This window comes from Rhinolophus hipposideros (genome assembly GCF_964194185.1).
Source record: "Rhinolophus hipposideros genome assembly, chromosome: 1".
Taxonomy (NCBI): domain Eukaryota; kingdom Metazoa; phylum Chordata; class Mammalia; order Chiroptera; family Rhinolophidae; genus Rhinolophus; species Rhinolophus hipposideros.
The window spans coordinates 103,185,615-103,328,877 of NC_138047.1; the positions used below are offsets into that span (position 1 = coordinate 103,185,615).

General features: G+C 44.9%; 2 protein-coding genes across 2 annotated transcripts; both read left to right on the forward strand.

The window, feature by feature from the left end:
• Positions 1-42,464: 42,464 nt before the first annotated feature.
• On the forward strand, positions 42,465-93,891 carry BOD1L1 (biorientation of chromosomes in cell division 1 like 1). The gene is made up of 26 exons (XM_081068210.1): positions 42,465-42,806; positions 48,113-48,237; positions 52,081-52,271; positions 52,775-53,389; positions 53,978-54,127; positions 56,235-56,401; positions 57,500-57,611; positions 58,276-58,414; positions 59,441-59,513; positions 61,368-67,341; positions 69,250-69,314; positions 70,658-70,742; positions 74,672-74,715; positions 76,215-76,275; positions 78,260-78,330; positions 79,082-79,154; positions 80,583-80,662; positions 82,275-82,359; positions 82,696-82,769; positions 83,792-83,867; positions 83,950-83,984; positions 84,982-85,027; positions 86,656-86,705; positions 86,805-86,889; positions 87,305-87,458; positions 92,520-93,891. Exons 1-26 carry the CDS (start codon positions 42,573-42,575, stop codon positions 92,635-92,637), a joined length of 8,982 nt encoding a protein of 2,993 aa, XP_080924336.1. The 5' UTR covers positions 42,465-42,572; the 3' UTR covers positions 92,638-93,891.
• A 14,058-nt stretch (positions 93,892-107,949) lies between these two features.
• NKX3-2 (NK3 homeobox 2) lies at positions 107,950-110,425 on the forward strand (the record flags this gene model as incomplete). Its single annotated transcript, XM_081049216.1, has 2 exons — positions 107,950-108,415; positions 109,887-110,425. The coding sequence occupies 2 exons, from the start codon at positions 107,950-107,952 to the stop codon at positions 110,423-110,425; spliced, it is 1,005 nt and encodes a 334-aa protein (XP_080905342.1).
• Positions 110,426-143,263: the final 32,838 nt, after the last annotated feature.

The following is a 143,263-nucleotide window of genomic DNA, read 5'->3' on the forward strand; positions in this document are numbered from 1 at the left end:
TTTTTAATTTAAATATTCACTGTATTCTTTGAGCACACCTCGTACTGTCTGTGGCTGCCTTTTTTGCTCAATATCAGAGTTAAGCAACTGTAGAGACTTCACAAAGCTGAAAATATTTTATCTGGACCTTTACAGATAAAAAAGAAGTTTGTCCCTCCTGATTTAGAAGGAAGAGAACCAAAGTGACAGGGAGTATGCAAATGAACACTGGCCACACCACATATAAAAATGATCTACATGAACCCTTAAAAAATCTGATCCCCAGTTTATAGCAGTTGGTTCAAGTAACCAATCACAGGAACCAGCTCAGGAAGCCAACCTGCTCCCTATACCCCCGACTTGGAGGAAGGCAGACCATTATCTCTAGTAACACGTCCAAGAAGCCAAACATTAACTCCTGTAACAATCTGCCCAAAACAGCCAGGACTTGACTGATAATGGACAGCTTTCCTCATTTTTGTCCCCATTTCCAACTTAGGACCCACCAGAGTAAGTCCACTATGCACCCTAACCAATCACTGAGGATACCCCACTTTCAGTTATCCCATCTACAGCTTCCTCATGCCAACAGCTTCCAAACAAGGCACAACCTCAAGCCTACCCTTTTTCCACAGAAAAGCTTTCCCACTCCCCTGCCTGACCTTGAGTCTCTCAAAACACAAGGGATAGTGGCTGATTCCTTTCCTATATCAAACTCAGAAAAAAATAGCTTTTGCTTTTCTTACTTAATTGATCTCTGTTTATTGTCACAGAATTTGGAGTCAAAGAATCTGAGTCCTAATCCTGGATCTGCCACTCATTCCACACGTGATACTGAGTAACTCAACTCACCTATAAAAAAAAAGAAACAAAGAGGCAGGGTTCCTACCCATAGGAAGTCACAGTCAGCATACAGTTTAAGGGTGAGATTATTGCCATACTAGAAGCATGTGCAAAGGACTGAGGCAGCTCTGAGGAAGAAGCGACAGCTAGGATCTGGCTCCTACATCTAGTACATGCTCGTCTACTGATTAACTGATAATCATTGTTACCTTTGGCCACTGTTAATATAGTCACTAGGAAAACATATTTCCCCAGAATTCACAAATGTCTTCCTTTCCCAGCAAAACCGTAAACCACTCATTTCAAAATATGTACTCATTTGTTTGAAAATCCAATTTCACAAATGGCTCATTTGTTAAAATAATATCTTAATGGATCTCGATTCAAACCCTCTTTTCTAAAGTTTCCATTAGTGGAATCATTTGAGTTTGTCCAAAGCACTGCCTAGTTTGCTTCATGGATGTTTAGCCATTTCCACAAATGATACACTTTTGAATGTTTTGAATGTCTTTAATCTTTTGTAGTACACTTACTTGACTCACGGTGTGCAAAACAAAACACTAATTGTACATAATTGGGACTGAGCTCTCACTGAGTGCCTTAAGTAATACTATCACAGTTTTATTGTCCATGAACATTCGACAAATGTCTTTATGTAAATCCTAAACACGTTCATTGTTAAAATGGCCTTTTAAAACTATAGTTTCCATTAATTAAAAAAGCAACATATGCCTATTTGTTTGGGTATATTTAGCTTTAATCCAAATGTTATCTGACATATAAGCAAAGCCCATATTGTAAAATACATAACATTCCAGATCCTCCTTCTAAATGTTACTTGAAAGGTACACTGAACAGTGTCAGGAGTCCTGGCTTCCAATCTGGAATCTACCCCTCACTGTCTGAGTAAGCTCCAGAAAATAACATCCCTATTTCTTCTCCTGTAGGCTATCACTAAGGTTCATTTCAAGACTAAATGGCTATCATCAGTGAGCTCCATGAATTTTAAGAACTAGTGGGAAATGACACTTTTGCAAATGCCCTTCCAGATGGCTTCCACCCTGGAGGAAGCCTAAGTTCATGAGATTTCAACAAGTTACACTCAGGGAGCACTGGATTCAAAGTCAAATCGAAGAAGACCTATCCAAGTGGTATTCCCAGACAGAACAATTTTTTGTTAGCATCATCGGCAAAAACTAGGATGCTTGAAAAGTTCAGTGAGGGGGAGGCCTTGATTCAGTCATTCACAGAGCACGGGCTGAGCTAAATTCTGATGAGTTAGGGTTAAGTAAGACCCAGCCCCTCCAGATGCCCATGGCAAGTGAGGAGAGGAAGGTTGCAAATGACTGGAGACCATTCACTTGGCCTTGCTCTCATTGCATGGCCCATTTGGAAAAGAACTGGTGTACTCATGCTATTATCAGAAGCAGTATGGTAGTCACCAGCAGTAAGACTAGAACCAGGCTTCCTGGGTTCCGATCCCTACTTTGCCAGCCACTTACTAATTCTGTGACCTTGACTGTGACCTAAATGCCCTGTGCCTTGGCTTTTTCCTCTCTGTAAAGCAAGGACAATAGAAACACATCATGGAGCTTTCTGAGGATTCATCAGCTGATAGAGGTAAAGCACTTCATATGGTACCTAGTAAAGTGTAAGCACTCTTTAAAAATTGGTACTTGTTAGTTCCCATGGCATTGAGTACTGTCTAGAGAGTGTACATGTATGATGTCATCTAGTCCTCACTGCAGTAGGTCCTCTTATTTTGATTTTAGAGGTAAAGAAAGTGAGGCTTAAACAGCGTAGGTGAGACCATGACTCCAACTAGTCAGTCTGACTCTAGTGTTAGCACTAAAATGTACAACATTTAGGGGTGATAAAGATAATGTACACCCCTGCTTTAAATAACACGTTGCTATTTCACATTAGAATCCACAGAAATACACATCTTAAGCTACAGTTATTAGAGAACTATAATTCCGAAGTACAAGTGCTGCAAATATTTTCATTTCCCACAAGCGGCCCAACAAAACACTGTAAGGTTCATCTAATAATGTATGACAATCTAAATGAATAATGATGAAACAAAACAAGCTGCTGTTTATATTTAACAAGTATGAATAGCAGCCTGAGAAGAAGCACAACCAACAGACGGCCCTGATGATACATAATAACTAATCCTCCTTCCAGAACAGGGCTGGAGTGCAGACCGCATGGCTGCAGCCATTCTCGGGAGCTCTGTGGGGCCGCACCTGACGTGCTCAGCACCAACTCTAGCCTCCCATAAACTCCATACTGGCTCGTTTCAGTTTCTAAAGGCTAAAATTCACTATCCCTGAGTGACTCAGATAAAAGGTAGAAATAAGTGGCATTCCGTAGTGGAAAGGAAAGGCGGGAGGGAGGGAAAAACTATGGAATTTTTCATTCTCCACCAATAAAAACTGAAGAAAGGATATTCTCCAATATTTTTTTTAATCTTTCCTCTCTAAGTCTAAGGTACAATGCTGACTATGTTTGTCTTTTCTTCCGACTAGAGCTCATGAACTCTCTGAGGCCATAGTCACCCCAGAAGGAGAAATCCCATCTGGCTTTATCTGATGATTCTCTCACTTACACTTCACCAACCAATTAGCAATTTATAATTAAGTTCGGAGTGGAAATTCCTCAGTCCTTGCTCCCTGTGAGATGAAATTATCAGGAAAGCAAGGCAAAAATGTGTTAAGCTTTCCCACTTTCAGCCAGATAAAGCTTGCAGCAAGCATCTGGAGAGGAGACTTGCACTCCCAGGGCTACAATGCCCTCCCTCTGAGCCAGTTTGTGACCTGGGCAAGAAAGACATTGGGCCACTTCATTGGAAGACTCACATGGCTCTTCCTACATCTTTATTTACATCCTTACCCTATGCTCTACTCTGGTCGGTTTCACCTCTCAAGCCCTCTAATTCCCATGAGTATGTCCGTCTTTATTTTCTTTTATTACAAATTACCTCCCCCCATAATAGGTACATTCCTTTCATTTTAGCATGTGTGAATAATGAATTCCATCCCAAGGCTCACTCATTTTAAAATACCGTATCTACTACCTTTGTCCTTAATTTCTTTTATTTTGTATGGAGATTCTGAGACCATAATTCCCATCCTCCTTTAAAACTGCAGTTTCCTATAAGTCCCCAAACACATTCTGCACTTCCATTCTTCTCTCTGACTCACATTTGTTATCATCCAAAGCAATTATTTTCAGGAATGTTTCTCCCTTCTTATCTGTATTAGTTTCCTAGGGCTGGCTTAAGAAACTCCCACAGACCTGGTAGCTTTAAATGACAGAAAGGTATTGTCTGGCATTTCTGGAGGCTAGAAGTACAAAACCCAGATGCTACAAGGTTGTTTCTTTCTGCAGGCCATGAAGGACAGCCTGTCCTGCGCCTCTCTCCGAGATCCTGGTGGCTACCAGCAAGCCTTGGTTCTCCTTGGTTTGTACAGGCAGCACCCCAATCTCTGCCTCCATCTTCACATAGCCATCTTCTCCCTCTGCGTCCCTCCCTGTCTTCTCATGACCGTTTACAAGGACAGCAGTCATTGGATTTAGGGCCACCCTAGCTCACTATGGCCTCATCTTAACTATAATACAACCACAAAGATCCTATTTCCCAATAAAGTCACATTCGCAGGTACCAGAGTTAAGGTGCCCACATCCGTTTTGGAGGAGACACACTCCAACCCTCAATACCATTTGTGCTCACGTGTGATCACTGCGTTTCAGTCAGCTGGACTTGTGAACAAATCACTGGTTCTTCAGTCTCAGGGATGGAACCAGCCAGCCCAAGCAGTCATACCCCCCTCCCCCTTAGCTCAGGATACCATTCCCATGATTCAACCCTAGCTGCACTCTCTTCTAAGATTACAATGTGTCTCTGAAGAAACAATGAAAACCCACCTTTCTGGAGATCGCCCCACAATGGTGCTGTTCTTGCACTCATGATTATAACAAAGTGCAGCCGGCCCTTGGCCATCCCCCCCCAGGAAGACAGCCATATTTCATTTGGCCAGATTGGGAGGTAAGAGTGAAGACTCTCATCGGCAGAGCTGGCTATAGATAAATCCTGGCTCTGCCATTTACCAGCCGTGCGACTGTGAACAAGATACTTAAGCTCTTTTTGCCTCAGGAAAATGAAGTTACTAGTAGTACTAGTCATTGGATTATTATGAACATCAGGAATAATTACATAAACTGTTTAGCTTGATGTCTGTTGTAAGCTGAATCGTGTCCCCCCAAAGTCATATGTTGAAGCATTAACCCCCAGTGCCTCGAGATGTGACTGTGTTTGGAGATAAGGCCTTTAAAGAGGTGACTAAGTTATTAGATCGGTGCAAAAGTAATTGCAATTTAAAAGATTAAAAATAATGGCAAAAACCACAAGTACTTTTGCCCCAACCTAATAAAACGAGACTGTTAGGGTGGGCCCTAATACAATGCAATAAGAAGGGGAAATCTGGACGTACAGATCGACACCTAGGACGCATGCAGGCAAAGAAAAGGCCTTGTGAAAATGCAGTGAGAAGATGAGCAGCTGCAAACCGGGACCACATCTGCTGACACCTTGATCTTGGACTTCCAGCCTCCAGAACTGGGAGAAAATCAATGTCTGTTATTGAAGCCACTCAGTCTAAGGTACTTCAGATATTTTTCCCTTCCAGCTCTATTGACAAATAAAAGCTGTGTGTATTTAAAGTGTACCATGTGGTATTTGATATATGTATGCTGGTACATTGTGAAGTGATCACCACAATGAAGTCACTTAACGTATGCCTCTCCTCACCTAGGTACCATCGGTGTGTGTCGTGAGGCTACTTAATATCTACTCTCCGAGCAAATTTCATGTATGCCATACAGTGTTATTAACTATAGTCACCATGCCCCACATTAGGTCTCTGGAATGTATTCATTCCACGTTACTGAAACTCCCCATTTCCCCCACTCCCCCGCCCGCAGAACCTGGCAATCACTAGTCTACTCTCTGCTTCTATGACTTTGATGTTTTCAGATCCCTCCTCTCGGTGAGACCACATAGTATTTATTGTTCTCTGTCTGGCTTATTTCACTTAGCATAATATCCTCCGGGTTCATCCACAGTAAAGGCAAGACTTCCTTCTTTTTTAAGGCTAAATAATATTCTATTGTATATATGTACCACATTTTCTTTGTCCATTTATCCTGCAACAGACAGATGGTTTCCATGTCTTGGCTATTGTAAATAATGTAAATAATGTCTTGGTATTGTAAATAATGCTGCAATGAACATGAACATGAGGTGCAGATGTCTCCTCAGGATACTGATTTTATTTCCTTTGGATATGTTTTCATATACACCTAGAAGTGAGATTATATGGCAGCTCTATTTTTAATTTCTTGAGGAACCTCCATGCTGTTTTCCATAGTGGCTGCACCAATTTACATTCCCACCAACAGTGTATAAGGTTCCAATTTCTCCACATCCTTGCCAGCATTTATTATCTTCGGTCTTTCTGATAATGGCCATTGCAATAGGTGTGAGGTGATGTGCCATTGTGGTTCTGATTTGCATTTCCCTGGTGATCAGTCACATTGAGCACCTCTGCATATCCATGTTGGCCATTTGTATGTCTTCTTTGGAGAAACGTCTATTCCGATCTTCCAACCATTTTTTAATCAGGGTATTTACATTTTTTTGCTATTAATTGTTTGAGTTCCATATATAGTTTGGATATTAACCCCTTATCAGACATATGGTTCACTGTGCTTGCCTTCCCCCTCCATCTATCAAAATCCAAATGTATTTCAAAGCTTGGCTAAAATTCTAGCTCCTGAATGAAAGCTTCTGCTGGGAATCATCTGCCCTTCTTCTGCCACATCCCAGAGACTGGGAAACAGAGTGTGGATCCCCTCAATTTGCCTTCTCTGTGTACAGGGCCCCCAGATCAATTTTTTTCAGCATGAAGCAAAATGAACAGAAAGCTGCAGTCTAGTGTTGAGATGGGGGAATGCCAAGACATTGTCTACTTATGTTTGAAAATGTGGCAAACTACAAAGCAGGAAACCCTTACAACTTGAATTCCAAATCCAACTGCATTCATAGGGATGGAATTCTACCAGCCCCTCCAAGAAACACGTATCCCTCAGGAACAATGGGGGAAAGCCCTCTTCCTCCAGGACCTCACATTCTCAGCCTTTCCTGAGTGAAAGGAATGTGAATTCCAGAGAACCACAGAGGGGCCACAACCACAATTACCTCTGTAGGGCTGAAGACCCAAGGCTGAAGTGACTCTGAGCAGTAATTCAAAAAAACAACGGAAGAAACTCTAAGTGTTGCCAGAGACAAGTTGCAAAAGGCTGAAGTTCATGTGCACGGCCCACAACACACACTAAGGCACTGGGGACCCAACCGTGAGGCAGATACCATGCACCGTGGACGAGAGACAGACCTCGTAACCATACGGCCTGCATTTGCATCTCAGCCCCATTGTTGATTGTTGACAAGGCCACTCTGGACAAGCTACTCAACCAATCTGGACCTCGGTTTCTCCTTATTCAAAACTACACGCATGTAAATTGACATTAATTGAGTTCTTACTGTATGCTAGACACTGTGCCAAATGCTTTCCCTGTGGTATGCAACAGGATTACATGGGTCAATGCATAGGAAACTCTTGGTTTAGAATCCAGCACAAGGTAAGCATGCATAACAATGTGACGGTTGGTATTAAAAAACAGTGTCATTTTTACAGCCTATGTGCTGATGGATTAAAAGATTTTTTTATTTATCAGGAAGTTCAAGCACTAGCTTTGTTCCCCACCAGCTGTATGACCTTGGCTAAAGTTTTGAAGCATCTCAGGCTTTACTTCTCTGATCTTCCAAACACACATAACAATCTCTGTTCCCGAAGGTCATTGGGAGACCCAAGTGGCATCTTGCAGATGAAAGGCTGTGGACTTTATTGTATTGTGTGTGTGTGTGTGGGGGGGGGGTGACATTACTGATTACTCCCCACATCACTGGGTTATTTCCTACCCCCATTCCCACAGTAAATGGCCATGACTTAATGTTTCAGAGAAGAGGAGAAAAATACCCGGCCCCACCCCCTTGGGTAAGCTGTTACTCCATGCTATGTCATCCCAGAGCACTAAGCCTTGTAAACTTCAAATTCAGAGGACACCCTAGAAAGGTCAACGAAGTGGTAAGTGGGCCAAATGCATTTAGCAGTCTGTCTGTCACCTCCAGTCACTGTCACACCATTCTGGCTGCAAGGAAGGCCAGTCTAGTTAGAAGGTAGTTGCAATGACAATGAGTGACATGGTAGCCTTCACCAAACAATAGTGGGACAGGCGTGGGGTGAGTAAAAAGGAAATTTTAGACACACAAGAAAAGTACACTCTGGCCCCTGCTTAAATTCGTGTCCCATGAAGTCTTTCTTGACCATGCTATCTAAAATATCCTACCTCTCCATTATTATCTAGTTCTGTGTCTCAGCTTCCCTTTATAAAATGAAAAATAATAATTATACATCTTTTAGGATGGTGGTAAGGATTAAATGCATCATACAGGTAAACACAAGTGTGGCACATAGTAGGTATTTAATAAATGTTAGCTTTTATCAATATTGTTACTACTACTATTTTTATCTAATCACTGTTTCATTCTAGCATGTGTGATATTCTGAAAGCATTATCTTACTTATCTACTCATTTACAAAATTGTTATCTGATTTCCCCACTAGATCTTAACCTCTCTAAGGAGAGACCTAGGTTACCTCCCTGCTAAATGCTTCATATCAGTTGGTTAATGAATGAATGATTCAGCGAGTGAATCAGTGAAAAGCCATCCACACTCATGAGACTCATCTCTCTCATACCCCAACAACATATTTATAGGGCATGGTTTCTTACCTAAAACTTAGGCATGAAGAAATAGAGACACAGAAATAATTGAGGGTCTGGTCCACACAGGAATGTGGGTGAGCAGTATGCTGGCTCTATGCTGGCACCACCGATCATTGATGGATTTACTCACCTTTCTGCTCATTCATTCCACAAATACATGGTGAGTTCCTGCTCTGGACAGTGCACTGGGCACCCCAAGCCCATTTACAATGGGGACCTGTCTTTAATCCTGGACTCCATCCCACTTTTATAAATGCAGTCTACCTAGAGGACAGCAAAACTCAGAGCTGACCAGAGCAGACCTCACGATGAGGAGGAGGCAGGGAACACGACCCCCTCACCCACCCCTTCCACAGCGGGTACTGAAGCTCCTGGAGCACCGTTGAGTCTCTTCTCCCTGTGACACTGATTTCCTCACAGATGACTGTCGTAGCCAGAATTAAATTGTCCCCAGGACAAGGACATTTGGGTTCAGTTTTGTCAGCCTGCAGCACAGCTTGGCAACATTTGTTTGTTCCAATGGGGTTGGGGAAGTGGGGGGGGTGTTGATAAGCATCACCCACAATCAGGACTGGCGGCCCATGACTTAGTTCATTTTCTAATCAGTCATCACATTTTATACAAGCTTAATGCTGACCTATTGTATTCAATGCCACATTCCCAGCAAGAAGCTACTGCTGCGTTTGTTGGGGGGAACAGCCAGCTCTTGTCCTTGGTGCTGCAGCAAGCAAAAGAAACTTAGATTTTGAGAATGTTTTCCCCCGTGTTTTCTAGGAGTTTTCGTTTTCATCAAGGATTATCTCCTCTCGCTTCCCTCTTTCTCTCCATGGTGCCAAGACAACACAAATGGCCTACAGCAGCTCTCTCTACCTAGGCTTTGATCCTGCTCACCCCACGCCACCAGTACACGCACACACGGACACACGGACACACACACACACACACACACACACACACACACTAGCCAACAGAACACTGTGTGACCTTGGGCCAGTCACAGCCCTCTAAGCCTCCATTTCATCAACTATATAATGAGGATGTTGGACTAGATTAGTCCTTTCTGTTCTGAAACTGAATAATTCTAATTTTCCACCATTCTGGAGTTAAAGGCATAAATTGCCTGAGATGGAAGACACATCTAGAAATAACTCACTCCAATTTCCCCATATTTCAGTCATTCTAGTGCTACTTCATCCTTTTGGCCACATCTACATACCACAGATCCTGTTATTTACTCACCTATTTTTCTTTAAATTGATTTTTTGACTTAAATGCATGCATTTAAAAGGAACTCTTTATCACTACCACAAACAGAAAACCATTTGCCACAAATGGAATCATAACTAAAGCAAAATTAAACCACCTAAGAAAATTCTAGCTGGCTGCTATTGTCCGCCCAAGGAGCCTAGCCTGTACTCGGCAGCATAGCAAGCGTTAAAATATCCTGAAGTCGTGCTACACCAAAGGACAGGTTCTCCTTGGCCTATTCAGCATTGAAAAGGGCCACACCTCTCTTCCAAGGGGGTTGATGTTATTTAATGCAGAGGCTGGATGCTACGCAACATAACTAACTCCCAGAACTCTACTCTGGGCACAATGGCTACTGGCCTTTGTTCACTCTTGCCATGAGTCCATTCAAAGCTTCAAATTGCCTATTTCTGCATCTCACCATCACCTTCACCTGTGGGCATTGCCGGGAAGCTAGGATGAGAAAAAACAGGAACACTCAGACACACACACACACACACACACACACACGCACACGCACTGCTCCAGAAGAATTCTGTAAACAGCGCAGTGCCTTCCCGGGCACTTCCCAAGTCCATCTCTCTAGGAATCTCCAACCCTGGGCGTCTTCAACTTTACTCCCTTTTCTAAGAAGACCAGCTTCCATTGGACATTTGGGGAGCCACTGAGGTGACTCCCCTTTCCTCTCTTTGTAGACACAGTGCGGAGTAGTGAGAGGGTGGTGCACGCATGACAGACCAGACACAGAGACTGGGGCAGGAGGCTGGGGGGACAAGAAAGAACTGCAGGGGAGGTACCGCCTTCCGTTTATTTAGTGTGGCATAGAGGACGATATTTAAATGTTTCAGCTTTGGATGTAGTCTGGCGTCCAATTCCAATTCCATCGTTTTGCAGCAGTATAAATTTGGGTAACTTGTTCATCTCTGCCTTCACAAAATGGCACTAGCGTCACATACTTCTCTGTGTCATGAAGATGTAAGGCGTTATGGCAGGTACAGTACCAGCCAGAAGGCACACAAATAAACACCCAACACTCATTCTTTCCCCCTTTTAGCTTTTTTTTTTTTGGCACCATTCATAGAGGGCCAAAATCTACCGTTTTATTTGTTTGTTTGATTGTTTGTTTTGCCTTCCAAAACCTGAGTCTCATCTGCAAAGTGAGAGAGAGAGAGAGAGAGAGAGAGAGAGAGAGAGAGAGAGAGAGAGAGAAAGAGAGCTGTGAATTTTCATAATGTAGGGGTTTTTTCTATGACTTGATTATGGAGAGTAATGCATGGGAGCTGAGTGGAATGACAAGAAGTGGGCAGAGAGCAGAAGGGAGAACGACTTTATACCAGCAAACCCAATAATCAGCCGCTTTTGAATAATCATTAAGTAGCCTGCTGGAAGCTTCATGTCCCCAAAATCTTTTGGGGACGAGAGAGTGACAACATGAATTTAGAAAATGTGGTGAATTTTGTGCATAGATTTGAATTAGAGAATTCCTGGATGGTTTTGCATATGAAGTTGGGAAGGTGGGGTGTGACACAAAGAAACACAGAGAAACACTTCCCCCTGCTGCCTGGCTGGTAAATAGCAGCATAGATGTAAAATAGGACAAACACTCAAACCCTAAATAAAGGTCTGCAAAGGGTTCACTATGTGCAGATACTCAAATTCTGTGGAATGAGTTTTCATCTGAAGCTACCATCCCAGGTTGTAAAAGTGAGCATAGAACAGAGATTTGCTCTCCAATAATTACTCTTCATGGGGCAATTTGCTATATCTTTATTTGAGCAGGAAATACACTGACATGATTGTAAAATCAAAACGATGTAACAGTTGTAAATTGAAAAATCTCACTCCTTGTTTCTGTTTCTGTCCTCCTTACCCATACTCAGACACTGTTATTAGATTTTTATGTAAAGACAAGCAACTGTGACTATATCCTCTTCCCTTTGCCTTCCTTCTTATACAATAGTTAGCTATTCAACCCTGTTCTACATACTGCTTTTGTCGCAGAACATTCTATCTTGGACATCCTCCCATTTCAGGACAGAATAGGCTCTCTTATTCTTTCTTCACGGAGCATTTTAAATGTGGAAAGAACACATCACCAGTTGAGAAACCATGTAACTTGGTTAAATTATTGCAAGAGGGCCAACCGAATGGGAGAAGATATTTGCAAACTACGTCTCTGATAAGGGGCTAATATCCAAAATATATAAGGAACTCATACAATTCAACAACAACAAAACAAACAACCCAATTGAAAAATGGGCAGAGGACCTGAATGGACATTTCTCCAAAGAGGACATACAAATGGCAAATAGACATATGAAAAAATGCTCAACATCACTAATCATCAGAGAAATGCAAATAAAAACCACAATGAGATATCACCTCACACCGACTAGAATGGTTATCATCTGTATTACAGAATTGTACACTTGAAAACTATGTAATTTTCTAATCACTGACACCTCAATAAATTTTAATTTTAAAAAATTATTGTAAGAGATAAATGATTTAAAATTTGTAATGTATAAATAAGCTTCTTCAGCCCACAAGACCCACAAACACTGTCCCTGTCTGTCCTTTTGTAATAAACTTGTGCTCTGTCCCTATTTTCATTCTGGTGCGCTGCTGATTAAAATCTCTTGCCTTGGTATCCACTGTATTCCCTGCCAGCACAGAGCTTTGTTGTCACTGAACTTTAGAAGATGGTACTCGGAATTAAAAGGGCTTAATGCCACTATGATTTCTATTAAAACACCCAGGGTGATAGAAGAAGCCTTTTGCTTCAGCTGAAATATTCTTGTAAAGGGCAATATGGAAAATACAAACTCCGCTGCCTTTTTCTGGTTGGATACTGCAGCCATCAACTCCTCCTGAAAATGGCAGGGCTGCCAGCTCTACATGGAAGCTAGGTTTGGCTTAATGGATGAAAGAGAGTTAAAAAACCGGTGTCTTCCAGTGTAGCCAGCAAGCCAGTGAGGCTGTCAAGGTCACAGAAAAATCCAATTATACATAGCAAACACTGGCCGTACAATTAAATTATGCCAGTTAAGAAAACATTTGATCTGCAACTGGCTTTTCCAGACAATTCACCTTCGAATTCAGCCACTCATCAGCATCCAGCTACCAACTTCCTTCTATCGCCCAGCAACCTGCAACTTGTCTGTAGTAAATACACCAGTGCCCACCCACACCCCCTTGGTTCAGCCTACAGGTCACCCACCGTTTCAGTAGGAGTGCCCATGCACACAGAGACCTTACCATCAAGGACCTGCTTCTCTCTGCCTGAGGACTTTTCTGGCTACAAAAGGATGCCCTGGACAGTCCAGGCGTGCAAGGCAGGACAGAAGTGCCGAGAAGTTAAGTTCCCAAAGAGGAGCCCTCAACCAATAAGGGATGGGAAACGGTAGATAAACATCCAGTCCTCTTGCCTCTTGCCAGGGCAAGTGTGTGTCACCCAGACTCTCAGAGACAGCCCAGTGTGATGAGACCCAGGTGCTCACAGAGTGACCCACTCATTAACCCATTCCTTACTGGCTTTTTCCCCTTCTCCACTCTCGTGTTCTTCTTAGGATCACCTCCTATTGAGGTGACAGACACCACATGGTAACTTAAACAGAGGAAGTTTAATACAAAGAACCGTTAACTATGATACAGAGTAACTGTAAGATACAAGGAAACTCTATAAGGCACCCTACGGGTCAGGGTGAGTACCCATGGAAGGACAAACTTGGGAGGAATCCAGACACCTTTGGAGAAGATGTAGTCCTGCCCATCAATAGCAGGCAGGTCTACTGCTTTGGCCAGGCAGGCTGGAGCTGGTCTGAAGGTGTTGCAAACACAAGAAGCCACCCTCCAGAGTGCATGTGAGAGAGCAGTCAACCAGCAACGGGTCTTGGGGAGTGGAGTCGCGAGCCAACAGAGTAGGTGTCCTTTGGAGCGTGTGGGCTGTGCTGAAAACTCTGGTTTCCACGTTGAGGGGGCTGCACAAATGTTACCACCACACTGAGGCTGCAAAGTTGCAGAAGGACCACAATATGACCCATGGCTAGGGCAGGCTCCAGTGAATGTCCTGACACCCATCTTGGCACAGAAATGGCGGGAGATCTTCCTGCTCCTGCAATATCCCTCCAGCGCTTTCTACTGAGAAAGCTTAACATCCTGCTCACGCGAAAGGGGAACTATTTAAAGGAATTCCTTTATCACAGAGCACATATTCAAGAATGCATCACAGCAGGGAGGCAATACATTGATAACAAATACTCCTCCCAAATAAACTACTTGTACCCAAATCTTCATCTCAGGGCCTGCTTTTGAAAGAACTCAAATCAAGAGAATGTCTATCAGACCTGATTTCAATCTTGGGCTCTATGTGACCTCAAGCAGGGCTGTCATAGCTCAGAGTCCCCATTTTCTCATACGTAAAATGGAGGTAACAATAAACAATGCCCACCTCACACGGTGTTGAGAGAATGACACACACACACACACACACACACACCCATTTTCAATGCACCTGGTACAATATAAATGCTCCAAAATGTCATCATCTTTCTTTTTCCCTCCTTTTCAAACCAAATTGCAGCCCCAAGGTGTTTTTGTCTTAGTATCAGGGTGCTCTGAGCTACTCAGCCCAAGACACTTTGTCATGAAATGTGGCTCAAGGCAGCTTTGGTGGGAAAAGGGTCAGAAGGACACTTTTTCCTGGAAACCAACTGTTTGAAGTATTGGAAACAAAAGATAAACAAGTGCTTCTCTGCAGAGAGAAGTTCAGATGGAGTGTTTCTCCAGCAATGATACATCAATTTCTGCTGGGACTTAAATAAATGAACTTTAAAGGGGTATAATTACAGCTACTATGTTTTGAGATCTCACTGTGTGCCAGGAATTTATGGTCAAAATCTGGTTTAATTAACCCTCACATTTAACATAAATGCTATCTTTAATCTCAATTTTGAAAATAATGAAACAGAGATTCAGAAAGAATAAGTAGTTTGCCTGTAGTGAGAGCCAGGATTTGAATCCAACTTTGCTTGACTCAAAGCCCTAGGCTCCAACTGCTATGGTGGACAGAATCCTGATTCAGAGCAGAGTGAGGAGATTGTGGTCCACGCTTAAACTCTAAATCCCTGTGTGATCCAGAAAGAAGTTCTTCCTTTCCCAAGGGAATGATTGATTCCCTCGTCTGTAAAATGATGGAGCTGAGTTAGAACCACAGTTCTCATGTGGGTGGTACCACCCCCCAAGGATATTTGGAAATTTGTGGGGATGGTCGGCACTGTGATAAGAGGATATTTACTGGCATTCCATGGCTGAAGTCCAAGAAGAATAGACGCCATTTGTGATGCTTGGGACAGTTCTGTCTAATGAGAAATATGCTTCATGCCACATATATCCCACAGAACATTCCTGTAGTTGAAAAAGTTATCGGAACCTAGAGCCAAACTCCATTTTACATATAAAAAGAAAGCATTCCTATACAGTTTTAATATACAATGAATTTTCCAGAGCCAACTGAGGGAATTTTGTACTTTCTTGTATGAGAAATTTTACCAAGAGTGGGTCATCATTTGGAAAACCATATGTCCAGCAACAATGCAACTCATGACAGGAGGCAGCAAAACATCACAGCTCTCTCATCCCACTCTGCATGTGTACTGATCGAATGGATAGTTGCATCTGGGTATTTCATCATGTCTTCTAAGGAAGGTTGTCGCCAAGCATTTGTAGATTGATTACCTGACAGTAAATTATTTTCTTTTTATTTTTTTCTGTCTAGAATACTTGAGACACCATATGGATTAAAAAGAAAATACAGGTTGTATTACCTGTGAACTTCACTTCAAGGTATTTAAGGAGGCATTATAAAATATTTGCTTTAAAAACTCTGGGCACAGGGAGTGAAGCTCTGTCCTCACTGTTCACTGAAATATGACAGCCCCAATCCAATGCCAAAAACCATGGTGCCCAATATGCAAATATTTTCATCTACTCAGAAGTGCCTCATTAGCACTGATTCTGAGCCAGACACAGCTGGGGGTGCAGCAAAGGAGTTGCAGCAAAGACTGAGGAGACCTGAGCCCCTGACTCAGTGGAGCTTCCACTGGAAAAAGCAAAGGCTCTTATGTACTGGATTTAATATTCACCTCACCTATGGCCCAGCAATCCTCCTACTAGGTATACACCCAAGCGAATAAGGGCATATGTCCACCCAGAGACATTGCAAGAATGTTGATAGCAGCTTTGTTCATAATAACCCAAAACTGCAAACATTCCAAATGTCTGCCAAGAGGAGAATAGATAAATAAATTGTGGTATATTTATACAATGGATTTTTTTTAAAGGACAAACTACTGATACAACAACATGGATGAATCTCACAGACATTATATTGAACAAAGAAGCAAGACACAAAAGTGAAATGACTATATAATGCCATTTATATGAAGTTAAAGAACAAAGTTTATTAGTGGTGTTAAGTATCAGAATAATAGTTATCTCCTGGCGGAGAGGTTATTGATTAGGAAAGTTCACAAAAGAACCTTCTTGAAAGGTGAGCGAATTCTGTATCTCAGTCTAACTGATGGCTACACAGGTGTATTTAAATTACCCAGGTATAATTCAAAGTTTATCATGCTGAACACTTATGATGAGTACACTGTGACACATCTTAAAGTACTTAATTATACCTAATATTTTTTAAAAGGGGCTCTATTTGAACAGCCCAGTTTAAAAAAATTAGGAATTGCAAACAAAAGTCCTCTGAAATCAGACAAATCTGAGTTCAAATCTCATTTCTACAACTTCCCACTTTGTAAGACCTTCAAAAACTTTGTCTGAGCCTTCACTTCCTCCTTTATAATTCATTCCTCTTCACTGGCTGAGAGGAGTAGAGACATAACATGTAAAAGTGTCTACTACTCTCCTTATGCTCAATAGCTATTCGTGTCTTCTCCAGGAATTTCACAGTCCATTAGCTTTGACTTCCGCAAAGCAGGGCTTGTGTCAGTGAAGGCAAATGTGGGACAGTGTCCCCACTGCCCTCTCCTAAGCCTGAGGACATGGCGAATCAACTATGACATGCTTCTCTGCTGACCCTTAAAATCCATTTCCACACAGTTCTCCCCGAAGCTGCACACTCCGTGAGAGCTGGCACAGGAAATAAAACCTATGCGCCATCCTGACCTATATCATATTCATCTTTGCCTTGTCGGTAGCACCTAGTAGTACAAAGATTTGTGGAGCTTGTGCAAAATGATGGAAGAACTGATATTTATTTAGCATCTAATACACAACACACTTGGGCTAGGGTTGAATACCTCCAAAACCCTCATAACATTCCTGTTAGAGAAGCATAATTCTTGCTGAGTAGTCACAGAAATGTTGCCAAAGCGTATTTAAGTTAGGAACACCAGTCCACAGATCATAGGTAGGCTCAGCCAGCTTCAGATACAGGTCCGTCCACCATGACATGCCAATGCATATCCAACATTAGATAGTAGACAATTATGGACAAATCACCCAGAATCCAGAACAAGGAAAATAGACGTGCATTATCCCATGAGCAGTGAGTTAAAAAGAGAATATAGGAAATGATTTTATGCCAAGAAGTAAATAAAAATCAGTGAGGTCTAATAGTTAAAAAGGAGCAAGACAGAATCAACAGTCTGCAAGACTAACCATTTATTGGCTGCTAATTCTGCAGATTTGCTTTTTCAAACATGAGCACATTAGGTACTCTGCTGATGGAGCAGAGAGCACCTTGGCCAACCCCAAGTGAAGTGCGGCAGACACAGTCTCTGCAGAGCCATGCTTTCAGTTTGGTCTGCTTTCTGGTTGGTTTCAGAGACCAGAAGTGAGAAAATAGAGCTGCACCCTGACAAAACAGAGCTCCCTGCTGGGGAGGAGCCAGTGAGCACAGACCCCATGCCTGTCAGGGCCACTGTTTTGAATCTGAAAATATGCATTATAATGCCCTCTCTCCTGAGGACGGAGAGGGCACAGAAGACAAAATGGAGAGACGGAAAAATGCCAGAGCCAGGAGGGCCTGCAGAGGCCATTTTGCCCATTTTCCCAAATGTCAATCATGTTCACAAATGCCCATACCATCTGACTTACTCTCTTTTTATAAATAAGGCCACTTATGTAACTACATTTAGCCTCATCCTCAGCAGTAAATCAATGAAATCATATACTGGATGTACTTACTAGTTATGTTTTTCTTTAGATATTAAAACAAATATGGTTAACTACAGAAATTGAAAATATTCATCCAAAACCACAATGAGATATCACCTCACACCTGTCAGAATGGCTATTATCAAAAAGACAAAAGTAACAAGTGTTGGCGAGGATGTGGAGAAAAAGGAGCCCTCATGCACAGTTGGTGGAATAGTGAATTGATGCAGCCTCTATGGAACAGTATGGAGGTTCCTCAAAAAAATTAAAAACAGAATTACCCTATGATCCAGCAATCCCACTTCAGGATATGTCTCCAGAAGAAACAAAAACACTAACTCAAAAAGATCTGTACCCCCATGTTCATTGCAGCATTATTTATAATGACTAAGACCTGGAAACAACCTAAGTGTCCATCAGTGGATGAATGGATAAAATAAACCATATTTGTGTGTGTGTGTGTGAATATTATTCAGGCATGAAAAAGAACAAAATTCGGCCATTTGCAACAACATGGATGGACCTTGAGGGTATTATGCTAAGTGAAATAAGTCAGAGAAAGAAAAATAAATACTGTATGGTAAGGTGGTCAAAAGGTATAATTTTCCAGTTATAAAATAAATAAGTCATGGGGATATACCATGAAGCATGGTGACTACAATTAGTAATATTGTGCTGTATATTTGAAAGTTACTAAGGAGAGTAGATCTAACACGACCTCATCACACACACACACACACACAAATTGCAATCATTCGTGCAGATGAACCCAGATGGTGGGATGGAAAAGAAGCTTCAAGAGGAGATTCATCATGAGGGAGGAGTGTGGACTGGGTTGCTGGAGCAGACTGCTGGTCTGGGAAGGGAGGAGACGACGCTGTAACTCATGAGACCGGTCACTTGGTGTGGGCTGTGGCTTAGGAAATACAGTTGCTCTTGTATGAAGTAGAAGAGCTGACATCTGATGGGCCATGGCCCTGGCGACCCAGGTCAGGTGGAGAGGAGGACCAGAGAGGAAACCCCTGAGAAAGACCTTCAACCATTGTTCTGAGGAACTACCGCAAGGGCTGGCATTTCTTCTGACTCTCAGCTTCCACAGGGGGACATCTTCTTCTCACCCGCCGGGCACCAATGGGAGTACTTGGGCATCTCAGGAAAGACCCCTGAAGAAAAGGGGTGTACACTTCACTGCCTGTGAATCTGAGCAGGTGGAGGACTGAATCACAAAGTGGCTGTCAGCAAAGGGGACTCACTCTGTATTTAGAGGAGCTGTTAGGCCTAGGGACTTCCCGGTTATGAGCGTACGGAGGCTTATAGAGGCTTAATAAGGAGATCTCAGCAGTTCTTAACCCTCCCTGCACATGACCTGGAGCTTCTAAAACAGACGGAAGCTGGGCCTGAAACCCAGTCCAACTGAATCAGTCTTTTTGGGTGGAGCCAAGGAATCAACTATTTTTTAATCTAATGTGCAGTCAGGCAGTGAAGTACAGGACTAACCCAAGTTAGATAGATAGATGATTGATTGATTGATAGATAGATAGATAGATATAGATAGATTGATAGGCAGATAGATGCCCCCATTTTATGGATTAGGAAGGTGAGGGTTAGAAATTTGAATGAGTAGCCCAAAGTCATTCAGCTGGCAAGCAGCAGAGTCATATGTCAAATCCAGTTCTATCTGATTGCTGACTCCATGTTAATTTTACTTTATCTTGTTGCTGGGAGGATTCTGGAGGACGAGCAAAAAGGAACCAAGACAGGCAAAAGAGAACAGAAAGACTACCTGTTAAAAACATTCTTGCAGTGACTAAAAGGGAGCTATTGCACAGACACACAAAGTACTCCTCCGGCATGCCAATCAAAAGCCATCCAGGCCATGCTGTGGATGCCTGGTCATGGCGTTGTACACCAGAGGCTGGACATTAATGAATGCCAACTATAATTTTATGTGTATAATGTGATGGCTCGGTGTGAGGTCAGGGTGGTGGTGGATGGGGGGAGGGGGGTTCACGGTGTGAGGGATGTAAAAATAAAATAAAATTAAATTAAATTAAATTAAATAAAAAAGCCATCCAGGCCAAATCAACACATTTCAAGAAAGGTTTCTTCTCCCCACTTCTTTCTAGCTGAAAATGGTGTCAAGCGCGATACATTTCAGGTATCACCGGGAGGCAGGCACTGAATGACAAGCTGGTGTGCCTTAGAGCACAAGGGAATCACACCTGTGCCCGGGCTTCCAGCCGCATCGAGCACAGACAGACAGAGAGAGAGAGAGAGCGCCACCTTGTGGGGGAGATGGTGCTAGCCAGACTGGTTCCCGGGGTTGAGACTTCACCAGAGATGTGGTCTCCTGGAACCAGCACCTTAAAAGTGACTTGAAGACAGGAGCCCTCTGAGTGTCTGTGAATATCTAGTAAATAACACAATTTCAATTACAAAGTTTATTGAACGTTTACAACGCACCAAGTCCTAAGCAAAGCTTTCCATGGGCACCCTCCTCCCAGCCACACACACACACACACACACACACACACACGTGCACACACAATGAGGTTGGCAATATTCTCCTTGTTATAGGAATGGGGAAACAGGTCTAGAATTGTGGATCATTCAGCAGCCCAAGTCACAGAGCAAGTAGTGATAGAGCTGGGATTCAACGCTGGGAGCAGGGGGATGGGGGTGCAATTATAGTGATTCTGATTTGCTGCCAGGAATGTGGGGTCTGCTGGGCTACAGAACTCTTGGCAGAGAGTGTGACAGGGAAGAATGCAGGCAGGAAATGCCAGCCAAAACTTTTCCTGGCACCCGTGTTACTGTCTTCCCATGTCCTCAGCTGGTTCTGTAACTAGGCAGAAAGAAAGGGTGAACCTGAGGGGCACGTGCATTGGTATACTGCTAAGTGTTTAAAATTGGCCCTATGGGGAGAGAAGGTCCAAGATAGACGATTAGGTCAATGCTATGCCTACTGCCTCCAAGGATCATACCAACATTACAAATAAATTACAGAAAAACCAGCCTCAAGAAACATCTAAAAACTAGCTGAACGGAACCCCTATAACTAAGGATATAAAGAAGAGGCTGCATCGAGACTGGGAGGAGGGGCGGAAATATGAAATGAGCTGACTCCAACCCACAGATAGTGGTTGAACACCAGGAGGGACACCTCAGTGGCAGAGGTCCCCCCCAGAAGAGGGAGAGGTCCCAACCCCACACCGGGCTCTCCAGTCTGGGGGTCCTGTGCCAGGAAGAGGAGTTCCCACAACATCTGGCAGTAAAACTCAACGAGAACTCTCTCTGTCCTTCCCGGTGAAATGTAAGGTGGCTGGAAACCCAGACATCCTCTTAAGGGGCTCTCACACAGACTCACTCACTTCCCTCCAATGGAGGGACGGCAACTCAAGAGGTGCCACAGACATACAGGGAAAGACTGAGTTGTGCGGCTATGGGGCAAGGGCCATTACCCCTCTGTGGAGGCTGCCTCACGAGTAGCCTACAGGAGGGAGTCATTTTTTCTATGTTGAACCCTCCCCCCAAAGAGCCAAATCGGAGGCCACACTGGTCTGGTAAAATCCAGGAATGCACACCACATTGGTGAAGCCCTGGGTCTCCGCCCTGCACAGCTAGTGCTGCATCACCCAGGGTACTCTCGGCTACTGAGTGGCCAGTCCACAGCAGCATGGGTAACTTTTGGTAATGGGCAGTGAGCCACAACATGCACTGCAGCCTCTCTTGAATGACCCTTGGGGATCTGCAGACCTGAGGCAAGCGGTGGTTGGCTACAGTGTCCCCAAGGCATTTTGCGAAGTGGTGAAAGGCCAGGCACCCGTGCAAGAACTGAATCTGTATCGACCTTGTAAAATCCACTAGCCACTTCTCGTAACTCCCTGGGGCACTAGCCCAGCTAGTGCTGCATAACCGGAGGCACTCTCAACAGTGGGTCAACCCACCTGGCCTATGCACTGAAGGAGGATCTTTCAATGGCTGAGCTTTATGGGCAGTCAGCAGATGGCAGCAGTCCTAGGGGACCTGGGCCTTTTGCTAAGCTTCCTCAGGCCCAACACTGGTAGCAACTGCCTTGATTCACAGCAAGGCCACCCCCGTGCCTCCAGGTCCAGCACAGGCAGCAACCAACCACATATAGCTTTGCAACTCCTACCAGATACCCCTGGGCCAGTCACAGACAAGGCTTTAATTGGCATGTGTGGGAGTCTCTCCCAAGAGACACCAGAAACAACACACCCAGGGGAGCAGTTTCAGATCACACCAGAGGACAACCTGGTTAGCCCCACAAGTGGCATTCCCAAAGGGTGGTCTCAACAGGCACAAGGGCCCAAGGGGTGAATCATCCTCTGAGGGGTCAGCCCACACACAGCAGCCACACACTGTAGGCATAGCCAGTCCTCACAGTCAGTCAGCCTGCGAGTCAATCCCACCCAGTAACACACCAAAAGCAATCAAAGCTGAACTACAACAGGAACACACACACAAAACACAAGGGACACTCCTGGAACACACACACAGGAGTAAGGGAGACCGTACCATGGGACCCCCCAGGACATATACTATATAAGGCCACCCAGCAAAGACTGAGAGGCATAGGAGATCTGCCTAATACACAGTAGCAAAACAGAGTGGTAGCCAGAATGAGGAAACAAAAACTGTGCCCCAAATAAAAGAAAAAGAGAAACCTCCAGAAACAGAACTAAATGAATGGAGGCCTTAACCTACAAGAGACAGAGTTTAAAACACTGGTTATAAGAATGCTTAAGGAACTTAGTGAGAATTTCAAGAGATAGTAAACATAAAGGACATAGAAACCATAAGAAAGACCAGTCAGAAATAAAGAATACAATAACTGAAATGAAAAGTACACTAGAAGGAATCAACAGCAGATTAGATGAAGTACAGGAACAAATCAACAATTTAGAAAACAGTGTAGCAGAAAAACCCAACTGGAAAAACAAAAAGAATTTTAAAAATGAAGATAGTTTATGGGACCTCTGGGACATCAAGCATAACAATATTCTTATCATAGGAGTTCCAGAAGGAGAAGAGAGGGATTGAGGGATCGAGAACCTATTTGAAGAAATAATGATTGAAAACTTGTCTAACCTGGCAAAGGAAATAGATGTACAAGCCCAGGAAGTACAGAGAGTCCCAAACAAGATGAACCCAAACAGTCCCATACTAAGACACATTATAATTAGAATGGCAAAGGTAAAAGACAAAAAGAGAATCCTAAAAGCAGAAAGAGAAAGACAACTAATTACTTATAAGGGAGCTCCCTTAAGACTATCAGCTGATTTCTCAACAGAAACTTTGCAGGCCAGAAGGGAGGAGCAGGAAATATTCAAAGAAATGAATAGCTAGGAACTACAACCAAGACTACTCTACCCAGCAAGGCTAGCATTTAAAATTGAAGAAGAGATAAAGAGCTTCTCAGATAAGAAAAAGCCAAATGAATTCGTTACTACCAAGCCAGTATTACAAAAAATGTTAAAAGGACTTCTTTAGGCAGAAGAAGGGAGAAAACAAAGATAAAAATATGAATAATAAAATGACAATAACTATGTACCTATCAATAATTACCTTAAAAATAAATGGATTAAATGTTCCAATCAAAAGGTATAGGGTAGCTGAATGGATAAGAAAACAAGACCCATACGTATGCTGTCTACAAGAGACCCACCTCAGATTGAAAGACACACATACGTAGACTAAAAATAAAGGAATGGAAAAAAGTATTTCACACAAAAGGAAATAAGTAAAAATCTGGAGTAGCAATACTTATATCAGACAAAATAGACTTTAAAATGTAGATTATAATAAGAGACAAAGAAGGACATGACATAATAATAAAGGGACCAATCCAACATGAAAACATAACCCTAGCAAATCCATATGCTAGCAACATAGGAGCACCTAAATATATAAAACAGATATTGACCGACATAAAGGCAGAGATCGGCAGTAACACAGTCTTAGTAGGGGACTTTAACACCCCACTGACACCAATGGATAGATCTTTCACACAGAAAATCAACACGGAAACAGTGGCCTTAAATGACACACTAGATTGTATGAATTAAATTGATATTTTTAGAGCATTTTGCCGCAAAACAGCAGAATATACATTCTTTTCAACAGCTCATGGAACATTTTCCAAGATAGACCACATGTTAGTCCACAAAACAAGTCTCAATAAATTTAAGGAGCTTGAAATCGTATCAAGTGTCTTCTCTCACCACAGTGCTATGAAATTAGAAATCAATTACAAGAAAAAAAACTGACAAACACACAAACACGTGGAGGCTAAATAACATGCTACAACGTAATGTGTGGCGAGCCAGCCGCCATGAGTCGAACAGTACCTGAAAGGGGGAGTGGGAATGAAAAAAGAGACACACACACTCATGATGATGCGGCCGGTCTTCAGGGATGCTGAAGCGCCTGATTTAATCACCTTCACCAATATATACCCTATGGGTATGTGCAGTTTAACAATCACATGGGTGCATTACCTCACAGAAAATAAATTTTTAACTTTTACACAGAAACTACAGAATCATCACAAAGTTCCCCAGACATAATTATTATATGAAAGAGACTACCAAATGTCCTGATAGCCACCAGTTATCTGTGTCCGGGAAACCGGCCAGTCCCATCTCATTCCTCAGCAACTTGCAAACACTCTCAAGGTTCTTTGCAGAGATAATGCCTTAGGAGCCGAAACAAGTTAACTATATACTAGCCAGCTCACAAGATTCCTGAGAAACAAGAAATCATGGCTCCCCACAGTAATGAATGAGTTGACAATGAGATCAAGGAAGAAATCAAAAGATACCTTGAGACAAACAAAAATGAAAACACTATGACCCAAAATCTATGGGACACAGTGAAAGCAGTCCTAAGAGAAACATTCATAGCAACTCAGGCCTACCTAAAGAAACAAGAAAAATCTCAAACAAACAGTCTAACTTTACACCTATGGAAACTGGAAAAAGAACATCAAAATAAGCTCAAAGTGAGTATAAGGAAGGAAATAGTAAAGATCAGAGCAGAAATAAAAGAAATAGAGACACACACACAAAAAATACAAAAGGTCAATAACACGAAGAGCTGGTTTTTTGAAAAGATAAACAAAATTGACAAACCTTTAACCACAGTCATCAAGAAAAAAAGAAAGAGAATCCAAAAAAATAAAATGAGAAATAAAACAGGAGAAGTGACAACAGATACCACAGAAATACAAAAAAATTTCAGAAAATACTATGAGCAACAATATGCCAAAAAAATGGAATATCTGGAAGAAATGGATAAATTCCTAAAAGCATACTACCTTCCAACACTGAAACAAGAAGAAACAGAAAATCTGAACAGACTGATTACTACTAATGAAATCGAATCAGTAATCAGCAAGCTCCCAACTAACAAAAGTCCTGGACCAGATGGCTTTACAGGTGGATTTTACCAAACGTTCAAAAAAAGAATTAATACCTATTCTTATTAGACTATTCCAAAAAATTTAAGAAGAGGGAATGTTCCCAAGCTCATTTTACAAGGCCACCATTACCCTGATACCAAAACCAGACAAGAACATGACAAAAAAGAGAAAACTATAGGCTGATAAACCAAATGAATATAGATGCAAAAATCCTCAACAAGATATTAGCAAACTCAAATTCAGCAATACATGACAATGATCATACACCACGATCAAGTGGATTCATTCCTGGTATGCAAGGTTGTTTCTATATCCACAAATCAATTAACAGGATACACCATATTAACAAAATGAAAAATAAAAACCATATGATCATATCAATAGATGCAGAAAAAGCATCTGACAAAATCCAACATCCATTTATGATAAAAATTCAGCAAAGTGGTAATAGAGGGAACATATCTCAACATAATAAAAGCCATATATGACAAACCCACAGCTAACATCATACTCTGTGGGGAAAAGCTAAAAGCATTCTCCTTAAGTTCAGGAACAAGACAAGGATGCCTGCTTTCACTACTTTTATTCAAAATAGTTCTGGAAGTCATACCCACAGCAATCAGACAAGAAAAAGAAATAAAAGGCATCCAAATGGGAAAGGAAGAAGTAAAACCGTCATTATGTGCAGATGACATGATACTATATTGAGAGAACCCCAAAGATTCCACACACAAAAATATTAGAGCTGATAAATTTAGTAAAGTAGCAGGATACAAAATTAATATTCAGGAATCAGTTGCAGTTGTATACACCAATAATGAACTATCCTAAAGAGAAATTAAGAAAACAATCCCATTTACAATTGCAACAAAAAATAAAATACTTAGGAATAAATTTAACAAAGGAAGTAAAAGACCTGTACTCAGAAAATTATGAGACATTGAAGAGAGAAATTAAATAAGATACAAATAAGTGGAAACATATACCTTACTCATGGATAGGAAGAATTAATATAGTTTAAATGTCCATACTACCCAAAGCAATATATAGATTCAATGCAATCACTATCAAAATACCAATGGCATTTTTCACAGAACTAGAATAAATAATTTTAAAATTTATATGAAACCATAAAGACCCATAATAATCATGAAATTCCTGAGAAAGAAGAATAAAGCTGGAGTTATCATGTTACCTGATATCAAATTATACTACAAGTTCATTGTAATGAAAACAGTATGGTATTGGCATAAAAGAGACACATAGGTCAATGGAACAGAATAGAGAGCCCAGAAATAAACCCATGCCTATATGGTCATTTAATTTATGACAAAGGAAGCAACAATTTACATAAGGGTAAAAACAGTCTATTCAATAAATAGTGTTGGGAAAACTACACAGATGCATGAAAAAAAATGAAACTGGACCACTTTCTCAAGCCATATATGAGAATAAACTTAAAATGGATTAAAGACTTACATGTAAAACCCAAAACCATAAAAATCCAAGAAGGAAATATAGGAAGTAAGCTCTCAGGCATTACCCTTCGTAATATTTTTACTGATATATCTCCTCAGGCAAGGGAAACAAGAGAAAAATTAAACAAATAGGACTACATCAAACTAAAATGTTTTTTCACAGCAAAGGAAACCATCAGCAAAATGAAGATATTCTACTGAATGGGAGAAGACATTTGCCAATGATACATCTGATAAGGGGTTAATACCCAAAATTTATAACAATTCACATAACTGAACACCAAAAAAACAAATATTCCAATTTAAAAATGGGCAGAGGGCCTGAATAGACATTTCTCCTCAGGAAATACAGATGGCCTATAAACATATGAAAAGATGCTCAGTGTCACTAATCATCAGAGAAATGCAAATAAAAACCACAAAGAGATACAACCTCTCTCCTGTCAGAATGGCTATTATTAATAAATCAACAAATAAGCATAAGAGAGGATATGAAGAAAAGGGAACCCTCATGCACTGTTGTTAGAATTGCAAATTAGTGCAGCCACTATGGAGGTTTCTCAAAAAATTAAAAATAGAACTACCTTATGACCCACTCCTGGGTATTTATACAAAGAAATCCACTCCTGGGTATTTATCCAAAGAAATCAAAAAAACTAATTCAAAAATATATATGCACCCCTATGTTTATTGCAGTGTTACTCACAATAGCCTAATTATGGAAACAACAAAAATCCCCATTAATAGACAATTGGATAAAGAAATTGTGGTACATTTATACAACGGACTATTACTCTGCCATAAAAAAAAAAAGTGATATTACCATTTGCAGGGGGAGAGATCCAAAATGTCAGAGTAGATAAACACTGTACCTGCTTCTTTCCATAAACACATTAAAATTACAACTAAATTATAGAACAATCAACCTAGAATCATCTGAATTCTAGCTAAACAGAAGTTTTATAATTAAGGATATAAAGCAGTCATGTTGAGAATGACAGGAGGGGCAGAGACGCAAAATAGGCTGGCCCCAAACCTCTGTGTGGCGGTTGAGAATCAGGAGGGATATCTCAGCCACAGAGGGTCCCCCCAGAAGAGCAAGGGACAACAGCCCCACACCAGGCTCCCCAGCTCAGAGTACTGGTGCCAGAAAGAGAAGCCACCACAACATCAGTCTGTGACAAACAGTGGGGATTCCAACCATCTGTGTGGGAAGGAAGGCTGGGGGAAAACCAGACATACTCTTAAGGGGCCTGCACACAGACTCACTCGAAGTCACTCACCCTGGGTTCTGGTGGAGGGACTGTGGCTCCCGGGGCCATCAGAGACATATGGGGGTAGACTGAGGTGTGTGGCCTGGAGTCAAGGGCTACAGGATAATCGCCATTTTCTCTATGAGGGGGCCTCCTCCTATGCAGTGCAGCCGGCAGGTGGACGCCAATTTTTCTATGGTAAGCCCTCCCCCACAGGCCAAATTTGAATCTGATTGGCCTGGTGAGCTTTATTGCTCCACCCTGCTGACTCACTCGAAACCCACCCTCCCCAACTCCCCCATCCCTGGAGGCACTTTGTCGGTGAGCAGCCAGCACCACCCACACTGCACTCTTTCTTGGGAAACTATCAAAATCCACAGGCTCCAGGTGGGCGATGACTGGCCCAAGTGTGCTCTGAGACTTTTGCTGAGTAGCTCCAGGCTCAGCACTGGCACCAAACCAAAATCTGTATTAACTTGGTGACCATAACTCTTCCCACTCTAGTGAATCCCTGAGACCCTGCTTCACCCAACTTACATACCATATGAGGCTTGATCAGTGGCAAAACCTTAAGGGAGCTGGCAGGTGGTAGCAGGCCTAAGGGTGTCCTGGCTTTTTGTGGAGCTACCCCAGGCCTGGTACTGGTGGCAGATTTCCTCAGTTCTCAGCATGGCCTCTCCCACATGCCTCCAGGTTTAGCACAGGCAGTGAACAACTGCAGATCACTTTATAGCTCCTACCAGGTAGTCCCCGGCTGGTCGTAGGCAGTGGGTGACCTGGGCCTACTCCAGAGGCTCTCCTAAGAAGCATACAACCAAGGTTACTCTACCCAGCAAGTCTTTCATTTAAAATCAAAGGACAGATAAAGAGCTTCCCAGACAAGAAAGAGCTAAAGGAGTTCATCGCCACCAAATCAGTATTACAAGGAATCTTAGAGGGATTTCTTTAATATGGGGGGGAAGGTCAAAATTATGAATAAAATGTCAATCGCTATATCTCTATCAACAATTACTTTCAATGCAAATGGATTAAATGCTCCAATCAAAAGACAATGGAGGGCTGAATGGATAAGAAAACAAAACCCTTACATATGCTGCCTACAAGAGACTCACTTCAGATTGAAAGACACACAAATGGAAAGTAAAGGGATGGAAAAAGATATTTCATGGAAAAAAAACAAAACAAAACAAAAAATAACTGGGGTAGCAAAACGTATACCAGACAAAATATACTTTAAAACAAAGGTTATATCAAGAGACAAAGAAGGACTCAATAATCCCATTTCTGGATATTTATCCAAAGAAACCCAAAACACTACTTCAAGGGGACATGTGCCTCCATATGTTTATTGAAGGATTGTTTACAATGATTAGGATGAGGAGACAGCCCTACTTGGCCTGGGTGTCTGTCGATGGAAGAATGGGTAAAGAGTAATGGGTACATATGTACAATGGAATATTGCTTGGCCAGGGAAGGGAATGTGTTCTTGCCATCTGTGGTGGCATGGATAGACCTGGAGTGCATTTTGCTGAGTGGAGTATCAGACAGAGAAGACATGAAATGTGATTTTGTTTGTATGTGGAAATCGAAAGAACAAAATAAACAAACAAAACAGAAACAAATTCACAGAAAACATTTTGATGATTATCAAATGGGAGGGGGTTAGGGGGATGAGTGAGAAAGGTGAAGGCATTAGGAAGTACAAATTGTAGTCAAAAAATAGTCACAGTGATATGAAATACAGTATGGGGAATATAGTCAATAATGTTGCTAAAATTATGTATGGTGTCAAATGGGTGCTAGGCTTGTTGAAACTATCACTTTGTGAGGTGTGTAAATGTCTAATTTGTTGTTTTGTACACCTGAAACTAAAATATATATATATATAAATCCATTAAAAACTTTGTGTTGCACACACACAAAGAAATAATTAAGTACTGAAACTGAATCAGTACTGAATCTGCAGCCAAAGAGCAGCTAAAATTGAACCTGTACGTTCAAGAGTTACTCATGTTTTAACTCAGCCTCAAACACAGCTAATTATTCACGCTACCATCAATTTGTATTAACCAGTTATAAAGAATCGCTTTATCCTCGCCTTTGATCCCTGTGGCACTGAAAAATACCTTCTTGGATCTGAACTCAAGAGGATTTTGTCCTAGTCTAATTCTCTAAGCCTCTGGCTTCGGGCCTAGATACCCTGAAATGCAGGTCAGCTGGTGAAATGGTCATGTTCTTATTTCCCCAAGGAGCAAAAAAAGCCCTTTTGATGTGTACAGATTTTCCGGGCATGTTAAAAATCCATCTTAGGTAAAAGGAGACAAGTGAAAATAGAAAGGTTCTTGGCAAAAGTGTGTACTGGTAAAACATTGAAGAGGTTTCCCAGTGCCTATGTATCGGCCGTTGCCTGCCATAAAGGCATTGTGACCGGGGAGCAGTGAAACGAGGCCAATGCACTAATGGGGTCATAGCTTTTGGTTTTTTTAATGTCAATGTAAAGAATTGTCCTTCGTTATGATTATTATTTCTATTTTTTGTCCTAAAATGTATTTTATATATTTTATTGTAAAAAGTAAATAAATAAATACAAATGGCTCTATGGGTGAAAGGAAGCCCTGATTTGTGGCACTTGCCAATTTCTGTGGTGTAAATATTCCCATTGTCGCCATTTTCAAACTACCAACTTGGCATCAACTATGTCACAAATTTCCTGAAAATGTAACCTGAACTTGTGTGAACTGGCTCCAGTACACCTATAAATCAATTCTATTCTAAGAAAATAATGCTTGTTAGTTAGAAGGAGGGACATCTCCCACCCCAAAGTCCAAAATAATCCAGTGTTTTAGCATCCCTGTGATCTCATTCAGGTTTTTTCTCACAAGGATAATTACTTCAGCTCAGCAGCCCCACAGAGGCCAGTTGAGTGATAGGCAGGAGTCACCTATGCTAATGAATGAAAGCTCTGAGCTTGATGAACTGAAGATTCTTCCAGTGACATCCTAGACCAGAAGAATAGATTTCGTGGGTACTGACAAACTGGAGAAAAGCTCCATCCTAGTAAGGATTGAGTTCAATTAGTGAAAGAACAAATTAGAACTCTTAAAAACCAAAAAGCAGAGTGGGAGTGAAGATGAGCTGCACATATATACCTTGGATTGGGGAAGGAGGAAGGTCACAATAAATCACAGAATACCAGTCTTTAAAATCAACATAAAATAAAACAAATAATAGTGGAATTGCAATAAACAAAGGAGGTGTATGATAACTGGGAAGTACTCCTTCCCTCAAATTCAGATTTGCTTGGCTTCTTCAAACCCTGGATTGAGTTTGGTCTTCCTGGGGGAAAGTACAATGGAGTACTTCAACACAGGCTTTGGTGGAAATCTGTGGAATTGACAGAGTTGCTTAACATTTCTAAGCCTCAGTTTCCTTGTCTGTAGAATGGTGATATTAATGATACAGTCAAAGCAGTTGCTGCGATGAATTGAGTGTGAACATTTATCCATATTTTATTTCAAGCTTGTTGGGAAGGGAAAAGACGGCACACACACTAGTTCAGAGCTTGTTCAGGGAGGAAAACAAGTATAACTTAACAAACACTACTCGACTAGAGTTTTAAAAGAGGAATGTCTGGTTTAAAGACTATTAGGATAGCATCAGGCTTAGAGGGTTGCACCTTGATAGTCAGTTAAAGGCCACTGGGCGTATCTAAAGAGCAAGAGCTAGCCAAGTGAAGTCAATCTAACTTTCCAGAAGGCCTCTGAACTGCATGAAGTCCAGAAAAATACTCCCGTGTTTTATCAACAATGCTAGGTCCTTCCCAAAGGGGCTGAACATCCCATCAACCCACAGAGTTCTGCCCCAGATCAGGATTGGAATGATGTCATTTTAGAGTCACCATCATATAAGGCTGGTGTGAGGATCATATGAAACGGTAACCGCAGGGAACATGTGCTGAGCGTTTATCCCGGGCCTGCACCGCTGTGAGCACTTCACATCCCATGGAATCGTCACTCACCAGTTTCAAATTCTCTAGGGGCTTTTCGTTGCACATTCCCTACCCTTGTGGTCAAAGCCCTACCTGGCCTGATTCCGTCTGCCACTACTCTACCTCTTGTCAGTGGCCTTCATCTGCAGTGGCCTTATTTCTGCTCCTCAAACATGGCAAGTTGTTTCCTGCCCCAGGCCCTTAGCACTAGCTGCTCTGCCTGCCAGGGCCGCTCCCTCTTCATTTTCCCATGGCTGGCTTCACTGTGACATTCAGATCTAAGAAAGACCTCCCCCAACCTGCAAATGCTACCCAGCTGCCCTCTATCATCTCACCCTACTTAAGCTTCTGCAGAGTGCTTATCTCTGCCTTGTATTTTATTCATGCACTTGTTTGTTGTCCAAGGAACTCCACTAGACTGCAAGCACTGGTAGGGCAAGGGTTTGTCTGTCTTGCTCACCTGCTTTCTCTCCCACTCGCTTTGGGTGCATAGCAGGAGCCCCAAACATATTTGTGGAATGAATAAGTGATCTCAGTCCATCTTCCCCAAAACCCTATGGTAGGTCTGTTATTTCTATTTCTGTTTATTCTATTTCAAATAAGAAGACAAGGCACAGAGAGGTTGAGCAATTTACCCATGGTCATCAAGCTAGAAAACAGTGAAGCTGAAATGTAAACTAGGTATGGCCCTACTACCCCTTCAACATTATAAAACTAAGTGTCTTCACCACCACCCTTCCTCTTTTATAGATTACATATTCAGTCTAGGAAATGAAAGTAAATCTGCCTTTGCTTTTGCCTTAAATTAGTTCATCTGCCTTTGCTTTAGCCTTAAATTTAAATTGGTTCCTGTGACATTCATTAGTCAAAGAGCTATCCATCTACTGTTTTATGTAAATCAAAATTATGAAAACTGCCCACTGCAGGAGTGAATATGCCTGTAATTATATGAATATATCTTTTCTATGGATGACCTTGAAAATTAAGCTACTTAACAAGTTGCTCTGACCATCGAGTGTCTATCTCTGTGAAAACCACGTGCCAGGCCAGCTTCCTGCAGAGTGCTTCATTAATTCAGCCCGTCCCAACACCCTTCCACATATTACACATCTCTTTTTTCCACTTTGCCCTCATTTCTACATTATCCAACTACTCTTTATACGTACTTTGTGTCCTTAACAAGCATGTTTTGTATTTGCAACCAGCATGTCGACTCCCTGAGACGGGGTCTCATGTACACTGGGCTTCCTTTCTTGGGCAAATCTGCAGACGACCAACAAGACGGTACAGAACACCTCTATAGTCGCCTAAGAGCAGAAAATGTGACTGTGCAAATGAAAGTGCGTTTCTTTTTCTCTTCATTCCTCGTTGAAGGTTCTTAAGTGGGGGAAAAACACAAAAGCCTTCCTTATTGTGAAACGCAGTTTAACCACCATTGTAAGTTGTTTGATGTATTTCCCTTTTCGGGGTACTTCTCATATAACCTAAAATAGTAGAAATTTGAATTTATATTTAACCAAAAAAATCTTGGCCTTTACTCAGCCTTTTATTATTTTGTTTTAACGGTTATCTGAATCTCACTTTTAATCATGGTCCCATATTCTTGTCACAGAAAGAAAGAGTGGTGCAAAACATTTAAACACAACCTCTGTACTTAAATCCAGAAATACACAATTGTCACTTTAGTATTCATTGTCTAAAATAATTACTGATGATTTTAATCCAATGTTCTTTCAAGAATTGAGCATATTTTCTCTTTTTCCAACTAACTCTGATATCTCTCGAGTATTATGGTTTAACACCATGGAAACCACTCTTGAATCAACTCTGTCTAGCAAGAACGTTCTTGCTTTTAAAGCATTGTTCCCACTCAGTCCACGGCCTTCCTGGAGAAACTGAGGCACTAATATGAGTCAGTGACCCATCTGACTAGAAGAACATCAGATTTGTATTGAAGTTTTGACACATGCTGGCATCGATTCGTAGGAAGTTATCACGCGGGGCATCAGGCGGGGTCTCTGGTCCCGCTCCCCACATAAGAACACAGGACATGGTGAAGCCAAAAAGGAACACCCACGGAGCCATAGATAGGGGAGTCATACCACTATACGCTCGCTTGTAACTGGGTTGGAGACACAGGAAGCACAAGCCACAGAATCCGCAATCCACACTCACCACACTCCGCAAGCCACCCTTCCTAGCCCCCATTTTTCTGCTAGCGTAGCCACAGCAGTTATATTAGTGGCCAATGGCTCACTGGTTACAGCTGACGGCCAATTAGCCACAGCTGATGTCCATTTACTACCCAAGTGAGCACCTTTCCACATGAGGCTGAGAGCCTGGAAAATGCACTCCTGGCTCTGTCCCCACAGAAGTGTCAAGCCAATGTTCAGCTTGTTTACAAAGGGACAAACACTGGTGAATATTGATATTCATTAGGCTCCCACACACACTGTACCATTTTTCACAATCTTTTCCCATGTTAGAATCCTCCCATCACCATAACTAGGCACATTCCATACTGTACAATAGGACTTTTGTTAGGATGTTTCTTGGAATGTGTTTCACATAATCAGTGATGGGTAAGAGCAAGCATAGGCGGGTCTCAGAAAGATGTGGAGTGCACAGAGTCTGAGTTAGCCATCTGTCATGCAGGGTGTCATGCGGGGTCTCTGCTCCCGCTCCCCACATAAGAACGCAGGATATGGTGAAGCCAAAAAGGAACACCCACGGAGCCATAGATAGAGGAGTTATACCGCTATATTCTCACTGGCAACTGAGTGGGAGACACAGGAAGCAGGAGCCACACGATTCGCAACCCGCCACCCGCTTCTCTGCCAACCAACCTCACTTGCTAACTGCAATCCACGCCTCTCTGCAATCCGCGCTTGCCAGTCACCATCTTCTTGCTAACCCCCATTTTTCTGCTAGCGTAGCCACAGCAGTTATATTAGTGGCCAATGGCTTACGGGTTACAGCTAACGGCCAACTAGCCACAGCTGATGGCCATCCAATCACAGTTGATGGCCATTTACTACCCAAGCCAGCACCTTTCCACGTGAGGCCGAGAGCCTGGAAACTGCACTTTGGGGCTCTGTCCCCACACCATCTCTCGTCCATACTTCACTGTGGGTTTATGGACTTACCTGCCCCCCCCCACCACCGGACTGGCTCCATTCACATGGCAGAGGCTCTGGGTGTTGACTACTTCCTGCAGACATCTGCTTACAGTGCTGCACCAGAGAGGGAAACCAATTGCCTTCCAAATTCCCAAGGATGGTTCTAATTGGTACAACTTGGATCAGGGGCATATCTCTAGGCCAGGGGTGTCCAAACTTTTTTCAACGTTTTTCACCAAGGGCCATATTCGGTAAAATACACAAACAGTCAGGCCACTCACTTGAGGTGAAGTATGTATTGCCTCACCTGGTTTATTTAAGTAAACTAAATATATTTTTGGAATTTGCTGCGGGCCAATAAAAGATGGATCACTGGCCGCAGTTGGCCCACAGGCAGCAGTTTGGACACCCCTGCTCTAGGCTATTTGCTGTTGCCAATAGACTTCTGCATGTTCCTAGTTTTCTACAAGGAAGTTAGTTGAGTTTCCAGTATAATTGTCATGGGAGGCGGCCTGCAGGGTCTCTGGGCCCGCTTCCCACATAAGAACGCAGGACATGGTGAGACCAAAAAGGAACACCCACGGATCCAAAGGTAGGGGAGTCATACCACTATAGTCTCACTGGAGTCTAGAGTCACACGACCTGCAACCTGCTGTCCGCTTCTCTGCCTGCCAACCGACCGGCTCGACTCTCTGACTCAACTCTGCAACCAGTGTAGCCGGGGCAGTTATACCAGTGACTAATTGGCTAACTGGCTACAGCTGACGGCCATCTACTACCTGAGCCAGCACCTTTCCACGTGAGGCCGAGAGCCTGGAAACCACTCTCTGGGACTCTGTCCCCACAATAATCAATGCCACCAGAATTAAAAACAACATTTTTAAACAATTCAATTTAAGCCAATAAAATTGGATGTTACCTGAGATGGCCCAGCTGGCAGCCCAGATTCATCCCCACAGCAAAATTTCAATTGTTCACCACAGTGTGGGGGAAGGTCAGTCTTGCAAGGTCAGCAGGTGACCTTTTTACATGAAGATGAATGTGAATCCCAGGTGGTTTCCAGTTAACCAAGCTCTTGAAGCCTTACGTGTAAAAAACATTCATGAGGAGAGAGAGAGGTAACCACCAAAGAGAGAACTTCCTCTATTTGCTGAACAGCACTTTATTTCCTATAGACAAATCCAAATGTGAAGCCAAATACGACCCACAGGTGGCCCAATGATCACAGAGTCTAAAGAGGAATTAGATGATCTTAACAGCTGGCACCTAATAGCAAATGCATGCTCTCCACAGACACAATTCCAATGCTAAACACTTTGGATCCCTCCCTTTCATAGATGCTATGCCAGCCACCTCCTCTCTAAAAAGATTACTTATTCAGAGGTAGAATAGTCTCATTACTTTGGTATACAATTTCCTGGTTATAATCACTATGTTCCCATCTCTTTCAGAATTTCTACCCAGATGACCTGGATTGGATTTGGGGTATTCAGATATTACATCATTTCCACAGACCTTGCTTTCATTTCTACTTTTCCTAGTTTCATTGTGGGAGGTGTGATTTCGAGTTTACAGGGCACCATGGATCATCTAGAATATTCAAGAAATACATACACACTAAGGCTACTTTTTAAATCAAAACAATGTTCTTAAAGACTCTTCTAAATTCAACATTTTTTCCATGTTTATAAGCATACAAAGGAGTATCTTTTATTTCAAGCCATCTGCCATATTGTCATCCCAATTGTCAAAATAGCCAGCAATTCAGGAACATTAATAATTATTAGCTATTTAGTTACATAATAAAGCTTACTTTTGTAAATCTGATTGCTATCACTACCAGAAGATTAACTCTTAAAAGCAAGAAATATGAAAAAAGTAATGTTATCTGCATAAAAGGAGTATCCTCTTCTGAAAAAAAAAAATGTTCAAACTAGAAAGCATGGAATAAAAACATGACAAAAAGGCGGTCAATCACTCAAGGGAACCATAAATGACCATCTGAGTTCCCCAAACATTGATGAGAAGATTCATATTTTATTATAGAATCTATCTCAGCATACCCACCACTTCTCCCCAAACCAAAAGCAATTTCTTCACAAAGTAGCAAATCTGCAAGTGTGTTAACAGTTTGATATTAATGGGCTGCATCACAGAATATTTCTAACAGAAATAAAATAAGCATATGAGCACTTATTGAGCTCATCATTTGTTGAACTGAATGAGTATTTACTGAACACATGGCGTGCACCCAGTACATACTAGAGATCTGGTTTTCTGCCTCGACTCACACATATAGACTATAACAAAAGCGAACTCTGGCCGTTTTTCTTTCACCTGCTCTTTCCTCATCCTGCAGTTTCCCCTCTCTCTTTGTCCAAACTCCACTCATTCTTAATACTTCCTTTCATCTGCACGGCATATGATAAACCACTGTCATTTACATGACCTGGCTTAGTCCTTACAGCAACCCTGTGAATTAGGCATTAAGCAGAGAAGGACCTTGTGAATTAGTGAAAGACAGAAGTTCTCAAATACAAGCTGCCCAACTTCAGAGTCTCACAACCACACCTTTGCTGCCACCTTTCAGTCCAAGAAGGCAAATGTTTTCTCTAAAGGGCCACATGGTAAATACTCTCAGCGTTGCAAGCTATACCTACAGTCTGTCCCAACTCTGGCCTTGCAGCAAAAGCAGCCATAGACTGACTGGAAACTAAACAAACCCAATGAATGTGTCTATGTTCCAATAAAACTTTATTTATTAAAAATAGGTAAAGCACATGAGGCCTGTAGGGTGTAGTTTAATCTAGTCCAATGTTTTCCAAATGGTGATCCATCAGCATTTGTTAAAAATCTGAAGTCTCAGGCCCTGCCCCACACCTGCCACTCAGAAACTTTGAGGATGGGGCCAGCACTGTTTCAACTAGCCCTTCCGGAGATTCCGCTGCGCACTCAAGTTTGAGAACCACTGCTAACCTTCCTGATTGCCCACACTGGACTCTCCTATTACATAAAGTATGAACTACTAAGGTAATGATATGTCCCACTTCACTAGAAAGCCTTCCTCCCCCATCTTCTTCCCCCATCATGCTCTCTCTCCTGCTCTGGAGTTCCTGCTCTAATATCCTGGGGGCTTATGCAACCCAATCCTAGTTCTCTGTTGCCATTTCTGCTATCTTGCTGCCCCAAACCCAGCTTCCGCGTCCCACCAGCTAACTCTCTGCTGCCCTCTTGAATTCTGCAGCACCTCCAGGTAACATGCTCACACAGCTACCACTTCCAAAGCACCCCTACTCTTGGGCACTGGCAAGGATGAGGGGCTTCCAGTCTCTGCCAAATGCTACGGAACTAACCCTCTCCCTCTCCACCTTACCCTTTCCCTGTGCTACCCTCATTCCCATGTCCTGACCCCAGAATGAGTGACAATTCTTTCAAGTTCTTGCAGGGAAGAAAAAGCAATTCCTTTCCCACATTAATATTCTATAATGCTCTGCCTAACCACCAACTCCACCATTTCTGGCTATTTTATTCTATAGTAGAAATAGAATAGCTGAGACCATGGAGTTTGCTTTGGAAAGGCAATAACATTTTGTCCTCTCCCCTTCCTCTTACAGTGCTTTGAACCCCACCTAAGAGTGTGTTTTGTTATAGAAGAGTGAACTTCCAAAGTTTAACTGGGCTTTGGGTTGATGAAGAGTCGTTTAGAAAATGATACTCATTAGTCTTGATTATGAAAGGCTGGGCCTATGGTCTGGTTTGGCTAGGGATGCCCTGGAGCAGGGAGGTCCTGGGAAGTGAGGGAAAGGAAACAATTGTGCCTAATACGCAGATGGGATCCCTGGGGTTAGGAGAGCATCATACTGTAAACCAGTGTTTGACTTTCACTGGATTAGCCGTCAGGAACAGGGTTTAGATTGGATGGGGGGGGGGGGGGAAAGGGCTGGACTGTAGAAAAGAAAGGAAATCACAGGAGCCAGGTACTTGGCAGGAATCTGTTGCCTAAGGATACAAATGGCTACCAGAGTGATTGCCGTAATTACTCACCACTGTTCCACTCATTCCCAAAGTGTTCATAAAGTTTGTTTAACTGTCACCTTAGCATCAGATTTGGGAAATAAAATGAGAGCTTGATCATGTTCAGGAAGAGGGTATTTGATCCTTCTTAGGATGTTCTGAAGTCAGACATACAGACAGTCGGGCAGGGGAGCAATGGCAATTATTTTTGAAGAACTCATCTCTTCCATAGCCTCACTATTGTCAATTATATTACTCTTTCTAAAGAAACAGAGAGAACAAAGCAAAGATGTCACTGGTAGGAAACGATGACTGCTTAATAGCTTTTTTTTTTTTTAAGGTTTAAATTTATTCTATTCCCCCTGCCCAGGTATTCACAATACTCATCCTCAGGACCTGTCTTCAAGTATAAAGAAAAGCACCTTTGAAATGCCACAGCAGTAAAGATCGGTGACCCTGATTCTTTTCAATGCAACCAGTTTTCTAAGGCTGGTAAATTGTTCAAGTTACACTATATCCAGTATGTGTATACCCAGTGTAACCTGAACTCGTAAACACAAATATTATGTCATTTCTTTTAGATTCAGTATGTTATTCAATAAGGCAGTTAAAGCACATTTTATAAAATAAATTGTGAATTACATAAGTTATGATCAATTCTCATCTTATTACATTTTAGAAAATATTTACTATTTTCTATATGCTGTTCACACACATAAAATTATTTTCCAGTCACTGAACCAATTAATTTTTAGCAACAAATACCTTATTGTTTCATTATTTTTTTAAGTTTGATCATTCTACCTAATTAAATTTGTGGAGTTTTGCTGAATTTTTATGGAAGATTCTTATTTAGTTATTCCCAAAAAGCGAAATCAGATACATCTAAATGCACTGAAAAAATACCATGCTCTTTATCATACTACACAATAAATAACGTACATTTAGCAACATATTGTATTATGTTGTTGGTAATTAGGTAAAGGCAACATGTCACATATTCTCACATTGTTTTCATAACTAATTTTTTAAATGAATAAAACAATTATATCTTACACCATTTTAATCTTGATTGCTTTAGCAATAAATCTGTTAAGATTCATTCCATGACTTTTGACTCTCGGCAGTTTTCATTATATTCCCTCAAAATGCATGATGCTTTATTTGAATTGAAACAGGAAGTCAAACTGTTTCTGAGGGAAAATAATATCCAATTTGGCTAGTTTGATGATGAAAACGCACTCTGTTAATTAGGTTATATGAAAAACATTTTTCATACTTGACAGTTTCACACTGAATGAGTTGCAAAGTTTTGGCAAAAACAAAATTGAACCAGCTAACAACAAAAAGCAATTTCTCCAAAAGTATTTATGAAAATCAAAATAGAATGTTTAGATTCCCCCAAAGCGTGAGTATATCAGGTTTAACGTGGTACAGCTCACTGGGGGAAAAAAAAAGTATAATTCATAGTCATTTGATGTCTTGATAAAACCTATTTAGTATATTTCCCAGAAACTGAAAAAAATGAAAGAATAGGACTAGGTAAACAAATCCTTTGGCAAGTCAGATGGTTTTCAACTCTTCAACTTGCAACAAAATTGGAGGGCCTAATTGAATAGCCAGCTCACTGATCATCAAATCTAATTTTTTGAGGTCAAGAATTGAGGGACATTGCTACGATGAAACTCCATTGCTGGGTGGGTACAATACATGCTTATACGCACAGGGTTTCTAAGAGCATACAGCTATAAAAACTAGAAGTAGGAATAAACTGATGTACAACCCTTCTCATTGAAGCAATAAGACATACTCATCTACAGACATGAATTTTAAAAAGCGGTAATGTCCACTTCACTGAGATGCATTTCCAATCAATTTTGCTTCCACTTAATAATTATGAAAATCTGTAACATTTATTTTGCTTTGATCGTGTACCAATACTTTAAAGGTAACTCAATCCAGAGTCAGGTGATGTGCTTTCTGTGTAACCTTCAGCAATTTACTTAATCTCTCCGGGCTTCAGCGTCCTACTCTGCAAATTGGGGCCAGCAGCAGACTTGGCAGTCTTGTTGCAAAGACTGTCTTGTTGCAAAGACTGTCTTGTTGCAAAGACTGTCTTGTTGCAAAGACTGTCGTGTTGCAAAGACTGTCTTGTTGCAGACTGTCTTGTTGCAAAGACTGTCGTGTTGCAAAGACTGCCTTGTTGCAAAGACTGTCTTGTTGCAAAGACTGTCGTGTTGCAAAGACTGTCTTGTTGCAAAGACTGTCGTGTTGCAAAGACTGTCTTGTTGCAGACTGTCTTGTTGCAAAGACTGTCGTGTTGCAAAGACTGCCTTGTTGCAAAGACTGTCTTGTTGCAGACTGTCTTGTTGCAAAGACTGTCTTGTTGCAAAGACTGTCCTGTTGCAAAGACATGTACAAGGTCTTCACAGCACGCCTGGCGCACAGTGCGTGCCACACAAGCGTGGCCTATTATCACAGTCATCAGCTGCAAAAGCCTTAGAACTAAAAGCTCGTGGCTCCGTCTGGGCAGGAGGAAGGGGCCGGAGGGATCGGGTTCCAGGCCGCAGGCACATTCCGAGGGGGACAAGGGATGCGCTAAGGACAAATGGGGAAGAGACGGTCGGCCGCTGGAGCTCCCTGCTTGCAGGAAAACCGCACGGGATCATCGGAGAACAAGGGGTTGGGACAGTTAGGGTACGCAGTTTCCCGTACGGTACGCGTTATGAATGTGTATGGCTGTCCACGGCTCTGTGAAAGAGGAGCAACAGCATCAGGCCCGGCGCCGCTGCCCATGGGCCCGGGCCAGCGTCTCGCTCCCCGCCCGGCCTCCCCGCCGCCGCTCCCCGCTCCCCGCGCAGCCCGGCCGCTCGGGGGCGCCCGCGCAGGCGGCGGCCGGAACTGGCCCCTCGCGGCTTCCGTCGTGGGCCTGTCGCGGCGGTGGTCCCGCCTCTTCCTTCCTTCCTTCCCCCGGTTCCCTTTCACTTCCGGGGTGGCTGTGGATCCGCTGGTTCCGTAACAACATCCCGTCGGCCTCCCTCGGGCGGCGGGACCGGTGCCGCCGCCGCCTCGCAGGAGCGCCCGCCGGCCGGGCCCGCGCCCTCCCCGGCCCAGGCCGCCATGGCCACCAACCCGCAGCCCAAGCCGCCTCCGGCGCCGCCGCCTCCCCCGCCGCAGCCGCAGCCGCCGCCGCCGCCGCCGGGCCCCGGGGCTGGTCCGGGCGCGGGCGGGGCGGGCGGCACGGGGGCGGGCGCCGGGGACCCGCAGCTCGTGGCCATGATCGTGAACCACCTCAAGAGCCAGGGGCTCTTCGACCAGTTCCGCAGGGACTGCCTGGCCGACGTGGACACCAAGGTGCGGGGCGCGCGGGGCGCGGGGCGGTCTCCCCGTCCGTGGCGGGGCCCTGAGCGCGCCGCCGGCCGAGTGCCCGCCCGTGGCCGCCCGCTGCCCCGCGGCTCGGGCGCCGGGAGCGGCCGCGGAGCCGCCCGGCCTCGCGGAGGGAGACGCGTCCGCCGCTGGCTCTTTCTTGCTGTTGTTTTCTCCCCGCGGGTCCCCGGGTGTCCACGCTCCGCTCTCGGAGGTGTCGGTGCGGGAAGCGCCGTCTCTTTGTCCTCCGGGGAAGGATGAGGCGCGCGCTGCTGGCTCGGGGCGGGGGGGTGGCCAAGGGCGGGGGGGGCGCGCTGGGCCGCGAAGGTGCGGAGCGGGGGTCGCACTTCGGTTCTCTGGGGACGCTCCGATTCGGGCCCCTCAGGCCCCGTGGGTCCTCGGAAGGGAGCGGGGGGCGGCGGCGAGGGGGCCGGGTGCCAGCCACCGCGTGGGGAAGGCCGGGGGTGGGTGACAGCAGGCGGCGCCGGGGACGGGGGCTCGGGGGCGGCGAGCTCGGGCTCGGGGGACGGCCGCGAAGCAGGAAGGCCTGCAGGCGCTTCCCCGAGCGGAAGCGTGAGGGGCCGCGAGGGGCCGCACTTCGCGCCACCTGTGCGGGAGAGGCTGTCGGCGGGATCCCGGCCCCTCAGCCGGTCGGGCCGAGGAGGAGCGGAGGGCGCCGGGAGGAGCGGGCTTGGCGAGGGGGGGCCTGGACTCGGGGGCGGGGCAGGCGGGCAATTGTGGGTTTGGATGGGGGGTCGCGTTGTTGGGCTTAGGTCTGGTTGGGGCCACTGCACAGGAGTTTTCATGGGGGAGGGTTTCTCACAGCACGTGTGGCCCTCGTGAGGGTCCTCGTTTCTTCGACATGGGGGTGTCTGCATCGCCCTCCATTCCTCCCTGTGACTGTTCGCCGCGCTGTGCGTGAACCGCGTGAAATCCCGCTGCCTCCGCTGGGAAAACCCTCGCGAAGGTCTCGGGACGTCTTTCCCTGGGAGGACTCACCCCCCACCCCACGTACACCAGAAGTGCAGTGGCCTTTCCAAAGCATGGGAGTTTTTGCAGCACAGAGAATTCAGTTCACTTGGGATGTTTATCTCCACAGGAGGTACACAGTTTTCGCACTTCGTTTTAGGGAGTATGCACAGCCACGTTTTTTGAAAATAATGCTGATTGCCCGTTTTTAATGGGAGAGGATTAGACCCGGCCCGGTAAATGTTATCCAGATAAAGCTGGTTGTTTGTATCCTGCAAGTACACGTTTCACTTTATGAGTCTCATAAATCTACGAATCTGTGTGTTATTGTGTATATAAATTGAAAATTTATACCGATGGTGGGGAGGACAATTGTAAGCCTCAGCTTTTTCTTCCTCCCATCCCCACTAAATATTATTGCTCTCTGTCTCCAATATCCCTGCCAGTCCCTCTCAGTGGAGACTTAAAACCTTTCCTGGGGAGGAGGGAACACAGTTTCTTTGACAGTGTAATGAAAACCAGGACCGTCTCTCAAGAAAAGTGCACATACGTGTATTAAACATGCTGTTATTATAATTCAGAAACGGTCGGCTGTCAGCAATTTCATGTGGATCAACCTAATGAATAGTTTCAGGGAGTTCAGGGAACACAGAGTAAGGTCCCCTTTTTTAATGTTCGAAGCTAGAAGACAATTGAAATGATAACCCCCTCCCCAACAGAGTGGGACTCCTGGGTATGGTCTCATGTTCTCTCTCAAAAAAAGTAAGTTTGAATGTCTCAAAAAACACACAAAAGCCCAAGTTGTCTTTGATATGAGCTTAATATTTCTATCAGTGTGATGCATGGGCCAGAGTAGAAATAAGTTTCCCTATTCGTGCAGAGAAGCATCACTTTAATGGAATCGTTGGGTCTCATCTGTTAAGAACACCTCAGAGTTTGGACTGCCTGTGGTTATGCCTTTGGTATTGAACCCTGAAGACTCACCTGTGTCATGCAGTGTGTCGGGTTGTAGCGGGAACTGGATTGTCAGTCACGTGCATAGTTAACAATCAAGACATCTGACACCCACCAGGCACTCTCCAAGAGCAGCACCGTCATCCTGCCCAGTGTGGTAAAGCAGAGTGAGAAGGACCAGAGTCTTCTGGCCACTCCAGCAGACCATAGGACCCCTCAAAGTGCCCCGGCAGAGAGATCCGATGAGAGCAGACCAAATCAGCCCTTCCACCCATAGAATTGGAACCTGGAGCAGCCCCAGAATCTAACCAGTGCTGCAGGCTCCCGTTCCCAGACCCCTGGAGCAAGCCGACAAGTTACAAAGCCATCCTGACCCCTATGCACCGATTAGCCCCTGGAGCGTACGGGGAGGGAAGGTCGAGTGGCCCATCACTCTGTCCCGGGCGGGAGCTCACCAAACAGGTAACTGTGGCACCTCTGTCCCCAGGCAATAATTTTTTTTTTAGATTTGAAAGGAATATCAAAGACAGAAATAGACAAATTTATTCACCCAACAAATATTTGTGATGTACCAGGCACTGTTAGATGCCAGGAGTACAGCAGGGAACTAAAAGTCCCTGCTGTTATGGGGCTTACATCCCAGCAGAGCAAAACAGACAATAAATAATGCGTGATCGGTCCTATGGAAGAAATAAAGCAGGATGAGGGTGGAAAGGATTGCCAGTTGGTTTTGAGTGAGTTCAGGGAAGATTTCAGTGAGATGCTATTTGAGCCCTTGCTGGGGGAACTGAAGTTGCTGTGCAGGTTTCTGGGGCTCAGTACACCAAGTAGAGGCCACAGCAAGTGTATGAAGCTGCGGCGGAAACTGCTGAGGAGAACATGGAAGACGGTGAGGTAGGAATGGACCCCCTACAGAGCACTGCAAGGCCTTGGAAGCCATTGTAAGAATCTGGCTTTTACTGAGCTGAGAAGCCATTGGCAAGTGTTGTGCAGAAGGACATGCTCTGGCATGCTCTGGCTTCCACTTTAGATGCATTGACCGTGCTAATTATTAATGGTGTCCCCCTCACACACAGTCATGATCTGGCGTGGACAATGAATTATGTGGTTGCCCTAATTTTAGAAGATTTACATTAGCTACTATGTGAAAAACAAGACTTCAGGGGGGCAAGGGTAGAAGCAGGGAGATGAGTTACTGTCACGTAGACAGGAGATGAGGGGGCCTTGGACCAGACTGGGAGCAGGAAAGGCGGTGGGAGGTGGTCGGGTACTCGGGCCGCAGGATTTGCTAATGGTTTGGCCGTGGGGTGGAAGAGAAGGGGAGGAGTCAAGAATGACTCCAAGGCTTTTGACCCAAGCCCTGGAAAAGGTAGGAGAGAGACAGAGTCCCAGAAGAATAATGGGATCTGTATTTCCCTCGTCATCAGGCTTTTTACTGAAAGAACTTGGAAACGGGGAAAATTACCCATTGTCGTTCAAATTTCGCTTGTTACATAGGGTGACAAGTGCTAAATGCATTGTGATGTGTGAGCCTAATGTTTCTGAAATATAGGAATACTGGCAAGAAGAAATACGTTTTCCTGTTTTGCTAAAAATCTTCAGGCAAAAGGATTAGTTTTAGTTTGCATTGATTTTGGATAAATGGAGAGAAATGATCACGAGACTGTTTTTTGTAGAGTTGAAAATAGGAATCAGCAAAAGTCTGGAAACTGGAAGGGATAAAAGGACATCACAAAGGGATAAAACCTTCATCATCCATGTTGAAGATAGTTGCCCAGTCATCTACCAAGTACTTTTTATTGCTCATCTGCCAAGCAGTGTGCTGAACTTCCTGAAAACAAAGACTCCCCTCCTGCCCCCAATACAAAGCAATGCAAGAGCTGCTGGGATGACAGTATGTGTAGAAGACAGAAGGAACACAGGACAAAGATGCCGTGAGCCTACCTTGGGTGTCAGGATGACCGCACAGGTTAGGGGGAGCTCTGAAGGTGAGAAGTTGGCCAGATGGACGAGCAGAGGGAATGGGAGGTGCAGAAGGTCAGAGGCAGGAGAACTTGCTGCAGGAGTAAGAACAGAAGCGTAAGGGAACCCAGGGCAGAAGATGCAGCGGCACAGTGTTGTTTGAAATCGTTTGGGATCGCTCACGTATCTACGTTACAAGCCACATAAAAGAAGCTATAAAGCTTGTGAGTGTTGGGGGACGGACACAGAGTGGGAACGGAGTGTGCAGTCCTGATTGAGTGGCCAAGCATTCCTTCTGCGTAGTGTCCTTTTAAGTAGAGGTGACATAATGTGGGTCCTCTCGCCTGCCTCCCTCGCATCAGGGGTTGTCAGGCTCAGCACTGTTGACATTTTGGGCTCTGTGGAAGGTTCTTTGTTGGGGGTTGGATTCCTCTGTGTGCTGTAGGATGGTCAGTGCCATCCTACCCCCTACCCACAGAATGCCAGGATCAGCTCCCTTCACTTGTCTCCAGACTTTGCTAAATATCCCCTGGGGGCGGGGGGGATCGCTCCCACTTAAGAGCCTCTGCCTTACACCAACTATAATGCCTAGTTTCAGTGGTTGTCCCTCCATAGTTTCTCTTGGATCCGTGCCTTTCAGCCTATTTCTGCCTGCCCTCCCTCCCCCCAGTACAGACCTTTATCACGCTGGTTATTGCATCTTTTCCTAAGTATATTTTGTGTTGTTTACTCTTTCACTGTAGGAAGATTAATCATCAGAAAGCTCAGATGTCTCATATCACCCTGCTCATGGTGCAATGGGTTACCATTCTGTGCCCCATAATTCCAACTCCTTGTATAGCTGCCTGGGCCCTTCCAGCCCCCAGCCCCAAGATATGTCTCCAATCTCATTTCTCAGCTGTTTTGTATTCTCTTCTCCAGCCAAATTGGACTTGACATTCTGGACCCCTTTCCCCCAGTGTTCCCCACCCCACGTTGTCTTATCCACTTGCTCTTGTTGGCTGTACCTGCAAGGCAGCCTTTTGAATTCCAGACTGCACCTTGAAGGTCTAGCTTAAATGCCACGTCTCAGCAAAGGCTTGATTTCTCTGCTTCTACCCCTTTGCTTCAAATCATCTAACGGCACATTTATTGGAGTCCTACTTTCTAGCCCCTTAACTACAAATGAGACGTGTATCTTCTTTGTACTCCTGTATCTGCAAACATCTTGTCTTAGACACAGTAAGCAGTGTTTGAAGGTCTAAAGCAGGACTGTTATAAACTGAAACTTTGTTGCCATGTTGATATGCTAATCTAAGAAATGTTAATGTTGATGCTGTTAAAAAGACCTCAAATCCTGAGGCAATCAGTATTGTTGTTGTATAACATTGGAGATTTTCAACATTTGTGTCTTTTTTTTCCCTTCCTAGCCTGCCTACCAGAATCTGAGACAACGTGTTGATAACTTTGTTGCGAACCACTTAGCAACTCATACTTGGAGTCCCCATCTCAATAAGAACCAGCTCAGAAACAACATTAGACAACAAGTGCTCAAGTAAGTCTCAGAACCACAGAATTCCTGTCTGGGCCTGGACAGTCGCAACCTACTTTGCCTGAAAGCAGAGGCATTAATCAGAAGTTTGTTCACCTGATGCTAATTTCATCAAGTTTGGTGTGGCTACTTCATGTTGTGATGCAGTGTGATTTTAGAGTAGGCTCTAGTGCTTCACATTTCCCCCAAATAAGAGTCTGGTTTTCTCTGTAGACCTTTGGAAATATTGAAGGAAGGGAATGACAGCGTGACTCAAAAAACAAACTAGATATAATATAAATAGATGGTAAATGCTGGAATATCCGATAATTTACATTCAGCAGTATTTTCTTGGCCTTAAAAGAGTAGGCTTTATTATTATTTTACAAATAAAAATACTAAACACCCCTGAAATCAAAATGTTCCCCTGATTTTTGAAGTCATGTCTTCTTTTTTCTAATACAGACCATCAATCTTTTTTTCTTTTGCATTTTATTGTGATTTTTAACTCTGCTTTTTAGTGATGATACAGCCAATAAAAGAAGAAAAGTGCATTTGGACCTATCAGAGCCATTTTTGGATGAACGTAAATAAAGAGAATGAGAAGAGCTGGAATATCTAGAGGGACCCAAAAAAAATCATATTTATTGCCAGAAAAGCAGATTTACAATATTATTTTGTTCTTGATTGTAAATATTTTCCAAGACAAGAAAACTTGGACCTTCTGTTCCTGCTTCAGCACCCAGAAAGGTGACTGAGTTATTTAAAGACCCCCCAGTCTTCCTGCCTTGACAAATATTTATGTTCACGTCCATCTTTGAGTACAGATGTGGCTTTTCAGCATTAAACAAATCTGTTTTATACCCGCCACCTCTTAATTGCCTCCTGGCCCACGGGAACCTTGCAAGCCTACCTGGTGTGCGACTGCACTGATAGTTCTGACCCACAGGAAGTCTCACAAATCATACTTCACACTGACTCAAAGACCCATTTAGCCGCAGGTAATGAGAGCCTGGGGGCTCCGACTGTGTCTGCTTGTGAAGGAGAGAAGAGGGAAATTTAACAATAACTGTGTTGTCTGCATTTTAAAGGATGTTTGAGGAACCTGTAAAGAGTCCAGGTGAGATCAAAAGATACCATTAGAGGGCTGCATAATAATACCTGTAGGGAAAAAGTCAAAGTCTTTCCTGAAAAAGTGGACTGTTAGGTGGATGCGCCTGGAAGGTTACTCATTTCCAGGCCTTTAGGAGAACAGAAACAAAAAACGGAGGTGGGGCAGGAGCGGCAAGCTTCCCGCACTGTCACCGCCCACTTATACCCCGTTACTGCCTGCTTTTTGCACTCAACAATTTACATAGCTGCCTCCCTTTTCACAAATGATCATGTTGCTTCAAAACCATGTTTGCTTTCTTTTTTTCCTGTTGAGAGACTAAGTGGAAGGCAGAGTTCCTGGAATTGCATTTGCTCCTTAGCATACAAAATCTATAAAGTAGGGGAGCAGTCATTTATTCTGTTCTTTTAAGGGAACTAAACTCAGTCTTGCCCAGGTAAAATCGTCGGTGGAGCAGTCATATAAGACCATTTTCACAGAGTTGGTATTTGGTGAGGGGTTCTTGTGCCATTCATCCTGGCACGCTCTGCCTGTGGGTGACAAAGGCCTCTGTTGGAAAGAGACGTTTAGAATAATTGGATAATTTAGTCAGTGCTCTTCCTGGGACACGGTAAATTTTCTTCTAGCTGTGCTATTTGGTTTTAAATGAACTATTCTCTTGTTTAAGTTCCATTATAAAGTTGTATGTTACTGATAACATTTTAAAGCTTCCTTAAAGAGACTATGTAGTTATGTCTAACTTAATGGTATAGGGATGTACTGGCCCCTATAAATACAGCTGCAGACAGTTTCTCCTACTACCTTGACAAACAGTTGACTGTTATGTTGCGCCATCTACCACTGCCATTTTTATAGAACAAAAATAGTCTTAATAGCAGCAGTTTTGGATGGTTTGACTTAAACTGCAAACTCAATAGGGGGGAGAATTTTATTCTGTTTCTATATTAATATGTACAACAGGATCTAACAATGCTAGATAGCTCAGAAAGAATGATCTTAATGAAAGGATTTAAAAGGAAGACAAGGGAATAGTTTTAACCAGGACCGTGCCAGCTGCTGGCATTTGGGCGTTGCCCTTGAACCTAGAGTGTGACTTCTCCCGTTGTGAGGCCGCTATGGCCACGTCTCACTAGAGCGCCCAGTAAGAGCGGTGTGGTCATTAGCACTGGCCTCCAGTTTTACTCACGGTCAGACGACCACGGTGAGGATGGGCAGAAGTAGAGGGACCAGAATAAAGGCAAACAGATTGAAGCAGTAATTTGGAGCGAGTGGGTTGTTTATTTTATGCCTTTATGCTAGTGCCTTAAATCAAAACATTTTTAAGATTGGTTATTCTTGTTTCCTTTCCATCCACTACCTTTTAAAGACACTTCTAAGATGTAACAATATTTGCAGGATTTGCTTTTTTTTTTTTTAATCTTGGAACTTTAAAAAGCAGGTTACCTACTTTGTGCAGTCATTTTTCTCTATGGCCCACATAAGTAGAATTATCGGATCACGAGGCTGCAAGCGGCCTCAGGAAGTGGCACTGAGATTCATCCTCCTCTCCAGACAGCTGCAGCCATGATCGATTATGGGGTAGGGAGCGACGCCTCACCCCTTCTGCAGAGGGAGCCTGAGGCCTAGGAGCTGGAAAGGCTCAGCACCCCGCTTCTCCAGCTCTTTTTAGGAAGAAGCAAGTTTTAAATGCATTTCTTAAAATAAATTCGCGTCCTTTTTTTTTCTTTTTTTTTGCCCCGATGCTTTTGTGATGTTCTGCACGTTGGGGCTTAGTTGCCCTGTTCCCTCCGCTGTTTCTCGGATGGCATATTTCTTGAAGTTTTTTCTTCTCTTCTGTAGAATACAACACTCAGCTCCAATGTCTTCTCCCGTGTGAAGCATTCCCAGATTACCGCAGACCAGCCTAACAATTCTTACCGCCCTTTCCCCACAGTGTATGTGTGTCCCGGTGCCTGTCATCGTGTGTTGTAGTTGTTTGTGTCTGTTTCCCTCTCCGCAGCGGCGACCGGGTCTGATTGTAGTGACTGGGGTCTGATTGTAGGTCTGATTGTAGCGGTGGCGAGCAGCAGGGAGCCTGCTAATGTGGAAGACACTCCTAACATGATTGTTGAAGGAATAAATTACCCAGCTTTTTTTATAGCGAGTAGATAATAAAAAGAAAGCCAGAAAAGTCTTTTAAGTTTTTTTTCTGTGCTAGTTTTCTTTCTTGTTCTTTATTGCCTTTTTGTTTTTTTGTAAATTTGATGAAATTACACTTCATGTGTAATCTTCAGTTTTCCTGGAGACTCTAATCCTTATAAAAGGTTTAACATTTTTTTGTTTAAAAATAAAGATGCAAAGTCCATTGATTTATTTTATACCCAGAACTCAGCTTCAATGATCATTTATTCCTATATGTCACGGCAGGACTAGGGTAAGATAAGCATCACCTGTAAGCCTGGGCTCTAGATAGTATAGTGTGTCTAGTTTGGAGGCTCTTTTGTTTTTGTTTTTATTTTGTCTGCTTTAGTATTTCCATTAGTGATGCAGTGGTGGAAAGCTTACAGACCTTTTGCAGTACGGTGTGTCTAAATGCCACTGTTGTGTGAAACTTGTTTTCTGTTTCCTGTTCTTTCTATGTCCAGATGAATGGATTGAGGCAAAAAACTAAGGCTGAACATTTATGTAATCGATACAGTTTTATTTAAAAGTAAGTACTGCAAATAATACGGTTTTGGGGTTTTTTTTTAACCTGTCTGTAAATGACCCTGTTTCAGATCAGGAATGTTGGAGTCTGGTATCGACCGAATTATTTCTCAGGTTGTGGATCCAAAGATCAACCATACATTCAGACCTCAGGTGGAGAAAGCTGTGCATGAGTTTTTGGCCACACTGAACCCGAAGGAGGAGGCAGGTGGCAGCTCGGCTCCCGACGAGGAGCGGCCCGATGCCGCCGTCGTCACACAAGGTGCTTTGCTTTTCCTCTTGGTCAGTTCCATCGCTTTCCTTCTTGAACTGAGTGTCGAGTTAGGGATATTTGTTTTTTTAAAACATTTCTCTATTTGGCCACTGTAGTGAAATTGTATTTATTTGAAATACCACTCGAATTCCTTAACTGGCATAACATTTTTTTTTATGTCAATACAAAATAATAGGCATTTTAGTAATGTACTGGGGGCGGTGGGGGGTGTATGTTTGAACAGAGGGAATAATTAAAATAATTAGAGAAGATTGTTGTTTTTTGGGAGCTAGACTGGTCTCAGCTTTTCATGGTTCTTTCTAAGAACTGAATGAGTGAGGTAGAGAATTTAGAGCGTGCTGAGAACAAGCAGTGGCGCCTGAAGGTCAGAAGGCGTGTGAATGGTATGCACAGCCTATGTTTCATGTAAAGTTGACAGCGGGATGTAGCATGGATTCAGCTGAGGGGTTAACCTTCATAAATTTATTCTAGAACTTGTCTTTCCCTCCAAGGTGTTCCTGCTCCTGGGCCCAGCGCTAACGTGGCCAGTGATGCCATGTCAATCTTAGAAACTATAACTTCTCTTAACCAGGAAGCTAGTGCTGCCAGGGCTTCGACAGAAACGTCAAATGCTAAGACCACTGAGAGAGTATCCAAAAAACTCCCATCTCAGCCAAGTACTGACACCGGTCCTGAAAAAGAGAGAACCTCAGAGGATGTGTCTGATAAAGAAAAGCCTCACCCTGACTCGGGAGGGGAAGGACAGGAAACAGCCCCTAAGCCTGAAGAATTTAGTGACCTCCCTTGTCCGGTTGAAGAAATTAAAAATCACACGAAAGAGAGTAATAGTGCAGTTCTCATAAATAAGGATGTTCAACAGGAAAGCAGTGACCAAAGAAATAAATCAACGGACAAAGGTGAAAAGAAACCAGACAGCAATGAAAAAGGAGAAAAAAAGAAAGAAAAGAAGGAAAAGACGGAAAAGAAATTGGATCACTCAAAAAGAAGTGAAGATATACAAAAAGTAAAAGATGAAAGACAAGCAAAGGATAAAGAAGTAGAGTGTTCAAAAGTTCCATCAGAAAAGAACAGTAACAAAGCTAAAACCATGGAAGGGGCAAAAGAAGGTAAAAACTTGCAAAAATCTACAACAGTTTAAAGAATGATCAGTATCCATTGGGGTGGGAGGGCATCAAATTTGCTTTCAAATTTTAATAAATTTGATGCTAGTATTTCAAAAGCCTGAGAACTTATATCACCTTTGCTTAAAAAAAATGAGCACTGTGTATTTATTTGCTGTACTAGTGTACTGATTCACAAAGTATATGAGCAGAGAAACTGTAAACCTTGTAATTGTCTCTTAAAATTTATTGTCATACATTATTCCAAGCAACTTAATTCATAGTTGTATATCCTAACCTTTACAATATTAACTAGTAAATATTTCAGTTACTTAAAATTTGCTTTTATTTCTATCATTTCCATCATAAATCAAGTTTTGTTGTTTTTACAGGATAATAATTTGCCTTTGTATTTTCTGGAAACACCTCTACCCTGTTGGTTATTGGTTGCTAATGAGAGATTTTTATTTCTAAAGATGAAGTTCTTTACATGTGTTTAAGGCAGAAAATCCTAAACGTAACTTAGGAAGTGGGTTCTGAGTATGTCACTATGCCAAGGTGATCTGTCCGCTGTGTTTTCTTGTCTTCGTGAAGATTGCTCGGTGCTGGACTCTGATGTCGACGGGCTGACAGACATCACCGTCAGCTCTGTCCACACCAGCGACCTGTCATCTTTTGAAGAAGACACCGAAGAGGAAGTGGTTGTGTCTGACAGCATGGAAGAAGGGGAGATCACGTCAGACGGTAAGGCATTTTACTTAGTCATGCCTCTGGGAGGCTGCCCGACGAGCATGTTTTATACACGGACGTGAGTGTGTCATGAGAGGCAGTGTGAGAGTGGCACAAGCGTGGGACTCTGTAGTTGCAAGATTTGTGTGTGAGTTCCAGCTCCGAGGTTTCCTGTCTGAGCAAACCTGCTAAGTTACTAAACCTCAGCAAGCCTTGGTTCTCCATTACTTAACTCCGTTCCCTAGGGCTATTATAAGATTTAGGTGAGGTGATGTACATGAAGGTGGGGTGTGTGTGTGTGTGTGTGTGTGTATGTATGTGTGTGTGTGTGAGTGTGTGTGAGTGTGTGTGAGATGGAGCACAGTCCACAAAACTCCCCTCGCTTCTGATACTAATTGTAAGTTTCGGGTTCACAAGACCACTCTTAGTTTTGATAATTTGCTAGAAGGACTCCCAGAACTCCGTGAAATCTGTTAAACTCACTGTTAATAGTTTATTACAGCTAAAGGACACCGATTAAAATCAGCCAACGGAAGAGGCACATAGGCCAGAGTCCAGGAAAATTCCACACACAGAGCGTCAGGTTGTCACTTACCTGCGGAGCCGTGGACAGGGTGTCTTTGCCGGCATCCGTGTCTGACAGTGCACACGGATTGTTGCCAGCCAGGGAAGCTCACCCAAGCTTCGATGTGCAGTGTTTTATTGGGGCTCCATCGTGTCATAGTTGACCACCCATGTGTCTGCTCTCAGTCTCCAGTGCCTCTGGAGGTCAGGCTGGTACTCCATGACCCAAAACCCCCACCCCGAATCACACTGTCAGATGCTTTGGCTTGACGCAAGCCCCCTCAACTAACAGAAACACTTGTGTCAGGCCTGGCCTTCCAAAGGCTTAGAGAGAACCTCCCAGAAGCCAAAGACATAGACCAGACCTCACTTTACAGTGGGAGTTTTCGCTAACCCTCGTGAAGCGCGTCCTGTGTTCCAGGCCCTGTGCTAATAACTTAATACACTATTCTGTGTAATAACAGCCATAACCTTCACAACAACCCTGGGAAGTAGGTCCAGGTGGACAAATAAAGTCCCCGAGGGAAGATGCCTTGTCCAGGGACACGTGGCTGACGAGCAAGCACCAGTGCCAATTTCAGACCTGAGTCTGGGCTTAACCAACACCTTCGGCAGCTCTTTACCACGTGATGAAATTCTGTTTATGACTTGTTTTAAAAATGCAAAATATTGAACGTTATTTGCAATTGCCTGTAAATAGCATCTTGTAAATTTGATGCTGGCTTTTGGATACAATACTTAGAAAATTTTAGAGGGGGGAAAGTAGAAGCATTTAACTTAATACAACAGATGGATTTCTCAGAGTCCCTCATTTTTCATTCTTTTCTTGGTAGCCATGAGAAAACTCACCAACCCAAAAAAGCAGCAGTAGCACCCCCGACTGTTCAGATCTACGCACCTCTGTAGGAAGAGTGCTGCTCCTCCGTGCGCACGCCTCTGGTGCCAGCCTAACGAAATCTAATTCTAGGTGCTTTGGGGGGTCTTTTCAAGTGTTTTCCTGGATAGGGCTAGATTTTGTATGTGTAGGATTTAAAACCTAAGAAGATGGCTATTTTGAGAGGACCAAATGGTAGGAAATGAAAACCTTGTTTACAGAGTTTCCGTCCTCTCTCTATGTCACAAGGAAGCAAATCGTCTCCTTAAGGTGGGGGGGGTTTAGTGTACCCTTGGTGTAGGGCCGGTTACTGATTCTTGCCTCTTCCACAAATGAGACACTCATGGGTTGTCATGAAAACCTCCCTGAAGTACGGCTTCAAGTGGGTTTGGTCACTTTAACAGTGGTAAAGCGTTCATGTCAGAGCCCACTGACATACAGATGAGATTTGCCAGGAAAACAGAAATAACTGTAAGCTTCAATTGTCCTGTACCATCTTCCTTTATGTGTGAGAAGCTGATGGTTAAGAAATAAATTAAGATACAGATTATAGCCTTTAAAGATGTCCATTTGAATTTTCGCACACTGGTATTTCCGTTGGACAGATAAACTTGAAATACATTGTACTGCTGTTGCTGCTTGATGTTGATCAACTTAATCCTCTTTCTGTTGACTTTCTTCCAGATGAAGACAAGAACAAGCAGAATAAAACAAAAACTCAAACCGGTGATCCCAGTGAAGGAAAAGCAAAAAGTGTGCGGCATGCTTATGTTCACAAGCCGTATCTGTACTCCAAGTATTACAGTGATTCTGATGACGAACTTACTGTCGAACAGCGGCGACAGTCGATTGTGAGTCATTTTGGGTCGGTTATTATTTCCACATTTAAACCAGATTGACAAACTTGACTAGTCTTTGAGTATAGGGTACTGGTGAGCATCTGAAATAGTGACGGACAGGTTCTTCCTTCAGGACCATTGTCGTGTACCCAGGCAGAATAGACATAAACATGGAACACGGGTTCACGTCATCATGATTAATAGTAGTGAAAATGGGTAAGAACCTCAGGGTTGCATGGTGCGGAAACGTTTGAATCAACTATGAACCGAGCCATACAAGCATATGATGGGCAGCCATTCACATCATGTTAAGAAGGAAATACAGCTCACATATTTACTGGATTTGAAAGTACTTCAGAGAGATGTCGTTGAATTAACAATAGCTTTTTACAGGAAAAAACTGTTACCTCATCGTACATGTACATCAGTTTTAAGATGTCTTCTCAGAAACATTAAAATATGAAACATTAAAAGATGACAAGTTGCACATGGTAGAAAAGTTGCATGTTAGGAAATGTTATTTCATAGAAAAACGATTCAAATGAAGTGCACCTAGTGGCTTTCCTCATGAAAAGCTGGCTTGGCCAGAAGTTACGCCTTTGGCACTTTGAGAGAGTTGTGAGCCAGAAAGGGGCAGTGGGAGGAACACAATCACTGGATTCTCCCTGGATTCCACCACAGAAAGTCCCACATCCAAAATGGGTCCTGAGAGTCTAACCAGCACGTCACATTTGTCGTAGGACTTGCCTGTCACTTGAATCTGCATTTCAACTTGCTCTTTTAAGAATAGTGAAAAAATTATGGAGACTTACCTATGTTCCCTGGATGCTCATAGATATTTTCACATTTTTCCTCTTAATTCAAGTAACCAGTTTATTAAACCACCATTCCTCAAAACGATGCTTTTCCCATTCTTTAAATTAATGGCATTCTAAAAGAGTAGTAGAAAATTTTCACTCTGTTGTTATTCTGTTAGCTTCCAAATTGTGTAGCTTCCAGATTTTGCAGATCCCATTAATTTGTAAGAACATTTGAAGGACCAACGTATTTTTTTGAATGTTTTGCTTTTGCCTGATAATCAGAATTATTGTGAATATTTTGTGGTTTTAGGCTAAAGAAAAAGAAGAGAGGCTTTTAAGAAGGCAAATTAATAGAGAGAAACTAGAAGAAAAACGAAAACAGAAAGCAGAAAAGACAAAGTCTTCAAAAGCTAAGAGTCAAGGTATAGGAGATGTTAACTTTAACGTTTTTAAACTATCTTACATCCTCCATTATTTTCTAGATGTTTATGTTACGAGATAGGATTGTAAAGTAAAATGATCTGAATTATATCTCAGCAAAGCTGTTACATTTTTTTTAAATGATCTATTTTCAGGTGTGGAAGCTTTCCTTTTTAATCTGATGTGTTTAGTCACTTTTTTAAAAAAAATTATATTACTGTATCTCAATTAAACAGGTCCGAGCTTACACAACTCATGTCTTAGCAGTTTACTTTCCAGTGGCTGTGGAATGAGTTATCACTGCAGAATGGATTGTTAACTCATGAGTAATTGAGCCTTACTAGTGATATTAATGGAATTAATCTCTGCTTTATGTTACCTCAAATGTCAAACATGTTTCTACAATATTTCATTGAACAAACTTGAACTCCTCTGCATACTGATCCTGTGTAACATACAGATATATATACACATACTCGTATGTAAGCATTTGAAATAAAAGATACGACTTCTCTATCTAAAACATTATTCCAGCACAGTGTAAGGATGTTAAAGCCATTTTTCATTGTTACAGTGATTAGAAAACCTTAATGAAAAATAAATATTATACTGTTTAGAAAACTCGGTTCTGAAATACAGTTTGTTTATTGATTGCTTCTTTCCTAGGCAAAAATAGTGTGGACTTAGAAGAATCATCAGCAAAGAGTTTGGAACCTAAAGCTCCCAGAATTAAAGAAGTCCTTAAAGAACGGAAAGTTCTAGAGAAAAAAGTAGCCCTAAGCAAAAAAAGAAAAAAAGATTCAAGGTACATATTTTATCTGGCAACTTTCCCATTGTAACATTCTCCTGGCATGCTTTCCGAAGAGAGCCATTGAAAACGACAGGAAAGAGCCAGACTTCAAATGTGTATGTTGTTCCATGTTTATTAAAGACCTTAGAGTTTTGTTTTTAGTTATAAATCATTGTGTTACTATCTATAATATTTCAATGTGTTAATCTTAATACTTAATGTTTTTTGGGATGTCCGAGACCTTTTTGATAGTCTGATGGGAGCTTTGGAGTCTCTCCTCAGAAAAAAAAGCGTGTGCATAAACAGACAGCTGTTCCTAGAGTTTCAGAGGGTTTATGGACCCTCTAGACTGACTCAGGAAGTATCCCCATTCTGGTCATTCAGTAACCCCTTATTTACAGTGATCATGTCCATTTTCGTCTTTCCAGGCAATTGTCTTCACCAGTATCCCATGCTTCTCCCCATAAACCAGAGCGCTGTACCAAATTCTTTTTAACACTGCATTGTTATAGTTAATGCTGTAAGAATTAGAAAGCTGAAGATACAGAGTGGCTATGAAGTTACATGAGCTATCGGCTGCATACAGTTTGCTATTCCATTAAGCTGCAATTATGTGAATTGATCAGACTTCAAGGTAGCTGAATCAGTAATTTGCAGAACTCAGTGAGAAGAGTCAGCTCTCAGTTTCCTTATTATAACTCTTTCCTATTGGTCTGAATAAATAAGAGTACCCTGTTTACTCAAAGATGGTAAGACTTTCAAAGTATTAATCATAGCTCATAAACTGTTTCGTTTAGAACAACAATTCTGGAATTTTTGTTTCAAGGATATTTTTCTTTAACACCAACAGTACTCCATGTCACATTTGGAATTCTGTTCTCTGTTGACTAAGAATAGGATTTCAGTTGAAATGTAACAATTCTCTATTTATGGGTCAAGTGTTTATAGAAAACGAAAAGCTAAGCTTTTCCTTTTTTCAACCTTCCTGAAAATTTCTTACATTTGATTCCAAGTTCATATTTGACTTTTTCCCCCACATAGGAATGTTGAAGAGAATTCTAAAAAGAAACAGCAAACTGAAGAAGATTCCAAAGAAAGCCTCAGAATGAGTGAGGTGTGTGTTAATTAATAAACGCTCATTTTAAATGCTCTTTTGTTAGATATAGGCCATTTGGGTCTTTGGAGTAAATGTTAGAATGCAATTTGCACTTCTCCAGATTAAATAAAAATCCCTTACATTCAGTACTGTTGAACGCTCATCCTGTTATGATCTGAATTCTTCGTTTTGGCAAGTTGATGCATGTGGTCATTTATCTAGAGAGTAGCTATTTTTCTGCTCCCTGCCCCCCCTTCTTGAATATTGGCAGTAACAAAATTGCCAGTAATAATAATGAAAAAGTAAAGGGGGTGTGGCTGACTAAAATCCCTCTGCCATAACAAATCATCTGTTTCATTCTCCTTTATTCCTTATCCATATGTACATAATTTTATTGAGTGAATGTGATCTTGCAAAATGTCAGTAACATTCACTCTTACTCATCTCATATTACCTGTAAGCTTCCTAATTATTATATTTAATAATTGCATCGTGTTATATAAAATGGATATACCATAATATAGGCATTACCTTTAGTTGGGCACTTAGATTGTTTCCAAAATTTGATCCTTTTAAATAGTAAAAATATGTGCAATGAATACATTTGTTTCCCTTTTTGGATTATCTTTTGGGGATAAACTTTGCTTTCATTGGTTTTTAAATCCTTATTTATAATGCCAAACATATAATTCTATTGCTAATACTTCTAAGTATTAGCTTAATACTATTGCTTAATACTTCTAAGGAAGAAAACTAATAATGTAGTGACTATTCATAGCCAGTAAATATTCTTGATTTCTTTATTCAGAAGTTTGAGGCATATTTCAGTATGTCATGATATTTTAATGGCATATTTTTAAATATTTAACTTTATTAGATGATACATTTCTTTGACAAATGATCTCAAAATTTTATTCATATTAATTGGTTAGATCTTACTACAAAATTAGACTGATGAAATCCCTTTTAGTTCTTTCTTTGAGGAATTTAATTTTAAAGTATTTTTAAAGGTCTTACTACATCCTGATACCTATCTTAGTAAAAGTACATTCATCTTTGTGTTAAATTGTAAGGAGATGCAGTGGTAAGCTGACCCAGACACACAGGTTTTTCTGAGGACTTTAAACCATTCTGTGAATAAGAATAATTATACCTAGTAGTCAGTGAGTCTTTATTAAGTATGTTTAGTCAGCATCCACTCATTAACATTAAGAATCTATTCCAGGCCATACTTTGGGGCCTAGGGGTAGGTTCAGATGTGATGACCTCTCATTATCTTTCCTTGGCTACATGACCATACACATATATTTTATGGAACATCGTTCCTGTTACTGAGAGTTATTGTGTGCATTTAAAACTTCCTAACTGGCATGTCTACCAAGTAGCTAAATTCATGAGGTCCTCATAAATCTGGTTTCTAAATTAAAATATAGGAAACCTTTATTTCAGTATAAAATTTTAAATTGCCTTCAACATTAGGTGTACTTTTGGCCTGCAAAGCACTTGGATTGTCATTCATTCTGTTTATGTTTATTAACAACCATAGGGTATATGATGGAGAGTTAAAGAAGGCCTAAATGCATGGACAAATATCCGGAGAAATAACGAGTCTTTATAATGATGCCTGCAGTGTAGCAGGAAGAGCACTAGACTTGTAATGAGATCATCTAAATTCGTCAAGTTATTGAATCGTGCTGAGCTTCACTTTCCTGGTGCATAAAATTAAGTTCATAATCCCTACCACAGGCTGCTTGCAAAGATTAAGTAAGGTGTAAAACACGTGATAGCATTCAACATATTAAATGCACCCAGATGTTAAATTTGAGTGTAAAAATTGACTTTCTCATATTTTAACCTTTGTTTTCTTCACAGCATTGTGAAAAGGAAAAGGTGTCTTCTTCAAAGGATTCCAAGCATGTTCATGCAAAAAGTGAACCAAGTAAACCTACCCGGAGACTCTCAGAGTCTTTGCATTCAGCTGATGAAAACAAAAATGAATCCAAAATCGAAAGAGAACATAAAAGACGGACATCTACCCCTGTTGTGATGGAAGGGGCACAGGAAGAGACTGACACGCGAGATGGAAAAAGGCAATTGGAACGCTCAGAAATGGGCACAGAAGAACCCCAGAAACAGAAAAGCACACTTAAAAATGAAAAACATCTAAAGAAAGATGATTCTGAAACACCACATGTGAAAAACCTACTGAAGAAAGAGACAAAATCCTCTAAGGAGAAGCCTGAAAAAGAAAAAATTCTGTCAGAAGACAAATTATCCACGAAACATAAACATAAAGGGGACAGTGTACATAAAACGGGTGATGACACTGAGCTTCACTCTTCTGAAAAAGGTTTAAAAGTAGATGAAAGTATTCAGAAGCAAAGTCAACAGACTAAACTCTCGTTAGATGATAAAGCTGAACGAAAAAGTAAACATAGGAATGAAAGGAAATTATCAGTTTTAGGCAAAGATGGAAAGCCAGTTTCTGAATATATTATAAAAACAGATGAAAATGTTCGTAAAGAAAACAACAAAAAAGACAGACACCTGTCAACTGAAAAAACTAAGGCAGAGCACAAATCAAGAAGATCAAGTGATTCCAAAATTCAGAAAGATTCTCTGAGTTCCAAGCAACATGGAATCACATTACAGAGAAGAAGTGAAAGTTATTCAGAGGATAAGTGTGATATGGACTCGACCAACTTAGATAGTAACTCAAAACCAGAAGAGGTTGTCCACAAGGAGAAGCGAAGAACAAAGAGCTTGTTAGAAGAGAAACTTGGGTTAAAGTCGAAATCCAAAAGTCAAGGCAAACAGTTGAAAGTCATTGAAACAGAATTACAAGAAGGTGTCACAAAACAGACGGCCACTCCAAAACCAGAGAAGGAAAAGTACACAGAAGAAAATGACCCAGATAGACAGCGAAAGTCTAAAGTTGAGGACAAATCTTCTGAAGAAACTGGAGTTGAACCTATATTAGAGAGTGCTGCTTGTTCAGCACACGGTACGCAGAAGGACACCAGTCACAGAGCTAAGCCACCATTAGCAAAGGAGAAGTATAAGGGTGACAAAGATGCAAGCTCCTCCAGACTTGAGAGGAAGTTATCAGATGGGCACAAAAGCAGAAACTTAAAGCATAGCAGTAAGGACGTGAAAAAGAAGGAAGAAAATAAATCAGATGATGGTAAAGAAGTTGACAGTAATCATGAGAAGGCCAGAGGGATTAGTTCAGCCATGGAAAGGAAATTAAGTAGAAGATTGTGTGAAAATCGAAGAGGAAGCTTATCCCAAGAAATGACCAAAGGAGAAGAAAAACTTGCAGCAAACACTTTGGGTTCCTCCCTTCAGAGACCAAAAAAAAGTGGCGATACCACATTGATCCCTGAACAAGAGCCAATGGAAACTGATTCTGAGCCTGCTGTTGAAAATGTATCGGAAGTATCTAAAACCCAGGAGAGCAGCAGTAATAGTTCTCAGCAAGATATGGACTCTGAAAATGTGACGAAACAAAAAACTACAGCCACAGTTCTAAAGGACGATTTAAGGACATCCACAGTAGATGCAAAGACAGCAGCTCCACTGTGTAAATCGGGACGTGGAACAGTTGCTAGTAATTCTGAAAAGCACTCTGACCATAAAAGCATCCTGACCAGGAAAGTGCATGTCCAAAGTGCTATGTCCAAATTAAGTCCCAGGGAGAAAGAACCCAGTCAACAAGGAACTCGTGAAATGAATGTAGACTCTGAAACGAATCAGAGGATGTTACCTCGTGCCCCATCAGAAAGTGACGGGGCACAGAAGAATTTGAAAAACACAAGACCCACTGAAGAGCATGTTGCTCAGGGAAACGCTGTTCTTGAACATTCCACAGATTTAAACCCCTCACCGTCCTTAAGTTCAGGGACTGTTGTGCCTCAGAAACAACCTCATGATTCAGATGGAATTCTTATCGTTGACAAAAGAACTATGTTAGAAGGTGGCCCAGCCAGCACCTCCCCTGTGGACCACACTGGTTCCCCTAACCACAGTCTGACTGTTGGCGAATCAGAGGTCCCTAGGACAAGTGACAGCAAAGAAGGCGGTACGATTTCCACAGCTGATACCGCAGCAAAAGCAAGTACAGATAGCAAAAGGCACATTCCAGCAGGTTACCAGGCCACCGTACTGCACAGGAAGCCAGGGGAAGTAAGCATGTCTTTTGGTAGCGAGTTAGGCACAATTATGGAACATCAGAGTGTTAACAAAGACGGTGGCTTGGTGGCCATAGCCAGGAAAGAAAGTGGCTTAAGTACAGAGCCCACTTCAGAGCAGGCAGTGAGAACTGCAGTCGAAAATGGCAAGAAGGATGGCATTGCTGCACGTATGAGCACTGAAAAAGCTGCTAAAACTGTTGAACTGAAGCACAGTGGAGGCCGAGGTGACGTAGAAAACACGCCAGCTGTTGAAAGAAGGCATGAGAGCAGTGAGGTGGACACCAGTGCTGGAAGGAATGCTGCAGCATCTGCTTTGCACCAAAGGAGTGGACAGCCTGAAAATGTGGCTGGGTCTGCTCGAGCAGAAAAGGCTTCTGTGGCCACTAGTACTGAAGGGAAGGACGGCGGCATTACCGGAGACCTGGTGAAAGCCGGGAATGCCACCACCACATCTTCAGAAGCCAGCGCGGGGCAGGTGGCTGTGCCGTGCACAAGCATCGAGGCCGACGAAGGCCTGATAACAGGCGCACGCTGCAGAAACAATCCTCTCCAGGTTGGGGCAGAAGCCAGCGAAGGCACTGTTTTTGCGGCAGCCGAAGAGGGTGGGGGCGTGGTCACGGAGGGATTCGCCGAAAGCGAAACTTTCCTCACCAGCACCAAGGAAGGAGAAAGTGGAGAGTGTGCTGTGGCCGGAGCTGAAGGACGAGCAGCAGACCCCGTGCCTCAGGCAGCTCCAGTTGAAGACAGTGTCAACAGTGCTGTAACTTCCGAAGAGAAAGACGATGCTGTGACCAGTGCTGGCTCTGAAGAAAAATGTGACGGCTCTTCCAGTAGACACTCAGAAACAGTCGAAGGAACTGTTACCTTCATTAGTGAAATTGAAAGCGATGGAGCCGTAACGAGTGCTGGGACCGAAATACGAGAGGGCTCATTAAGCAGGGAAGATCTAGATGGATTCCAGAGGACGGTGACGAGATTGGGCCCCAAGAAAGAAACTGAGGGAACTGTGACATGTACAGGAGCAGAAAGGAGGAGTGAGCACTTTGTTATGTGCTCAGGAACTGGGGCAGGGCCACAGGAGGAGCGCATGGTTACAGGTGCAGCCGTGGTCCTGGAAGACGATGACACGCCACCAGGAACAAGTGCCACTCAAGAAGGAGATGGTTCTGTGAATGACGGCACGGAGGGTGAAAGTGCAGTCACCAGCACAGGGATCACGGAGGAGGATGGAGAGGGCCCTGCAAGCTGCAGCGGTTCCGAGGAGAGCGGCGAAGGCTTTGCGCTAAGTTCTGAATCTGAAGAAAATGGAGAGAGTACAATGGACAGCACAGTAGCCAAAGAAGTGACTAATGTACCGTCGGTTGCCGCTGGTCCCTGTGATGACGAAGGCATTGTCACCAGCACGGGTGCCAAAGAGGAGGATGATGAAGGTGAGGGTGTTGTCACTAGTACTGGACGAGGAAATGAAGTCGGGCACGCTTCAGCCTGCACGGGGATGGAAGAAAGCGAAGGCATCTCCGTCTGTGAAAGTGCTGAAGAGGGAGACAGTCCGATTGGGACTGCAGAGGGGCATGTGGCAGCTGAGGCTGGAGCGGCCATCGTAAACGCACACGAAAGTGACGTCGATAGCAGGAGTGGTGCCGAGAAGAAAGGTAAAGATACCGAGATCTGCTCCAGTGCAAAAGAGATTGTTGAAAGCAGCGTGACCAGCGCTGTGGGCAGAAAGGCTGAAGCAGCACCCGAGCCTGAAGGTGGCGAGGGTCCCCTGACTAGTGCAGCTTCAGGTCAAAGCGACAGTCAGCTCACCGAGAAAGAAAATGCTGGAGACACCACCATTTCCACTGGCCTGGTGGGGGGCAGCTATGAGGCAGTTGTGTCCGGGGCGGTCCCAGAACATGAGGTCCATCACACATTGCCCAGTGAGAAAGAGGAGGAAGGTGTCATCACCTCTGTGGAAAACGAGGAGTGTGATGGCCTCATGGCTTCCACAGCCAGTGATGATATCACCAACCAGGCTTGTTTGGCTGGGGGCAAGAGTCCAGGCACAGGCTTGGTGATTTCCACCAGCACGATGAATGGTTACACCACGCAGTCAGACACGGTTGTGGATGTGCAAGAAGGTCGTTCAGGTGCACCGAGAGCGGAGGAAGGGCTGGAAGGCACCCGCGTGCATACAGAAGACTTCGAGGCCCCCATGCCCAGTGCAGTTTCGGGAGAAGACAGCCAGCCCACTGCTACGAGAAACGAAGACAAAGACGAGTGCGCCATGATTTCCACAAGCATCGAGGAGGAGCCGGAGGTGCCCGTGTCCAGCGCAGCCACCGTCGCCCGGGCCGGATGTCAGCAGCCGGCTGCAGTCGTGGACAGCCGAGCGCAAGGCCCGGTCTCGCTCAGCACTGACGACTCCGAGGAGCCTATGCCCAGCGCACCCACAGAGGCTGCCAGTCCCCATGCCTCAACCAGCAAGGAGGACAGAGACGACGCGCTCATTTCCACCAGCATAGCAGAAGAATGCGAGGCCTCTGTTTCCGGCGTGGGTGCGGAGAGCGCAAACGAGCGGTCTGCTGCAGCCATGGAAGAAAAAGATGGCAGTGCGGTCATCTCAACAAGCTCGGGAGAAGACTGTGAGGGCCCCGTGTCCAGCGCCGTCCCTCGGGAAGAGGTCCGTCTCTTGGTCACACCCGCGGAAGAGATAAGCGACACCACCGTGATCTCCACAAGCAGCTCCGAGGGGCGTGAAGCCGTCATGAGGGGCACTGCCCCACAGGACGCAGACCCGCCCCCTGCTGCAAGAATGGAGGACCCGAGTGACGCTGCCATTATCTCCACCAGCACGGCCGAATGCGTGCTCGTCGCCAGCGGCCGACACAGGCACGAGGAGAGTCAGCTGACTGCCAGCATCCCCGAAGGAAAAGGTGGCCTGTCCTCGGCGAAGGAGAGCAAGTGTGAGGTCCCTATGCCCAGCCTAATGGCTGAGAACGCCTGTCGGTGTCCTGGGCCAGTCACAGGAAGGAAAGAAGTGCGTACTGAGGAAGGCTGCGACAGGGCGTCCGTCAGTGTGCTCCCCGCAGAGGGCGGCCCGCCGGCACACAAAGATGTGTCCGCGAGCTCTGTTCCGATGGGAGATGGAAGCCCTGAGGCAGGGACCGGCAGGGACAGCACCACCGCAAGCTGTTTGGCGGGGAGGGGCTCGGCCAGGACTGCTGACACACCTGTCCCCCAGGGGGGCCCAGAGCCCACATCGGGGCCGACGACTGAGGACTCCTCCGTCAGCATTCGCTCTCTGACAGCCGTGAGCATGGGTGCTAACGTAGCTAATGACACGCCACGTGTCGGAGACGCTGCCACGCAGCAATCCTCTCTCCCTCCTGCCCTGCGGCCGCCTGAGGGCAACTGGAAAACCACCACCGCCAAATGTGTTAATGGTGGAGAAGCAGAGAGTGCGCCTTCCTGCTCAGCCCGTTCAGCTGCCCACAGTGTAGCCCTGCCAGCTCCTACGGGCGAGCAGGACGTCACCAGAAGGGGTGAGCCCAGTGGCACATGGGCTGCTCAGGCATCCGCTGAGAAAACAGAAGATGGCATGACAAAATCATTCCAGCAGGAAGGAGACCTCGAGGTCACTGTTTCTTCTGAGGAAGATTTGGGTGACATAGGTGAGAATCTCTCTAGTTGTACATTTTATCATTTTACATCGATGAATGTATGTAGAGCGCATTTAAGACAACCTTCCAAAAGATGGTTTTGGTTCCAGAATGTCACAAAATAATTTATCAAACTTGCAGGTCAAGCTCTCTGAAACAAACTTGTGTTTGAAAGCTTAAAACCGTAAACCCATTTCTCATGGGACAGGAAGACAGGCAGGAAGCAGAGGAATGGGTGGCCTGCTAGCCCCATGTGTAATCTGTGTGACTGACATCCACCACTTAACTGAACTCTCTGACCTTCAGGTTTCTCGTCAATCAAAATGAGTACCTTTCAACACCCTGAGAAATAAGCATTTTTTCGTCACCCTCATTTTACAAATGAGCAAATAAGCTCACAGAATTTAAGTAACTTGCATGATACTTGGGTGTCTTGTAGAACACCGTTCCTTCTGCACTTCAGTTTTCTTTTGTATGGAATGGGGGGTAATAGCACAAAGCATCATTTCAACTCTCATCTGACTGAAGACATTTGTAGCATGTGGCAGTTCAATCCAGCTGGTTCCTTTAATCAAGGGAGCTTCTGTTTTTATAACTGAGTGTATTGTTCAGGTAAAATGAGTTCGTTTTTGGTTTAGAACCTGGTTGAAAGGGAAATGAAACATGTTCTCTCCTGGCAGATTTCAGAGAGTGCTGGTCTTGTTAGAAATGGTTGGTAACTTTGAAGGTGTAAGCGTTGAGCTCAGTCACTGACTTTTCCGTCCAACTTGGGCCACTTGATACCAGCTGCTACTGTGCTAGGCTCTGGGGACGCAAAGTTAGATAGTCGAGGTGGGAAGATAGCTGCGTGTCTAGCCGTGCAGGGAAGTAGGCAGTGACGCGAGTGTGACCGGTTCTTAGAAGTGAGGCAAGCACGGGATCCTGTGGGGACTCAAAGGGACGGGGGCTGGTCTTGAGGGGGCTCAGGGACTTGACTTCTTTCCCACCCACTCTGCCTGTACAAATTGTAGCATCCTGCGCTTTGAAACGGGAGCAGACCTTAAATACCATGTAATGCAGCCTCGGAAAGCTGAGGTCACGAGGGACAGTCCTGTTCATTATAGGGACTTAAATAGCAGACATTAAAAAATGTTCCAAGGGTTGGAATAAGTAAGTTTAAAATTTTCCGTTGAATTTAGCCTGGGGTAAGTTAACTGTTCTGCAAGTTTTATGACTTTATCCTCGTTGCAATCTGTCACTCCTTCCTCCTTCCTTTGTTTTCCCCAAAGGAGGAGCAGCAAAAAGAGAAGCACTTTAGCAAGGAAAGGCCTGCAGCCTCTTGGAGAAAGAAAGGATTTTCTTTGGAGACTTAATGTGTGGGCATGTGAGAGAAACTGGAAGCCACAAGTCGCAGGATAGGGGAGTGAAAGAAAGAAAGGTCCAAGACAGGGACAAACTTGAGTCTCCACCAGAGAAAACTCCATTTTCTTTTTGTCTGCCTCACACTTGTTTGTGTTTGATTTCACCATGTCAGCATAAAGCGTGTGAAGTGAGTCTATTCATAAATCCTCTTCTTTATCAAGAATATTCCTCAGTGGCCCAGAACATTTTCATTTAGGGACAAACTTGATACAGGTAACTGTAGAGAAACACTTGGAAATAAGATTTCTTCACAAATGATACTGTATCGTTCTTTCTGGTCAGCCACCTTAACAGCAAGAAACAATTTCAACACCCTACCCCCGCAAAAAAAGGTAAATGATCCCTGTCTTTCCTCTGAGATGTTTCATATGTATTCCTTTTAATTGTTTTCTACTGACAGCCAAATAAAACAGGAAAAGGGGCATGGTGTGCTAGATGTGAACATTTTATTACCTTTTGATTCAGGATGTATTTTCTGAGCAAATTCGTAAATTGGTTTAATGGTTTGAATTTCATTAGGCAGTGAAGAGTCTCCATTGGCTGTTTTGGGAAGATTGGAACTGACAGCCGACTTGAAAACTGAGGTATGGCTGAAAATTCAGTTGCGCTGAGCTGTGAATGGGGTCAGGACCTTTCCCCATATAGGAATATGTCCATTTCAGCAGTATATCGCTCTTATTTTCGTTGTACTAAAGACGCTTAAGTATTACTGTTGTCACATCCTGTGGGGGGGAGCAAAGAACCTCAATAATCTCAGTAAATAGTGCCATTATCAGTTCCATTTCCTCAAACCAGAAACCCATCACCCCAGGTGTAATCCGTTGTCAGTTCTTACAGGTTCCATTTCCAAAATATAACGTGAGTCCATCTGTTTCTGTTTCTATAGTTTCCACCATAGTCTAAGCCACTACTTCAGGTGTGTCCCCCTTGGACTTCCTTCCTCTCAGGTCCCTCCTTCAATCTGATTCGCACAGCCCTGAGAGTTACCCTGAAAAACATAAATAGGTCACGTCATTACTCTGCTTGAAATTTCCAGTGGCTTCTCATCATACTTTGAATAAAGTCTAGTTTTTAATCATGGCCAATGTGGTTTACATAATTTAGTCTTCATACTCCCTTTCCAGACTGATCCCGTGGCTCCCTCCAAGTATACATGACAGGATAGTGGTAAGCCGGGGGCGGTGAACAGGGCACGGGGGCTCGACTTACCCAGCAGGAGCAATGGGTATACAGATGGGAGGGCTTGCAAGGAGGACATAGAGTGGAATTTTGTAAGTACAGTAGTACCTCGGTTTTCCAACGTCTCCATTGATGAACGTTTCGGTTTACAAACACCATAAACCCAGAAATAAATGCTTCGGTTTTCGAACACACCTCAGAAGTCGAACATGTCACGCGGCTTCTGCTGAGTGCAAGATCCTGAGGCCTAGCTGTTGGCTGTTTTCGACGTTTCGGAACTCGAACAGTCTTCTGGAATGGATTACGTTAAAAAACCGAGGTACCACTGTAGAGTAGTAGAAGTTTACCAGAGGAGAAAGAAAAGAAAGCCTTCCATGCAAAGAAGCGTATTCTAGACAGAGAGGGAAGGGCTGGGCCGATGGTGAGTCCCAGGCACTGCAATGATTCAAGGTAGGCTGTGGTCTAACGTACGCCTGGAAAGGGCCAGCACCTGACTAGGAAGGGCCCTGTGTGCAGTACTACACTGTGGAGTCTTAATTTAAAACAGTAGGACAACCATTGATGCATGAAATTAGCTTGATTTTTTTGTTTTGTTTTGTTTTGTTGTTAAAGGCTGGCAATATAAAAGAAGACTTTATATTGTTACAAGATGATGGGTGCTGGGGTTTAATTCATGTGAGGTTAGCCTTGCCTTCTTGTTATAAAAACCTCAGTTAACTTGTTTTCTATGGTGCTTTGTACTTTTTAGATGTTTGTACCATCAGAGGAAGAGAAAAATCATGAAATTCTAGCCCCATCAGAAAGTCCATGTGGGAGAAAGCTGGTTGGAATGGGTAAGCTCTTTTTAGCCAATGTTCACTTTATTTTTTCCTTGCATGTGATTTTACCTGTCATTGCAGCTTAAAATCAATAGCTGCTTCATAATAATAAGCTGACAGGCCATATGAATTTAACATCATACCTTTTGTTGTGAAGGCAATTTTATGTAAGGTGGTTGTTTAAATCTGGTATCTCCTAGTCCTTGTGGCAAAAAGAAAGTTCTTTGAGCAAACTCTTTCTCAAGTGTTGTGTCTCCCTTCCTGCACTTGCAGGAGCTACCATTGCAGCTCGTTTCCAAAGGAAGGTCTGCAGCCCGTGGGCTGGGCCTGCTTCTCTAACTCCCCCACTCTTGGCCCGTGGACTCTGGCCATTGCCCCAGTGACTACACCAAAGCCACTGCAAGTTTGCATGGCCTCCTCTCAGTCTCTCAGTGCCAGTCTTTTTTATTCTATTGTATTATTTTTTTTGCTTTATGTTAAAAATATAGCTAACATACAACCTTATATTAGTTTCGGGGGTACAGCATAGTTATTCAGCATTTATATACCTAAAGAAGTGAGCACCACGATAAGTCCAGCAACCATCTGATACAATAGCACGCTATCACAATATTATTGACTATATTTTCCATGCTGTATGTCACATCCCCATGACTTGTTTATTTTATACCTAGAAATTTGGACCTCTTATTCCCCTTCCCCTCCTTTTTAAATGTATCACTTACAGTTGACATTCAGTATGTGCCAGTTTTAGGGTCCACTGCAGACTTTTTAAGGGAGAGCCTCAGTGTCAGAAAGGATCAGGGCAGCAACTCTCAAACTCTGGTCTCGGGACCACTTTACACCCTTAAAAATGATTGAGGACCCCAGAGAGCTTTTGTCATACGGATTGTACCTGTTGACATTTATCAAACAAAAAATTAAAATTGAGAAAGCTGTAAAATACATACTAAACTCATTATAATGAACTCACTCTAAGTTAACATGAAAAAAGGTGACATTGTTTTACATTTTTGCAAATCTCTTTTAAGTCTCGGTTGGTAGAAAATAGCTGGTTTCTCATGTCTGTTTCCGTATTCGATGTGCTGCTATTTGTTGTCCTGGTGGAAGTATATGGGGAGAGTCCAGCACCACACGTACCACGCGTGGCTGGATTTTACTAGTCTTTTCATATAATCGTGGGCACATCGTGTCGCCTCTGGAAAACTCCTTTGTGTACTCATGAGTTTAAAAGGTGAATGACATCTTAGTATTATTGTGACAACAGTTGGACCTTGTCGACCTCTTACTGGAAAGTCTCGGGACTTCCCAGGGACCCCTGGGCCACACTGAGAACCGGTGGGTTAGGAAAATGGAAATGACAGTTGTGCCAAGAGAGATGTGTTTATGGTTTGTACTCTAGTCATTATTTTACATTTTCTTCTGATTCACACATTAACTAGGAAAAATAGTAATAGGAACCTTAGAGTATTAGACCAAATTTAAAAGCAAAAAGCAAATTCTCTCTTTTTTTTTTTTACAATGTTGAAATGTCGGTGCAAATCCAATGAAGTGTCAGGGTGATACTGATTGCAAGGACCAGAAAACCCTGTAAAAGAAATGCATTAGCTCGTTGTCTTAGTTCAGGCTGCTGAAGCAGAATCCCATAGGTTGAGTAGCTTAAACAACTGTCTCTTTCAACAAGTCTTTCTCTCAAGTGGTGGTAGAGACTGGGAAGTGCGAGTTCAGGGTGCCAGCCTGATCAGGTTCCTGGTGAAGGTCTCTTCCTAGTTACGGCCACACATGGCCTTCCTTGGTGCATGTAGAGAGAGGGGGAGAGAGAGCTCATGTCTCCTCTTCTTATAAGGACACTAATCCCATCCTGGGAGCCCCAACCTTACAGTCTCATCTAAACCGGATCACTTCCCAAGGCCCCACCTGCAAATAAATACATGGGGGATCAGGGTTTTGATACCCTAATGAATCGATCTGAGGTGAATTTGAGGGGCACACGCATCCTGTCCGTAGCAGCCACAAAGCTGAAAAGTAAAGGCAAGGTGATCTGAGTGCGGTGATAACCCCAGAGACACATCTTGAAAAGGCCCAGTTTCTTCGTCCTTGGCCCACAACAGAGGTCACTGCTTTCTCATTCACGGCCCCTGGAAAAATATCTGTCCTGTGATTCTTGGCCAAAATCCGAAGACTTACTCGAATTTGGATGAAGTAGCTGTGTCCATCCTCAATGAATTGCTGTGACCAGGTGACTATAACTTTCTGGTTGACTTCAATTAAGGCAAGTGCTCTGTCCCCAGGGCAAGAGTGGAGTTGATGTCTCTGGGAGCACACTGCCCTGGACCAGTCTGGGCTCTGGGGAAGGACAGAGCAGCTACAGCGTCTCCTGCAGTGGTCCCAGCTCTAAATTATTCATGGGGATGATAAACATTAGTGAGCCAGTGAAAGTACTGGGAAAATCAAGATGGCAAATGCAGTCCTGCCCTCGGGGGTTCGCTGGAATGGCCAGGCGGGTGAGAAGATGCAGCCTGTAATAAAGATCCACTCATGTCTTCTGGGGTTCACTCAGCTGGGCAGGGCTTTGGGGACAGCCTCCATTTAAGCTGACCCAAGCTCTCCATGCCCTTTAGTTATAGAAAGTAAGATACATAGACGTGCGTGCATAATAAAGTCCCGCCTCTTCATGAGTACAGTTGTGTATTTAAACAAAAGTAAGGTCATAATATTTACACAGTTCTACAATTCCTTCTTTTTACTGAGCCAAATATTGTGGGCATCCTCCAGTGTCGCTGTGTACAGATTGACTTCATCTGTTAGCTCAACAGCGTGTACAGTAACCTACAATGAATTTTCCTGTTGGTTAGGTCTTTTACTAATTTCCAGTTTTGTAGTTTTTACTATTATAAATAAAGCCTCAATTTCCATATGCGTGTAACTGTTTCCCCAAGTATTTCCATAAAAGTGAACACATACATTCTGAATTTTGATAAGCACTTGTCACTACCCCACCCCACCCCGTTTTGGAGCCAAATATTGAAGGCTGAGTAGGTGTGTATTAGGTGGTAAAAGCTAAGAGAAAAGCAGTGTGTACGCAGTGTGTCTGAACCTTCACCCGGGACCACCTGCAGTGGTCAGGGCGGGACCTTCCCAGGCAAAGCCACCAGAAAGGGCAGCCTTCACAATTTGTGACCTGCCAGCCTTATAACTGAAGTGTCTTATCAGGCAGTCCCAGAAGGCTACCCCAAGACCTGGTAAGCTCTTCGTGCTGGCATGTTAAAGCCCTAACAATGACTGATCTCTCCAAAACTGAGATAGATGCATTAGTTAAAATGTGTTCACATGTGTTATAGTAGAAATAATTAACATCCCATTTGTTAATTGTCAAAAAGGTAACATTTGGGGGTTGCTGGAGTCCTTTGTTCCCACAGTTATATTTCAGATTACTGTGTTTGGGTATGGTTCAATAAGAGATCTACTTACGTAAAAGGAAGTGCTTTAGAAGAAAAATGTGTGTCCTGTCATTGTTGAGTAGAAACAGTACCTTGCACTTCAAGTTTCCAAAGAATATAAATAGACCTTTGCTGTTGGAAGGGATAACAGCTAACTTTTTACTTGATGGTATTATTTTTAAATCAACCAGTGTAACACTGTGGCTTCATCTTTCTTCCACCTTTCTTCTGAGCGTCAGACCATCAACATAGGTAAATCAGTACTATTTCGTGCACCACTGCCATTGTAAAACGTCAGGTGGCATTAACTTCTGTTGTTTTTCTGGTAGTGTGACAGAACATGGATTGTAGAAAATAATTGGTCAGAACTTTATAATTCATAGAGGCAACTAGGCCACTTAGCAATATAGTCCTACCTAACTGCCCTAAAACGCTCTAAATTTGTTTCTCTGCTTCAGAAACAATATTCAGTTTCCTTATTTCTCATTTTTTGTTTTTGAACAGCTGAAGTACAGAGGGAGCCTTTGTTGGTGAATGAATCACTGAGTGTAAGTCACTGTAGTGGTTGGTTGGTTGTCATTGTTGGGGTTGTTTTGGTGTTTTGAGAGCGATTGGGGAGGGGTGTCTGCATTTTTTTAGGAGACAGGAGGCTTTTGGTAGCATGCTTTCCACTGGAGTTCAGCATACTGATCAGAGTTTTTACTTGTTCTTTTTCACATTCAACTGTATCCACAGATGTCAGGAAATGTAGTTGTTTTCTTAAAAAAAAAAGAAAAACTCACTCTGAATTCAGCCCCACTGAATTTAAGCCAGTGTCATGAAATAGAACAAAGGAAATAGAAGAGACCCAGATCAGTCAGACTAGGAAACTCACCTGGTATGTGGATGCTAATGAATTTCTTCAAAGGACTATGAACTTTCGGTTATTCGTTATTACTGCAATGACATTGCAAATTGGACCATGATGTTCATTTGTCAGGGTGATGTAGACAGATTTTATTTTGAAAACTAAAGTTCACTTTTATTTTTGGAAAGCTTTTCTAAAGATACTAAACTATAATTGCGATATATGCATTTTCCCCCCCACATGTGGCTCTCCTAATCCCTTTTGTGCTTGAAAGGAAATTTTTTTTCGTATTTCTGAATGCATTTATAGGGGACCTGATATCATACCAGGAGTGAACATTTTGTAAAAGGCTTGCAAATCGCGGGCAGCCACATTCTTTCCAGTGCCCCTAGAGGTCTTACTACCCGACAGCTGTGACATCAGAGCCCTCAATGCCAAAGCATCCCATTTGTATTAGGTGAGTGCAGAAGTAAATGCGGTTTTTGCAATTGTTTTTAACCTTTTAAACTGCAATTACTTTTGCACCAACTTAATAGCTAGACACTCGTACACAGTCTGCTGAGTAAGAAGGAGGAGAAAAGCCCACTCGGTTTGGTTCAGGTTTACCTTCCAGAGCCAGTGAGGCGATTGTAAGCAACCCCAGCATGGCTCCATCCTACTTCCCAGGTTCCCAGAACCCCCGAACCCCAGCAGCTGCCTTTACCCATCCAGGCACAACCATCCTTCCGAAATACACATGACATTCTGTAGCTTGGATTTAGAACATTGTAGGGCATTCTGAGATTTCACCTCAGTTAAAAAAAAGAAAAAAAAGGACAATTGACAAGATTTGCCAAGGGGAAATCTTATGATAGAATCCTTTAGCATTTTTAAGTAAAAAATCGTGAGGGATTGTTGGATGGGAAGAGATTTCATAGAATTCAGAAATATATTCTCTCTGATTTCTTACTCTCTTGCCATAAACATTTTAAAGACGAGAATAAGCACAGTGGGATAATAATTTGTTAAACCAAAACGTCTTCAAAAAGGAAGATGCTCTATGCTCTTGAGCTTGTGGGTGAAATAGAAAAGAACACGTATTCCAGCTCCTTTCAGCATTCCCACAAACTGCCAGATTATGGAAATTACCTTTCTTTTTTTCTTTCTGCCTTCAAGACTTGGCAGATTATCCATAAACAACCTTTTCTATTGTATGTTTAGGCCGAAAATTCAGGCTCAAGAGCAAATGAAGACATTCACAGCAAATCTCCTGACAAAGAAGGTAAGTTAATGAATTTCATAGCAGTAATTTTCATAGTAATTGTAATTATCATTTGTTCAGTGCCTTCTATGTGCCAGGCCTTGTGCTAATTACTTCCACATTTTCTCTCGTTTAATTAATGTGATCCATAATGCGAGTGTTAGCAGCATGACATCTGTAGTTGAGGAAGGGCAGGCCGTGGAGAGGCCCGGTAGCTTGTTTAAGCTTACAAGCCATGCAGCTTATAAGTAAGTGGTGCCTTGCCTTAAAGAGCTACTAGAACTTTGCCAGTAACCTCACAGTGGGCTCAATCCAGTGTGAATACAAAATGTTTAGTCCCCTGTGCTTGTACTGTAGGCATTCTGTGCTAACTTCTGACAGGAAGTCTCAATTTGATACACCTCAGAGACACCACCATTACCATATTTTGCTTGGTATAATGTGCTCCCGTGTATAATGCACACCCATGGTTTTGGCCCAAACTTTTCAGGTGAAAAAGATCGTTTTAATTTTTTAATTCAAATTTTTATTTGTTTATATTTAGGTACTTGTGTTTTGTATTGTAAAGGAAGATTGGCATTTATTTTTTAACATGGTACAAGAAATTTTATGTAACAAATAATTACAAAACACAAGAACAGATACAAGGTACAAGAAATTTTATGCACCGGTAACAAATTTAAAATATTTAAGCATCATAGAAGGCCAAGAACTCCTCGTCGTTGCAAGTTTATCCTAAGTTCAACAAAACCGATTATCGTATTCCAGGGTATTTTATATATGAATATTATTATTGATTTCTAGAGTTACACTTTGAACTCATAACCATAAATAAAAGAATTAAAAACATTTATATAGGTACGGAATTAGTACTACCCAGGTATAATACGCATCCTTATTTTTCCCTCACAAATTTGGGCAAAAAAAGTGCACATTATACATAGCAAAACACAGTATGTAGGTCTTTTCCCAGGGGTCAGGCCTCATTCCTTGCAACCCTGAAGGCTGCCAACGCCCAGGGGATAATTCTGTGTTCACATAGAGAATAGAATTTTGTTTATTCCTACTGATTTTTTTGATGCCCTATTCCAAGAATGGGGAAATAGGTCTTGATCCCCTGTAGAGTTATTTTTATAATGTGTTACGCCATACCTAGTTTTGTCATACCTTAAAATTTAGTATACTTGCTTCAGATGCTTATTTTAAAGTGTTACAGATACAGGTGAATCCACATTATCTCCTTAATCCCAGTCTTTTTTCCTTTTATCTATTCCAAAGGGAACCACTATTCTGCATTTGCTGTATATATCTGTATAAACAATATGTGGCACTATGTTGCATGCTTTAGGAAGAGGGCATCACATTACAGAAACCGTCTCTACCGTATTTGTTTATTAAGCATTTCGTTCCCAAATTGTGTCATGTTGATGGTGTATAACTCCAGTTACTTTATTTCAATTGCCATTTAGTATTCCATTGTGTGAATACACCAGTTCTTCTTGTTCGTTTATTTTGTTGATGGACATTTCAGTTTTTTGCAACTTTCCCCACTTACAAAGAATGTTGCCATGTGTGATCTTGTACGTGTTTCCCAGTGCATATGTAGTGTACCTGTAACTCCAGGTGTGGAATTGCTGGGTTGATAGGCACCTCTTCAACTTGACTGAACGTGCCAAATTGTCCCCAGGTGGTGTGCCAGTTGTCACTCCATGCCTTCTCCCATATTTGACTATGGTATTGAATGTTTCCCACTTGTTCCTGTGCTGCTACGCGAGCTGGGGGGACATGCTGCCGAGTCTGCCCTGGCACATCCACCGACCCTCTTGCTCCTTGAGCCCAGTTACTCACGTCTAGAAATGGAATTTCTGGGACTTACCTGACATCATTGCTGTGAGGGTCACGTCACCATCATTTGTAAACTCACCTGCTAAACACACCCCTAAAATAAGTATTGGAATGAATAAGCATTTAAGGGTTTTTTTTCCTTTTTTTATTTATTACTCAGAGATCTCCAAGGGTAGAAAAGACAACACAGAAGCTGTCAGAGGTCACAGTGTTGAAGCAAATCCTACGGAGGTGGGTTTTCATAAGAAAATCAAGATTTCATATTTTATAGATAGTGTTTTTACCTGCGCACAAAGGCTTTACTTCTTTGTATATATTAAAAATAAAATGGAATTGTTCAGAGTTCTCCATGTCACTTTTATCTGTTTTTGCTCCTGTAATGTTTAGGTAATTTGACAGTTCCCAGGATTATTTGGACATGTCCATGTTGTACAGTCAAGAATGTTTTTTCATGTACTGCCTTTCATCAACCCTTTAATGGGCCATTAAGAGAGGAGAAAAACACCACCAGCTTATTTGTGACATGCCATCAATTGTAAGACACAGGTTGACTTCAGAGATGGTAAAATGAGAAATTTGTGACATGCCATCAATTGTAAGACACAGGTTGACTTCAGAGATGGTAAAATGAGAAATTTGTGACATGCCATCAATTGTAAGACACAGGTTGACTTCAGAGATGGTAAAACGAGAAATATTTGTTTAAAAAAATCATATTTTAGAATTGTTGAAGTATAGTATGTAACCAGAAACAGATTTGCGTATTTTCTATGCGTTTACATTCAAATCCCCCCTCAAAAAGACTCAAGCCAAGAAAATGAGTCTAATCGAAATCTAGGTACCAAAAGTAGTATTCTAGAATTTTTTAAAATGTATATAAAAATTTATTCCAAAGGTTAGAAGCTAATATAATGTGCCCTTGTTTCAGTAGATTTGGATCCAAACTCTATTGCCTTTAACACACAGTCATTCTTAATTCCAGGTTGAAGAAGAAGAAAGACATATGCCTAAAAGAAAAAGAAAGAAGCATTACCCTTCTTCAGATGATGAACTGGGTATTTAGAATGTTTATCTTTCTGTTTTAGCCACCTTTGGGAAACACAGTATTTTCACAAATAGTGGACCAATAACAGAAAATTCTAGAGGGTAGTACAGTTGACCCGTGATCAGCCTGACCACCTGCACAGTCAAGAATTCAAGTGTAACTTAAATCGGCCCTCCACACACCAATTCCCAGCTGAAGATCAAAACCACAGTTGACCCTTGAACAATGCGGGTTTGAACTGCACAGGTTCGCTTACATGCAGATTTTGAAAACTCAAGCCCATGTTGTTCAGGAATCCAATGTAATTGTTTGCTTTGCAGCTCTAGAGTCTAGTTTGTTTCCAGACTGGCTTGACACCTCCAGGGCCTTTTCTGGACTTTACCTAGAAAGTAGATTGTTTCTTAGGGAAGACCCAACCCCTGAAACTCATACAAACCCAAGCTCCCTCTGTCACCTGGGCCTGGGATCCAGCCAGGTGCCACCAAGTTCCTTATTTGAGATTATAATAAACAAATGGCCGGCGGGGCTAGTGAAACACTGTAGGAAAGGGGCATTTAATAGCCCCTCTGTGCTTCACTGTTCACCTCGCTGCGGTCTGTACAATGCCATCCAGTCGAATGTGCCTCAGCGATGGAAAAGCTCTCGTCCAGTCGCTGCTAGCCAGGTGTGACAGTTGAGCTCTTGAATGTGGTCAGTGTAAATGAAAGACTGAATTTTTCATTGTATTTAATTTAATTAATTTAAATATCAGTAGCCACATGTGGTTAGCAGCTACCATATTGGGCAGTGCAGAGACTTTTATACTTGAATACCTGAGACAAAGCACAAATTCAATAAATACTTATTAAATAGCATGTGAGAAAGAATGGATAAATACTTTTCTTTTTTGGTGAGGAACATGTAATTATTTTATAATTATTGAGTTTATACTGTGCCTACGTATTATCCATGGTACTTTATACCCATTCACAATAACTATGTGAGCTAGGTATTATCACCATTTTAAAAGAAAACGGGATTCTGAGAGATTGTGACTTTATCTCCATCAAGTATATCTGAATCCTAGCCAAGCCCATGGTCTTAATCACTAAACTGTACCCTTAGGTTACTTGTTCAGGAAGTTAGTGTGTCTCCGGGGACCCTTCCCTTTCCATAGAACCTGTTTAATTGATGTTGATGTCACTTGAGTATTTGTGTATTTTTTGTATTACATGTATGTATATATTTTTATATATATTTGTGTATTTTATGTATATATTAGGCTTTGTCAGGGCCAAGGCTCAAATCACATGCCATCATAAGTGCATTTAGAATAACTTTGGCTTCACTGTATCACAAACCTAAGAAAGAAGTCTCAAACTGTCTTAAAATAGAACTGTGCATTTCATTTTTCATTTAGCTTTTATTCCTTTGTGGTTCTGTCCAAACTGATTTACAGATGATAATCCAGATGTCCTGGATTCCAAAATAGAAACCGCACAGAGGCCATGTTCTGAAGCTGAGCCACAAGATACAAAGGTATTCTTTCCACATATTAATTTTAAATTCAGTAGGTAACCTGATTATATCATTGTGAATACTAATAATATTGTTTCAGTATCACTTTTATTATATGTATCTCTTATAATAATCACTGTATTATAGAAGTTGTATATTTTTTAGGCCTCAAAAAAGACCTAAATGTTGTACTTTATAATTTTATACTATAAGGTTATATTTTATCACAGTTTAGATATAATCAGTGCTTAGCTTTTTATTCAAACATAATACTGACTTCTTTAGGTTTCTAGGTGCTTTTTTCCAAAGTGTAGTATGCTGTATTACTGATATACTTATCACCGCAACAGGGAAATACAGTGACACATGTTATTTTAAAATGTTACTATTCTGCCATCTCTCTGCCTTACCTCCTACCCCTAAAAATATGTATAGTCCGGGGATGGGCCTTATACATTACCTTTCTCTCCTAAGATTTATTTCCATCTTAAGACTCGGGGAAGTGGCTTATAGATTTTTATTTCTGCCGCTACCTTCTCCTGTTCTCGGCCTGACTTTCTCTGGTTGCTGGTAGATGCCTCTTCTTGGGTGTTCTTCCACTTCTCAGACTCAGTCCTTGTCATTGTCTGTTCCCAACTAGCACCATCGCCTTGTTTTCTCTTTTCCTAATTTATTTTTTCCCACCTTGTTCCAAAAGTATTTAAGTTGGCTTATAAAACTATATGCAGCTGACTTCCAGCTAACTGAAATTAATTCAAAGTCTCTTTTTCTCCTAATGTGATAACATAAATAAAAAGTAGTTAAAGAATTTTAACAACCAAAGAGGGAAAGTCACATATGGTCATGAATTTCAGTTGGTTGTAGCCAAAGAAAGAGGCGGGCTTTTCAATTTTAAGGCCGTGCCCCCTGCCCAGTCCTGAGATTGTGCTCCTCGGTTTGGAGAGAAGCATATGGGAGGGTATCTTTTTATTTCCCCTTCAATTTTGTATAAGTTTTTTTAATGTTAAATTTATATAAACTATCTTAATAATAATGTTTAGTAAAAAAATCATACATAGATAATGTTTTCAGTATTTTAAAACAGTACGTTTAATGTATATATTTTTGTCTGCATATTATGTTAGTATTATAGTGTAAACATTTTAGTATTTCAAGCTCAAAACTTTTTTGCAACCAAGGTGAATAATTTGACCATTGGGGGTTCGTTGCTGTGAATCAGCCCAGCTAGATACCCAGAAATTCTCTTTAGCACTTTGCTTTATCCCTTCCCCCAGTTCTCCTACACCACCCAACAAAGGAAATAATCTGTTGCAAGTTCCTCTCTTCCTTTGAGGTTTCTCACAAAAAGACAAAGTCCAGGGTGAGAAAGAAGAATGATTCCAACTTTTTAGGGGGAAAAAAGAATGGTCTTGTTGCTTTGTAGTTGGACCTTATCTCATGCTTCTCTGCCTTCAGAATTTATCTTTTTTATCCTCTTACCAGCAGCAGCAATAGTTACTTTGTTAAAACAGTTTCTAACAGACTTCTAAGAGACCACTGGGAAATTGTTTTTGAAATAGAAAGGACAGCTCTGGAAGGATAAATGGAGGCAGTTTGAAAAAGAGGCTTCTTGTTTTGTTCAACTTCCCTGTAGGAAGAGAACTCTGGAGATTTGGAAGAATTCTCTAAAACGAGTCCTAACACAAACAGCACTGCTTCTAGGGTCCTGGAGGACAAAGGTGAGTACTGCATCTGCTGAGGTGAATGGTTTTGAGGGCACACTAATTCTTCACACGGCCAGCGTCTCTCGCCAGCCCTCACCAACTAAAGCTGCATTTCCTCCCTTGCCTTCCCTTCATGACACAGCCACACATGTGTTTAATATTCGTAGGGTTTGGGTGTCATTTCTCATTTGGATCGTAGTCTACCCAAAGTGTGCTGCTTGCCAGTTAACCAGACTCCAGCTCCTTGACTCAGTGGCATAGGCCTGAGAATGGAGTGCGTGTGCGTGTGTGCGTAGGTCACCTTGGGGGTGTCCCAGCGTGAGGCAGTGACAAAGCTCTGCGTTTCTGCAGATGATTATAGCAGCAGTGAAGCTGCTGGCGAAAAGACAGAGCAGAATGACGATGACAACATCAAATCTCAGGAGGTAAGGAAAGTTTCTCGTATTTGTTCAGATTTATTTAAGGACTAAAAGCAAAGAAAATGCGTTAAATGCCATTCCCTTAAGTTTTTCTTAAGTACTTTTGAAAGCATTGAAGGAGCTCTTTTTTTTTTAATTGCAGTGGACGCCATTTCATACAGGGCATTTTATTAGTCTAGTTCTAGTTAATTTTGTTCTCTTCATCTTCATTTCATCCAAACATTTGTATGAGACCTCCATCTGTCTTGTCCAGAGCTGTACCTCTGTGGCCATCCCAGGTTTCTGACCTGGCAGCTTAGCACAGACAAGCCAGGTACCAGTTCAGGTCAGATATGGGAGTGTGATGTGGGGTGCTGCACCCGGGAGTCTGGACAGAATGAAATGGGCCGCAGTCGGGCCTGTAGAGGGCCTGCACGGAGTGCCACCGGGGACCCAGTTTCAGGAGGCACAGGCAGGGGTTCCTGGGAGGCGGCAGGAAAAGGCGGACCCCCAACCTGCCTGCTGTTGGCCCATTCAGCCTTGCCGAGAGCCCAGGGGGCACAGAATTGCAGTGGTCTGGGATAGGCCCATAAAGATCTTCTAGGAAACCATGACCAAGTTTCCCCGTCTTGATACAACTTCTCAATAGTTCTTTCTACCCTCTCATACTCAGAGGCCCCCTTTATTCTTTACAAGGGATAATGTTTGGTGACAGCTGACTTAGACTGCACCTACATTTCAGTGGGCACACGTGTTTATTACAGCATTGGAAGCTCACACTTGCTGAGCGCTTGCTTGCATCACCTCGTTAGCCCGGACCCTGCACGACTCTGAATTCATCCTGTTGTTGTCAGTATTTGAGGTGAGGGCACCGTACTGAGGGACATGCCTACGCCCAAGGCCATAGGAATATCTGTCAAGGGACAAAGCTGGGACTTGAGGCCTCTTAGGACGGAACTCGAAGTCTCATTTTGAGAAAATGAGATAATCTTTGTATAATAGAGGATAAAACTTCTTCATCGCTGCTTTCTTTAAACTTTCCTCCTTAGGAAGATCAGCCGGTAATTATTAAAAGGAAAAGAGGAAGACCTCGTAAACACCCTGTAGAAACACCATTAAAAACGAGTAGGTATTTGGTGTGTTTTCAGTTCACACACAAGGAATTTTTCAACTGATTTTCTAAAAGGTTTATTTTTGCTTTTTTTAGAAGAAGACTGCAAAACAGATACTGGCATTAGCACTGTAAGTAATTACAAATGACGACAGCTCTTCAGATACTTGCTCTTGACCTAGGAGGGTACACTGCAATATCTAGTACTTTGAACTTTATTTCTTTAAGTATTTAAAAAGCTTTAAACGACTTTCTTAAAACCTTTCAAATAATATCTCGATTACTGATCTCTTCATGTAAGCATAATTATATTAGTTGTGTGTTCTTCATCCTGATTCCTTCCTCACTTAGAAGTTTCTAGGGACTTACCTTCTTGTGGTCACCCTCAATGAAAATATAGAAATTTGCTGTGTTATATGGTGTTTAGATAGTGGCTGCTTCCTGGAAGCTCCTGATGTGTCTCACCATCTTACTACTTTCTGTGACATTGCGTTTGTAATAAACTGTGCCGATTTCAGTGCAGGCAAGTCCTCAGTGATACTTTATCTTTTTAAACATTCTTTTTTTGACCCTGAAGCATCTACCCCACAAAATCATTGTACCAAGACTTCATTGCATGGGTTTCCATGACAGCATTGTGAGAGGGACAGACATAGGTCCACTGACCTCACAAAAGCAAATGAGATTCAAGCCTCCACTCTGCCACCTACTCCCTACTCCCAGATCTGTCACACTGGGCCTATCACGTGACTCCCCTGAGACTCCATTTCCTTGGGTACAAAATGGTATAACGAAACCTCCAGTGCTTATCTCATAGAACCATTATAAGACAACAAACCCGAAGCAGCACATGCGGCAGCGGGTTTGCTGGGCTTGGAGAACTTCAGCAGTGGACTGTGCTGCGTCTCTCCCCCCAGGACTCCTGGCCTGGCAGCACAGTGGAGGGAGGGGCTGTGGTTGCCCCCATGGAAGCATAGGCATCAGTAATCTACTGCAGAAAACAGCATCCAAATATGCTGCCTACATAATAAATAAAGGTCCTAATCCTTGGGTGCAGTATGGATTGACTTTCTGTGTGATGATGACAAACTGCTGACTTCAATTTTTTGTTCATGTGTTTAAATTCAGGTAGAACAGTCTCCACCTGGTGGCAAGCTGAAAGTCGTGCAGACAGGTGTGTGCGACTAAGGAAGGGCAGGGAGGCTGCTGCGGGGTAGCTTTTACAGTCATTGTTGCTCGCTGAAGTGGGCGGCCCCCTTGGTAAGAACAGCTGTCCTTGTAGCCACCAGAGGCCGTGTCTGTTAGCTTTTCGTGTCATCTGAGCCACTCGGTTTTAGAAGTCCGGGAAGCCTTCCGAGAGGAGGATGAAAGCAAGAAAAAGCAAAATAGGCACTTTGCCCTATACAAACCTTAAGTTACTGGGTATGTGTGAGGGAGAAATAGGTCAGCCTGGGAACCGGGTTCTTATCAAGAAGACAGGAATTCAGCTCAAGACCCCATTGTTCTCAGGAGAAGAAGCATTTTGAAAGCAGCCTGTGTGGCATACAAAGCCAGGATGCAAGAGAGAAAATTGTTTCAAGGATGTTGTCCTCATTGCAAAATGTTGATCAAGATTAGCTCTGGATGGTAGGATGACGGAAGTATTCCTCGTTACATGTTACCGTTGCCTTCATTTTTCAGGGTTTTTACAGTGTGTGTATTTATTTTACAGTTTAAAAACTTTTACATAAAATCAAGAAGAGTCATTGGTGCGTTTTGAAGGATTGATATAGGCAGAAAGATGAAAGTGACAGCTTTTTGGATCAAATAAATAGCATGGTCAGATCAGGAAAGGACGTATTCTGATCACCAAGGTCAAGCAAATGGAGAATTTAACAATTTCTCCACATTTAACTATCTGTGATCTTGTGATCATACCTCAGTTTTTCTTACCTCTTGTAAGATTAAGGTTTGTTTGGTTTCATAGGAGAAGATTCTGCTTATGTTTGGTTTTTAACCAGTTATTATTCCCAGTATTATATTTTAAATCCATACATCCAGAATTTTTGTAACTTGAATGCCCTTTAAAGACTCTAAACTATATGATTATGTTTGGGGTTGTTTAGCAGTAGTTTCCTGAACCTGGGTAATGATGACCTGTCTTTAACCAGTTTAAGACAGATTCTTGTTTTTCGGCCTTTTTCTTGGTTCAGCCTTTCAGTCTACATTGCATACTGAACTTGGAGAAAAGGGCAACAGCTACAGTCTGATCACTAATAAGAAGTACCTTTGGGTTGTTGGGTGTCTTACGAGCATCCCCATAACTTTAGCTATTTGAATGTGGTGCATTGAACTAAACCTCATTTTCTTACCAAGATATGTTCTCAGAAAAGTCTAACCTCTACAGAAAGCAAATATATAAAGAATAGGCATATACAACCTAACACAGGTTGGTCATGTGTACTTTTTTAGTTACGATAGCGGAAGTATTTGGAGTCAAAAGAACTTCTGAGTTATGTGTCTGAACAAATTGCTTAAATCAAGTTACTGGAGCCTCATTTATCCTAACTGTAAAATGGGACTGAAATATTTGCAGAGCTACATGGAGAGTTCAGTGAAGTCTGCAGTCCTGACCTGAAGCTCCTGGTGCATCATGGGGGTTCCCGCGATGTCCCCTTTCTCCTCCCTTTCTGGGTTGAGAACAATGAGTTGTACAACAGTGCACTAATTGGCACTGGTACATTCATAAGCAACAGGCCAGACTGTTGACATTTACTTTGACACTAATAAAGTAGTAATGCAGACATTTCCGTTTTCTTAAAGATGAATCCAGTAAAGAAGCAAGTACCCTGCAAGAAAGAAGTGTAAGCAACGTACGTGTTAATTTTCTTATTGAGAAATATGTCCTTTAGAAATAAACTCAGTCAGTACTCAGGGGGCAGCCCTTTCAAATTTAATTTTATTGCTTCTAGGATGATGGGGAAGAAAAAGCAGTGGCAAGTGTGCGTCGGAGAGGAAGGAAGCCCAAGCGTTCACTCGCTCTGTCCGATGATGCTGGTAAGTTCTTAGCAGGTGCTTGATTACAGGGCTTGGTCATTTCAAAATCACCCTTTTAAGAGTTTTTCTTTGGATAAGGAAATATTCAGTGGAGTACAGCTAGTTTTAATATCACGTAAATACGTGTGAAATGGCTCTAATCCCGTGTCAGAAGTGGTACGTCCCAGATGCTTTTCTGAGTCCATGTGAATTTTTCATGAATGCTGGCTGTGAACTGCCTAAGTAAACTCTCCCAAATGTGTTTGAGATTAAGTTAAACAGTTGTGAATTGCAAGTGCAGAAAGGAGGAGGAAATGGAAAACCACTTCTTCTGCCTCCAAGTCCCTAAGACCCTACGTTCCAAACTCCACGACTCTCGCCTTTGGAAGTATCTTGGGAATTGTACAATCCAGGTGTTACCCTTCTATTTGAACAGAATCCTCAGAACCAGAAAGAAAACGCCAGAAATCCATTTCTGAAACAACTGAAGACAAGAAGGACCAGGAGTCTGAGGAGGACGAGGATGAGGAGGAAGAGGATGAGCCCTCAGGGGCCATGACGCGGTCTGCCAGCAGATCGGAGGCTCAGAGGTAATGGGCTCGCCGGCTCCCCACCAGCAGACAGCTTCGGCTTTCATGGGCCTCTGTTCATGACTCACTCGTGCCTCCGTAGAAGCTGTTTCTTCTCATTGTATCTTCAGCAGAGAGCACGTGCTCTCAGCCCTCTTGACATTTCGGTTCTTGGAGAACCTGTTTTCCATCTTAAACCATTGTGGAAGATCACGTCAGAATCTTTGCTGGGCTGTAGATACCTGTTTGGTAGAACCTGTTCAGTTCCTTTACAAATGTGATGAAGCATGAGTAGACGTCTCTGACATTGTGTGTGCTGAGCACATGGGTCCCTGCGAGCTCCGTGCCTCACTCCCATGAGAGAAGAAGCAGGCCCAGCCGGCCCTTTTGGAAGGCATGTCTGAGCAGCACCCTGTAAGAGGGTGGTCGCTTGAAATTACCCACAGGTGACCATTGTTAACTTACATAACTGGTAATTTTATGTTTCCCAAACCCTAGTGTAGCCAGGAGCCTCTGGAAAAAAAGGAGTACCGTGGTCAAGTGAGTTTGGGGAATGCGGTGAGCTCTCTCTCCCTAAGTCACAGTGTTAATTACAGTGTTAAGGGCTTGGTAGAGCCCTCAAGGAAAGGAACCTGTTACACTTTGTCTAAGCAAACATTATAACCACCCCCACTGGTGTCATGAGACCGGTTAACATCAGGCAATGTTTCTTTCCCCACGGCACATTTTGAGAAATACTGCATCACTCTACAGTTAATAACTTTCTAGAGCAAGAATAGTTTCCATTTTAATGGATTCACGGGCTATTAATCTTGGTATCATTTTCTGTAATTTCCTTACCCAAGATTAATGAAAAAGTTCAGGAACGTTTTCTTCAAGAGTATGACTTTACTAACACCTGTCACTGTAGTGTAATAGTAATAGTGTCTTGTATTTACATAGAGACTTACAGCCAACCTATTTCTGATCCCTCCAAACTCGCATATTATTAGCCATTCATGCAGTGGTTTCATTTTTCAAAGAATCCGATTTTCAAGCTGAAAGACTTAAGGCACTCATATGGCTAAAAGGAAGGTGGTGGACTCGTATTTGTTCTTCAGGAGGGGCTGCTCAGATAAATAGAAGTCACAGAATCCAGATTCATCTGACAGGAGAGGGTGGGGGTGCTGGAGCGCAGAATCCCTGCATTCGGGTACAGAACACCCCACCTGCGCCACCACCTCCCTCGTAAATAGTCGTGGGAAGATCGCCCGCCTCAGAGAAAGTTCCACAGGCCTTCTAGGCATCGTCAAGTCAAGTGAGTGGCCTAAAGGAGCTCTCAGGTTTGTCTTTGAAAATGCATTCTTCAGTACCCTTCCTTAGTGAACGTTAAACCTTTGGATTTACAGATGGGTTCTTATCTCTTTAGTTCCGATTCCTTGGCATTGCGGGATTGGTTCCAGGTCCCTGGCGTCTTCATAATCTCAGATTCTCGGGGTTGGTGGGGTCTCAGCAGGCCAGTACTGCTGAGCCCCCAGCGCCTTGGCCAGCAGCTGCTCCAAAAAGGTCTTCCTGCTTCTGCACGTGCCTTGTGGCAGGAGAGCCACCTCCTGGCACTGTCTTCCTTGCATTCGCTGGAAGTTGGCCGTCCGGCTCCCTGCCCCTGAGACTCTGAAAGGCAGAGGCCTGTCTTCTTGTTCTGAGCCCCCCAGCACCCCCGACCTCCTCAGCGAGTCTGTCTCCTCTTTGAGAAGCAAACGTTCTACACCAGGTGCGGCTGATGAGTGCCTGTGGAGGGGGCTGCCCCCCTCGTGTGCTAGACTCTGCGTCAGCGTACTGCCGGACCTTGGGAGTTCCCTCAGCTTGGACTGCACCCGCTCGGCAAGTCCTTGCTCTTAGCGTTTCCGCTGCTGAGCCAGACCTCCCCTCGTGCGCTATTTGCTCTTGCAGTTGACCATTTACACCTGGTTACGGGCCTTCGTGTTTAGCTTTTGGATTGCACTTTCTTGAATCCTGGCCCCTTGTTCTGGCGAGCACGTTGGGGAGCTTTCTCTTGTCAGCCAGTATATTTTCTGTGTGTCCGAGTCATCTGTCTCTGAATCGCTATACACGGTCTTGCACAGTAAAAGCCAAACAGACTTAGTCTCAGATGACGTGGAGATCTGCTTGTTAGCAAAGTCCAGAAGACCAGCCATTCTCCTGCCTTTGGTTCCCGTTCTCTGACTCCCCACGAGGACCCTCGTCCTTGCTAAAGCGTGCCAGGGCCCGAGTGTTCAGTGCTACCACTGCCCAGTATTTCTATAATCTGTTTTAGAAAGCACCATAGCGAGCCATCTGCACGTGCAGCATTCAAACTTGGCAGCCCAGACACAGTTTCTTCTAGAAATCGCCAAAAATTAGCAGAAGCGAAGTTACCTACCAGCGAAAAAGTTAGTAAATCTCCCCCATTAGGAAGGTAAGTCCCTGCTTACACTTCAAGCATTTTTAACCCCAGAGACTGTTTTTGGTACAGTAATACTTTCTTCCGAAGGTCCTTGAAGATTTTGTCTTGCCAGATAACTGTCTTTGGGGATCACTAGTTTCCCAGATGGAAACCTACTCACAAAGGAATAGGAAGGGTGTAGGGAGTCTCGGTGGCCCCTCCGTCTGGCCTCCCCCCACGGCCCTCCCTCACAGGCTCGTCCTCGGCACCTGTGAGCCTTACACGCCGACTCCTGGCCACCAGGACCCCAGGCGCGGCGTGTCTTCTCCTGAGTGGTCACAGATCTGAATGCTCGGTTAAATCAGCACAGCACAGGCAGGCAGGTGACAGCCCAGAGTCGTTTCTGCTTTAGCCAGAGCGTCGGAGGGGCGATGAGGTGACAGGAGGGCAGCCACTTGCGGCAGAGGCATTCGCCGGCTCTGCACGCTGCAGTCTGCTCACCTGACGGCCGCCCAGGTTGTCCTGGGTCCTGCCCGCTGCCCTTCCTGTGCCACTTCTTCCTTCAGTGCCCTCATCGCCAGCCCCCCGTAAGCCAGGGCCTCCGTCCTTCACACCCCCCTCTTCAGGATGCCTGGCACCTGCTTCACCCATCCTCCTGTCTCCTTCCTGCGGCCCTCCGGTGCAGGTGACGGGGGTGTGTGCCGTTGCTTCCGCTCTGTTAGCTTTGTTCCTCCTTTGGAGCTGTCAGCTTGGTCCTGGAGATCAGACTTCTCTTACTTGCTGTCCATTGCATGACAGCGTCAAAAACCACAAGACTCTTCCCAGTATACAGAACTGTGTGACATCTTGTGTCACATCTGGTCGGCACAGCAGACTTGGATGTCTGCATTGTCATCTCCATGTTATAAGGGAAGTGATCCGCAATGCTGGGCAGCTCTCACGTAGGTTCTCCCGTTAGTCCTCATTAAGGGAGGTGTAGTACTCACCCTTGTTCTGTACGTGAGGAGAAGATTCGGTTCCATTATTTCTCAGCATTGGACATGCAGACCAGTCACGGGGAGCCTGCATCTCTAACAAGCTCCCAGGTGCTGCCAGTACCGCTGGTCACAGACCACACTCTGGGTGGAAGGAAAGGCCCTGGGTGACCCACCAGTGTCACGCAGCGAGAAAGAAGCGTGCCGACTCCACGCTCCTGTTCTCTGCTCTGTGGCATGGAGCGGCGCTGGACACGTCTGTTCAGTAGGCACGTGTTGTTTAGTGACTGATGGCTTCCCCTGGACACTGTTTAGAATGGGCCATTCTCACGGCACGAGTAGGTAACGTGCTGAAACGACATCATGTGCAACGATGTTTGACTCAGTCTGAGTTTGTTTACCTCTGCTATCAAGGGAACAATGAGGAAAACATGTCTTCCTGTTGGTGAAGTCCCATTTCTCCATCTCGTGCAGTTTTCGTGTTCCAGGCCCTTTCATCACTGACATGACACCTGCTGGCAGACATGTGCTGGGTTGGTACTGGGCCCTGCAGATGGGGAACGAGTAAAACTCAGCAGCTGTCTGAGGGGAGCATGTGTGTCTGACTTCCAGACTTTTGTGACAGCAACCCACAATAAGTACACATTTTGTGGTACTGCTGTTGTAACTGAAACAAAAGTTTTATGACTTAATAGACGTAATACCAGGGGTATTTTCTATTGTGTTCCATCAATCCGTTGTTGTAAAATAATGGCTGTAACCTGCAGTTTGAACACAACCCAGAAGTTACATGGTAAGTGCTATGGTGAGGATACAAAGTGCCGGGCACGTCCCAGCGCCTCTTGCTCTGGGACAAGGGCTTCCCAGAAGGACTTGCTTTGGAACTGAGGCTTAAAATGAGGTTTACCAGATGGAAGGTGTGGGCTGATCCCAAAAAGAAAAAAATCACATGCCGAAGCGTGAGAATGTGAAAGAACGTCGTGTGTCTGGGGATGGGGGTAGGGTGGTGTGAAAGTCACGGGTAAATGATCAAGGACTGTGTGTGTTCTGCTGGGGGTGACTTTGTCCTGAAAGCATCAGAGAGCCAAGAGACACAGATGTAACCACAGATGTACAGATAGGTGTAGATACAGGTAAACGGGACAGTGACGTGATTAACTGAGGTTTCCAACAAGTGGTTCTCGTGGCGGGTTGGAGGCCACTGGCAGGGAGAGTGTCCAGAGAACTCTTCCCAAATCCCTGTGCCTGTTCTAACGGTGCTGGCTGTCGTCTGTGACCCCGAATTGTGCAGCACGATGGTACACGTGCTCAGACGTAGGCTGCAATCCTACTGTGTTCTGCCAGTTGTTTCCACTTGGGACCTTGTGCGTGGGACTGGCTGTGGATTATTTTACGGATAGAAGAGCTGGGGCCCAGAGAAGCAAGTCAGTTTGACCAAGGGCAACACCTCGAGTGTGCCCGGCAGAGCGGGACCAGAGCAAGGGCCTGCGCCTGGGCCTCCAGTGCCCTGTGTGGCTGTGAGGGGTCAGCAAGTGACCTCTTAGCACGAGCTCTTCTGCAGTCTCCTTTTCCTGTATCAGCGTTCCCGGAGCTTTCTCTCCTTGGCTCTCAAGTTCAAAAATCTTCCCTTTTTAAAAAAAAAACCTCCCCAATTATTTGAAGCAGCTCCTTTTAACTCTCGCCACTGCCTTGACTTGTTTATTGCAGATCAAAGGCCCAACTCTCCCCTTCCACCAAGCGCAAGAGAGAGGCCAGCCCCCCGGGGGCACGCACGCGAGGCCAGCAGAGAGTGGAGGAAGCTCCAGTGAAGAAGACAAAGCGATAATCCTGCTGTGGCTGCCCGGCTGGGGGGACAGTGGGGGGCGGGCCGAGCCCCTTCCTCGAGCCTCGGGGCCGCAGGCTGTGTTTTTTAACCAGGGAAAGGACATGCATGTGCTATAAGTTGCTAGGTGCAAGCTTTTTCTTGTTATGTTTTAAACAGCTTTATAAACTATTGTTCATAGAAGATACTATGTACATTTATTTCAGATAAATGAAAATAAGTTTACTTTGTATCTGAACTCAAAGTAGTTGTATATTTTAACATTCAAAATTGGGATTTCCCGATGTGACGCCTCACTAATGCAAACCCTCCCAGCCCATCAGACACCAGGCTGCCTGCTGGTCATCTGTGTACAGTATATAAACTTGTAAAAATAGGTTGTATTTTACTCTGTGTATGATGCTAATCAATGAACACTATTTATTTTACAGAGAAAACTTATCTGTGAACTTTACTATATATCTGTTTATTTTATTTTATTATTTTCTTTTTAATAAAAAGGTTTTAAATGCTATGCAGTCATTAGTAGAAATGTTTTAGGCCTCTGCCTGCCCTGTACCTATCTGAATATGAAGTGGCAGGAAATACAGAATCTTCTTGCATGTATTCGAGTAACGTAGTTTAGTTCAAGGGTCTCCATTGCTTTTCTGTTCACCGTTGTGACTCTTTTAAGAATGTAACTTGTTTTCAGATGATACTGGCATCTGTGGCTTCACTGCCAGCCTCACTGGCCTAAGAAATTCGGGTTCAGGTCAGCTTAAAGCCTGTCCCCGGCAGCAAGAAGCCCCTGTGTTCATTCCTCCCCACGGCTGTTCCGAGGCTACACCCATATCCTTCCCATGTCGTCTTCTCGGTGAAGAGAAATGCATTGTCGATTAGGTCACTTGTGTCATGCTTCAGGATTTTATGTTGTTTTATACATAATTATTTCAGGATAGAAACTGGCTTTACTGCTAGATTCTTTTTTAAACATCTTTTAACTCCCATGTGAGCAAACTGTCCAACTTAAGTTTTTCATAAGGTTAAACTTTTCTTAAGATCAAATTTGTCTCTAGCAATGATGTGATGAGTTGCCAAATAATTGAGATTATTTTAAAATGTTTTATTCATATTCTTGTTTTGTAATTAAAATTTACATTCAGTGTGTGAATATTTTGGGGGTGGGAGGGATTCAATGTAAAGTGGATATTTCTGTCATTTTACATGGTTTCTTACTGAGGTTTTATATATAAATTATAAAATGTTTCCCAAAATTTTCGTGATGAGTTTTTTTTCTGAACTTTAAAATTTCTCCCTGTGGAAACCATTTCTTCTCTTTAAATAATTGGCCTTAGATACATTGTTCCATTTTTACGTGCATGTATGAGTCATTGATGGCATCTCTCTCGGTGGAATCGGCCGTCAGATTCTACCTTGGGACGACCTTGAGGACGAGGAACACGAGAATGCCTCCTTTTCATTTATATGGATGAGTTTAACCAAAGCTCCAAAACCTAAGGGGATTTGTCTTCAAGTTAGTCAAGGGTAGAAGCCAGGCTGGGTTCCAAGGCTCCAAATTCCCTCCCGATCTTGGCACTTAGTTTGGGTTGGTCCCCTGAAGTGCCTACCTGCAAATGGATTGTCAATGTGGACCCGTATGACTCCCTCAGCTCAGGAATGCCTGCCCTGGGCATCACCTCATAGGACTAAGTAGTTAGCTTGTGAGGAAATGCCTCTCATAAAATTGGAACTAAATATTGAAACTGCGTATGGAATTTCTGGTGAGAAAGCTTCGGGTGAGTCTGAAACCTGGTGGAGAGGAGGCACCCTCGGGGCCACACTGGAAGTCCATGAGAGCAGTTCTTGGTCACGATGATTTGGTACTCGTGTTAGGAGGAAGGAAGTCGGGAATGCTAAACGTCCTACAACGCACAGGGCAGTCCCCGACTCCATTTCTAGCGCTAGAAATATCCCCAAATGCCAGTAGCTTCCTCCCCAGACCTGCTGAGAAACTGGCAGGCCACAGCTCAGGGACTCTTGCCACCACCTCACTCCTCCGTTCATGAGCAACCTGAACAGCACAGCACGTCTGTTTTTCCATCAAGAGCAGAGACGAGGCTGCGATCATTTAAGACAAGACTTACTTACGGGGCTGCTCATCCCTGTGTCAAGTGGTGTGTCTGGTAACCCACACAGCCCTTCCCCTACCACTTCCGGCCTCTTTCCTCGGGTATGCCACGTGCCCCACCAGCTACACTTGTGGAAGACTAGAACCTAACTGACTCACCTTATCCACCCCAGGTATGACCATCAGGTGGCACTCTTCCCTCTAAGATCCCATGGTGAGTTGGTGGCAAACGGGACTGAATTGTCTTCAGACCCCCAGGCCAGGGTTCTTTCTGCTAACTCCCTGCCTGTTTACTGACCTTGGGACCATAGTACAGTGAAGGTTTTCCCCAAGCATCTCCGCAATCCGTCAAACCTAGTAAATGAGTTGAGATGGGAGTGATTCAAACTCAAAAGAAATACTGGAAAGTGTTGCTTTCCTATTTTGTTTGTTTCACTTTGATTTTCGTTTTTATTTATTGATCATCCTATGTGCAGGAGTACATTTCCTAAAATTGTTGTTTAGCTATCTGTGTGATTAAATCGAGATGAAGAAGTTGTTCATAATACACTGACCGAGACACTTTTGTCAGGGTAAGAAAAAGTTGTACAGCCAGCATTTTCCACCGAACTGCTACTCTGGGAAAGTACTCAGTTGTTGGGCTCCTGGGCATGCCCAGTACCAGGAATGCAAGGATGGACCCGTCTCGAGAGTGACAGAGGGTGACAACGTGAAGCAAATAGCTGAGCTGCACTGACACGTGTCCAGTTCCAGGACACAGCAGCGGAAAGAAAACTACCTTCCTGAGGGAAGCCTCGCGAAGGACTAACTCCTGGCAGACAAGAGGAAGGGTTTTGGAGTTTGTGCTTTTTTAAAGTACAAAGTGGGGTTTCAAGCAAGGTTAGAACCTAGGGAAGAGAGAATCTTGGACACTGAGGTGCAGGGAAGACTGCAGGCAATGATGGGTGCTGCCAAATCAACCTTTCAGACGCTTCCTGGAGGAGACCCACGCAGATAATGACTTACAGCTCTGCGTCACAGAAAACACGAGCTCCCAGACGTGCTTCCTCGCACTGCATCCCTTCTTGGAGATTTATTGGAAACATTAGAACACATAAATTTCCAAGAAATCTGGTTAACTTTGTTTAACCCAGAATTTTCCAAGTTATCAAACCTTAAAATGCCTGCTTCCTCCCCCAACACACACACACACACACACACACACAGAAAGAGAGACAGACACACACACTTAAAAAATGAACAGCCATAGAAATTGATGTTGCACAAAACTTTGAAAACCCTTCGCTCAGTTTCCTAGCAGCCCTGGGAAGGCATATCAGACTCCCCATTTTACAGCTGGAAGAACTGGAGCTCAGAGAGCTTACATAACTCAAGGACACCCACGTGTTATCATGGCTAGGACTGGAACCATGATCCCTGAGTCTCATTAGGGTTTTCTGTCCTTGGCACTGAGGTTCACAGGAGTGGCTTTGCTAGCGCCTGCAGTGGTCGGATCCATGTCACCTGTGGCCATGAGGGGCTACAATGTCCCTCAATATTCTCTTAGCAGTATGCTTGATTTTTTTTTTTAACAAACGTTATAAAATCTCAATTTTTCTAAGTAATGATATTTTTGTTATACAAGTAATGTCTTGATTGTAGAAAAATCGAAGGTAACAGTAAGCAAAGGGTGGGAAATCACTTGTCACCCCACAAATCAGATATATCACCTCTTTGATGCACAAGTCCACAGGATTGTTTTCTACTGACACATATGTAAAAGTCACCGAGCACATTTCATCAAATCTAAGATGTTACTGACTAAAATGTATCATCATTTCTTTATATACTACTAAGAAAGAAAAAAAAAACTATGACAGGAAGGAAGGGATTCGTTACATCCACTTGTTAAGCTTTGAAATATCTTTCCTCAATTCCAAGAGACTTGGGGATCCCTCCCTCCTTTAGCTGTGTGACTGCACGTCGAGTACATAACCCTCAGGAGAAAAACACAGCAGTATCACCTACTCGGGAATATACCTATCTCTCTTAGGTCTCAGAAAGCATTTGGTTATTGCTTTGCAAAAAAAGATAAAATCACAGGTATTTCTCCCAGACTGAGTATTTGCCTCACAGATATAAAATGCATTCCTTGCTGCTGGGTTTCTGTGACTTCCTGAGTACACAGTAACCTTGTTTTGATGTCAAATCATAATGCAATCTTTAAAAAGACATCTTAAATGGTGTGTAAAATCGAAGTGCATGGAGTCATGGTGCACGTAACTCAGTAAAAGTGACAAGAATATGAATAGGGACGAACAAGTTCATACATGACAACTATGGCAAGTTCATACGTGACAACTATGGCATAACTGCCACTTGCTCCGTAACAATTTTAAGATACTTCTTAATTTCAGAGATGTTAAAATGGGGGAAAAAGTGTGCCTTTGAATTCATGAAATATGTAGACAGACTTTTTTTTTTTAAATAAGGAGATTTCACATACCTACCCTTTTGTACCTTTTGAAAAAATATAACTTTATGAAATATTGCTTAAAATCAAAAGGATAAAGATATATATGTGTATATAATGTATATATATAAATATAATGTTCATAGATGATTGTGACATAAAGAATTGTTTTTGAAGATTCTATTTACCCACAATGCCTTGGAAGCTTCCAGCATGCCCCCAAGGTTACAACCATTCTAAACGAAGGTTTATCATCTTACTGAATAGGTAAATGATACATCCCTAAACAATATTTTAAGTTTTGAGTGTTTCTGCACTTCATATAAATAGAATTATATTTTAAAGTTCATTTGACTTGCTTCTATACTGTGCTGTGAAATTCGTCAGGTAATGTATGTAGATCCAGTTAGTTCATTTTCACTGCTGTATAGTATTCCATTGAAAGCCTCTATCACAATTTACGAACATATTTATTTGCCTATTACTGGTCTTTGGTTTGCCTCCAGGTTAAATAATGCTTCTGTGAATATGTCGTGGGCAGACCTTCCCAAACTTATTAATATCATCAGACTTATAGAAAATGATATTTGTACACACATCGAGGTAAGTGGAAGGACAAGGCTGATTGCTGCCTGAGGAGACTGCTAGCCTGTGAACCAGAGGACCAGGCCACCCAGCCCCTTGGAAGGCTCGGTGGTTAACACAGGCCCATCCTGACACCAAGACACAGCCAGCTTTCTGCTCCAGGTTACAGCTGCTCTTGCCAAAGCTCATTTGCCAAATTGTTTCCCAAATGCTTGTACCCCATTGTATCCTACCAGCAGTGCACTTCTCTTCCTTGACATTTTGTAGTATAAATGTCTTAATTTTTGCCTATCTAATAGGTGGAAAATGTCTCATGTGGTCTTCATTTGCATTAGTTACAAGGGGCTTGAACATCTTTTCATGTGTTTATTTTCCATTCCTGTTTCCTCTTCTGTGAAATGCCTGTCTGTTGTCCGTTTTTCCAGTTGGTTCTTTGTGTTTTTCGTATTGACTAGAGGAGGAGTTCTTTGTTTTTGATGTAAAGATATAAGCATATATCTTTACATATTCAGGATAATAACCTTTTGTGTATATGTGTTGCAATCCCCCGCTCCCCTGTACACACATACACACATATATGGAATGTGTGGTTTATCTTTTCACTGCCATTATGGTACTTTTCGGTGAACAGTTTTTCATTTTAATGTAATTGAGTATACATTTCATTTTGTGGTTAGCTCATGTGTCTTGGCTCAAGATCAAATAGATCTTCTCCTAAAAGCTTTGATGTTTTGTCTCTTGTGCTTAAGGCAATGAGAGGAAAGCAAGAGCTATATGAGCACATTACCCAGGCAAGCCAAGTCCACAAAAGAATTTAGGCAGAACTCTCCACTAGATTTAAAATCTAGGCACCACTAGATTTTAAAAGACGATCCAAGGCCAGAAGGCTTCTTGCTGAAAACAGCCCTCAACCTATCGGTTTCTTGCTGCACCCTGGATGGGCGGCCATCGCATCCCGGGGTCTCCCCTATCCACTGTCTTGAGGGAGCCCTTCATGTCTCTCACCTTTTGGATCCCTGAAGACCCGTGTCCCACGTCTTCCTCTTGCTTGTTTACCCCCATATTCTGAGGACGCACTAAGGGCATTCTAAGAGATGATCTCTCAATAACAAAGATTCACATGAACGACAGATCATACCCTGAATCAAGCTTTGCTAATCATTTCAAGGATACAAGTAGTTGCTGGGCACAGTGACACACAGAGGGACAGCCAACCCAAACCCTGCCAAACCCTGCCTGGCTCTTTCTCATCAGAACACACATATGCCCAGAATGACACACTAAATTTTAAAAATACCTGTAGTTCCATACACAGACAGAAGCCATTTCAGTCATGGACCATCTCCACTCAGGTGGTTACACAGCTTGTGTGATGTTTTCCAGGGAGCCCTGCCCCATTAATCAATACAACAAGGGGTTGTTTCTTTGCTTTTTCGTTCTTGTTTTTTTGTGTGTTGTGTTGTTGCCATAGCAATCCTAGAGAGACCAGGTGCATAATAATCCTGCAGAGACCTAAAGGCCTTCCATGAGTACCAACTCTTCCTCCAGCCAACACCATTAGCTGTTTGTCTGGAGGCAAGGGTACAAGAATTTTCACCTCCAAGTCACTTTCTTTCTTGCCAGAGGTATCCTGAGTATTGAATTGGAGGCCTGATGCAAACCATCTTCTTCCTACTACTTTATAGGGAATGATTCTAGACCTTAGTTTAGTCACCGTCTAGGCAACTATTAGGACCCACATCGGTTATTTTAACACGTAATCGAATGTTGGGAATTGGCTTCGACAGCTATTAAAGGACTAAAAAGCAACAGGGGGACACTGACCCAACACAAAGTATTTTCAGAAAGCACCATCACCACCGCTGGGCTTGGGGACCAAGAAGAAAAGATCGAGGTCGGGAAGCGACTGGAGAAGCCCTGCAGAGCTGGGACTCAGACTTCTGGAAGGTGCGGTGCCCATTTGGTGTGTCCTCAGACAGTGAGGAACCTGGCACCAATTTTCACTGCAATCAGCTGCCACTTGCTGGGGTGAAGAACCATTGCTGGGAGGATACTAAAAAAGAGGGACCAAAGGAGAAAAAGCAAGTCCCTTCTCAAACGTTAGCCTTCCAGCCTCTTTTTAGTACCTCTACTTGACAAAACTTGGAGGGCCAGCTGGCTAAGAAGTTGAGTGGCAGAGTCCTAATCCAGCACCACAGAGCAGAATAGAGATGGGTGACTTGGAGTGAAGAGACAATAGATAGCTTAATAAGCAGCACACGCCACAGTTCTGCCCACTCTTGTCCATCCCACCTTCTGTACGCACTTAAATTTCTATATAAGAACAACTGGTTGAGGGTTTCCCTTATTCCCTAGTCAATTCAGCAATTTGAATATACGATTCAAGAGTGTAATTAATTTAGCGTCGGGGTGTTTTGCTGCAGTAGAGCTTGACAAATACCTAAGATGCTGTACTTTCTAAAGTGGAAACTCCACATATATTCAAATCCTCTGCAGAAATCATGTGTCCTCATTCCCTCAGTTTACATCTCCTGCAGGACCAGCCTCTCCGTTAGTTTTTATAAGTGTGTTCTCTATGACCACTAGCAGAATCTGGTCCATGTTTTGTTTCTTTTTTTAAATGTCATCTTTTCAAAATGAGTTTATCACCAAAGCTCACAGTTATTTTTATTTGCGGAAACCAATTTGTCAGCCTTCAGCACCTCTTACTTGAAATAGTCAAACTCACATTTTTTTCCAACCAAAAGGAACTATTCCACAAGAACTTGCCTTTTCCTATTTTGGGCTCACGTGTCTCTGTTTACCCTCAAACACTGTTGTTAATTTCATCCCTGTCATTTTGGGGACCTCTGGTCTTTCAAAAGGAGTCTTTCTCCAGTAAACATTCTGGGGTTTAAATGGATATAATTGGTCATTTCCGATTCTTAAAAATTAAAAAGTCAACCCACCCTTTCAGTGAAATCTGTCTGGGGGGATCCACCCACCGGATCTCCACTTCCTTCCAACCTGAATAGGGATTGATTCTAGAGAAACGACTTGGACAGAAGTTGTCTTTGCTCTTCCTTTTGACACTTCACTAAGAACCCTTTTTGAATCCACAGGAAGTACATGTGCCGGCTCCAGCTCACCTGCATTTGTGTAGAGAATTCTCCAAAGCCTCCTCAACCTTCTTCCTTTGACAGTTCCCAGGACAGCTCGGTCCCATCTGTTCACTTGACATTCCATTAAGCCCGTGTGCGACCACGATATCCTGTTTTCCACCTTCCTGTTTCTAGCCACACTTACTCAGACATAATGACAGTTCGCTGTAATTCCTGGACATAAATCTCTCCAGTGAGCTTTCTCCCCCTATCCTAAGCCCCTTTCTCTGAAAGCACAACCTTCTGGCTCTTTTGCTTTCAAAACCCAGTCCAAAATATCCCATAATGGAAATAAACATCTCCAAGATGATTTAACAACAACAAAAGAAACTGAAATATGTTATTTGTGCTAAAAGGCTAAGGGAAGAGCCGTGTACCTGAGGATGATGGTTAGCTGCACATTTTACAGACCTGGCTTTGAGCAAGCATGCGCTCTGCGTGACCTTGAATAAATCATTTGGCCTCTCTACATCTCGGGTTCCTCCTCTGTCAGTAGGAATTTGGGTACCTGTCCCACTGATCTCAGAGGGTTGTATGAGGATAAAATGTGGCCATTCATTCAATAAATATTTGCTAACAGTCTATCCTGTTCCAGGCTCATTCTAGGCACTGGGGCCACCCCTCCTTCCAACTAGTATCCCTACTACTCAGGCTCATACTCTTGCAAGTGTTGCTGTTGTTTTATAGGTACAGTTTCATGAGTTTCAGTTTTGTTAAGAAGTAGTCCTGGAGATGGATGGCTGTGATGGTTGCACAATGTGATTGTACTTAAGGCCACTAAACTGTACACTAGGTAAACGGGGTAAATTTTATGTTCTGTATATTTTACCACAGGTTTTTTTTTTAATGATTTTTTAAAAAAAAACATTACCAAACTTGATGCCACACCTGGTCATTCCCTACATCTCCAGCATCACCTAACACAAACCACCATCATCTCTGACTTGGACTCATGAGTTTCTAGCAGGTCTCCCTGATTCTCCTTTTGCCACTCCCACAATTTTTTTTTTGTTGTTGCACTACAGCCAAAGTAATCTTTTTGCAGATGTCAATCATATTCAGTTAACTCCTGGCTTCAGATCTTTCTGTAGCTCCTCATCAAATTTAGAACAAAGTGCACACTCCTTACTGTAGCTGTTGACGTCCTGCACCGTCTGGCCTCTGCTGACTTCTTGGACCCCAGCTCTTGCCACACTGCCCCATAGCCAGCGTGCTCCAGCCACAGGACCATCCTGTTGGGTCCTTGAGCACATTATAGTCGTTCCCACCATGTGCCCTTTGCACTGATTTCTCCCTCTGTCTGAAAATCTCTTCCTCTGTATCTCTTTCTGCTTGGAATCTCACTCCACCTAAAACAGCCCCAAAGCACCCTTGTCGCGCCACTCCGTTTTAATTTTCTTCATAGCGCTGACGTCATCGGATGTTTTCTCCATTGCTGTATTTAACCGTTTGTTTCTTGATGGTATGCCTCCACTGGACTGCTGCCCTATGGAGAGTAGCGCCTTAGGGGGTCTTGAACCCCAGAGCTTAGAATAGCACCCGAGACATAGTAGGCACTCAGGAAATATTGTTGAATATTAAGTGAATGAAAGAAGGAAACTAGAGAAAGAGAAAATAGTTGGAAATTTTTGCAAGGAGAACCTGCCATACACAACACTTTGAAAGCTACCAGGATAGTTACACTCAGAAAGGTAATAAATTCAGAAGCCTTTCTTTGCATTTAAAGTATCCTAAACTCAATTCAAGCAACTACACATAATATCCATTCAAACCTTCTCCTCCTCTTTAATCTCCTACACACACACACACACACACACACACACACACGCGTGCACCATCATCCGCTGTCTAATAGACAATCCAAGTGAGAAAATAAAACCCGAGGGACAAGAAAGGCTTGTTTGCATTGCCTGAACTTCCTGATGTTTAGGGTGAAATACCCCAATTCGTCTCAGAAGAAATTAGTTTCTGAAGAAACTGAAAAATCTTCCTTTGGCTCCAAGAAAGCACACAGACTGCGTGTGCCCTAAGCTACCATCCAGAGGGAGCCTGAGACCGGCACTCACAAGGCAGCCCGTTAGGCCAGCATAGAGGAATGCAGGCGGTGTCAGGCCAGGAGGTCTCTGGGCTCTCCCCACTGCACCCGCCTCGGTTCTGGTCCCTACCTTTGCCCGCGCGGTCCCAATCTTTTCCCTCTGCACGAGGGTGAGATGAGGCTTCCGTGGGGGTCCGGACTGTGTCTGCAGGAATTTCTAAACTGGAACACCTCCACCACGTGAGACTATGGAAACAAAAAAAAAAAAACTAAAAGAGGAAAAAAAAAACCATTCCGTGTCGTGAAACCAACGTTTTCCTTTTAGTGCTGCAGCAGATCGGTGCGCCACACTCCCTGCAGCAGTGCCCTCTGGGTGGCGCTCGTCCTCCACGGTACCCGGGCGGGTGCGCCAAACCGTGCCTTTCTTTTCAATCCGGAGAGGTGATCTCCAACCCGGGCTTCTCACAGGTAAGAACATCAAACTCCCAAGGGAAAGCGTCTTTCGTGAGGTCGTATGGCTGCATGGCAGAGCCTCGAGCAAAGCCCGCGGCCCCAGGTTTCTGAACTTAACGGACTTCCATCACCTGGCTGCCTCCCTCTACACGCGGTTTAAGTGTAGTGTTTATGATAATAATGGTGTTTCTTTCTACATAACAAGCGTTAGGTTCAGGTCAGCAGGCCTTAATGTCCTTTACTTTGAAATGCACGAAACAGAAAAAGATCGTTAGATTTGCCTGCCTGAATTCCTTCTTTGATTTCCTTAAGTCTAGAGCTCCTTTTCTGATGAATGAGTACATTGAAAAGGGTAAGGAAGACGAAGGGAAACATTTAATGAGAATAAACGTGAAGGTTTGTGGGGGAAAAAAACGGTAAGAGTAGAAAGCCCGACTGGATTGGCATTAGACAAAGTCAGATTTGAATCCTGATTTAGCCACTTACTGATGGTCAAGTCACTGAAACTCCGTGAATCTCAGCTCCCTCGTCTGTAAAATGGGAATGTTGTCTACTCACCACACCCTCAGGGTTGTGTACATTAAACAATAGGCTGCGGCTCCTGGCACATGATCGATGAACATTTGTTTAAATATAAAACTACCTTGGCTCATAATAATGCTTTTCTCTGTAGTCTGATATACCTGGACCATGTGCGTGAAAAAACCCGGTGGCGTCTGAAAATGGACAACTCAGGAAGTCAGGAGCTGGTGGTGTCTGCTGGCGGGAAAGTGGCATATCGCTTGGTGCTGGGGATGCTCGGAGCGTCCCCGGGAGCCTGCGGATGCGGTCAGGTGGTCAGTCCCACCTGCGCCCTCTGCCTGGCCCTGGCTCCGGAGAGCCTGCGCGAGCGCCCGGTTCGCGCATTCAGCAGCCGCCTCGAAGGGCATCAGGTACGGGCTCTCGTTTTAAAGGACTCAAACCGTGGCCCGGAGAAGGCAGGTAACTTCGGTTAAGGTCATCGGCGTTTGAGGTGAGTCCCAAGTGGCCTCCTCCGTGACCGAGCTGCCCCTGGCGCGCCCTCGGGCCGCCCTGGGTACAGAGGGAAGTCTCCTCCCGGGAAGACCGAGGACGGCCCAGGGCGCAGGTGGGGGGCCGCGGGGGCGCGGAGTGCGGCGGCCTCCCGGGAAACTCCGGGCGGACTCGGACCCCCGGGAGCGCGTGCGCAGCAGCCTGCGGCGCGCGCCCGAGAGCCGGGGTTTCCCCTCCCCGCCCCCTCGGCTTTCCCACCCCCGTCCCACGCTAAGCCAGCGGCCCGCGGAAGACTCACCGCGCAGCAGCGCCTGGGACCCAACTTGTTCTGGGGGGATGTCGGGGGCGCGTAGGCACCAAACTGCTGAGGAGGGAGAGGAGATGGCAGGGAGAGAGGCAGAGAGGAGGGGGAGAAAATTAGGGAAGAACAAGGCGAAGGGCAGGGAAGGAAGGCACCCGTGAGGAGCGAGCCGATCGACTCCTCGAAGGCTCCCCGGCTCCACCGATTCCCAGAGCCAGCCCGGGCCCGAGCGCGGCGCCGGCCGAACTCCAGACGCGGTCCGGCAGCCGCGGGGTCCAGGAGCTCACGGCCACACCGGAGCAAATAGCCCTCCGTGGGCTGGAAGCGCGGTCCTCGCGCGGACGTCCCTGTCCCCGCCGATCTCCGGCCCTGCGATACGAGCTGACCTGAGCCCTCGTCACACACACGCCCTCCCGGCCTTGACTCGGCAAGTACCGGAGGAAATCGCTGTGCGCCGCTCACTGGCCCCCAAAGCCTTTCCATCCCCACCCAACCCCTTATTAGGAGCAGCTTCTCGTTGTAGCTCCAGACCCGGGTGTTTACGCTCCGCCAACACCCAGCTCCGGCCCTGCCCGCAGCCACGCACCGGACCCAAGACCGACTGCCCCCGCCTGCAGTTCCCGAGGTGACACGAGCCTCCCAGCCCGTGCGCCTCTTGCAGACTCCGAATGCGGCCACGCTGTTCCACTCCCCGCACACAAAAAGCGGACGACTCAAAAATCACCGAACCTCATCGTTCCTCATGCTTTGAAAACCTCTGTCCAAGCCTGTGACAAGGCGTACACCCTACTATGATTTGGGGTTCATTAAAAATGGGGGGCAACTAAGTGGTAGTTATTCTTTTTCAAGGAAATCTTTGGATAGAACCCAAATTTAACTCTAATGCTCATTCAACCCCCAATCATCTCTGCCTGCCTGTGTGTCTGGACTCACTCTATTATTTGTCCACACCAAGTCCTAACCCCACGATGGGATAGCTGTCTGGGACACACAGTTCACACCTGCCCATCTCTCACCTTCTGGGCGACCTGTGTCAACCTCCTCCTCGACTTAACCCCAGAGAATAACAAATTGCTTAGAGTGGTGGGGGAGGGGTGATTTAGAGACTAAAGGTCAGGGAGAGGAAGGAAAGGACACGCTTTCTTTTGAAACTTTGTAAGCATTCTGTTCTGTTCCCCTCCTGGTCTGAAGAGCGAGCGTCCCGTTCCTTACACTTGCCGGATACTGACACAGATTTAAACACCTTTCCCTCAAAACTGATGTCATCACAAAGAGTTATAAAGGGCAATGACCTCTTCGAGTGTGAGTTTTCTCCCCCAAATACACTACAGGATCTGCACTGTAGTGCACTTGGGATGCAAAACGCATAACGTGGCTGAAATTCTGGAAAGTAGAGATGCTGCAAAGCCCCCCTACCCCCCCCCCGCCTGAAAACTGTGAATAGTGGGTGTATTCCATCCTGCGGTGCAGAACAAGCACCACCAAAAAGAAAGCAACAAGGGGAAATGTTACTTATTTTAGTGACACAGTGACACCAAAAACACCAATCCCCACAATTTACTAAATTAAAATCACAGTTCTTTAAACTTATTTAATGGTTCAAGTTGTGTATTTGGTGTTAAGTTAAACCTCGGGTAAAATTTATGGAAGACAGTAAAGTATGTTACTGGAGCAAATCTTTTATTTAAAAATAAACAACATAAATAAGTCACAAGTGTTTTTATATACCCACAATATTTGTGTTTCTTAGCTTGGTTTCTTCTTTTACAGAAAATAATGCATTACTTATTTTTTAAAGAGCATTTAATGTCAGTTCAGGATCATTACTATGGTGATTCCTAGATATTCTTCAAACAAACATATATCTTTTAATTTTATTTAACTCACAAATGACAATATTTAAAAAAACAAACTGAAAGGTTTCTTTTTTTCCTTCTGGTGTAAAATTTAACTAACTCCAATTAAATTCAGTATTGACAGCCCAGGGAATGATCACGCAATTTCCAGAAACTCTCCCAAAGATGCTTTCCGATTTCTTGCCTGACTTTAGTTCTAACTGTCTCATCTTTTCAATTCTTGTACAGAAGTCGAATCAAAATACGGCGAGGAAAGAAATATCTAAACTGATTTTCATTAACTGATTATTTTAGTGAAGAGAATTAGCAGTGAAGAAGTCGCGAAACTCTAAGGGGGGAGGAAGAAGCATTTCGTATTTATGAACCTTCCTGAAAAAACACAGAAATTACACGCGCGATTTATAGAACTGTGCTATCTTGGATTCCGCTCCCCACCCCACCCCCACGCCCCGAATGTGACTCAAGTGTGGTTTTCCCTAAAAGCGCTGGAATAGGTGGATACATCCACCGAGGTTAAGAACCGTGGTTTCTCCGGCAGTGCGTCTTTGTGCGTGGGTCTTCTTTCCTCTGGAGGATGCTTCGAGGACCAGGCTTGGGAGGAAAGGGGTTAAGTCAGACCCTAACTTTCTCTGCGCAACGTGCCCAGTTTTGTCTGTTAAAGTTAACGTCGCCCAGCAGGAGCCAGCCAATGGGCGGCCGGGAGGGCCCGGGACGGCCCAGTGCAGGGGCGTGGCCTGAGGCTGTCACTCAGCGGTGAGGAATGACACCCGAGAGGGAGGGGGGGTACGGTGGAACGCTGGGGAAGGAAAGAGAGAAGAAACAGATAAAACCAGGGCAGGGGGTAAAAAGGTGCCCCGCGCCTCTCGGAATCCAGCGGCCGCGCCGCCGCCGCCGCCGGGCTGGGCTCCGGAAGAGCCGGCCCAGCGGGGAAGGGAGCAGACGAGCCAGGAGTGAAATCTTGCAGGCGGGGAAGAGCGGCGTAAAGAAAAAGTGACTCGGGTCGTGCGCCTCGGAGGCGCTTAAGCGTGGACTGCGGGCGCGGAGGGGCCCCCGCCGATCTTCCCCCCACGTCCTCAGAGAGGGCTGACCCCGGCCCGCCCCTCAGGGCGCGAGGCGATGAGATAATCCAGCTGAGCTGCGAAACGAGAGCGTCTGGCGCTGCCTTGGGAGGGAGGGGGTCTCCCGGCGGGAAGGGCCTCGGAAGTGGGGGTGAGGGTCGGCGCTGATCCCGGGCCGGAGCGGGGCGGGGGCTACTGGACGCACAGGAGTGGGCTGCAGGACCCTCACGCGCGGGGCTCTATCGCGCTCCGGCCGGCTCCGAGCTGCCCCGCGCCCCCGCCGCCCGCCCGGCCGGCCGCTCCGGCCCGCGGCGCAGATGGCTGTGCGCGGCACCAACACCTTGACGCCCTTCTCCATCCAGGCGATCCTCAACAAGAAAGAGGAGCGCGGCGGGCTGCCCGCGCCGGAGGGGCGCCCCGTACCCGGGGGCACCGCGGGAGCAGGGGCTGCGGCGCCCGCTGTCTGCTGCTGGCGGCTCTTTGGGGAGACAGACGCGGGCGCGCTGGGGGGCGCCGAGGACTCTCTGCTGGCGTCGCCGGCCGGGACCAGAACGGCTGCCGCGCGGACCGCGGAAAGCCCGGGCGGCTGGGATTCGGACTCGGTGCTGAGCGAGGAGAACGAGGGCGGGCGGCGCTGCGCTGACGCGCCGCGGGCCAGCGGGGCCAGCCGTGCGGGGGGGACCCTGGGCCTCGGCCAGCCGGTCTGCGAGCTGCCCGCGGCCAAGGACCTGGAGGAGGAAGCCGCAGGCCGGAGCGACAGCGAGATGTCCGCCAGCGTCTCAGGTTCGCTGAGGCTTCCCTGGGAAGGGGGCCGGGCTGAGGGGCTGGGCGAGGAGGGCACCCTCGCCGCGTGGGGTGGGACTGCTGTGAGCACCCTGCGCCCTGGGGCCGGGGGGCCGGTCCAGACCCGAAGCGCTGCGCGCTGGCGCGGGCTGCTCTAAGCCTCCGGGGCCGGAGCCGGAGAGAAGACCGAGAAAGTCCTCCGAGCGCTGCTTCCTGGAGCGAGGCCTGAGACGTCCTCCAGGCGGGGCTGGGAGAGAACCACTGCACCATGAATTTGAGCTCATCGCCAATGCCTTCGGCCGTGTCTGTTTCTAAATCCCCAAAGCAGTTAAGGGGGAAGGGCCCAGAGACCTTGGGTAGCCAGTTCCCTGGCCCTGGCCCTGGCCCTGGCCCAGAGAGCAGCGATGCTCCCGGTTGGAGGTCCTAGGGCCCGGCCCCGCAGCTCAAGGACTGGTAGCGAGGGACACCTCCAAGTGGGCCGGAAGCCGCGAATCTGCCGAGCCCCGGCTTTGGGAGAAAGGTTTGTTTTGCTTTCCCAGACCCCTGGGCCTGGAAAGCTGTTGCTGGGTTGAGGACCCACGGGCTGGAGGGAAATCCAGCAGACAGCTGAGGGAGAGGAACGGATTTAGGTCGTCCCAGACCAGACGGGAGAGGGACCTCCTTAGCTATGGGCTGGCAAGTCATTTGGTCAGAAAGTCCCCATGCCTGCCTGGGTGTGTTGGACACTGCTGTAGGCCTCATTCTGGTCCCGGGCAAAGGGTGTCTGCCAGAGGCCAGCGCACTGGACCACTCTGCTAGGGTGCTGCGGGTAAAGCAGGGAAGAGACCGAGGAGCTGGCGTCAGATTAGGGTCCAAGGACTCGAGGCAGGGACACCCCCTTCTCGTCCCTCGTTTCCCTTCCTTGCGAAGAGAGAGAGAAGCCCACCCAAGGCCTCGGCGCAGCCTATTGCCACAGCCCTCGCAGCAATTCCGGGGTGGGTGGTTGGAGGCAGAAGACTCAGAATACCTCTGTGTCCAGGATCCGTCCCCTCACCTTCCCTTTACGTGCAGCGAACACATGGATGCTGCAGGTACGGTCTGTGTGAGCATGAGTGTGGGGAGGCGAGTGAACCCAAGGAGACCGAAATGCATCTAGAACCCCAGTGTTCAGCTCTGAGAGCGGAGAAGGCTTTCGAGGATAATCAGGGCCACCCATCCCACCCCCCATTACTGAGGGGAGACTGAGGCCCAGAGAGGGCAACTGAAACCTTGGCTGAGTCCGTTGGCCGCACCCGGCAAGCCTAGATGCGGGAAACGAGAGGGACAGGGTTCTGAGACTCGTCTCCAGGAACCCCGGCTTCTAGGCCCTCCCCTCCGCTCGGGTGGGATCAAGGATGTTTCCTTTCCCCAACCCCACCCCCGCCGTTGAGCCTGACCTCACTCTTCTGCGGCACTGACCATCTCTTGTTTCTGTTCCCTCTGGGGTCCGCAGGCGACCGCAGCCCGAGGGCGGAGGACGACGGCGTCGGCCCAGGAGGCGCACGCGTGCCGGCACTGTGCAGCCGGGCCGGCAGCGTCGGCGGCGTTGGGCCGGCGGGCGGCGCGGAGGAGGAGGAGGAGGAGCCCGTGGCGCCCAAGCCACGCAAGAAGCGCTCGCGGGCGGCCTTCTCCCACGCCCAGGTCTTCGAGCTGGAGCGCCGCTTCAACCACCAGCGCTACCTGTCTGGGCCCGAGCGTGCCGACCTGGCCGCGTCGCTGAAGCTCACTGAGACGCAGGTGAAGATCTGGTTCCAGAACCGTCGCTACAAAACCAAGCGCCGGCAGATGGCCGCCGACCTGCTGGCTTCCGCGCCCGCAGCCAAGAAAGTGGCGGTGAAGGTGCTGGTGCGCGACGACCAGAGACAGTACCTGCCCGGCGAGGTGCTGCGGCCTCCCTCACTGCTTCCACTGCAACCCTCCTACTATTACCCTTACTACTGCCTCCCTGGCTGGGCACTCTCCACCTGCGCGGCCGCCGCGGGCACCCAGTGAGCAGGCCTGGGGCAAGGCAGCGAATGATCCCCGCGCCCCAGCTCCCGACGGCCGCCGAGGGCTGTGCGGTTGTGTCCGGTACTGGGGCGCCCCGCCGAGGGGGCAAGTGGAGGATGACATCCAGCCCTGGCTCTGCTGTCCAGGACGTGAGCCCTGGCTGCGGGACTGAGTCTGCCCGGAGGGGGCGCCTTTTTCTAATTTGAACAGAGGCACTCTATGGCCTAAGGGCTCTGCTCCCCGCTCACCTGCCTGGAAGCCCTTAGCCATTATTTATTATCACCACAGCGTTGGATTTGGATTGTGTCTGCCTGGGGATGGCGTTTCCCCTGAGTGGAGAGAACTCCTGGAGACCACATAGCCTGAATCCCCAGAATTTCAGGCCTGCTGGGAGCTTCGTGCGCTAGGCCACACTAGTTCATGGTATCCATGCTACCAATCTATGTGTATCTACATATCTATTATTTTGGGAAATTGCATTTGTAACAAAGGGGTGTGTGAAACCCTGGCAGCCCAAAGTCCCCAGGCCAGGGATTGATTTGAACCGTGAAGGGTTTGGTTTTTGGGCCCTCTGTCCCACCCCTCCCTGCTGTCAGAGCTCGGGTGGGGGTGCCCTACTAGGTGCTGAATGTAAGGAAAGGAGCCTCTGAGGGCAGGGCACCCCTCCCCCTTCGCACGCGCATCTTTCCTTTCTGAGGTCCAGGACGGCAACCAACTGGGGAGCCCCTGGAAGCCCCCCAACCAGGAGAGAGCAAACCCGGCAGCCCTCCGCAGAAATTTTCCTTTATTTGTTTTTATTTTTTAAAGGAGGTTAAAACTTGTAGCACTTTTCAGTTGTTTGTATTCAAATGACGGTTATTTTTGTATTCAATGTGAATATGCCCGACCACCCTTTCCGTGGTGTCCTCCGCAGTTCGGCCGCCGGCCCTTCGTCTCTCCTGTCCACTGTCCGCGACTCCTGCGTCCTGACCCAGGACTCTTCCATCCCTGTCCCTGCCCCTAAGACAGGTGATCCTGTCAACCTCATGTCAACCTCGCAGCTTTTCGCCTCCTTAAGGGCACTGTGCACTCAACTAGAGTATTAACTTTAAAAAGATTTGTGAAGTTTGGAAGCTCTATTCGCTGTATTTTTCCCTCCTTTTAATTTATAAACTTTTAGTTTAACATGCCCTCCTGGACGCCTTCTTTTTCTCTGAGCCTCTCTCCGTCCGGCTTTGGGGAAACCAATAACATGGAAAACTTGGGGGCTTATTTTCCCAGCCTCTTTTCAGTCCTGAACCCAGGACGCCTCGCCCCTCCCGGGAGGAGCCCGCCCCATGGGAAGCGTGTACATCTGCGCAGCTCAGGGAATCGCCATTCGGGGCCTTTGCGGGAGCCACGGATGAATCCCACTAAATCAGGAGCGAATATCTTGGATTCCCGTTTTTCTCGTGGGCATTGGCTTCAGAGCCTAGGAAGCGTGCATAGTTGAACCCGCAGCCAACTCCCTCACCCTAACCTGCTGACCCCTCCACCTCCCGCCTCCTCTCTGCTTTCGATTTTCCGAGCGTTTCTCCGAGGTATTCCGTTTTTGATTTCGTTATGAGAATAGCATGGCAAAAACTCTCGCTGAAATTCTTAAACGATTTAGGGGAGAAGGAGGCGAGAACGAGGTGTTTCCCAGGGAGGGTTACCTGCGCCTTGACTCCTGCCCGGGGCGAATGGCGCTCCCACTCCTCTTTGACGTGGCGTCATGTGATCCACAGGGATGCCCAAGGTGAGAGCAGAGGATGGGCATGGCGAGGGTTAGTTATTACCCCATTTTACAGATGAACACGCCCCGCCGCTCTTCCGAGCTTCCCCAGAATGCCACGGATCCACCCGAGTGAAACGCTTTCCGCCTACACTCGGTTCACGTCGGCGGGACCCGGAGAAAAAAGAAGGGTAAACGCCACGTTGCAGGCGCTGAGGCCCCCAGTGCACGGCCGGAGCTGGGAAACGCAGAAAACCAGGCCCCAGCTACTTTCAATTTCACCGGGAGCGTAAAGGCCGAATCACCCTCCTCCCTGCCCCGCGATCTCTCCCAGCCCCGCGACCTCTGGCCTTGGTGCCCCAAAGTCTCCATAAGCGCTTTACGGAACAAGTCCCCCTTCCGGAAACAACGAAACGCTAAGGGAATGGCAAAGGCCCTCGGCATATGCACATCCTGGTACCCAAGTCCACGGCCTTCCAAATGGTTGCTGCAATCATTTTGTTTCTTTTTGACATGTTTAAAAATTCCATTTTAATTTCATATTCATGAATGCATTTTTTGGTAGAAAATTAGAACATTTCCGATAATGCTAGAATCTTCGCCCTTCTCTCCAGAGGTCTCCACTACTGATATTTTTTGCGGGGGGGGGCGACTTTTTCCCCTTCTGAAAATGGTAGTTGGTTGTGTCTGCGCTCTAAGAGGGCAGTTTGTTCTCCATCCTTGCAGATTTGGAGTCGAGAGACCTGGGGAGGTTCTTCCCAGTAGGCCTGGCGGCGCCCCCTCCCCGGCTCCCTGCCTGGGCCAGTTCTGCTGGGCTGGCTCCAGACGCCCGGAAAAAATGACTCAAACGAATGCAGTCTGACCCGGATTGTTGCAGTTTCACTCTGAGCTGCCCCGCGGCTGGCGTTGGCGCGAGCGCCCTGAGAGCTGAGCGCAGCAGCGGGAGGTAGCCCCGGGATCCAGAGGCCTCGGAGGATTTCCCACTGCCTTACGCGACCCAAAACCGGTGTCTTTACCTCTGCCCCGCGCCGCAGACGCGGCCTCCTGTTGGAAATGGGTGGTATAACATTTTTCATTTCCTTTTCCTTCTCCACTCCCACCCTGCCCCAGGGGATCCTGACACCCGAGGCTACGCTGAGCCCTCTCAGACTTCGGGGTCTGGTCGCATGGAGCAGCTGCAACCTGAGCCCAGTGGGCTTCTGAATGTTTCATCTTTCTCAGCCACTGTCGGCCCTTAGCGAAATCGCAGAGTGGGCCTTAGGTTGGGTCCGACTCACACGCGGAGATGCGTACAGTAAGGCGGGAGGAATGACTGGGAAAGGGAGCATAACACGCTGTGACCCGCACTTAAATCAGTCCCAAGGGTCCAGGCTCAGTTCACGAATCTTGCTCTGGGCAGCAAATTTGGGATCCACTGGGGGTCAAATGTCGCTGGTGTGTGTGTGTGTGTGTGTGTGTGTGTGTGTGTGTGTGTGTAACTCAACCCCCCCACACACACTGGCCTTGGCGATCCCAAGGTGCGCCTCATTCTCAACAACTAGATTTGAGGGGCTCTCGAATCCCCGAGACTATCTCGGAAGAGCTGGGCCAACAGAGGGGTTTGGGGGATGAATTCCATTTCTGCAAAAAAAAAAAAAAAAAAAAAAAAAAAAGGGCTTTCCGGCTGCGCTATCATGGGGCAGAGGGTAACAGCGAATCTCTTCATTCGGGAAGGTCTAAGAGCGCTTAAATGCGATACCCCCAGCCTCTGACAGGCAGTTTAGTGGTAGCCGGGTCGCGTGGCGGTGGAGGTGACGTTTTGGGGAGCGGGGAACTGGCGTGGCCGTGTCCACCAAGCATGCCACCAAGGCAGAACCTCATCCACGGCCTGCAGATGTCCCGCGGGGCGGGGGTCCTGCGACTCTTAAGTCTCCAACTGGCCGGCGAAGTTCGGTTCCTGCCAGCCCCACACGCCACCTGCGTTCCCTCGGTGTTCGCCAGGAAAAGGTAGAATCCGACCTCCCCCGAGTCCTTGGAGTTCACCTGAAGCTTTACACAACGGCTCCTGCCGGGGGGAAAGTTACCGCCACCAAAGCCTGAGCGGTGGAGAGAATTAGACATTTTGCGGAATCCGAAAACTGGAGGAGGAGCTTCTGGGCCGCTAGGACGAGGAGGGCAGCGAGGCCGAAGCGCGTTAGGGCCCAAGCCGCCGCGGAGGCGCCGCGGGTCTTCAATCTTGAAGGCCAGCAACCTCCCCCTGCTGACACTCTTAATTGGGAAACACACCGAGCTGCGTGGGGACTGCGGGACACAGCAAATGTTTGACAGAGCTGTGGCGGTGGGAAAGCGCCGAGGGCGGGTAGGGCCCGGTAGCTGCATCGCTGGTGGCGCGTGGCGACTGCGGACACCACCGCGCTGGAGAAGGCCGCGCCCGGAACCAAGAGGGGAGCAGGAGCAGAGGTCCTAATCCGAGGGAGCCCCTGGGCAACAGCCAAAGAATACACAACGACCACCACAGTAACATCTACAACAATAACAACGGTAACTCCGTCTGGGGCTTCCTGAATCCTGAATCCACCAGTGCGCTAAGGCCACCTTCGCCCAGGGCACTAGACCTCCACTTGAGAGATGGGGAAACTGAAGTTCAAAGAGGTGCTGTGACTGGCCGGAAGTCCAAGGCCGGGAAGAGGCCGAGTCAAGGTCTTTCAAAGCACAGCAGCCTAGAATTTGAGGGGACGGTGGATTACCCCTCAGAACTGGCCTCTTCCAGATTTAGGCTGGATCACAAATGTGGGGGCGTGCTCTGAAAACCAGTAAGCACTGTACAAGCCTAATGGTCTTACTAGTGTTGTTCCCATGACGATGATGATGAGCTTCTGAGCAGTGCAGAGTCCTCTGATCTGAAACCATCTTCCTTGAACTCTTGCCTCCGGCAGAGGTTTGCAGGTGCCCTATGGTGTACTTAGCGACAGGTTCTCAGGTGTACAGACCCTGGGCCTCGGCCAGTTTTCGATTGATTCGCCTGATACATGTGTTTTTAAAAATGAAGAAATGCCAAAGCAGGGTTGCAAAAAAAAAAAAGTGTGCTATATTGTAAATGGTTACATCATGTAATAAATTAACTTTTTTCTGTAGTCACACATAGAATTTATTCAACAGAAATTGGGTTGTTCAAATCATTAAAGCATTTATAAAAGAAGATTGATTCCCAGGGCCTTGCAAGCCGGGGTGGTCCGGGTGGGGGTTATGTTGAACATGAACTTTCCAACCTGTTGGGTGTCTATGAGGGTGTGCCTCCGGTGAAGGAAACGTCAAAAGTCCCTTTTGGGGGAGTTGGAGGGGGGCAATTCCAGAATGTGAGAACTGGGCAAATGGCCTTGCAACCTCGCACCCCGCCCAGGGCGCTGCTATTGCTGTTGCAGCTTTTTGCTCTAAGACAGGCAGGAAAAGGCAGGAGCGTCGCTTCAGAACCCGTCCGCGCAAGCGAAGAGCACCTCTGTGTTCTTATTGTTCAAAGTCCAAAGGGAATACTCCTCACTCCTGGAGTGGAGGCCTCGCCTTCCCTGCAGCCTCTGGCGAGGTAAGCTCGCTCCAAGGCTCAAACATTTCTTCCATGCTTTCGTGAGTGTGCGGGAATGACATGCTCCCCGACCTAAGGCCCGCGCTCTCACCCGCTCTGCCTCCCACAAGCACCCAGGTTTTCTCCCTCGGTGCCCCCGCCCACCGTTCCAGGTGCGGCTCCGAGCCAAGTGTGTAGTTAGTGCACCTGCGGAATCAAGAGCACGTGTTCCACCACCTGCCGCAAGGTCTCCAGCGAGAGCCGGCATCACTCCACTGTTTCTGCACTCGCAACTTTAGCTTCTGGCGTGAGCATTCAGCACACGGGCTGTGTAGGCCTGGGGGCTTCTCCGCAGGTCCTCCTCGTCCCCGGCCCGGGCCCTCCGGTCGCCACTCTCAGGCCTCCAGGCCGAGCAGCGCTCCCTACGCTTGGGCCTGCGCCCCAGAGCTTAGGGAAGTCCGGCCCTGGAAACATGGGAGGCACGAGCTGAGAGCGTCCCTCTCCAGCCTGCACACCTGAGGGTGGTAAGTGGTCGAGTTCACTGGCTTTAGAGATCCACAGAGTGATTCTGCCTCGGGCCTGGAGTCCCCAGGTTGCAGGAAGCTCTGCCACTGATTTGATGAATCTTAGGTAATTAACTTCTCTGCACCTTTATTTTTTAAAAAGTTATGAGACAGCTTCTTAAGGCTCCTGGATAATGTCTGGAATTCACACCACCTCTGGCTTGGAGTGACGATGAAGGACAAAGCCTTTCTACTTTAAATAATGAGTCATGCCCTTCGTGAGCAGGTTTTACTTGGTGACGGGGTGTTTTTACTTTTAAAAGGGTTTGCGTCCCCTAAGTTGTCACCCCGCAGGCCTCCCCAACGTCATTATCTCTGGGTTCTCCGGTCTTCTCTGGGTGGTCAGCTGTTTTGGAAAGTGCAGCTTTTCCTTGGCGACTTCTCCCCACCCACCGCGTTTGGGAGGGAGGAGACCTGAGGCTAATCCGCCTCTGTGGCCTCGCGGAGCTCCGAAAAGTCCCCTGTCCTTGGATGGAAAACGTGTTAAGAAAAAAACAAAAAAAAATCCCCTAATGCTCCAAGTGCTTTCTCCCGTGGCCCACCAGAAAGCAAGGGTGGGCAGCAAGCTGTAAAACAAGAGCTAGTAAAGCTGCTTATTTTAATAAGCTTATTAACATTTTTGAATAGCTCCCCTTGTGCGCCCAAGGCCTCCCTCGGTGGCGCGGCCACAGAGCTGGGAGGCGGGGATTTTTACGCACCGACAAGCACACGCGCGTGCGGATACTGCCGCCCTCGGTACCGGGCAGGGGAAGGGACGGCCGGGTGGCGCCCACAGTACCTACTCGTCACCGTCTGTGAGACTGCGGCCATCGGAAGATACAGGGCTGCGTGGGGTCAGGGGTCGCCGAAGACTTCGGGTGACCATAGATATGGCCCCGACTTATCCCCACAGTTTCGAAGGACTCGCAGGTCTGAGGGCTTGTTCTGATTTACCACGGTTGCTTGTGTCTTTGCAAAGGACGTCAATGGAATGAACATTCCTCCCTGCACAGGTGTCCGCGCGTATTCCTCCAGCGTGGGCCCGCATCTGGGCTTGGGCCGCGCAGGTGATTTCCGGGAATCCCTCCTCCCCAAGGAGACCCCCCAGGACGCTGTCCCTCCTTCTCTTTTCGGGGGAAGTTGAGCGGTGCATTCTTGGCCCCTCTGAATCCTGGAAAATAAGCTAGAGACACACACATACAAGGTGGTGAGAAAGAGAGGAGACTCGCGAGGACACAGGGGAGGTGAGAGAAAAAGCTGGCTAAAGGGAAGACCTCACCTGGCTAAGCCCTCAGTGTCTTTCTTCAAGATTTACAGGTCTCAGGCCTTCTCTGAGTCCAGCGTCTCCCCTGAGTTTCAGTGAAAACTCCCTCCTGGGTCTGTCCTACGGCCCTGGGCCTTATCACTTGGTGCACTGATAAGTGTCCTGTTCTGGCACTGGCTGGCCTCGGGACCTCTGGGAAGACAGGCCCCGCAGTGGCCCCAGTGCCTAGCGCAGAACCTGTTGCACTTTGACCTTCAATTCTACTGGAAGGACTCATGAATAGGGACCACGGTCCTTCAGCTTTGTGCCATCTATCCCCTCCACACCCTCCTTCTACCTCCAGCGGGCCCTGTGTGCGTGGCCATAGGCGGGTGTAAAGCTAGCAGAGGACAGGAGAGCCAGCGGAGCTCTCCCCAACCTCGCCAAGTTCTCACTCTCCCGGCTAGTCCACTGCGCGGGAGTCCTGGGGGAAAGCCTGAGCGGGAGAGCTGGGCATGTTTTGGGTCCAATTTTCGGCATCAGGTTTAGAATTCTTTCTGGTGCCTGGGCAGCCGGTTTAGCTGCAAGCAAACTCCAGAAATCTCATCATCTCATACTTGATTGTATTCAAATGCATATAATACCTGACTAGCTAAGAGCTGGAAAAACATTTTATTTTGGGTTTATTGTGTGTGGGGGTGGGGGTTGGGGGTGGAGGGGTAGAGAATGGTCCAGTTGCAAAACTGGACAGACCTGAGAAAGCCGGCTGGCTGGCAGAGTGCAGAGACGGGAGTGAGGGGGGCGGGTACACCCTTGGAGAGGTATTGGCAGGTGGTCGGTAGCGGGACTGCCTTTAGCAGGCCAGGCCTCAGCTGCCCTGGGCAGAGCAACCTGCCCCAGAGACTTGGGGTGAGCCTGGGCTCATGCCCCAGTGCAGGGCTGGAATCGCAGGCAAAGGCAGTGCTGCTAGTGAGTTAGCTGCTTTCTATGCCTCCCTAACTCTTTGGATTCCTGGCGCAGGGCCTGGCACAGGGTAAGCACTCAAATGTTTTTGGAGAACAGATTACTACTGTGCAGCATTTTATGTTTCAAGAATGGATTCTTCAGGCCACTTCGGTTGAATCTCACAGCAGGTAGTTCTGGCTCCACAAGAGGCCACAGGAGCGGTAGACGCTGGTGGTTCCTTCAGGAATGCTCAGCTGGGAGAGTTGAACCCAGCTGTCCATGCCAGCGTCTTTTTGATTCTTCAGGCAGACAGTAAGAGCTTCCTTCAGAAAAACCCCATGGGAACAGAGCGTGGATTTGGTTCCAGGCCATTCTGCTTGAAGACCTAGCTGGAGCTGCTCTGCTGAAAATAGAATCCTCCCCTCCCCCCAGCAAAAATAGGACAGTCCAAGGACCTCCAGTTCTGAGCAGTAGATACTACGCAGTGCTCCCAGGCTGACTAATAATAAGTTTTGCAAAGTTAAACAAAAGCACTTAACCATTTAAAATAAATTATCTATGGGGATGTTAAGGGATGGACAGGGAGGGTTGAGCGATGGTAAAAACAATCGAAACAGTGAAAACAGTCAACCCCCACTGGAAACCTCCCAGGCAACAGGTTCTGTGCATTTTTTGCAACAGCAGTTGGTGCTTTAAAATAAATTCAATATGTAGACTTTTAAGGTTTATTTTAAATAATTATTTCCTAAAATGCCTATCATTTATTAGGTTTACAATAATTGTTCTCCACACAATGCTGTCTGAGGTGAGGCATTCCCCACCACATTGGTCCTCCTGTTTGTGGGAGGCTGGTGTCCTGCCTTCTGGTCAGTTTTGAGGAGAATGCCACCCTAGACACACACATTCCCAAGAATGACACACTTGGGAAGACAGCCCCAGTGACACACTGTACACAAGGAAGACCTTCCCTTCACGGATGTTCACCAGGGGAGGACCTCAAGAGAGCTGGGAGAAGAATGGTAAACCTAGAAGGTTTTTTTGGTTGTTTTTTGGGTTTTTTTTTTTGTTTTTTGTTTGTTTCTAAGAGAAAAATCTTTGTTGTAGAACGGCCTTCTGACCTTCTCTCTTTCCTTTTTTCTTTCCTGGTTCATTCATTTATTTGTTCAAATATTCAACAATCTTGATTAGGCTCCTACTCTGTGCCAGGGATAAGAGGAGAAACGCCCTGCCTTGCTGGAGTTTATCGTCTAGTGGGAGACAGGGATGAACGTGCCAAAGGGAAAATAAAGCAGGCTGCGGGCTAGCACGGCCGAACGCGAGGTATTATTTGTGGGGGCAGTCATGGAAGGTCACTGGGACGTCACATGCTTGTAAGAGGCTTTCGGTAAAATGCTGATCGCTAGGACCATGTTGCTGCCTCTTTGACTCCATTATTTCCCGGCTGCCTTCATGTGGTTGTGTCCCTTCGTTGCAGTCCCTTTCCGAGTCTTCCCTACTCTCCGCGTGTTCGTGTTCGTGGGGGCGAAGACCAGGCCCACGTTTCTGAGTGCCGGCTGCTCCTGCCCAGCCTCCCTTTTAAACAACCTCTCCATCTCAGAGAGGCCTGCAGGAGCGTTTAAGAGGTGCAACCCCAGGATGCAGGCACCCTCCTTCCCCATCACTAGCGCTGGGTGCTGCTAGAAACAAGGAGAAGCTTCCGGAAGGGGCAGGGAGGGGGGGCAACTTCTTGTTTTCCCTCCAAGCAACGCTCTCAGTCTGAGCGGAACAACCACCACCCTAGCAACCAACGCCAAATTTAGCTTTTAATCTGTTTCCTTAAGTGCTCCACCTGAATTATTTCATTCATTCCTCCCGGCAGCTCAATTACTACTACCCCACTTTGGGGATGGACCCTATGCTGTTGGCTATTGCTGGCGGAGCTGGGGTTCGAACTAGACTGTCTGGCTCCAAACTACTCAACGCTGGCTACATTTCCGTTGGGTTCCCCACCGCAGAGCTGCGGTGATGAGATCCCATTTACGTGGGAGAAAAATGAGGCCGGAGAGAGTAAGCTGTCAGGCACAGAGCTAAATGGTTTACGTTCCTAAGCTCACTTCATTTTCACAGCCTCTCTGAAAGGCGGAATTTGCGTGCCAGCAGAGAAGGAAGAAAGGAATCAGATACTGGAGGGTTGGTTGGCCTTGTCTGTGCAGGTCCAAATGGCAGCAAGATGTTGAGGCTTTGGAGACCGCCAGGCTTGGCTCCCAATTCTGCTTCTTCCTAGCTTCATGGTTCTTGGGTGAGTTCCCCAACCTCTAGTCCTCAGTTTCCCCAGCGGACGAATGGAGATGTAGGTTTGCTGGGAGATAAAAGATGATGGAGACAGAGCCCTTTGGAGTTGGTGCCTGGCACCAGGCAAGCTCTCAGGAGGTGATAAGGGGAGAAGGCTGAGCAGGAACCAGCCTTCCCAGACTCTCACCCTCGGTCTTTCCCCTTCTTTCCTATCTGCAGAAGGGGAAGAATTTTCCCCAAATGCCCTCCCGGGAGGCATCAAGGGATAGAAAATTGCCTTTTCCTCTTTAGGGGGCACTGAGGCAACAGCCAGTAAAGGAAGGTTTCTTTTTTTTTTCTTTCCTTTTCTTTAAATTAAATTTATTGGGGTGACAATTGTTAGTAAATTTACATAGATTTCAGGTGTAAAATTCTGTATCACATCATCTATAAATCCCATTGTGTGTTCACCACCCAGAGTCAGTTCTCCTTCCATCACCATATATTTGATCCCCCTTACCTTCATCACCCACCCCCCACCCCCTTACCCTCTGGTAACCACTAAATTATTGTCTGTGTCTATGAGTTTTTCTTTCTCATTTGTTTGTCTTGTTCCTTTGTTGTTTTTGGTTTATATACCACATATCAGTGAAATCATAGGGTTCTCTGCTTTTTCTGTCTGACTTATTTCACTTAGCATTATACTCTCAAGATCCATCCATGTTGTCACAAATGCTCCTATATCATCTTTCCTTAACGCCAAATAGTATAAGGAAGGTTTCTTAATCCGACTCTACTTACCATTTACCTGTCCTTGGTGACTGACGGTGTAGTTTCTGGTGGCATCGTGGGTCCTGTGGGTGGTGGCTGGGGCAAGCCCTGGGAGGCAGGCTGGAGGGGTTCCTGGCCCTTTCCTACCTAGACTGATGGGGCAGAGCTACAGGCCCTAGCTAAGGCACACGCATTGCTCTGAGGTCACCTCTCCCCAAATTTCAGAGATTCTGGCTTCCTTTCTCAGGGCGTGATTGGCCGGAGTGTCTCAGCTATGGCCACTCAACCCCACTTTCCTCCTCTCCTCCCCACCCCCAAACACGTACTGCAGACCCCATCACCTGTGTCCTCAGTGTAGAGATGGGAGCTCCAAGAAGGGAAAAGGGGTCTCACAGGCTCCAAGAGCCTCTAGTGCTCTGTGCTGACCATATTTGATCTCTTTTAATTCTCAGGAGAAACCCATGAAGTGGATAGGATTATCTCGCCTTTACAGATGAGGGAGCAAAGTTCAGGAGGGTCAAGTGACTAGGGCAGGGTCACACAGCTTGCAAGTGGTGAGCAGGGAAATTGCCCTGGGCCTGTAGGACTTCAAAGCTTCCAGCTTCTGCCAGGGACACCTCCTTGCCTCACTCCCACTCCTAGGGTGGGGTCTGGCGGTGGGGAAAGGAAGAGGAACCCCAGGGAGGGTGAGGAAGGGGGTATTGATTCTCTGGGCAGTTTGGTATTAAGAAAACACTGAGCTCTGGCCCACCTCCTCCCTGGGGCCACTACTAGGCCTCCTGAAGGCGAGGCCTGTATATTTGTAGTTTGATTCCGCCCGTCAAGGCTAATTTCTCCCTACAACTTAATGGACTCGGCTTGACGTGCGTAATGATCCCTAATCACGAACATTATTTTCGCTAGCGCGGAGACATGTTCCAGTTGTTGTGACAGATCGCGTTTCAGCCATAATGACGGAAAATTACCATTTCTAATTCTCCGGTTTTTGACACCTAAATCCACAGACCATATGTGGCAGCGGGAACTCTGGGCCCTGCGATCCTCCCTCCCGGCAGGCAGGCAGTGAGTGGCAAAGTGAGCTTGCCGTGCGGTGCTCCACCCCGGCAGGGGCCCTGGGGATGGACCTGGCTTGGCTGGCTCCTCAGAGGAAAATCAGAGCTTGCAATGGGCCTCAGAGACTGATGCATTTTCAGGGACCCATTTGACAGATGGGGCCACAGAGGGCAGAGGGGAGTGCAGCTTGTCTTACGGAGGGTCAGTTTTTCTCAGAACTATTCCTGCAGTTCCCAGCAGTGAGGCTGTTGTGTTCCCTCATCCCAGGAAAGGCAGACCTGGCTTGTTCCTTTATCTGCAGATTTCAAAACCATCAACGAAGCAAAGCTTTCTAGGACATTGACAAGATGCATGGGCTAACTAAGTGCAGAGGAAGAAGCGGACGCACAGAGAGGTGAAGTCATTTGCCCCAAATCACAGGGCTGGTTCAGACGGGAGGGAGTCTGGCCCAGAACCGGTGAATGGAACAGCTTTCTAAAGTGATGCAATTCACCTTGACCTCTCCGCTCAGCATTCACACCAGCTGGGTGTGGATTATTATCCTCACTCTAGGGGAGAAGATGTGAGGCTAGTAGGCAGAAAGAGAAAACCAACACTCCTGTGTCCATGTCCCAGACCTTGCCCACTTTTGGTGGGGGCACCCAGCCAACCTGACTATTGGCTGACATTCTCCAGCTTGCTTCCAGTCACTTCCTCTGAGCACACCCCACCACACTCACCTCAGTCACGGGTCTGGGCAAGGCTCTGGGGATAGAGAAGTGAAGAGATATAACCCTCCACGGGGGGTTCACAGCGACACGCCAGCATCATAGTTGTGAGGGTCCTAATATTGCCTGATGCGTTTTGTTCTGGGAAGCACGAAGGTCCACGGGCGGGAGGAGTGGCTGCTCAGAATTCACTAGCCCTGCCTTAGGCACCGCTCACAGAACCTCAGATTCATCCCCTGTAAGACGGGGGTGGGGGTGAAAATGCCCCCCTCTGAAAACAGTTGCGAGTGGCAGAGGCCTCCGGTCCAGGCACTGGAAAGCAGGGACCTTCGCTTGGACTCCATCGCTCGCAATCCCTTGAATCCCCTGTGCCACTCCCCTCGTGGCGCCGCGGGTGCTAAAGAACGCACCCCAATCAGGCAAGAAAGCCACAATCTTCCCTAGAGGGTGCGGGTGAGTCCCTAGACATTACGTGGAGCCCTGAGCGTAGGGTGACATGAGCTTGGAGGTGGTGGTTGACCAGCCCCAGGCGCTGGCTGCGCGCGAAGTCCGCTCTGGGACGCGCACCCGCGTTTGCAGGCGCAGCTCGGGTCTAAGTGCGCTCCTTCTTGAGCAGCAGCAGTGATGACCTCGTAGAGTGAATGAGACCAGGCACCGACTCGGGACACTGAAACCTGGAAGAGAAACCACACACCAAGATCTGAAAGCCAGGCGCGGGTCTCCGCCCCACGACGCCCATCCCAGACACTTACCGCCCAATGTTGATCTCACCACCTCGGGAGCCTTTTCTACCCACCCAAGGTCTGCTGGGGACCTACTCAGTCACTGCCACGGCCTCTGTTGTTGTTTCCCGTCTCTGGGGACACGGCCAAGGTGCACCAACTAGTGTACATGCTAAAGCAGCTGGCTTCTCTGTTCTTACCTACCCCACCCTACCCCCCAAGTCGGCTTTGTTGATTAAAAAAAAAAATTGGGAATCCACTTTTCAGACCCAAGTAAGTTGGAGGCTTCCAGGGAGGGTAGCTGAAGACAATTACGTTTGGCCCATGCCTTTGGCTGGCTCCTAAGCCTAACTGGGTCACTGTCAGCCACCATTCTGTGTTTTGGTTGCTTGGTAAGTCAAAGAATAACGGATTCCCTCCACCACCTTCCTCAATGGAAGGCGCAGATGGAAGGATATTTGTGAAAGGCCTTTGGAACCAGCAGAGTTTGCAAAGAACTATGGGCTGTAGTCGACCCATCCATACCTATAAGGGGGTGAACAGGCTTTGAAGAGTCCTTTTAGCCGTCCTGTCACTCAGGATCCGGGCACAATCGCAAGTCTCAAATCTACAAGAGTTATGCTGACTGGTGATTTTTTTACCGATCTGGAGACTGGAGCCACTCTTGGGGGGACTGGCCCTCCTCTTTTCTTGAAGCTTTAGGTCAGCAGAGAAACTCCATCAGACAGGACACCCCTATAAGTAAATTGGGAGGGAAAGAGGTGGCAGATATTGGCACAGAGGCCTCTGAGCAAAGGGTCTTCTCGTTGCCATCCAGTACAGAATCATTTATAGCCAGACTGCCTGGGAGTCAAACCCGTTTTGCCTTTTACTGGTTGGGTGGCATTAAGCCTCAGTTCGCTCATCTGAAAACTGGGGATGGCAATAGAACCTACCTCACAGAGTTTTGCTGGGCGTTAAATACGTTAAAAATTGTAAATGGCTTAAAAGAGTACCTAGCATATAATTAGTGCTCAATGACTGGAGCCTGGCATATAAGCAATCAAGACATGGTAGCTATTTTCACAGACACCATGGCTCACATGGGAAGGAATCTCAGTCTTTGCCTGGATTTAAAATATAGAGGCTACCACAGACTGACGGAGCTCTGCAAAGAGATGCTTTTAAGTGTTGCCCAGAACGGCAGTTTGGAGGGTGGCCTCTCCAGTCAGGAGCCTGGTTGTCAGTTTCAGCTCTGCTACTTGCAAGCCAGGTGACCTTAAACCAATAGATACTTACTCTGTTTGTGCCTTGGTTTCTTCCTGTGCGAATGATTTTTAAAAAGATAGATGTAAAGAATTTATCTCAGTTCCTAACACTCAGTAAGTGCTCAACAATTCTTAGCTCTTATTTCCTCTTAGAGTATGAACTGCCCTTAGAGACACTGCTGGGATAGAGGGAGATGATATAATTGGTACATGCTCTGGGAACTGGGTGATTGCTCAGGGACAGGACTTTTGGGAAGGATCTGACTGAGTTCAAGACTGACATGATCACTCACAGTTGGGTTTGAGCCAGCTGCCACCTCTCCAAGGAGGATAACAGTTTCCACTTAGCAGCAGGGACTCCAGGATTTCCTCACAGGAAAGGCTCTGGGATGGGGAGGGGGCAGCTGGAAGTTTGTCTGAAAGCTGTCCTGAAAGAAGAAACAGTCTCTTGCGTTGGATGTGTTCTTGTGGTCCACTGGAAGAGAGACTGCAGGCCATGGTGATTTCGCTGCCCTTTGCTGCCTGCCCAACCCACGCATACAGGGGAACATGCCATGCTGTTGTCCCTACTGTAATTCCACAGGTCTGTGGGTGGGACAGACAGTCTGGATTGAGTGGGGCACTTGCTACTTAGTCTTTCATATAATGCCAGTGGAAGAACAGAATTCATCTGGGGCTCCTCTCAGGAAGACAGTACTGATCAGAAATCCTGATTACTGACGTCTTGTGAACCACTCACCGTGTATCCGCGGGGCACTAAAAGGTTCCCAGCACCTATTTTGTAGATTTAGAATTAGAGCGTATAAAATGCTTGGCAATGTGCCTAACACACAGTCCTGGAAAAATGGGGGTCCCTATTACTCAGTCAGATCATAAATGCCTGAAATAAAAGGGCCTAAGCAGGACCTTCTGGAACATATTCACCAGAAGGCCCACAGGGTATTTGTCAGCCTTCCCAGAAGAGCCTTTGAAAGGCCGGTGGTGCAACTTCTGCCCTTTTGACTGAAAGACAGAGGACAGAAAGGTCCTGAGGCTGAGAGAACTTTTCTACGGGAATTTCCTTCAGATATGAGGCTATGCTGGGGGTTCACTTCTCAAGAGGTGCGGCTGGGGTCTGGGCGCTCGCTGCCCGCTCCGCAGTGCCCAGGGCCTGCGTGCGGGAAGGCTGCGGAGACCCGTGCGGTGGCTGCACCCGGCCGCTCTGCGTCTGCGCACGCGGTTAGTTCTGCACCTGGTCCGCACCGTGGGCGTGGCGAACTGCTGCGTGGGCTCCGTGAGCAGCCAGGACCCGAGGCCTGGGAGAGCCAGAGGGATCTCTGTGCTTTCGGCTTTCCGGTCCTGTTGGCAGGGGGCCGAGGGGGGGCCTCCCCCCCTCCCCTCCCCCCTCCTCCCCTCCCCCCCTCCTCCCCTCCCCCCCTGCCTCCCCTCCTCCCCTCCCCCCCTCCCGCTCAGGCCGCGGGGTCCTCCGTGCGTTCTTCACGTCTGCATCCCTTCCCTCTGATCCGTATGGAAAAGGTGTTGGCAAGACTGGTGGACATCGCACTCTGAGGCAGGGTAATGACAGTGACAGCTCGCGCTCTGATGAGCTTTCCATGAAGGACAGCTACTGTGACAAGCTATGCCCATTGGATTGTTTGTCACACCCGTTTTACAAGGGGCGTATCGTTACTATCCCCATTTTACAGTTAAGAGGACTGGGGTACAAAACCTGAATTTCTCTGAGACCCTACTGTTCATCAAACGATGTAACCTGGATCTGGACCTTCACAGCTCATGTCCCTAACCACGCCGCCGCCTCTGAGAAGCTTTCTGCTGTGTCCCCGGGGCCCAGAACGGTGCCTGACGTCCGGTCGGTTTCGCTCAATATTTGTGGACAGAGGAAGGTGCTGTTATCCTGGTGTTACCAACGGAGAGTGGACAGAATGGCTGCGCCAGTCCCAGCCGGGAAGGGAACCGAGGCTTGTGTCTTCTCCCCTGCGACCCAGGTGGACTGGGGGGTGGTTATCGCGGTGGCACAGGGCCACTAGCCTGATACACGCGCTTTCAACACCCGGGTCCTTTGGTCCCAAGCAGAGCACGAGGATCCATGAATTAGGGCTCTGAGGCGCACGGAGGACGCTGACTTAGTTTTATTTCCGGAGCGCTCCAGTCGCAAGGCCACCCCATTACCAGTGACTCCGTCCCCCGCTCCCCATCCTCAACAAGGGGCCCATGTAGGGTGCGGGAGGCGGAGCAGCGCGAGCCAGCGGTGTGGTACCTCGCGGCAGCACGTATCCGATGCGCCGGCATCCCCCAGCACCGTGGACAGAAAGGACTAGGCTGGGATTCCGGTCCGGGTGGTGGCTGGAGGACACGGTGCCGGTGGCGTGAGTGGGAGAGGGGCGTAGGCTGGCCATGAGTGGAGCGGAAGCGGCCTGTGGGTGGAGGCCCCGCGCGGATGGGATAGAACAAGGAAGGGGCCACAGGCATGGTTTGGGTGGAATGGGGTTGCGGGGTACAGCCCAGGTTCTTGCGGAGGCCAACTGGCCCAGACGCACAAGCACCAGCCACGCAGTGCTCCCTTCTACTTCTCCTCCTACTTTCCTCTGCGCAGGAGAGGCCGAAGGTGAAACTGGCTGTAACGCGCCTTGGCCCTGTACATTGCACCCTCCCTCCCCGCCCCGGGAACCCCAGCAACCAAGGTGTGTGTGTGTGTGTGTGTGTGTGTGTGTGTGTGTGTGTGTGTGTGTGTACGCGCACGCGCGTAGGTGGAGAGGAGTGGGTTCAAGCCTGCGGGGCTTGGAGCGGAGACTCTCCCAAATCCTAGCGGTGCTGCACCCTGCGAGACGCTTCGCTGGCGGGGGGAGAGCCCGAGCCACGCAGGGCTGCTTCGGCACGGGGCTTTGGGCACCCCCAGTCCTCTTTGTACTTCAGCTCCTTCTGCTGTAAGATAAGCTGATCATGTCTCCCTCGTCGTGAAGCTGAAGAGCGGCGAAGGCGCTTCCAAAACGTAAAAGCTTTGGTTGGTGTCAGGGCCCAGCAAGTCTCCCGCTCCAGCTCGCGTTAACATTCAGTGGGGAGTGTGCTCGTTTCACTGGGTGAGGGTGAGGCCCGGGGTGCGCGTTCTCCCCAGCAGGTGGTCCTGGTGCACGTGGTGCAGGGACCTCACAGGGAGAAGCTGAGAGCTGCGGGGCGGGTAGGCGGGGTGGTGGCTCAGTCTGTCGTGGGAGCCACCGTGCGAGGGGCACTGGGGATCCGGGGACGGCCAGCGACCTGCCCTCAGGGAGGAGACAGTTTGGCAGTGGAGAGTCCGGCCTGGGACCAGAAGGCTGCCTGTAAGCCACTTCCTCCAGGGAGGCTGTCCCCCGAGGAAGTCCGCAGCGCCAGGGCGCCGCCTCGGCCCGGGTTCCCCGGTCCTTTTGGCCTCCGAGTAGCTTTCGCGCCGTCGAGTCTCCGGCTGCACGCCGTGCGGGGCCCCAGGCAGCGCCGGAGCCCCCAAGCCCCGCAGGGGAGAGAGCGGCCACGCGCCGCGGCTTTGCTGGGGCTCCCAGCGCGTTGGCCAGCGTGTTTGCAGACACCCAATCCGGCGACGAGGCCTCTGCCATCTTCGGGGTGGGAATGTGGGTGGGTGGGGGGCGGTCTCGCAGCTGGAGAGTGTGGGGGGTCGAATTAGTTTTCCGAACTCGGGTCTTGAAGAGGTTTGCCCCGAAGCACAGGAGCCAACTGGGCGGCGTTGCCCGGCCTGGCGGAGGCCGCCTTCTCCTGCGGAGAACCGGGGCGGCGCTTCCTGCCAGCTCCGCTGGGGTCAAGTCAGGCTTCCCAAGCAGGCGAGTTCGCGCCCCGCCTCGTTGCCAAGGAGAGCCACCTGCGGAGGCCGCTGGCCAGGGCCGAGCTGACCCCACACCTGGAACGGGCTCTGCCCCAGGTCCCATCTCAAAGCCCTTTTCCTGCTGATCTGAAAGGGAGCGAGCGAGCGAGAGGCTTGGTGCCTCCGTCCGGTAGAAGGCAATGAAGTTGTCAGGGATCCACAAGCAAACAGTGTTTGCTCGCCTTTACCTATCTAGGTGAATTATTTGCGGTGACTTCTCATTTCCTTCCCCCAAAGAAAACCATGTCCTCCCATCTTTCCACCTTTTTATTCCCCCCGCATTAGCTTAAATGCGTATGAAAAATTGATGGAAAAACATCTTCAGTGGCCTTTGGGTTCTCCTAGAAAAACAACCCCAAACCCAGACCTCACTAGTAATAGTGAAAACTTTAAAATTCAGCTCTTTATCCCAGACTTCCCCAGTTTTCAAACTGACAATTCAAGCATGTTTGGACTTCCAAATGTCAAACTTGATATCTGGCTGTTTTACAAAGATGGCTTGGCTGAGAAATGACTGAAAACGTAAAATGTTAATTCCGACAGATTTGGAACTCTCCTTTTTCTTTTACTAAGCCAGCTATGGGCTTGCTGAGTGACTGTGTTAGGACTGAAAGTTTTGTGTCAATATATTGGCAGTTTATAGGAAAAGAAAAGGTGGGATATCGAGCTGAGCTAATGAAATTCAATAAGAATACCGTTGGAATTTTCCCTTATTCGTCATTCCTACTTGGTTTTTTTAAAACGTGGAATTCCATATAAAATACAAACTATTTATATAAAAGTTTGCAGAGTTTTACATTAACCAAAAATACAGGGAATGAAACAATTAAGCAGCACATATAGGCATATTAATTACCCCACCCTGCACATGCAGCTATATGTTCTACATGGCATTTTTCATTACTACATGAGCTGTTAAATATATAAAGTAGGTACATTTGTGGGCACATTAACACACTATGAGAACTTGAACTTGTTCATTTCCTGGCTTTTATGGGCCTAGTTGGGCTGTATGGGCTTGCTATACAAATGCTCACATGCCCTGAACTCCCATTGACTTCTAGAGTCCCCACCTCCATAGATGGAGGGAGGCAAGCAGAAAATGGCACAGTTAAGTGTAAACTGGCCAAATCTGGGTTGTCATATATGCCTAACATTAACTGCATCCCACAGTAGGCCTGGCCCCAGGATAGAAGGAAGCTCTTGACTCCTCTTGCTTTTCTTCAACCAGTCGTCTTTTCGGAGACCACATGGCAAGGCCAGCATTACATTGGAGGTATTTTATTTTGCTGTTGGATTGCCTGGGCTGTCTTCCCAACTTTGTCTTACAAATATGAAACCTAAATTAAAGCTGCCCAGCTTCCTTAACAGAGTACCCAATTCTCTTCCTTAGTGCAAATGAGTTTGAAATCACTCTCACCCACACAATGAGCCTTTTATGTTGAATTTCTGTGCTCCTTTATTCTTAATCATAAAATTGAAAATAATTTTAATAGAATAATTAGATCCCTAGAAATGGGTGTCTCAGTAAAGAATAGGTAGATTGGCATAGAAATAAATAATCCTGGGTCTTGATGGGTGTTGCAATGTAAGAGAATTAATTTATATTATCTATATTGAAAAAAGACTGCTTATGTATTCAAGAAAAGTGGAAAAAAAACCCTGTAACTACCTCTACCTTCCATATATATTTTTTTCTTAGGTTTTTTTTTTTTTAGATTAATAATCTAGCAAAAAAGTAGCTTGTTTGAATCTGGAATTAGAGTAAAGAACAAGGCTTGAGCATTCCACTTGACAGTGGACTATGAAAAGAAAATTTAAAGTCAGCTTCACGGTAAATCTAGAAATAAATGTTTAAAATACATTCTCATTCTTATGGGATTTGCATGTAAACCAAATGGCATAAGAAGGAAAATACCACAATTATTTTAAAGAAAGGACTTTGAAGAAAAAGGAAAATGCCATTTGTCACTTTAGGTCCCTTGCAGGAACAGATATATAGGTATTTTGGAGGAAAAAACCTGGCTTTTCTTTTTTTGGGGGGGGGTTGTTTTATGAATGACTCACATTTTCACATTTTATGTGGTGGGAATAGGCAGTCTATGATGGATCAATTGAAATCTGAACTAAATATTTGAAAAGATGTGACTGGTCTAAAACTATTTCATTTAATTTTTAAAAATGGTCAAATCAAACATGGAAATATCAGCTACCCTTATTGAGGTGCCACGGTGGATCTTGTACCAACATGATTTCACTTGCTCCTTATGAAAATCTTTGATGTCATCTCCACTAAGATGGAGCCTTCGAGAGTATAAGTAACTTCCTTGCAGTCATATAGATAGTGAATAGTGGAGTGGGACTAGGATCACTTGACTGTAAGATCCACAACTCTAAGCTGCACCCTCTGTTGACAAGAATAGCCTTGTTTCACTGAACAGACGTGAATTCACAGAACCTTGCATTTAAAAAAAATGTTTACTAAATTACATGGTTCAGATTGAAATGGAAGAATTGGCTATGAACTTAGACTCTGAGAAAAATTACCTGGCTTTGAGGAAGGTGGTCTTACTCGGTAGGCCTAAAATGTTTTACTTTACTGTTCTGTTTTGAAATGTTGTATTTTGGAACAAAACCAGTGGTGAGGTTCAGAAATGGAAATGCCGATATAAAGGATGAAAAGCTGGTACCAGTTCAAACTGTAAACTGGAGGGAGCTCAATTGGGTGAGTTAATATTACGTCAATTTCATATCAGATAATTCCATACGTCTGATAGATTTCATGTGGCCTTTTCCAGTTGAAAATATTTTTCTTTAACATTTGTTTGCTAAAAAGTATAACTCCAAGGGGCAAATTCCCTGGCTTGTGTACTGAGGGTATTCAGCATTTTGAGTGTTAAGAAGAGCTGGGAATTAATCCCCGGGAAAAATTCCTTCCATTTCCAAGTCTGCCAATGCAGGATTTTCAGAAAGGATAGTTGACCAAGGAAATTAAACTCCCTTTTACTCTGCATATGTCAAGAAAGCATATTCTTCAAAGCAAAGTTATGAAACAGAAGGATTTTTTTCTTCACTTTGAAATATATTTTCTTCTAGGTGTTGGCATCTAAATAAGTTTGAGTTTCCAATGAAATTTTTAGTTCCTATATTCTTTGTTACGGTGTGGTACTGATATATATATATATAACCCAGGAACAGCGTTGTTTAAAGGAAATTAAAATGTTCAGTTACAATCTCCAATTCTCTAAAGTTGAAAAAAGTAAACTGGAATTAATAATGTACATGCCAAAAAAATAAAATAAAATAATGTACATGCCATTGAAAGGTAGAATTTTAAATTTGGTCCTAATAGTCCCAATATTTTGAAATCACAGGATTATTCCATGGTTGAAGATTCTTGATTTAATAATACTTACAGAATGTGGAGCAGGTTAATGGGCTGCCTTTTTAATAGACACCCATTGCTACTGGCTTACCTTCCATAAGGCATGCACTTCGAGTTGTTTTTCAGCGCTGTGAGCACTAATGAAGGCCAATTTAAAGCAATTTTCTTGAAGATTGCTGTTCAGGCCTGGCTGACTTGTAATTCCAATACTTAATGTCAGGCAGGAGGGTGTAGCGAAAGCTTAGTAAATACAATTATATTAATATTGGTGTTATTTTAGTTACTTAGAGTTTGGTTATCTCGAAGGCAAGAAGTCAATTAATGTAGTCCTGATGTATTCAATGCATATATTACACCAATAAGTGTAGCATTTAAACAGACATCCAAGCTAAGTGTTGGGGAAAGGGTGAGCATGGAAGTGTCCATGTTTAGCCTGAGCTTGTTCTGAGCAGATGAAGGAGAGCAAAATATCCTCTTTTTAAATTCTAAACTGTAGTAGATGAGTCATTGGCATGTGTTATCTTAGATATGTCACTACTATGTTTACCATAAAATTATTACATTGCCAGGTTTTTGGAGAGATGAAATTATTTTACTCTGTTAAAGATATTATTTTTTGTCCACGTTTTCTGAACAAGGTATACTCTTGCAGAATAGACTTACTAACACGGAGTCAAAGAGCTGAAGTTGAATGTCATGGACGTATAGAATTCAGATAGGGAGGCTAGTTCAGAATCTTTGCAGTGAAAGCTCAGTAGGTTCCCTCCAGCTCAGTGACTTCATTATTAGGAAAATAAAAAGGAAAAAGGTGACTTTTACCGTTCTTCTGTCATTTTGCAGACTTTCAGCCATTTGCAGGTTTCACTTTTCATTTCAAAAAGAAAGTTTCATAGGATCCCTTCCAAACTATTTAATTCACTTCTGGCAACTAAAAAGAAAAATGAGGCATAAATTGCTTTTGAAAACTTAGAAAGGGACCTGTATTACTGAACATAACATTGCATAGAACTTAATTGGGTATAATATAATATTTTATACCTTCAATTCCTTTGAGACCAAAATGAAAAAATTTCTCCTTAGGACAAAAGTTAAAAATGATTGCAAACACAATGACTAAAAGGTAATTATACCAAGTAGGGTATTTTTTGTTCTTTATTATTTTTAATTATGTCACTTAGTCTAAGAGATGATAGAAAGTTCCAAGACGGAAAGTTTAAGGATGTTGAATTTGTAATCAAAACTAGTAGGTTGATGTTTGTAAATTATTTTGCAAATTTTGAGCTGCAAAATGGAGATTATTTGATTTATCAAAGACACTTGTGGGACTGAAATTGAAAAGAAAATGGATTATAAATCGTACATTAATTTTGACATTTGAAGAAAATTACTTAACCTCTTTCTTCTCCAAGTCTCAACTTGTATAAATGTTTTACTGTGTGCCCTTTTATATGAATGCCACAATTATAGAGATAATTTAAATAAAGTTTGAAATGAGGTAATTTAAATTTTCGGGGTTAAGTCAATAATTTGCGTTTTTGTTTAATAGTTTAATTTTTCCTATTTGAATAATGGCAAGGTAAATAAGGATGCATTTTTCACTTTGGGCCTTTTCCCCCAGTTTGTATTTTGACTTGCATACAAAACAAATGCATCCTAAAATTTAAGACTTTGAGGTTGGCATTCAAAGTTTCTTTGAATATGAAGAAAAATTAGATATTTTACAAATGAAATGAGCATTTTTCTGGTGCTCATTTGAAAAGAATATCGGGTTCATGTTGATAGCAAACAATTTGAAGAGATTTTATTAAAGTGTGGCCCTTCTTAAGTTCTGAGAATACATCCTCTGTCCCAGAGTTTCTCTTTGTCTTTCCGTTTATGTGGAGAATAAGGAAGTGTGTATAATTTATTACTATTAAGGAACTTTATGAACGGTCCTTCTCATATTTCCCCCTTGGAAGCCATTAGATAATCTGTTTTTGTAATACTGAGTCAAACATTTGGTTTAATATTCTTTTTCAGAACAGACCACATAATCATAGGATTATTAGACATCTCATAATTTTTAGAGGTGTTTTAAACCCATGCATGGTTATTCCTGTGCTGAGTTTCCTAAAGTTACAATCTTTAATTCTTGTTCTCAAAAGCAAACAAACAAGAAAATGTTACCCAAGATGCACATAAAACATGCATTAAAGGCGTTTCCTACTCTATGTTTTTTTATTATCCCTCTACCTTACCACCCACCAGTGTTGTGGATTTAAGAGAGTCGACATAATTGAGTAAGTAAATTACCAAAAACCTAGGCAGCTGCTGCAGACACCTAGCAATTGGCTGTTCCTTGGTTCTAATGTTCTCGTATTAGCACATTAAAACAAGCAGAAAGGGGGCTCTTAATTACGCCTTGCTTTATGGGAGCACAATAAATTCCTTTTGTTGACCTTACTGCAAACTCAATGGCGTTTTTGTGCAGTGCTGAATTAAGAGATATCAAAAGTCATGGATTGAAGGATTATTCTGAGTATTTAAGGAACGTGTAAGTAGGTAGTAATGAACCCCCAATACAACCAAAATCTGCTCGTCTAAATGCGAAAGTACCAGTTATTCCACATTTCAAACTGACAGCTTGTAAATGTAAATTTTATTAAATGCACAGCAATAAAAATTTGTAGGTTTCTGTCACTTTGAATTTTAGTGGCTCAAAATGAGGCCTCTAGCCTTTTAAATCACAGCAGGTAAAAGCAGAGCTCTCAAGCATTCAGCGTTTTAAAACTGGAACCTTTTTTCAGGTTTCACTGCGTGCATTTGCTTGCATAATATCCTTTGCAGGATTCAAGAATGGATGTGTTATGTCACTTAACAGGCCTGCATTTTCCATCACCTTTGTATCACAGTTCACAAAATGTTTCTCTTACAACCCTAGGGGAAAGAGAGAGAGAGAGAGAGAGAGAGAGAGAGAGAGAGAGAGAGAGAGAGAGAGAGAGAGAGAGAGAGAGATTTAAAAGGAAATAAAGAAGTTAAAGAGATAAAAATACAAATATTGGAAACAACCTAAGTGTCCGTTGGATTAATGGATAAAGAATTTGTGATATATATATATATATATATATATATATATATATATATATATATCATAACTGGAAGTTTATACCTTCGAACACCTTCTAATTTCTCTCCACTCCACACAATGGAATAGTATTCAGCCATAAAAACTGAGGAAATCCAACCATTTGTGACAACATGGACCTTGAAGGCATTATGCCAAGTGAAATAAGTGAGACAGAGAAAAACAAATACTGTATGATCTCACTTATATGTGGAATCTTAAACAAACAAACAAACAACAAACAAACTCATAGAAAAAGAGATCAGACTTGCAGCTACCAGAGGCAGAAGTGGGGTGAAGAGAAAATAGAGGAAGGTGTTCTAAAGGTGTAAACTTTTACTTATAAGATAAATACTTGTAAATACTAGAAATGTCATGTAGAGCATGACAATGATAGCTAACACTGCTGTGTGATATATAGGAAAGTGGTATAAGAGTAGATCGTATAAATTCTCATCACAAGGAGAAAATTTTTTCCCCTTTTTTTCTTTCTTTTTATTGTATCGATATGAGAAGATGGATGTTAGCTGAACTTGTGGTAATCATTTCACAATATATGTAAATTAAACATTCGTGCTGTACGCCTTTAACTTACATAGTGTCATATGTCAATTATTTCTCAATAAAACTGGAAATTCAAACAATTTTTAAAAAGTAAAGAAATAAAACTTAAATTTAAAATAAATTAATAAAGAGATAAGAAAGTGTATCATAATACTTCACAATATGAATTGATACTTTTTTTTAACTAATCAAGCTTATTCTCAAGGAGATTATGGAAAATATAAAACTGATCAAAGTCATATAAAATAAGCATATAGTGAGAAAATATTGTGGGGAATAAAATCTTGGTTAAGATTTCCTAAAGATTTCTGAAACATACAGGGAAAATTAAGAGTGTGCACATATCAAGGCTCAGTTTATTGGACAAAATGATAATTGATTTTTCATTTAAGGAAAGCCCAGTGCTAGATTTAAATAATAATTGTTTCCTGTGCTTTAACCTTGCCTAATAACAGAAGCGTTTCATTTCTCTATTTATTGTCCTATAGAGAAGCAGTTTCAATTGATACCTGACAAATGTCAGAGTTTAAACATAGTAATTGAATATGCAGTTTGTCAAGTAATATTACTTTGCCTTGGTGAATATTGTTGCTATAAATGACTTTTCTGATGAGACTTAGGAGAAAGCATTTGGCCACCTGCAGTTGTTAAATATCCCCCTGGCACTTTTTCTAAGAGTTGGAGTATTACCCTGTGTTTTGGCCACATTCCAGTTTGGGCTAATGGCATTCGTCCTTTCGAAGTTTCCTTTGCAGTTTTAATTGGGTCTGACCCTTTTCTTCACTTTAAGGAGAAGAAATGTTACGCCCTTACCATTCCCATTCTGGCAGAAAATCATCCCTTCTTTGGCTGAATTTCTGGGGAGTATTACAATGTTTTGTACATTGTCAAAGTAGTTAAGGGTGAATTTCAACACTGTGCATGCACAAGTATTAGAATATTATTATAAATATTATTTGGTGTGTGCATAGAATCTTCAAAAGATTTTATTTTTAGGGTACTTTAAAGGATGATATACAGCAATTATTTTAACTTCAGTGTATTAACAGCTTATTTTTTTAATGAAGAATGCCTTATAATAATAATTTATACATATTTAAAGATTATGATTACCAAGACAGTAATCACATTTTGGGGGCTAACTTTCCTTTCTATATTAAAAGTCAAAATTTTTTCCCAAAGACCCGTGTGGATCAGCTAACATGTATTTGAAGATATTTCAATTTTAATACCTCTTGCTGTTGCTACATATACTGAATCAAAACTAGAGTTATGTTTAGAGGACACACCAGTTGAATGGTTTTAAGGTTTCCTTAGGCAATACATTTACGTTTGAGAGGCTGTCACTTTTGAGATTATTTCTATTTCTGGTTTCTCACCTTCCTCTATCACTTCTGACTGGATCTGCTGCCAAAATCAACTCCCCATCTTGTTAGGATTGCAGATATTTTGGAAAATAGCTGTCCAAGAGAGGGAAGGAGAATAAAAATAGAGGAGTGGCTTGAAAATCATGAAATTTCAGGCTCACATTTAGTCACCTTATTTTATTTTAATCTGCTTCATACGTTTTTCTTTTCATTTCAAATTCCAAAAGTAATATGTGACTATTAAAAATACATGTTATATAATGTAAAAGAATTCACTCTCCTTCCTCTGGTGTCCTGTTCGTGCCCTCCCTCCTCCCCCACAATCCTAGGACCTTCCTTGTGCTAATTACTGATACTACTTTGGTGTTGGTCCTTCCAGACACAAACACATTTTTGTACATAATTTTGTTTTGTGTGATTTATTTCAAACCTAAGGCCATCATTCCATATCTCTTATGCAACCTGCTTTTTTTTCACCTTATAGTATTACTTAAAGAGCTTTCCAAATTAGTATATATCGATATACTTAATTCTTTTTAATCGGGGCTTATAAATCAATACTATTAAGCACTTCCCAAGTGTTGAATGTTTAATTATTATAACCATGGCCCTGGTTCCTCCTCTTGTGCATATGGGATTACTGTTCTAGAGTATATGCCTGTGGACTCTGCTGCAATCCTCTGGTTTTATAATTGAGGCACCCAGGGTCCATAGAGACAAAGTGATTTGTCTGAGGACACACAGTTTTCTTTTTCTTTTTTTTCCAAGTCAAGGTGTTCTCCTTTCAGTCTTAGTTGGGGAGGGTGCAGCTCAGCTCCAGGTCCAGTTGCCATTGCCAGCACTCCAACCAACTGAGCCATCTGGGAGCTCAGTGGCAGCTCAGCTCAAGGTGCCGTGTTCAATCTTAGTTGCAGGGGACAGAGCCCACCATCCTTTGTGGGACTCGAGGAATTGAACTGGCAACCTGTGGTTGAGAGCCCACTGGCCCATGTGGGAATCGAACCGGCAGCCTTCGGAGTTAGGAGCATGGGGCTCTAACTGCCTGAGCCACTGGGCTGGCCCTGTTTTTTTTTCTTTCTCTTTTTTTTTTTTTTAAAGATTTTTCTTATTATTGGGGAAGGGGAACAGGACTTTATTGGGGAATAGTGTGTACTTCCAGGACTTTTTCCAAGTCAAGTTGTTGTCCTTTCAACCTTAGTTGTGGAGGGCGCAGCTCAGCTCCTGGTCCAGTTGCCGTTGTTAGTTGCAGGGGGTGCAGCCCACCATCCCTTGCGGGATTTGAACCAGCAACCTTGTGGTTGAGAGCCCACTGGCCCATGTGGGAATCCAACTGTCAGCCTTCAGTGCTAGGAGCACGGAGCTCCAAGCGCCTGAGCCACTGGGTTGGTCCCTGGACACACAGTTTTGGCAAAACCAGGACCAAAGCCTAAATCTCCTCATATTTAGTTCAATGACCTTTCTGAGATACCATATATGTCGAACAATTAAGTTTGCGAACCCATCCTAGAAAAAGTGCTACATACCTCATTGCTGAATATCACCATGGTCACCCTCCAAGTGCTCCCCTTGGGAAGCTATGCATTGATGCCAGCACTTAGTCCACCCTTCAAAGCAATTTTTGAACTCTTTTTTTGGAATGGCCATCAGAGCTGTCGTAGTATTACGCTTGAAGTCCTGAACGTCATCCAAATATCTTCCTTTCAATATTTCCTTTATCTTTGGCAAAGAAAGCAGTCATTGGGGGCCAGATCAGGTGAGTAGGGAGGGTGTTCCAATAGAGTTATTTGTTCATTGGCTAAAAACTCCCTCACAGACAGTGCCATGGGAGCTGGTGCATTGTGGTGATGCAAGAGCCATGAATTGTTGGCGAAAAGTTCAGGTCGTCTAACTTTTTCATGCAGCCTTTTCAAATAGTATAAACTAGGTTAACTGTTTGATCAGTTGGTACAAATTCATAATGAATATTTGCTCTGATACCAAAAAAGGTTAGCGACATTGTTGCAACAAGTTCACAAACTTAATTGTCACCCCCTACCCCGCCAAGGGCTACTCTGACACTCTGCACAGAACCTCCCTTCATAATAAATACTCTCATCCTCAGAGGCTGGGGCATTAGCTTCTTGACAGGTAACAGCTACGTTCTTCACTGAGAACGGCTCTTGGCTGCAGGAAACTGCTTTGGCCAAGGATATGCCCCTGTTAGAGAGTGTCTCACGCTTAACAATTGGCTGATTGAAGAACACAAAGACTTAGCTCCCTTGTTTCAATTTGGGACAGTTCTGAAGAGCCACCCCAACTCCAGAGCATGCTGTAGAGTGGGCTGAGGCTTTAGTTGCAACTGCTCTCAGGGCTGGCTTCTTCCTCTGCCCCATCCAGACTTCCTTATAGTAGTATCTCACAGGAGTGCTTATCAACAAACCTTCTGCACACAATTCTCAGGCCTAGAGTCTGTTTTGAGGGAACCCACTCCAAGACACCTATGGTTTCTCATTATCTTCCCCAAATGTGAAGTTGGAGGTTCAGAGGCAGGGCAAGAAGTGATGTTCAGAACTGGGGAGTTTCAGAGGGATCAATCCTTCCTGTAGGCTTTAGGACTAAGTCTAAGCATTTAAGGCTAAGCATTGCACATAACCACTCCTAGAAGCAAAGGTCCAGAAAAGGCAGAAGAATGAAGAGGGAGATGAAGAGGTGAGGGGAGCTGCATCCAATAGTTTTGGGACAGACAGAAGATAAACATGAAGGGTAAATAAATAAATAGATGTATTAGGATGGAGAAGTTTCATTCACTGGAATTCCTTTTAGGTATAGGTCTATCTTTTAGAGATAACACAATGAAAACTGTGATGCTCTCCCATTTCCCAGCTTGCTTGACCTCCCACACTCAACCCCAGCTTGCAGACAGAGTCTGGCCTCAACAGCACAGAGGATAGAGGAAGAGGAATCTAAAGTTCTAAGGGAAATCAGGAAGAAAAAACAAGAAGCCAAGGTAGCTGGGTGCTGTCTAGAAGAAAGAGACAAAAAGGAGAGACCCAGGTAGAAGGGAGGCTGAAATGTAACTTTTGAAGGACAAAAAAGTCTAAAGAGATTTATCAGGTTATTCCCAATGGGCTGCACAATTTAAGCTTTCTTCCCCTCATCCTTTCTCAGATAAGAGTCCTCCCTCACCCAGGATCTGCCTGTGACCCTGCCCCCCCAGCTCTATTTGGTTAGACCTGGAATGGACCTCTGAGCCCAACTGAGCCAGTCAGATTCTCTCAGTTAGGAATTTGGAATTGGAATTCAGAGTCAGAATTAGTCTGCATGCATTGGAATTATAGTCATGTAAGCCTGGAAGCTGAGGCATGGCTGTCTTCCAGGATGGGACAAGGGAGCAGAGAATACCAGGCTAAAGAGAGCAAGTAGGATAAGTAAAGTGCACAGAGAAAAATAAACGTGAGAGACAGAGTACTCTCTGGTTTCCTCATGGATTTCTGGGTCTTACTTAAAGTCCCTGTGAGGTTTAGTTTCATTCTCGTAATTTGGTTCTATAGGACACTCTTGTGTCCCAGGAACAAATCACTAAGTCTAGTTCAAGTAACATTCTACTACTTTAATCAAGAGTTCTAACTAAGGATATTGATACCAGAAGTTGGGTGGCAAGCAGTCGCCCTTTAGAGAACATATGGAATTGGCTAAGTTGAAGTGATATAAAATGGGGTGTATAATGAAGATTTCTCTAGAGTGGGAAAGGAAAGTAGATTGATTTTATTACTTGTAGCCATACAAATTTGACTAATCATGGTTAGGGTGGGAAGAAAAATGCTAAGGAAAAACCATTTAACAAAATCCCATAAAGACCAACGGAGGAAAAGAACTGGACATGGAAAGAAATTATTCCAGTGTTTATCAGGTAAAAGTGTTTAGGAAGTCAGTTGATAGCAATATTTATGTCTTCAGATGAAGAAAATATTACTAAGAAGAAAAGCAAGTTTTACATTTAAATATGATGAAATATAAGCACATACATGAGGTGTGATCAACAAATATGGTGAATGTTTAAATTAAAAAAAAATTATTACAGTAAAAGACACATTGCCATTAATCCCTCTCAAAATATTCCCCCTCGCTTCAAACACACTTATCCCATTGTTCTTGCCACTTTCTGAAGCAGTTCTGGAAGTCCTCTGTCGTGAGTGTCTTTAGTTGCGCTGTCATGGCTGCCTCGATGTCCTGAGTCGATTCAAAACACTTGCCTTTCATGGTCATTTTGACTTTGGGGAAGAGCCAGAAAGTTGCATGGTGCCAGATCCAGTGAATAAGGTGAATGAGGACACATCGTAATGTTTTTGTTTGAAAGAAATTGTCGTACCAGAAGCAATGTGCAACATGGAGCCTTTCATTGTGATCACAAAATATGGTGAATGCTGCTGCTGAGAGCCATCCAACAGAAAGGCAAGGATCTTCAATACGGGAAGTGGTACAGTGAACTTTAGTAACAGTGTGTGACAAGTTTCAACTTGTTCAGTGCAGGCTGTTGGGTGTGAGCTACAATTAAGAGAATGTGTGTTTTCTTCTTTTTTTTTTTAAAATTTATTGGGGTGACTATTGTTAGTGAAATTATATAGATTTCAGGTGTACAATTCTATATTACATCATCTATAAATCCCATTGTGTGTTCACCACCCAGAGTCAGTTCTCCTTCCATCACCATATATTTGATCCCACTTACCCTCATCTCCCAACCCCCTTACCCTCTGGTAACCACTAAACTAAACCACTAAACTATTGTCTGTGTCTATGAGTTTTTGTTTCTTATTTGTTTGTCTTGTTCTTTTGTTGTTTTTGGTTTATATACAACATATCCGTGAAATCATAGGGTTCTCTGCTTTTTTCTGTATGACTTATCTCGCTTAGCATTATACTCTCAAGATCCATCCATGTTGTCACAGATGTTCCTAAATCATCTTTTCTTACCGCCGAATAGTATTCCATTGTGTATATATACCACGACTTCTTTATCCATTCATCTATCGAAGGACATTTTGGTTGTTTCCATGTCTTGGCCACCATAAACAAAGCTGCAATGATCATTGGAGCACATGTGTCTTTATGTATAAATGTTTTCATATTTTTTGGGTAGATCCCCAGGAGAGGGATTGCTGGGTCATATGGTTGTTTTCAAGCGTGCCATAAATCATCCTCCATCATGACAACATCTGTGTCACATATCACTTCTTGTATGGCAATTTCTGTCAAATAAAAACATTACAGTGTGTCCTCATCAGCTTATTTACCAGATCTGGCACCCTGCAACTTCTGGCTCTTCCCCAAAGTCAAAATGATTGAGGACATTGAGGTAGCTATGACAGCACAACTAAAGACGCTCATGAAAGAGGACTTCCAGAACTGCTTCAGAAAGTGGCAAGAACGATGGGATAAGTGTGTTCGAAGCGGGGGGAGTATTTTGAGAGGGATTAATGGCAATGTGTCTTTTACTCTAATAAGTTTTTAAAAATTTAAACATTCACCATATTGTTTGATCATACCTCATAAATGAAAAAAGCAAATTATAGAATGGTGTATATAGTATTTGTGTAAAAAAATGGTGGGATTGTGTATTAGTTCCCCAGGGCTTCCATAACAAAGTACTACAAACCGAATGGCTTAAAACACCAGACATTTATTGTCTCATGGTTCTGGAGGTGAGAAGTCCAAAATCAAAGTGTCTTCAGGGCCACACACCTTCTGAAGGATCTAGGAGAGAATCCCTCCTTGCCTCGTCCAGCTTCTGGTGGCTATAGGCATTCTGTGGCCTGTGACAGCATCACTCCAATCTCTACCTCCAT

What these genes read in the sequence shown, in the direction of transcription:
- BOD1L1 (XM_081068210.1), top strand. Translation starts at nt 42,573, where the DNA reads ATGGCCACCAACCCGCAGCCCAAGCCGCCTCCGGCGCCGCCGCCTCCC. An exon ending in AACAGCGGCGACAGTCGATT is followed by an intron (nt 56,402 to 57,499) that starts GTGAGTCATTTT and finishes TTGTGGTTTTAG; the next exon opens with GCTAAAGAAAAAGAAGAGAG. An exon ending in CAAATCTCCTGACAAAGAAG is followed by an intron (nt 76,276 to 78,259) that starts GTAAGTTAATGA and finishes TTTATTACTCAG; the next exon opens with AGATCTCCAAGGGTAGAAAA.